Source organism: Abramis brama, assembly GCF_963993115.1.
Source record: "Abramis brama genome assembly, chromosome: 8".
NCBI classification, from domain to species: domain Eukaryota; kingdom Metazoa; phylum Chordata; class Actinopteri; order Cypriniformes; family Leuciscidae; genus Abramis; species Abramis brama.
In genome coordinates, this window is record NC_139970.1 from 33,461,674 (window position 1) to 33,605,852 (window position 144,179).

Sequence of the window (144,179 nt, forward strand, 5' to 3'; positions counted from 1 at the left end):
GAGATTTTACATTCACAGTTCATTCTCTCTATAGAATATTATGCATCGGTTTACAAGTTATATAAAATCATTGCATATACCTCTTGCTCACCATACTGCGCCTTTGATTTGATTTCAGTTATCCGCCCTCATTGGTTATTGCCTTAAAATAAATAAAGCGCCCTTAAAAAGATATAAAAAGACGCCTGGTGCCTGGCAAAAAAAAAAAAAAAAGGAGGGTAGTGAGGGAATTATAAATAATTTACATGTAAATGAGTAATGAGGGATTGCGGTCATAAATGGTGTTTCACATGAATGATAAAGTGCTCTGCATATTTCCATTGTAATAATGTCAAACTGGGAGACGGAGAAAGGTCCCTGGTAGAATAGAATCACGGGTCTCTCCAGGGTCACTGAAGGCGGAAATCAGGTCGTCCATATTTAAAACTTTCCAGGCCAAGCATGGATGAAGGACTCTGGCACTCTAAAGAGAGGAATAAATGTAATAAATAAACTTTTTAAAATGTAAATATAAAATGGGTTGGACCCCCATTTGGCTTCAGAACTGCCTTAATTCTTCATGGGATAGATTCAACAAGGTGCTGGAAAAATTTCTCAGAGATTTTGGCCCATTTTGAAATGATAGCATCATGAAGTTGCTGAAGATTCGTCAACTGGGCATACATGATGAGAATATTGAGACTGTGGAGGCCATTTGAGTATAGTGAACTCATTGTCGTGTTCAAGAAACCAGTTTGAGATGATTTGAGCTTGGTGACATGCCGTGTTATCCTGCTGGAAGTAGCCATCAGAAGACAAGTAGACTGTGGTCATAACGGGATGAACATGGTCAGCAACAAATTATGTTTTATTTACAAAGTTCGGGAGGAGCACGTTCAGATAATTAACACGAGCGGAGAGCACTCAGCAATCAACGATAAGAGGTGTATATATATATTCAGCAGTCTCACCTCACCTCAATCGTAATTCAGTGTTCTCTTTACAATTCAGTGTTCTCTTTAACTCAATTAAAATTCAATCATAATTCAGGAATTTAAAAAGGCATTCTCAATTCAATTCTGGCTGGTACACAACCCCTGATAATCAGAATAAACCAGCCTTGACTATCAAGGAAATATTTGTGCTACTGGTCTTTTCACTTGAAATATTAGCCCACTGCACCGTAACATACCCTCTGTCCTTCACCACTCAACCTTGACCTCATGCCCTAATGCAGTGGTTCTCAACCGGTGGGGCGCGCCGACACTCTCCCGGAGGGGCGCCAGTAGGCTACAGGATGGGAGGAAAAAAAACCTGAAAAAAAAAAAGTGCTATTTTTTTTTTATCACTAAACTACTGTCATAAAAAGTTATAGTTTTGTATATACATAACTCCAGAATAAAAATTAAAATGTGTTTGGAGTGATTTAAAAAAAAAGTTTTGAACAAATTTGATTGGTTTGTCGATAGTGAGCGCAAATGCAGGTGATAAGCGGTTTTATTAAGCGAGTCATTGAGTCGTTCATTCAAACGATTCGTTCAAACGGCCGATTCATCAAGAATGAGACAGATGTTTGTGAATGGGTCATTGAATCTTTGACTCAACCGATTCGTTCAAAACACTGAATCATTCAAAACACGATTGAGTGTTGCTGTGAGATGCGCTATGCTGTGGTCTTTGTTTGGATTCATCGGATCTATTTTCGCTGCTAAAATAGACCAAAACAGTCATTATTTCGTCTAAAATGTAAGTGACTTAATATCATTAACTTGTTTGTTGAACTGTCATATGAAATCAGTGTCACATTTTCAATCGTGAGGTGATGGTAAATTAAGTTATGGTCAATTGTCAGCTCTCTTGGTCGTCAGGTCGTGTGATCTATGTTGCTGAACTGTATTCAAATCTTATAAATATAAAAACACCACATTTTGAAATTTAACTGCAGTATGTCAATTTAGTTTATTTGTGTGTGCTGCGCTCATAGACTTTAGAAAACGGCGCTCATTTGTTTGATTTCTCCTCGAGAAGCTGCGCAAGCCTCAAAGGTTTAAGGTCCTTGCACCCTGACTGAGTCCGAAACTGTCGTAGACTATTCGTTTTTTCATATTCGTCATTTGGTGGCTCTCAATTGTCAAAAACACCCCTCAAAATATTTGCTATGGATGCGCAAAATGCAGAAAATCGAACTATCCGAATGAATTTTTATGACGGACGGAAGTTTCAGAGGCTGCAAACGTATAAAACGTGAGGTCGTATTTAGTTATATATATATATATATATATATATATATATATATATATATATATATATATATATAAACGAATAAACTATAGGCTACAGTTAAAGCTTTCCTTTAGTTTTTGTGAAATGCTCACACGCACACAGCCACGCACACACAAACATGTTTAAATACATTTATGTTGTTAATAAATAAATAACAATAAATTGTTGTAACAGCAATATCTCCAAGTTTTGTTTTTCACTGTAAAAATGTCATGATTTGCCAATGCAAAGAGAGTAAAAAGGTGGCGTCTTTTTCCCCCACTTCAAGCACTGATTATAACACAAACAAATCATCCTCCTGGCGACTTTTCAAAAGCGACAAATCCAGCGACTTTTACTGGTGTTTTTGGAGACTTTTGTGGTGTTTGGAGACTCGAAAGCACGAATCACTCTGCAGTTAGGCCTACTGCAGGATTCTAAAAAATGACTGCACTCAAAACGAAATACCGCAATCGTGCACAAATCGAAGATGATTTGAGGATATGTTTATCAAACATTGAGCCAAGAATTGAGGATCTTTGCAAGGCAAAGCAAACCTACCTGCAAGCTTCTGTAAAAAATGCAGATGATGCCTACTATTAAGCCTAGTAATAATAACAATAATAAAGCATAAATTAATATCAGGTCTGGTGCCAATTCCCAATTATAGCAATAATGGGGCTCAACTGCAATGAACCAGCTTGGGGGGGGGGGGCCCAGCTTGCAAAAGGTTGAGAACCCCTGCCCTAATGAGTACTACACTCCTCATCGAAGTGTCCTATAATCCTCCTCTCTCATGTGTCAGGGCACCGGATCGGGTGCAACTATGAAGCAAAGTCTACAAACTCACAAAGGCGATTATGGACTTATCCAATTTTACCTCATCCCTGACTCAGCACCTCCAAACAAAACAAAAAAAAGATTTTTGATTGAGGCAGTGAGCCAGTGAATTTGATGGAGTTTTTAAAGCCTGCAATCTCCTGATCTAGGTTGGCTGAACATCAGGCAGTGACCATGTTTAGAAGAAATAAGACAAACACATTCTGAAGTCTGCACACACAGTGGGGGTTTGCTGTCCTCTGAGGAACATTGTTGCTAGTTGGGTCAAGGTGACCCAAACCGCTGTGCTGTATGCCACAAACTCATGTCTCCCAGGGGTCCACATGCTCTCCACCCTGCTTCCAGGCAGCAGATAGGAGGTTTTGATCTTGTTTTTAAAGTGTGACCGATATTCTTGCGGGAACACATGCATCTAGTGATCCTATAGGGTTTTGAAGAAAACAAAAAAATAAAAATGTTATACTCCCAGCAGTTTTATAATAACTTACTAAAAGTAGAAACACTACTAACTTAAATAATTTTTTCAGTATGCAGTTGGAAGGTGCCTTTATCCAAAGTGACATACAATGCATTCATGGTTTAGCCTACATTTACAATATCAATACTTTTTAGCGGTGTCGCTGTTTTCTGAACTTTTCCAGCACAACAACAACAAAAACTATTTTATCTCTGTATTGAGCGCACAGCTTTACAAGGCAATAAAGAGGAGAGGAGGCAATAAATGAAAATGCTTTCTGAAACTATCCTCTCTCTTGTGGCATTGGACAATCTGATTCAATCAAGTGAATCAGTTTATGCGGGTAGTTCAGTAAATTAACTGATAATACATTGCGTTCAAAAGTCAGCACACTTTTAAGAACACATTAAATTAATCAAAAGTAAAGACTTTTACATTGTTACAAAAATATATATATATTTCAAATAAATGCTATTCTTTTGAACTTTCTATTCATCAAAGTATCATTAAAATGCAGGGGTTGGACAATGAAACTGAAACATGGCCAATATAGTGTTGAAGGATTCACACCTATATATGCGTGGCCTGGTGGCCAAGCTTCACTGATTTTACATTCCATCAGAAAGAGCAGAGTGTGAAGGTTGAATTAGCAGATCAATGGCATAGCTGCACATAATTTGAATCCACACAACAAAATGGGAGACATAGAGTTCAAAAGAGGGCATCTCGCTGGCTCATCTGTGACCGGGACAGCAAGTCTTTGTGGGGTATTGAGAGCTAAGGGTGTCCAGGGTAATATTCACATACCAACACTGCAAGCCAGTGTTGAACAACTTATTCACACTGCCACATATTGTGTTTGAAAAGGTACACATATCTTCCTTTATGTAGTATGCTGTAGTTTTGTTTTTTACCAGTCTCTACAGATCTGACTAAGGTACCAGGGCTCTATCGACCAACAGCAGTGGATGCGAGGCTGTAGGAAATGCTTCTTTTATATGGTGCTTCAAATTGAATTAACTCCCCCAATGGATTTACAGCTTCTAGCATAATGAAGCTGGAGAGCAGACTCTCCTGCACAGTAAAACACCTGATCTAATCTCTGTCGTTCCCAACCTCTCTTTCTCTCTCCTTCCACAGTGTTCATTCTCTCCTTCTTACTCTTTATTCACCACACTAGCCTGGTGATCTTTTGTGTGTGGTTTGCTCTTTGACCAGAATTTGCTGGCAAGCACCATTGTGGGGTTTTTTATATACACATTTATGATTGATTTTAAAAGTGTTTTAATGGAAAGTGCTCTATTGTTGAGTAAGTGTGCAAGTCTGATAAGCTCTGTTCAGAATAAAAATGACTATATGCTCAGATAAGAATCTCCCTTGTTTAAACCAACCCCCGCGGCCTCCTGCTTTTGTCAAAATACTCAATAAAGGATTTCAGAATAATTATGTTGACTTATCAGTTGGCCGTCTATTGAAGGGGGGTGACATGAAGGAGCATGTTATGTCCTTCCCCATAAGTGAACTCAAGAAATACACCTAAACCAATCTTTCAGCAGTTACAGAAAGTTTGAGAGACTTTATGACAAAGTCATTCTAATTAACCTTGGATAAAAGCAACAGCACAAAAGCATATTGAAAAAAACAGCTTCTTTGTTTGAAAAAAATGACTCTTTCCTCCTTTCATTTCAGTCCATGAAGGCAATGTGAAAGGACACTCTAAAAGGAGACTCTAACGGTGAAATGATCTGGGGTCTTTAAGAGTCAATGCACAGCATATGGGCCACATCTCTGCGTTCATAATAGCAGTCACTCATGACCACCGAGTTCAAACAGCAGCAAAGTGCTATTTGCACATACTGTGAATAGCATGAGGTGACCATTTTCATTTATTGTGAATCACACGTATTTTACAGAAATCATTTTGTGCAAATAGTTTCTGGCTGTTAATTTTCATTTCAGGCCCCATGTGCTGTGAAAAGGTACATTAGGCCATCTATGAAAAATCATTTAACAGATTATACATCCCTTTATTTAAAGAAAAAGTTTTGCAGAATGTAATGCGAGAATTACATTTGAATGCATGTTTCTGCTTATTTGTAACTGTGTAACTGTAATTATGCATTTTATAACAGCTTTAGCTTTAGTAAAACTCAATGCTAATCTTAAACTTCCCCATGACCCAAAATGAAGATATTAATGTGCCAGTTTAAGTACAGTGAATGGACACCTATGGTACTGCAATTAATACTTCTTGAAACATCTTCATAACATAGCATCATTATACAAGTGTTATCATTTGAGCCATGCGAAATTGGCTTACTTTTAAAGGGATAGATGGGAAAGTTGGACTTGTATCCCGAAGGTTGCAGGTTCGATTCTTGGATGGGTTAAATGCAGAGGACAAACTTTGAGTATGGTTGCCATACTTGGCCTTCACGTCCACCAAAAAACAATGTCACAAACAAATTGTGTCATCAATTACTCACCCTCAAGCTGTTCCAAACCTGTATGACTAAATTCCTCTGTGGAACAAAAAAAAAGATGATATTTTAAAGATTATGTTTTATGTTTAATAAATATGAGGAATTAGATATTTGTCCAGAAATATATTACAATCACAATGCAACAAATTAAGTTGTCATAAATGTATTGGTATATTGTTGCAATGTGGTCCAATATTTTCAAGCCACTACACAACCCACAGAAACTTGTTAGGAAAGAAGAGACTAAAAATTGGTAGCAGCTCAGCTATGAAAATTTTTGGGGCCTTTTTTGAGCAGTGCTGATTTCCATAGTCTTTCATTCAGTCAGCAAAATCCCTCAGCTTTCTGTTCCATACCGTGACAATGCCAGAGAACATAACGCTCATCGCTCCTCTCTTCCCTTCTCTACTTCTAACTCCTCTCAACAGATGGACGCTAGAGTTCGCATTCTTCAGAATGTTTTTATTTATTTAAAGGTAACTGCTCAGAGTTACTCAGTACTGTTTGTTTTTCTAGCCACATAACTGTTTTGCCTTAGATAATTTATTGTCTATACTCATGAAAATCACATACTGGTGTGCAACTTTCATGGAAAGTATATTATGGCCAAATATGGCATATTCTGAACTTTAACATGGTCATTTATTGTGATGAATTGTAAAAAAAAAAGTTAAAAAAAAGATGACAGCAAATTTTTTTATCAATACGGTAACACTTTATTTTAAGGTGATGTAGTTACATTATTGTACTTACTATAGTAATAACAGTAAATTATGCATAATTACAAGTAACTAACTTTAAACCAAACCCTAACTGTAACTCTATAATAAGTACATGCAGTTAATTAATATTACTCAGTACTTATTTGAGTAAGTACAATGTACATCACCTTAAAATAAAGTGTAACCAAAAATACTATAAAATACATACTATATAATAACATAATATAAAAACAATTACATTTTTATAATGCTGTCATCTTTGAAGTATCTTAATTGCAGGGCTTTTCTCAGCAAATGTTGATATACTGTGTGTGAATAATTCAATTCAATCAGCATATCATACATCATATTTGATTAATATTTGTATCGATTGACAGCCCATCATTCAATTTTATCGCATAATCTACTTAGTAAAGTATTAGACCTGCAATATCTGTCACATCAGGCCTCTTCTGCATAAGACTTATTTAAAAGACTGAAGCTCAATTGAGCAGAGATAATACAGCTGGAGAGAGGACCTATGGATGAAGCAGTAGACCTCTCTCTCTCTCTCTCTCTCTCTCTCTCTCTCTCTCTCTCTCTCTCTCTCTCTCTCTCTCTCTCGTCTATTTTTCCCTTGGGTGGTAGCACAGGGAGAACACACATTGACATGCTGTGTTCTGAGCAAAGTGAGACTGACAGCTGCTCTGCAGCTCACCTTAAACACACTTTAATTGAATTACCATCCAAGCACATAGCCAGACACGTTGGATGCACTGACTGAAAATGTGGGGGACAATTTCTAATTTCATTTTCTAAGCGGTGCAGAAAGCTTTGCCTGATGAATTTCATGAGCAGGAATTTGTGCCTTGAGTGCCTCATATACATTGCATACAGCAAGCTGACTTCTTAAGGAATGACTTGAATATCACTGTCTTCAGTGAAATGATTACCTTTGATATGTGTGCTGTGAGTATGCCTTGTATTTAGTATAATATGTCAAGGTCATATTTGTTCAGTTAAGCATTTAAAAATACTGTATAATACTGTGTGTGTAGCAATATAAGTTATTAAATTTAATACTGTAGCTAAAAATTATGAAGTGTTACCTATTTGCTAAATATTTATTTTATTTGCTGTTTGTTATCTGTGTTGTTTAGCAATGGAAAAAGGCTGATTAAATTCAATATAACTGATATTACATGAAAAATAACTTAAGACAGGACATGTAAACCCTATGCAAATACAGCACAGTGAATCAATTACACTTTCCACACGTTCACAATTTTCACACCTGTGCGGTATTCACGTTCAAACTCACTACTTTAAAATGCTGGTTGGATGCTAAGCTACACCTTATGTTGTTCCAAATCCTGTATGAGTTTCTTTCTTCTGTTGAACACAAAAGAACAAAAGAAGATAGAGTGAAAAATGTGTGTAAATAGTTGACGGCAGCCATTGACTTCCATGGTATTTTTGTTCCTATATATGAAAGTCAAGTCAAAGGCTACAGTCAACTGTCTGGTTACCAACATTCTTCAAAATATCTTCTTTTATGTTCAACAGAAGAAAAAAACTCATACAAGTTTGAAACAACACAAGGGTGAGTAAGTGATGACAGAATTTTCATTTTTGGGTGAACTAACCCTTTAAAGCTAAAAAATAAAGATGGTTGAACGTTGAATTAATTTGTCAGAATATACATTTTTGACCAACGTTTTCCTCTTTTGATATTATTTCTAGCACAAAATTTGTATTGTAGTAATTAAATATTTGCTTAGTTATCATCAAAGCTTGCTCTATTTTGTTGTACTTCATTAAACTGCTGTTAAGCCTCAGAAGTCTGTCCGAAATCAGTTTTGTGTGGTATCTTTGTGTGCAAACGCTGCCTGAAAAATAATTCCCTCATAGGGCAACAAGGCAACAAGTCAGCTGCCTAAGTTTTCGAACACAGCCATTGTCTCGTTGTCCTATCAGGCAATGACTTCAAAACTACCTCCTGAAACTGATTTTGGACATACTTCTGAAGCAGCATAATGATCTACAACAAAACAGAGAGCACTTTGGTGATAACTAAGCAAATGTTTAATTACTACAATACTGATTTCTCACTAGAAATTAAATCAGAAGTTGAAAAGTTGTTCAAAAACACATACCACAAAATGCAACTTTCAGACACCATTTTATATTTTAGCTCAACTGTCATGAAATTAAACGCACAGGATAGTGAGATACCATAGGCAGCAAATGATACATATGCTGCCTTCAAAATCTATCAAATGAAGGCATCTCAGTAAACAGAATGTTACACAATCATTGGATTCAGACATGCCTTGTTGCCTTCCTAGCTCTGTTTCTCAGCTTTCAGATGCAGCCGGTTTGTTCACCTTTTTTTTTACATCATTTATTTACTTGAATTTATCATCCGTTACTCTGATGAAGGGGGAACACACTAATTAGATGTTCTCAAATGCAAATTCATAATGATCTGAAAAAGTGATTATACTTGTAACCTGTCAGAAATTAGGCATTTCATGTTGGTGATTATTACCTGAAATTATGCTTATTAGCATAACTAAACACAAAGTAGTTTTTATAATTCTCAAATGCAGACATCAATTACCTAAAAATTAAAATTCTGTCATCGCTTACTCAACCTCACGCTGTTCCAACCAGTATGACATTCTTTCTTACATGGAGGAATGAACGTCTTATCTTTTCTCAATATGGCTGATGAAAGTGAAAGATGACTACAGCTGTAAACAGGATGCAAAAGCCACATTAATGTATCACTGATGATGTCCGTATGACTTGTGCACAAGGTTTGTAAAATTCCTTGATAATTTTAATCTTGTTCTGTGTTCTGGATCAAACGATTCACTGTTATGATCTAATTCAAAAGAATGATTCATTCATAAATCAGAAATTGCTAATTATTTCACGAGTTATAAGAAAAAGATCAGTCTCAAAAGAACAAATCATGTAGAAATAATGTAGATCGCTACTTCTCTCATGAGTAGTACCACTTTATGCTGCTTTCATATAATGCAATTTTTTTTATTTTGTGCTCCACAGAAGCAAAAAAGTCACATGGATTTTTAAATTTGGGTGAACTATTCTATCAATTTAGGTTTAAATCATACAGTCTCATTCCCTCTCAGTTCCTGTCATCTCTGCTTTCCTATAAGTAAAAAAAAGACCAAAACTAAAACTGGTTGCAAGAAATCATCCACCCCTGCCTACAAAATTGCTTGACTGAAGGATGTAAGGCCCTAGTAAAGCTGAAATGACTCCATGTCTTGAGTGGACACTTTTCTCACCTCTCGCTGTGGCCTTATCCATCTTTTAAATAACAGACCATTCCTAAACCTACACTGTGTGACGACAGCTGGAGCCCCTATCAAAAGCAATTCTGTTGTCCTTTGTCTATACGTGTATATTTGTCAAGCAGAAGGCTGAATGACTGCATCAGGCACCGGTAACATGTCATCTGAAAAAAAAATCTGCCCTTAAGAAGACTGAGCTTGAAAGAGACACTCTTTTGCGTCACATAAGTCAGCCTCTAGTGGTAAACAGGACTACAAAGGCTTTCCAGGGCTCATAGATCAAGGCATAAACAAACTGAATGCCACAGGCAAAAAAAAACAACAAAAAAAACACGTATCTTTTCTTAATACCCCTTATATGATGAATTTGTGATTAGTGATCCTCTGGCTCCAACTTAGTCGGTCATTGCCTCGCCGTTCCAGTCACTCGGTCTCTCCACCCCGCCGTTCCGGCTCCTCCTCGGTCGGACACGCCTTGGCTCTTCCCTCCCTCGGCTCCACCGGCCTCCCTCGATCTTCCGGCTCCACCTCGGTCAGACATCGCCTCCCCTGCGGCACAGACTTGCAATTCGTCCGCTGCACTCCGTCTCTCCACCCCAACGGCTCCGGTCATGCTGCACCCTCCCTCCAGCTCCACCTCAGCCCTCAGTCGCTCCAGCTCCATCTCAGCCCTCTGGTACCCTGGTTCCACTTGCTCTCTATCTACGCTCTGGGCTCCCTTGCCTTCAGCTTGGTCTCCATCTGTCATCCCCATGACTTCATCAAGGAAATCTCGACCATGGCTCCTCCCTCCCTGGACTCCGCCGCGGGGCATCTTCCTGGCTGGACTCTGGGTTTCTGCCAGACTCCTCTTGCTCCTGTCTCCATCTTGTTTCCTCCCTCCATCATCGCCACCACCCTGGTCTCTCCATTTGTCAGCTCCCCTGGTTTCATGCCTTCAGCCTGCTCTGCGTCCTCCTCCAGAGCCCCCACCCTCCCTCCTGCAGTTCGACTGTTACGACGCGAAGATGCGCCTTTCACATGAATATGTTGACCTCCTTTAGTAGCAATTAGCTCTACCAAACAATTTTTATAATTGTGTACCAGACCTGCACAATGGTCAAGAGGAATCTTGCACCATATTCCACTTTACAAAACAACTTCAGTTCAGCTAAAATTATATACTTTTGTAACCTTTTCCACCTTTTTGCAGGTCAACATTTCTTAATAATAGCTGTTCTGTGAGCTGCTTTGATCATAGCATGGTTTTTGTGAATAACAATTTCTAAATTGTGCAGGGCTCAGGAAACCTTGTCCCAACACATCCGATCTCGCCTCATTGATTGGACTCCAGTTTAATGACTCTAAATCGCTTTTGAAGAAATTATTACCCTAGAGATTCCCATTTCTTTTCCACCATGCACTGAGAATGTATACTCAATAAGTAATAATAATGCATTATGAACATTTGCTTATTTTTGTAACTTAGCTGAAGATCAAATTCAAATTATCTGTTTCCTTATGACCAATTTATGACGAAATCACAAGCTTGTCACATACTTTTTCCTGCAGTTGTAGAAGTGATGTTGATGTTGGTCTGAGAAAAAATTGTTTATGCATTTTATGTTCTGTATTTTCTCATTTCACAGGTGTGGTTTCGTTTTCATCAAATGCGCAGCATTTGGCCACAGTTAATTTAAGGGGAGCACATTATGACTGTTCTCTCAAGCACAGTGCTGAGGATTGAATTTGTCATTTCATCTGCGACGGTTTGAAGCCGGTCCTCTCAGTATCTAAAGAACTTTGGCAAGCAAAACCTGGAGCAAATATTTGGTGCAGGCTGCTTTCAAAAATATAATTACTGCCTCTTAACTTTGAAATTCTGACCTACTATTGTCTGAAATTATGTTTTACCACCTCTCTGGACCAAATGTTATTGGATTAAATGTAAGTAGATTTATTGCTACTATCTTCTCAAAAACAAACAACGTGGTTGGCCCACATTTTTTGTTGTCATTTAGGCACAAAGAAAGCACAGTAAATCGATTGCAGCTGCAAATAAGTTGACCTTGTCCAAAGAGAGACAGGAATTGATCAATACCTACATTGAGAAGGTGACCTCTTACTTGAGTCATCTGGACACCAGCTCTTCAGGGATGTGTGCTGTACATCTGAATGAGTGGAGCATGTGCTCTTCCAAAGAACTAATGACTTCAGCTTCAAAAATAACCCCCTTGAAACAATCCGTCACAGCTGGAGTTGAGCACGGTTCAATCTGTGTCCCGGTTTAGAGGTTTATTTCTGCTCTGGTTCATATACTCTAGTGACTATATGACTGGCACTGAGCGTTCAGCACACCTATCAATCAAAAATGTAGAGCCCAACTGTCAATGAGGAGAGAGATGCACTAGTCCATCAGTTCTCTTCTAATGACCCCAGCCTGGGGTAAACATAAAGACTGAGTCGGCTTGCTCTCTCTGGTTCTATAATGGTGTGGACACTGGCCAGCTCAATTGTGTTTCCATTAGAAGTTCACTGCACCTTCAGCTTTCATCCCTCTAAAAGGCTTCTATTTGAAAACATCTTGCACTATGCAATAAAAAAAATAAAAAAATTCGACACCATACAACAGAGATAGACATGTAAACAGAGATAGAAAGGTAACAAGGCACATCTGAATACAGTGTTTGCATCACATCCCAGCTATTAAGATGGCTTCATCTGGTTGGATTTAAAAAGCACTGTATATAAAAGTTGAAAGAAGTAAAATATTTTAAAAAATTCTCTCTCTCTCTCTCTCTCTCTCTCTCACAGCTGAGCGCGTGGTGAGTGCGAGGTGTTTGTGCCCGCTGTGGCTTCTCTTTTCAAACTTTTTTTATGTTGTTTTTTTGTTCAAACTGTATGTGTTGTGACTGGGTGATAAAAGCACTGTTAAAAGTTTGAGGGCGTTTTACGCCGGTGTTTTCGTACACTATGGCAGCCCATACAGGTGGTGTTTTGGATTCCCTCACGCGTCGGCATGGAGTTAAAATCGTGGCGGCGGGCAGTGTAGAGGAATGCAGTTTAGCTGTTGGAAATGTGATTGGGCATGCATGCGTTTTGGCTGCTTCAAAGATGAACAATGCAATTGTACTTTTTTGAGCACGGTAGAAAAGGCAAATGAGGTGGTAGAAAAGGGCATACCTTTGTCAGTCATTAAGCACAGTAAAACACAACAGTTTTAGTCTATCTGGCATCTTGGGTAAGGCATCTAGTCACATATATCATTTTGTTCTCAGGTTTCTCAAAGAGACTGGACTAGCCAAGAGGATTTAATTTAATTTTTATTTAATTTTTTTTAATTTTTTTTTATATTGTTTTGTTCATTTGATCCGATCTACCTGTTCCACACTCCAGCCCAGTTGGTGGCGGTAATGCTCCTATTAAGTTGGTTGCCAACCGCCATAAAACCCTAATGAAGAAGATGAAGAAGAAGAAGAAAAGGGCATTGAATTGAGGGGTTTATTTGCATCTGTACTTCCACTTTCTACACCAGCTAAAAAGGTGACTTTGTCAAATCAAATGTTCCACCTTTTATCAAGGATGAGGTGTTAGCAAGAGAGCTTTCACGCTTTGGTAAACTTGTTTCACCTGTTAAGAAGATCGCAATCGGTAGTAAATCTGAACTGTTGAAATATGTTGTTTCATTTAGAAGGTTTACATACATGTTGTTAAACAATGGGAACGAACTTGATCTGAATTTAAAATTCAGAATAGATGAATTTGATTATACAGTGTTTGTATCGACTGACTCTATGAGATGTTTTGGGTGTGGAAAGACCGGTCATCAGATTCGCGCTTGTCCGACCAGCAACGCGAATGTCAATAAACCCGGTCCTTCGGGTGTACAGCGTGAAATGTTTTTTTTCTAACGATGCAGATAAATTAGTTTCAACTGATGCTGGTGTAAATCAAGAGTCTGCAGTTGAAACAAGAAATGAAAAAATTGTCGTTGAAGAACATGGTATTGAACAGTTAGAATCGGCGAAAAATGGTAAAAAATTGGAGTTGGTCCAAGTGAGTCAGATGCTTGATGTTGATTCTGCCTCTGAAAATCCAAACAATTAGGGTAATGTTTTATTGATGGAAGTAGATCAAGTAGACTTGTTTAAAACACCCCTGAAAAGGAAGAAGATAAATGAATGCATTGTAAATAAACAAGCAAGAAAAACAAAAGCACAGGCAAATGAAATTGACCAAGGTGCTGGAAGTGAGAGCGATTCTTCTGATTCCACTGCTTCAATCTGTTCTCAGAGTGATTGGCCATGTCACGACTGCAGCACTGAAAAAATCAAGATATTTCTAAGACAAAAAATCTAAGAGGTGTACAAGTCGTTGATTATTTTCCAAATCTTAAACGATTTGTTGAAGTGACTAAGAGTTCAATGAATGAAGGATGCTGCTTAGATAAAGAAGTGTATCGTCTTAAAAAAATTGTCACTAAGGTTCAAAACCAACTGAGTAATAGCGATAATGAAGCTTGATTTAATGATGTATGGGGCCTGTCTCTTACTCAGTTTTTTATGGCTAATCTTATCCTGTACTATGGGTGAATTTCGCATTGCCTCTTTAAATGTGAATGGAGCCAGAGATGTGAGGAAAAGATTGGAAATATATGAGGTAGTTTATGCAAGAGACCCATAGTGATGATAAAAATGCTGTTGAATGGTTTAAAGAATGGAAAGGTTTATCTTTTTTAAGCCATAATACTTCCCTTAGTGGTGGAGTTGGTATTTTATTTGATAAAAAATTTGTTCCCAGTTCAGTTAAAATGGAAGAAATTATAAAAGGAAGAATTTTAAAAGTGATTGCGAATTTTGAAAAATATGTATTCATTTTTTTATGTTTTTATGCCCCAAGTCAACCAATACAAAGAATGTGTTTTTTAGATACTCTTTGTAAAACTTTGGAAGAGTGTAAAGGGGAAGAATACTTATTTTTGGGAGGTGATTTCAATTGTGCAGTGAGCAGTCTAGACAGAAATCATATTGAGCCACATATGCCATCACGCAGAAGGCTTATTCAAATGATTGAAACGCATGATTTAAGTGATGTATGGAGAAATTTTAACAAAGATGTTAGACAATATACTTGGGTTCATGCTCGAGATAACTTGTTATCATTAGCAAGGTTAGACAAGTTATATGTCTTTAAACACCACCTTAATATTTTTAAAAGATGTTTTATTTCTCCGGTTGGTATTTCAGATCATAGTCTAATAGGATATGTAATCTCTATGAATTCTGTTAAGCCCAATAGTGCCTATTGGCATCTTAATACAACACTTTTAGACGATAGTAAGTTTAAAGAAATTTTAGAATGTTTCTGGATTAATTTTAAATGAGGAAAAAAATAATTTTCAATCTTTAAAGAACTGGTGGGATTTTGGAAAAATTCGAATAAAACAACTATGTCAACAATACACCCTGAATGTCACCAAAGAATTGACTAGATCTGTTCAGATTTTAGAAGCTGAAGTTTTGAGACTTCAAAATTCAACACAAACTGGAAATCAAGACCTTATTGATGATTTTAAACTTAAAAAAACAGCTTTATCTGATCTGTTGGGTTTAAAGGCACAAGGAGCATTAATAAGATCACGTTTTCAAAACTCAAATGAGATGGATGCTCCATCCAAATATTTTTTTGGGTTAGAAAAGAAAAATGGCCAACGAAGATTTATTAACGTTTTACAATCTGAAAGTGGGGTTTTACTTTCAGATCCAATTGAAATGCGTAAGAGAGCAGTCAGTTTTTATGAAAAGTTGTATAAAAATGAGTCCAAAGAAGATCAGTGTATAGAACAATGTTTCTTTAGAGATTTACCCCAGATTTCTGAAGAATCTAATGAAGATCTTAATAAACCCATAACATTGGAGGAGTTGTATAAGAATCTTCAAAACATGGAATGTGGTCGAGTTCCTGGAATGGATGGACTTCCAATTGAGTTTTATAAGTCTTATTGGAATATAATAGGTGAGGATTTATTGGAAGTTCTAAATAACAGTTTAACCGAAGGATGTCTACCTTTAAGCTGTCGAAGAGCTCTTTTACCAAAAAAAGGTGATTTAACTGTTGGTGATAACAAGTTGGCGACCTGTTTCTTTGTTATGCTGTGATTATAAAATACTTTCGAAAGTGTTAGCAACAAGACTTGGAAAGGTTTTAGAAGAGGTTATACATCCAGATCAGTCTTATTGCATCCCTGGCAGGTCAATAATTGATAATATTTCATTAATTAGAGATATTTTTGAAGTAGTTAAAATATTTGGTTTAAATGCAGGCTTGATTTCCATTGATCAAGAGAAGGCTTTTGATCGTGTTGAACATGATTATTTATGGAAAGTTACGAAAGCTTTCGGTTTTAATTCAGCATTTAGTGATAAAATCAAAACTTTGTATAATGACATTGAGGGTGTGTTGAAGTTTAATGGTAGCTTATGCGCTCCTTTTAAGGTTCATCGTGGGATCAGACAAGGTTGTTCTTTGTCCGGAATGCTTTATGCACTGGCAATTGAACCTTTTTTACATAAACTGAGACAAGAGTTGACTGGTTTAAAAATTCCAAAATGTGATAATGCAATCAAGTTATCAGCGTATGCTGATGACATTGTTGTAATGACCGAAGGCCAGAAAGATATACAAAGTTTAATAAGAGTAGCCAATGATTTTGAATCTATTTCTTCTGCAAAAACCAATTGGAAAAAGAGTGATGCAGTGTTGCTGGGAAAATGGAAAGAAAAACCACCAGATCTACCAGGTGGTTTAATATGGAAAAAGAATGGTTTTAAATATCTGGGGGTATATCTGGGTGATGAAGATTAGGGTTGGGTATCGTTTGAATTTGAACGATTCCGATTCCGATTCCAATTCCTTGTTTCGATTCCGGTTCTTAACGATTCTCGATTCCGATTCTTTTAAGAGGTAGGGTCAAAAAAGTTTAGATCAATTTTAATTCTATGAATTTTTTACTTTTTATGAACTTTACTATGAATTTCTCACAGGGCTGTTTTCAACTACAGTACAATATAAATATCAAATCTATTTTAAACAATTTTTTTAGGATATTTTAAATGAGCTAGCTAACCAACGGTCTTTCTGAAGGAAATAGTCTGACCTAAATGGGCTATCAGCAGATGAGAAGCTGAGCATCTGTTCATTAAGCCAACGTGCAAACTATCGCAAAGTAAAGTGAAAGTAAGTCGCAGACGCTTAACACATAATCATCATCATTAAAAGTAAAGAAAGAAATGATCTTACCAGGGCTGTTGTCACTCTCTCTTATTGCGGTCTTTGATTTTGAAATTAGCTGATGATCAATAAAATGCAGCTCATATCTGTTGCTTTCAGTGACATGCACAATCTGCATATAGCGCGGGAATTGAAGATCGGATTTAAATCCGTTTCGCAAAAACACATTTATGTGACCAGGTGTAAATGGAATCGTTTTGATTAATCAGATAGCTATCCAATCTGAGAAAACGCATGAAGTGACCAGGTGTAAACAGCCCCTAACAGCGGTGTCTTCTTCCGGTCGGCAGACTGGGAATCGAAACTAGGAATCGAAATTTAAACTTTTGAACGATTCCGGGAAAATCGCAAAGCTAGTCCTGGTTCCAATCGATACTCGATACTCGATACCCAAGCCTAATGAAGATACTGTGCAGAAGAATTGGGAAGGAGAAATTGAGAAGATAAAAGGTCGATTGGACAGGTGGAAGTGGCTTAAATCAGCAATGTCTTATAGAGGAAGGACGATTATAATAAATAACTTGGTTGCATCCTTTTTGTGGCATCGGTTGTCTTGTGTTGATCCACCAACATATCTGTTGGCAGAGATACAATCAATTTTGATAGAATTCTTTTGGGACATTGGGTAATACAAAGTATTTTGTATTTACCAAAAGAGGAAGGTGGACAAGGATTGGTCCATCTGCAAAGCAGAACTGCTACATTTCGACTGCAGTTTTTGCAGAGATTTCTAAAAACTTCAGAAAATGCAAGTTGGAGAACAGTAACCAGCAGTATTTTGAAATCTGTTCAAGAGATGAACCTCGACAAATCCCTGTTTTTAATGGATCCTAAAAAGATTGAAATTTCATGTTTACCTGTTTTTTATCAAAATCTTTTTAAGGTTTGGAGTTGTTTTAATGTAAAGAAGTCTGAAAATATAAACTCCTTATTTTGGTTGTTGGAAGAACCCCTGATAAATGGTGCGAGATTGGATGTAATGAGCACAAGCAGCACATTTACTGAACTTTTTATTCAAGCTGAAATCACAACTTTAAAAAAACTTGTAACTTTGGTGGGGGCTGAACTTGCTAATGCTGAAGGAGTGACTGCTTGTCTGAAGATGAATCTGTTCGAACAATGGCTCAACTATTACAGAGGATGCGATCTGCTCTTACATCAGAGGAATCTAATATGCTCAAAGACTATTGTGAAGGACTTATTTGTCCTAATGATTTGGATCCCTTTCCTAAAATGTTTTTATCCCCCAATTTAAATGATCATTCTGGAATTTTCCTACAACTAAAGAGTTTGTGTTTAGATTTTAATGATGTTAGTGGAAAACAGTTGTATAAGGTATGTGTAAAGTTTTTTAACAAAAAAGGTTTACATAAAAAAGTCGATACACCGTGGTTGTATTTTGGGTGTTTTGAGATTAAATGAAAACGTAAGACCAGAGTGGAGAGTGTTATATAAGCCACCATTAACTAAAAAAACAGCTGACATTCATTGGAGGGTTTTACATGGAATAATTGCAGTCAATGCTTTCGTTTCTATTTTAAATTCTGAATCAAGTCAAGATTGCCCTTTTTGTTCTGAAAGAGAAACTGTTTTCCACTGTTTTACTTATTGTTTCAGACTAAAGCCTTTGTTTGAAATGTTAAAAGCAATTTTCAATTGTTTTAATGAAGTATTTTCTGTACAGATTTTAATTTGTGGCTTTAAATATACGAGAAGTAGAAGTGGGGAATGTCAGCTGTTGAATTTTGTACTTGGAAAAGCGAAAATGGCTATATACATTAGTAGGAGAAATCATGTAGAACAAAGGAATGATATAGTGATGTGGTACAGGTGTTTAAAGGTGTTAATGGTGAAATCCAGAATTGTTGCTGATTTTCGATTTTATAAAGTAATGAATAACTTAATGAAGTTTGAATCTATATGGTGTTACAGAGAAGCCTTATGTTCAGTTGTGAACGGAGAGTTGTGTTTTGCTTTAAATTTGTAAAGAATGAATTAATTGTGAAAAACTGTTTTTTTTATAGTTGGTAATTTTTTATTGTAATAAAAGTATTTTTGAAAAATAAAAAAAAATCTCTCTCTCTCTCTCTCTAATATATATATATATATATATATATATATATATATATATATATATATATATAACCATTCAAAAGTTTTTCTAAATGTTTTTGAAAGAAGTCTCTGATGCTTACCAATGCTGCATTAATTTTATTTAAAATACAGTAAAAAAAAAAGAAAAGAAAAAAAAAACAGTAATATTATTTAAAATAACTGTTTTAATATATTTTTAAATGTTATATGTTCATGTGATTGCAAAGCTGAATTTTCCAGTCTTCAGTGTCACATGATCCTTCAGAAATCATTCTAATATACTGATTGGTGCTCAAGAAACATTTCTTATTATTATCAGTGTTGAAAACAATATCTTTTTTTCAGATTTCTTTGATGAATAGAAAATAAATTACCATATACAATATCAGTAAAGTAAAAAAGTCTTTACTGTCACATGATAAATTGATGTCCTTGCTGAATAAAAGTTATTAATTTTAGTTGTTTTCTTTTTTTTAAATCATACTTACCTCAGACTTTGGATGTGCAAAATATGTATTATATATTAATGTACCTTCAGCCACTTTCAACTACTACAACAGATTCATTATCCTTTTATACTCAATATTTTGCTTGGTTATTACCAAAGTGCACATAAATTTGTTTTAGATCAATGGACTTGGCACTTTTTTCACTGTCACTGTCATGTTGTACATTAAAAAGGTAACTTTTTTTACTAATCAAAGTGGCAGAAAAAGTTAAAGAGACAGACTAGGCTATGCATTGTTTACTCAATTACTTGATCCAGAGTGATTTAGAGTGCTTTCAAACAAGCTCAAATGGATCAGGACATTAGCATCAGAATGAGGTTTCTCAGCAGTATTGATACACAAACACTTTATATTGCCAAATAAAAGTCATCATACTTCCCTTCATCACATCAAGTGCCTACGCTCTCCATGAACAATCCTAACTTAAAGACTTATAACCGACAGTGAGTGCTACAGTCGACAAGCAATAGCCTAGTACATTTGGTTGAGAGCTTGGGTCTGATTTCTGTTCATGACACAGTGTTGTACATGCTGTGGACATTAAAAACCATTATACAAGTCACATTATCTGATATTCAAATTGTCAGCTTTATCGCTGAAGAGGCGTCACATCACAGTTTGGTATAGCAATTCAAAATATGTCCATGGCATGCACAGTATGCACCGCTCCCTGTTATTTCTGAAAGGCCTGGGCTTTACACAATTTAGAGTCTCCATTAAAGTCCATTAAAATACAGGCAGCTAAGAGAGGGAGGTGGAGAGATTGATGGATTTGTTCATTAACCATGCCGCAGTGTTAAAAGCATGCTGGCAGGATTAGTGACAACATTGCTTGTTTAAACAAATGCCTCGCCATTCGTGTTTTTCACTTCTATTAAGAACAATAAGGGCCAAGGCATTTTAAAAAGACATATCTGAGGAAGAAATACAGTACCAGTCTCTCTTTCTTTTTCAAAACTTTAATCTCTTTAGAATCAATCAGCTATACTGCTGTGACATGACCACACAGGTCACTAGAGGGAAAGATCATTTTCATGAAAGCATACGGTACTTGTTTCTTACATTCTCTATTTATGTCAACTTAAAGTGAAACTCGGTAAGGGAAGCAGCAATGAAAACAAAAGCGGCATCTGGTGTATGCTCACTTTTTTGACCTTTGCTTCTTATCATTAATCATAGATACAGCATGGGCCTTTTAATGGGAAATAGTAATACACATGTACCATTCTACAGTGTGAAAAAACAGATCTCTCCAGCTAAAAAAAAAATTACTGGTTGCATCTAATATTTTATAGTTGGCTTTTTCCTTTGCATTTTTTGTAATTCCTCAAGAAAGACTTTTTTCTTTTACATTTTTCTGAATTCAGGCTGGTTCACTAATCAATAAGTGCCCCTATTATGCTATTTTAAAGTTTCCTAAGTTCCTAATGTTTTGGAGGTTTGCTACAATAGGTTTACATGCATCAAAAATCACTTTAATTTTCTCATAATATAAAATGAAGCATTATTTCACTTCTCACAGTCTGGTTCATTTGAAGATTCAGTCTTTCTAAACCTCTCCTTTCCAAGAGCCTACTCTGCTCTGATTGGTCAGACGGCCCATTCTTTTGTGATTGGTCTACTGCTTACATCACTTGTCAAAAACGAAACACCGATTATCACATCTGAATTTCAGCTCTGGAGGCTTCCTCAGCGGTTAATACACAGTGATACAAAAAATGGTGTTGTGTTTTTTTTTATCAATTCACTTTTTCAAATTTCATTAAAAACTTCATTTGAAAATTCCCTGATATGTGGGAACCCATTGCACAAAGAATGATAAAACAGGACATAAAAAATTGATACAATTTTCACTATTTTCATACCTTACATTGTACCTGCACTTCTTTCTTGTATTCCAATACATTCAACTTTTACAGCGTGCACTTCATTATTCAGCACTGGTCAGCCTGACCTACAATGAACCCTATGCTGGACCGACCACCGGAGTAGATAAAGTTGAGCTAGTCCTAGAATGATTGTGATTTACCAAACCTAGAGATCTATAACAACACTAAAAGACAGCACACACACATTCACACTTCTTTCCTTGCGTGTCAACACACACATCTACACACTCCAATAGCTTCTCTAATACCCTGTATTTTCCGGTTTGCAAGAGAGAGATTGGATTCTAGCCTGAGACTTTCTTATGAGTTTGTGCACAAATAAGATTGAAAATTGTATCCGCATAATTCCAGATTGCATTACAGCAAATACATTGTGTGCTCTCCTCAAGGGACTATTTCTCAGAATATCAATGATCGTGTAAAGGAAAGTGGAGAGGAGAGAACCTCAAAGGCGAGGCAAAGAAGAGGAAACGCGCAAGGAAACCGAAGAGATGATTTTTATAAAATTTCAGTGAAATTATAGAAGTAGTATTGTGGCCAAATTGAGCTGAAATACAGTATAAAAACAAAGACGAATACAACATTCACCTCCCACGTGAATTTCTGAGAAGATTTTAAAATATTTGAACACTATGTTCAACAGACACATTACATTACAATGCTGCCTCATTTTGCCTTTTGCTAGGCAAACGATGAGAAATCAGCATATATAATCTCCAATATCTTTGGAAGAATGTGTTCAATTATCTCTGCAGGTCTCTCTTACTGTAGGGTCATAGCAATGCTGTGAAGTGCTCCCAGACCAGCTGTGAGAATGTGATCTGTCGGTGGATCACAGTGAAAGTGCATCGACTGAACCCACGATTCTTAGTTTTCCAATAAGATATTGGTCAAGAGCAGCCCTGAAGCAACGAGTGGGCTCAGAATCCAGCACTTCCACTGTTAATCTTATAAACAATTTATTCCCACCCACACCCTCACTCGATTTTCTCCTCGGTATTGTGGGCTGGCTAAACTCATGGTAACTGCATCTGTGAAACTGAACATGCACATGGAGCTCAACATTTCTCTTTTAGATTTATGAACAGCTATACCGTTATTACTTTGCCTGATTAACTAACAAAAATGTATTAAAAGCATGATGTTCTTTCAAATCTTGAAGTAAAATACCATGGTATGAATATGATAATCAGTCAGTACCATGGTTTTAAAGTATCATCGTATCATTGTAAAGGAAAGACAAATCTCTGGGGCAAGTTTACTAAATATGTGCAACTGTTGATTGCGTAATTTCCAGCCTGTCCTCATTATGTAACATTTACATATATTTTACACTGCAAGTATGATTATAGATGATTACAAATGGTCTTTTATTGCAAAAACCTGGGCCCATCCACAATCCAGTATAACCAGGCAATGTCTGGACTGGTATTGTGTTGTGTTGTGTGCATATAAAGCTATATACTTTAGTCCAGCTTTACATTTTTGTCCCAGGTCTAAATTTAAGTAGCCTTGGATGTGCTACACCATAAAAAGTCCCATGCATAATCTTATTAGCTGGGGCATAATGATTTCAAGATCATGAAATAGTACTCTTGCATGTATGTTTCATCAGAATATGTGGTGATGAGAGGTTTTTACCACAGTTTGAGGAAAGTCTTGATTTCTGGAAGAACTCTAGGACATCCTCACAGTGTCTTCCTAAACCAAGCTGCCTATAGTAGCCAAAAGCTTTTTTCAGGAGCCCGTGGGAGAAGAGAGATCAATATGAAGAGGGAAAAGAAAGTAAAAGGGAGAAAGAATAGCTTTGAGTACAATATGGGGCCTCAGACTGAGTTATCTAATGGATGCTCTTTGGCTATTTGAATAGAGGAAGAAAGACAGAACAATCTGTCCTCTGTTGTCATTCCTCATGATCTGATGGCTTTAATGGAAAAGGGAATTCTTTTCTACAGCTTGTCCATGTAGAGGGACCCGGAGAGAACTACCGGGATGAGCTGCGGTAATGGGGAGCTGGATGTGATGAGATGTCAGGTCAGACTCACAAGACTTGTCCTGCTGGGATTGCCGGTGACAGAGCCAGTGGGCTGCACCCAAGCAAGAGGCAGGTAATGGGACTGGCTTAATGGGACTGTCCTCAGGCGAAGTCATCGCAAAGGTCTCACGGACACACAAACAAAGGAATAAATTCAGTGGCTTTCCCGTCCTTGGTGGCGGCAGTTGAGCACCAGCGATGGACACAGGAGGTTTGAAAAATCTAATTCTGTTACATAAACCCCGAAACTATCAGTACTGATGCAGAAGCAAATAAATGTAGGACCCCAACTATAGCCTAAAGCCAAACCACATGTGATGACTTGTATTTATAAAATTGCAGGGGCTGCACAATCGATACTTGCTTATTGGGAGTGTAGGATCAAAGGAATAAACAGAGATAGGCCAGAGGGAAAGTAGCTACAGCCACAATTTCAATAGCAAGTTCAAGTTTGCAATCTGAGATGTGGGAGGAGTGCAAGACATAAAATGCATCTGGAAAAGCTTCAAAATACGTTTGCAAAATATAAATGCTAAGGCACCCGCCGATGCTAAGGTGGGTGGCCTCAAAGCTGAATGTATAGAAAATTGCTGCAATGTTAATAAAACCTGATGAATGTCAAGTAGAGGGTTGCAAAAACAGCATCTGTACCAGTCTATTTTAAAGGACAACTCCAGTGAAAAATGAACCTGGGGTAATTAACACATGGTTACTGAGTCGATCGTTCCTTGGGATGCGTTTTCATGAAAATCGAATGTAAAGAGTTTTATCTTACTCGACAGTACATTACGCGTTTACAGACAGGATCCATCTTGGAAAACAGTCTCAACTAATCGAGTCACGAACGCCGTGCTAAGTGAGCTTGTTGATAGGAATTACGTTTGTGAAATCTAACATAGCACGGCGTTCGTGACTCGATTAGTTGAGACTGTTTTCCAAGATGGATCCTGTCTGTAAACGCGTAATGTACTGTCTTTATAAAGTATCTTCTTATTAAACTGTCTGTACACTTACAAAGTTCTCAATGCTTCGGTTTGCATGTAGGGACCCTCATTATGCTACCGTGTTAGTGTGAGGCTATTTTGAGCCTTGTCAGTGGTATTAACTAGCGATTTACTTTTACTTACTCTGTGCCCCATATACTAGCGTTATAAGCCAAACTGTTTTTAGAGATAAAACTCTTTACATTCGATTTTCATGAAAACGCATCCCAGGGAAAGATCGACTCGGTAACCATGTGTTAATTACCCCTAGGTTCATTTTTCACCGGAGTTGTCCTTTAAATACATTTCTATACAAAGGTTCACAATTAGCAGTATTCATATGATGGTTTACATTATTATTTATATAACAACTCTACTTGTTTCTGTTGTTAATAATTAAGTATTGTACATGTGCAATTCTGTTTAAACAATTTTTTTCCTGCTGCCAATAATGTTTTACTTTATTCAGTATTTTTATGGATTATGGTGTCCCATTTGTGCCACTCAGTACTCAATTGATCAATTGATTATTCATCAGAAAAATTATGTATAAATCATAAAACCTGTCCTGGATGCCAAACGATATAATACACCTGTTTTACCTATACTGTACAACACTGCATAGCACCTATAGAATAACAACTGGATTCTGAATGCAGCTTTTTACAAAAGGTGTTTGCATATTAGATAATTTGCATGATATAGGTGTTTGTCTAAAATATAAGGTATAAATTAGGGTTACACTTTATTTCAATAGTCCCCTTTAGACATTCTACAAACTATGGGCCCTATCATACACCCGCCGCAATGCAGCGGCAGGCACGACAGAAGTGTTTTTTTGCTAGTTTCAGCCTGACGCAGTTATCATTTTCACGTCCTGCGCCACGTTGTTTGAATAGCAAATGCATTTGCACCCATTTATTCTCCCATGGGTATGCTGGTCTGAAAACGCGGTGTGTTCTGGCGCATTGTTGGCGCGTTGCTATTTTGAGGCAACTGAAATAGACTACGCCATTGGCCAACAAAAACCTGGTCTAAATTCTTTTTTGTTTTTTAAAGGGGTGGTTGATTATGATTTCACTTTTCTAACTTTAGTTAGTGTGTAATGTTGCTGTTTGAGCATAAACAACATCTACAAAGTTACAACGCTCAAAGTTCAAAGTAGAGGAAGATATTTGCTTTTAAAGAAATCTTTTTTTAAGGACTACAACAAATGGCTGGTATGGACTACACGAGATTCCTCCCGGGTTAGTGACATCACTAACTCTAAAATTTACATAAACCCCGCCCCCAGGAACACGGTCCATGTTGAGAAGAGGAAGAGTTGTTGTAGTAAAGCACATTTGTGAGTCTGCTCAAGCTGTCACATCCGTCTTTTCACATGCAATACAGTATGTAACAAAAATGAAATAGCATGTCACTCTGTTGGCATTGTACAACAGTTCCCACACAAGCGATTTTATAGATTATCATGACAGAATATGCTAATCAAATATGGAGTTTCCTTTGTGTCTTTTTTATTCAATCAAACATACTGCGTTTGAGAGTAAAACTAATTATTTTGTAATTAAGAAAAATTAAAAGATTGCAAAAAAAAGTCTTCTTAAGGCTCAAAAATTGATAAAATTATTTGCAATGCAAGTAAATCTTTGAAAACCTTTATTTTTCTTTGTGCATTTCGAACACTTTTCATCACAAACGCACACATTTTGCTCTCTTTTCTGCTGTCTTTTTTTGCGGGTCTAAATCTTTTGCTTGTGAATTGAAAAGTTTTGCTTGCGAATGAAGCTGTGTCTCAGTGGGCGGTCTCTACCAACCAGGATGGAAGGCCCTTTTCCATTGGTCACCCTGGATCGAAGTGACAGGTTGACCACGCCCACTACGTTTTCCTGTTGCTGCCGCGCAGTGTTTCTGAGGGAAGAGCCACTTTGAACTTGTAACATGGTGAGCAACAGGTCCTTTACTGGGTAATGCTGGGTACACACCAAAAGATTTTTTACATCTTATAAGATTTTCAAAATGTGATAGACCACAAACATGAGGACAAAAAATCCTAGATTTAACCGTGTTGCTCCTATAGTGTGTGGTGTGCCATGATGTGACAAAGACAGCACACCACACACAAACAGATTTTCAACCAGAGTCTTGACTGTGAACACAGGAAATCTTGCAAAATCTTGCGAGACCTCAGAATAAGCATGGCGGACGATATGCAGGAAGAAATTGCGATGATAGTGTTTGGAAAGGTTATACACAACACGTTGTATAAACATTTGTGCTGTTGCCACAAATCAACAAGCTGATCCTCCATCTCTGCTGTCCACATCAATTTCACTTTGTGCTGCGCCATGACTGCGTTTGTTATGCTTCCGTCTTCCATCATCTCGCTTTCTGATTGGATATTGTTTCGTTTCACGTGATAATCTCCAGAGCATGCCTGCGTTTGTCCTCTGGGTTCCCCCCACACATCAGGATTTCTGATTCGCGATCGGGGCGGCTCCGACGTTCTTCCGATCAGGTTCGGACACTCTTAACACACCTCACACCAATGGAAAATCTGCTAAGATAATCTGTAGAACCATCAAGATAATTGGGACATAGCTACCCTTACGAAAAAGAAGTTTATTCAAGTGTGCTATTAGTATACTTCTTTTAAACTAAAAATAAGAAAGTTTACTTTCAGTCTACTTTTTATGTACTTATCAGAAATATACTTCAAATTGCACTTAAGTTCACTTAAAGAAAACTTGTAGTATAAAACTACTAAACTAGTAGTTTACTGAAAGTATACTAAAGTGTACTTACATAAACTAAAAAATTGCTACAAGTATTAAAATGGTAAACTACTAGTATACCCATAAGTTCACTTGCAGTACAAATGAGAAATGTAATTATGAACTAGTTGTGCACTTAAAGTTTACTACTGTTACACTTATAGTACACTTAAACATATACTTTTTATATACTAAAAGTGGGCCAATTTAGTCCCAAGAGGTATTAAAATAGTACACTTAAGTTTACTACAAGTACATATTGACATTAGTATACTTACTGCATAATGTATACTTAAAAATATACTTGAACATTACTTAAGTATACTTCATAAAATGAACTTGAAGTATACTTCTTTTTCGTAAGGGTAGGATTGTCGGAAGGGGGGAAATCGGCCCAAAATCAGCCCGATTATCTTTTGGTGTGTACCCAGCATAAGATAACTGATTTAATATCACTGTGGCAGGATGAGGCTGGTGGCGTGATTACACCTGCGCGACACACCGGTCTCGTGTCTCTCACGGAGGAGCGGAAGCACAAAAGATTAGGAGCGACGACAGTGAAGATGGAGAGAGGATAGGCCTGGATTTTATATTGTGTTGTGTTTTGTTTTATTATGTGTGGCGGCAGTCGTCCGTGAGGGACTACTGCCTTTACTTTGGTTTTGTATTTGATTATTTATTAATTAAAGTATTTGAATGTTCGCCGGTTCCCGCCTCTTCTTCCCATAATAACGACCTGTGTTACAGTAAAGTGACAAGTGAACTGAATTATTCTCTTCCTATGTTCTCCCATTTAAATATTTGGCTAAACCAGTCATAGTTAGTTTTACAGCTGAATAGATTTTATTAGCCAACACAACAGCAAAGCTAGCAACCAGAGCCACCAATAGTAGCCTAGCCTATACAAATTTTTTTTTATCTTTTGCTGTAGTGTGTCAGTAGGAAATATCAGTTTACATGTCCAAACATTTAAAAATAAGTTGATGTAATAAATATATAACATTCATCAGAAGCATTTGTAACTGTGTACCGGTAGGCTACTTAGTTTTTAACTAAATGAAATTCAGATCATTGATCACAAATTATAATCACTGTTATTTCTTTACTTAACTTTTGGTGCTCTAGAGACATGCAGTTTTGTTAACAGACAGATCATACAAATGACATATAGCCTAAACCAGCAGCTAACAGTAGCAAGACACACTAAGCAATAGCCGGATCATTTCTGACAGTCAGCCTTATTTAAATCTCTACTTAAGATTAAATATGAATATGAAAAAGTTTAAATGCACTTGCATAACAGCAAAAAGTAAAAAAAAAAACTGCTGGGAAAAATATCTAAAACCTGTCTTTCTAGATAAGTGCGTGAAGTAATTTATATTATGTATTTTATGTACCTATATTATCATTATCATTTTTAAACGTAATATGTTAAAAGTCAATGTAACGTCTATTCTTCTGCTAGCACAATCACAGTACCGGGTAGTCTAATGAAATTATCCGAAAGTTATGGCAGATCAGACATATGATTACCTAAGCACGACCCTTTGGCCCGACTTCTCTGGTTTAGCCAACGTTAAGTATTTAAATGGGAGAGCATAGCAAGAGAATAATTCAGTTCACTTGCCACTGAGTTTATGATATTAAATCAAGGACCTGTTGCTCGCTATGTTACAAGTTCGAGCTCGCTCCTCACTGCGCGGCAGCAGCGGGAAAAGGGAGTGGGCGTGGTCAATCTGTCACTTCGATCCAGGGTGACCAATGGAAAAAAGCCTTCCATCCTGGTTGGTAGAGACCGCCCACTGAGACAAAGCTTCATTCGGATGCAAAACTTTTCAACTCGCAAGCAAAAGATTTAGACCCGCAAAAAAGACAGCAGAAAAGAGAGCAAAATTTGTGTTTGTGATGAAAAGTGTTCGAAATGCACAAAGAAAAAAAAAAAGGTTTTCAAAGATTTACATGCACTGCAAATAATTTTGTTATCAGCTTCTTTATTTTTGAGCCTTAAGAAGACTTTTTTGCAATCTTTTAATTTTTTTGAATTACAAAATAATTAGTTTTACTCTCAAACGCAGTATGTTTGATTGAATAAAAAAGACACAAAGGAAACTCCATAATCAAAGACTTGAAGATAGTTAACTCCACATCAGCAACATAAATTCATCAACTAACCATTCAGAAACGTCCTGTTGCATTCTACATGTTGTCACTTCTTCTTAATTCTCTCCATCATTGTCCGACTCCAGTTTAAACATAAAAGGCAGTTTAACATAAACAGTTTCTGACATTTTAGTGCCTGTCTGCATTAAGTAATCGGAGCTGCTAACACGCACAAGCTCTTAAAGCTCCGCCCTCTGTGCTGGGAGCAGCAGCTCATTTGCATTTAAAGGGACACGTACACGTTTTTGCTCACCCTCAAAAAGGGACAAATTTAACATGCTGTAAAAAAAATTAGATTTTGATCTAAACTCCCACATACACACTCTGGGGACAACAGAGACTTATTTTACATCTCGTGAAAAGGGGCATTATACCACCCCTTCAAAGAGCGTGTTAGTAATGTGCGCCTATAGGCAGGTCCACAAAGAGAATAAACACTGCTTATTACACACACAGTGATGCCCAACAGCTGGGCGCGCCGACCATTTTTCCCATCTTTAAACTAGCACAAGTGGATTCGGACACGCCCTAAGTGCACTTGCGCCGTGCGCTTTACGCCCGTTTCACGCATACTCCGTTTGCAGTGCGTATGCGGTACAGGAGCAGCACGCTCTATAGTGCTTTCACATATGCTGCGTTTGCAGTGCGCAACTAACTGATCCGCTAACTGAACTCAACTAACTGATCCGTGGCTGTACCACAAACACATTTACTCACTATTTGTATTTCAAATCCAGAAGTTATCAGCAACTTTTTTTTTTTTTTTAATTGTCAGCATTGCGATTCTCTTTGTACACATATACACTCTTTAATAGACGTATTCACGTTATTCAATGCATTACTTCTATATAGATTATATATTAAGTTGCTCAAGCAAGTGGTAAAATATTTAACCGTGTACTTATATTAAAATCACATACATTTTAAATTCAAACTTAAAATTGACAAAAACAGCAGATTCATACCTTTTATTTTGCATAATTTAAATCTTTATACTATAAATCTTGCATGTCACAAAGAACAATTGTTTTTCCACCTCCACGAATGAGACGAGTGTCGTTAATTATGTCGAATTGTTGAATTAAATTGTAGTTTTCCTTGCTTTACCCCGGTCTTAAAGTAAAAAGATGACTGTGAAAAATAGTAGTATTTATTGTGAGATTACTACATTTTATTTAATTAAATGCATTTATGATGAAATTACTACATTTTCATGTCAATCTGTGTTCATTTTGACCACGAAACATGCGCTGTCACTTTAATTCAGTGCGTGCAGCACAGCAAAAATAGACTCGGTGCAGAAACGATCGCTGCACTGCGGTATACACACCGCTCCTGGAACGGATCGCCGGACCGCATCCGCGTGCAATGTGAAAGCTCTAACCTGTTAACATGGGTACGGAAAAAAAATACGCACCGCATACGCACTGCAAACGGTGTGTGTGTGAAACGGGCGTTAGGTTGGGGTTAGTAGAATAAGTTGACATGTACTTGCAAAGTAGAATGTCTAAAGTGGACTAACAAAGTGTTATCTAAACCTAAATTACCTAAAGTCCAAAAACTGATAGCCTGACATTTATATTCAGTTGTAATTTTGTTTGGTTTATGAAAAAAAAAAAAAAGAGGTTTGATTTTTTGATTTTTGATTTTTTTCCAGAAAAAAACTGTTTGACATGAGGGTGAGTAAATAATGACATAATTTTCATTTTTGGGTGAACTATTAATTTAAGGGTAATAAAGTGATCCAGGATAGGAAAACATAGGTGCATGACGCTCATGATACTTCGTTTTAGTTCCTCAGTTCCACTTTGTGTGAAGTGGCATGGAACAAGTAAGGTGCTGGTGCTCAGTTCAGTCCATTGCTCAAAGCTGCCCTGACACCAACTTAAAAATAAATTAAAAAAACCTCAGTAAGCTTGCCAGAGCTCCCAAAGTGTTTCCTAACAAGTTAAAGTGGGGCGACCTCAACTGTTTCTGGGTTCTGCTCAGTGTCTCTACTCGCATCCTAGAGGTTTGAGTTTCTAATTTAATAACCAATAACTTTTAACCACACTGCATCAGACACAGTAACTGTGTTTCAAAACCCAGCCAGCTACCCTGCTGTCTGCAGTCATAGGTAGCATCCCAACTAAAATGTAACCTCATAAGAAATTTGGAACAGGCTACATAGGGAGCAATTCCATTTGTCACAAATAGCACTCCTCATAGAAGGTTGCTAAGCTAATGGCACAATGCTCTAATAATAAAAGAGACTGTTCGATTAAAAACATATTTTTTTATTAGATTGAACTACAGGGTGGGCCATTTATATGGATACACCGTAATAACATGGGAATGATTGGTGATATTAAAGTCCTGTTTGTGGCACATTAGTATATATTAGTACACACCACCCATCTTGAGGAGTTTTCCCCCTCACATATACTAATGTGCCACAAACAGGACTTTAATATCACCAACCATTCCCATGTTATTACGGTGTATCCATATAAATGGCCCACCCTGTATATTTTTAGAACATTTATATTCTGCATCTATCTATTTCCACAACAGGGTTACTATAGTTAACTAAAACTAAAAATAACACTGTAAAATAAACTTTTAATTTTAAAAATTTAATAAAATTTACATTTATTAAGTAATCAAATTTGATTTGGGGCAGCCATCATTATACAGTATAGAGTATATACAAGCACAATTTCATTGTTAGTCACCAGCAGCATTACATCAACAGCCTATCTTCTGTGAAACATAGCAAAACCAGTGTTACTCACGTATGGAGCAGAAACAAAACAAACTCTGTGTCCATTTTCAGGCCAGGGGTCCGTTCTTCGTACGTCGCAAACTCAGAGCTGGATTTGATCGTTGGCGATTTGGCATGATCTTGGATTGTTTGGTTCTTCGACGCTCATCCTGGACTTGCTGTCATAGCAACAGGTGCGCAAGTTTAAACCTGCTCGGGAGCAGGCTTATTTCATGTTAACAGGATTAGACTGCGGCTTCATAAGCGGAGCTGATACGGGAAGTCCAGCGCAGCGCGATAGTGCACTTTCTGAGATACATATTTTTTCTCATGACTCGTGAGATTGTCGTTTACATTATTAATTTGTTGGAAACGCACATTTATTTTCGACTTGTCGGAGTCGGGCTTTAACTACAGCACAAACTGTTTGCATTGCCCTAAGATTATTTGCGAGTGGCTCTTTCCTTTACACTATTGGAGATGCGGAGAACTTGATGGAAAGTGCTGTCTGTCGTGTCATTCGGAGTTTACCTGGCACTTTTAGGTTTAAAAAACAGTTTTTTTTTTTTTTTTTTGTGGCATTTCCAAGCCACTTAAGACCCAATGTTGTAAAGCAGTTTTTTTTAAAGCAGTTTTTTTTATTTTTATTTTTTAGGCATGCAATCATGACCATGCCGATTACAGTATATGTCAATCAGGCATCACTAACGTGATTGGTAGGCTACCATAGACTATAGGCTAGACCATAGACTGCCATCAAGGCCTCAATGAAGGGGATTATGTGAACAGAAAGGGGGTTCACAATGTAAATGTGCAGCCCAGTTACTATTGTGATTCTTAACATTCCAGATTAGTAATATTATATATATATATATATAAAAAAAAAGAGGCAGTTGACTAAAATCTCAAATGTGAAAGCAAAATGGCCAGGATCTGTGCATGACTTAAGAATTTTCAGAGATTCACATTTATGCACATTATTTGAAAGTGGTAAAGTTCCACAATTAAATATCAAGCTCACTGTATTACATACACTTATGCTGATCCTAACAGAACTGCATTTTTTTATAGGTGATTATGACATGTTCCTGCCTGCAGACAGGTGTTTTATGACCCCATTCCCTGACCCAAACCAGTTACAATGCAGCTCTAGCCAGGACAAGGGCACACAATGAAATGAACTTTGGCTAACTAAAGGGAAGATTTCAGTGTCTGAAAAGTCTGAGGGTTGCACACCTGACAGGGCCTGTGACATTGTTGCATGTGCCATATTACACAACATTGCCAAAAAAAACCCCACTTTTCATTAAATGTTTAATAAAAGACAAATATGCTTAGTTCCTTGAGTTTTATTTAAATTGTTCTTTGTAAAGAAAAGCCAGTGGTCAAGTGCCTGCAACAAGAGATATTAAGACACATGCCTCATGCAACAAATAAAAAGGAAAAGTTGGCTATACACTGCCCACCTGTAGGCCTATGTCTCCTCTGTCTGTGCAGACTCTTCTGTAGGCCTTTCTGTAGATGTGGAATCCTGCAATTTATATTGCAGCCATAAAGCATACAAGTATAAATTAAGTAAAGTTATTTATGCACTTGCAGGTAGGCTAGTTCCTCCATATGACAGTTATCTGAGAGGGTTTATTCACTGTCCAGTGCAATGGAAACAAATGGACATTACAAAGTCTTATACTTTCTTTCCTTTGGAAAGTTAGAAAATGTCCACTTACTGCACATATTTCAGCCACCACTTTCTTGGGAACAGATACAAGTGTTGGTGTATTATGTAAAAGTGCACAAAAGAGGAAAACACAATGTCATTACAATGAACTACACTCAGGAAAAATGTGATCAATAACTCATGGCAAAATATTTTTACATTAACATAAGTTTATCAGTTTTCACTTTCACAAGTCAAAGCAATTCATCATTACTCAAGATTTAACAGTTGAAATGACTATACGGCCTTAATTTAATGCAGCAAAAATTATTTTACAGTGTAGGCTACTAAGATCTTTTCTTTTTTTTTTCTTTTTTTCTCAGCCTTTTTCTTGGTTGCTTTTATAAACAGACAACCATTTATTTAACAGTGCCTTTTATAAAAGAGACTATAATATAACTAAAAATTACCATATGTAGAATATTTTTGTACTTCACTTTTATTTGTTCCCATGTTCTAGTGTGGTGACTCTGACATTACAATGAACAAAGTAATTATGCAATTATTAAAATACAAATATATAGGCTAATAAGTGATAAAAACATCTAACACTTCCACTTCTAACGGATTTAAATTGTCTGCTACTTTTTGCCAGCCCTCTCTCCTGGCTTTTGCAGACTTTGAGGTGTTCCCTGGCGTTTTGATTAAACATTAAAATTCTGAATAAACTTCGACTATTAGTTCTTGCTCTGCTGAGGAGAAAAACTGAGCCCGCTCTTTGGCCACGCTGAACAGCCAATAGCAGCGTTGCTGATCAATGTTTCTACTATCGATACATATCCCCTTTTAAACCAGCGCATGAACGCGCAATTATCTCAGATAACTCAATCCAGCGATACTAATCATATCCGGCAACCTAATTAGCCAGATCATGATTAGCACGATGATATCATCTTGGATGTGTAATTTGATCTCGGATGCAACGTACGAAGAACGGGCCCCAGGTCTCTCCAGGGCTGGATAGCTTTTCTAATGCAGGTCCTAAAGCTCTTGCCTGATTATAACCCTTCTTTTTCCAGTGATATTCCTCTGACCTTTTCTCTTTTGTCTCTTAGCCATCTCTCATTCAGTCTTTCTTCAAATCTCCCTCTTGCTTACTCTCTCTCCTCTCCCATCAAAAGTGGACATGCCATCCTTCTGCTGATTGGCTACAAGTGTGTTGTGGTGCTCAGTCTGATTCACTTTCAACAGCGTTTCTCATGAATCGCTTACTGCACCTTTAAAGGTGCAATTTGTGATCTGGGAAATGCTATAACTTTAGCCTGCTAGCATAGAAAGCATACGATCCCACCCTCCCTGCAAATCGCTGTCCAAAGCCACACCTCCTCCAAAACGACATGAACACACACAGACCAGAAGCGAGACGGATTCTTGAATGGATTACATCATGTGTCATTCACCGGTGAGAAAACTTTACAGTACAGTGAGTAACAGTATAACAAACGTAAACAACTGTTTGCCTGCCATTCTTGCTCTGTCTGCACCGTACGTGAACTCGCTCATGACGTTTGATGTCTGCGTGAACAGGCAGCACAGTGGTATATGCAAACACCCATTGACTGACAGGGAACACGTTATCATTTCATTCTGACCGAATGCAATCATTGAACGAACAATTTATGGTCCTACGCCTTCCATAGACAAATATATATTTATAAAAATATATTTAGACTGCTTAACATAGTGATTGCCATCAGGATATGAGGAGACTTTCAACCAGCATAACAAAAATAGTTACATAGAGAATCAACTATTGCACCTTTAAATGCTGCCTATTGGCAGCTTGCTTGGTTTTGGAACAGAACTTGTATCTGGTGGCACATACAGAGACTCCATCATTAAAATACTTTAATTAGTGTGGGAAAATAAATGAATCCTTTGAGTTATTAAATATGTCATGAGAGCCTGACATCCATGCACACAAAACCATATTTTATCATCCACTGCATTCTTCTAATTAAATACTAATACAACAATGAGCGATTAGCTTATTGTGCATGGTATCTGCATTCCACATTCCAGTTTTATACAGTAAATGAGCTTAATTATTTATGATTACAGACTCACTTTGTCTCTCTTTTTTGTGCGTGTGTGACCCTGCACATTTGTAACAATCATTCAATCGTTATACAGTTAGACTTTCATTAACTAACAATTCTCTGCACCAAATATGTCATTAAAATTCACCTCATACCTCATGCGCTAAGCTTTACATTTTTATTTCGCTAAACTGTATGAAAAGTACATTTCAGGCTCTCAAAGTTCAGTTCCGTTCATAAAAGCAGGCTTTTGGAGACTGAAACCGTGATACTTAGTTCTCATTTATATGCTGCTGTCAAAACCCCCAATTAAAATTGCATAAACAAACAGAATCATTTTTAAAGGTTTCATATATTCATTAAATATTTCAGTTGAATATTTCATCAGCTCTGAACAATGTTACGCTAAGTATGAGTAAAAAAAGACAACTGATTCATTGCTAAATTATTTCTTTTTTTTTTAAAGCATGGCCTACTTGTAAGCTTGCAATGGCTCACGCTAATACTGAATGTTGAATATATCAGTTGAAAAGACTCTCAGAATTTACTTTAATCAATAACAAACACTGACACTTATAAAGGAAAATGACTAAGAAAAATGCTTGAAAAGGCCAAGGTCTGCAAGCAACAAATTACAAAAGACAGCACCATGCAGATGACTAGTAATTTCCTACTACTTAATTCTGAAAAAACAGAGATTCTAATTATTGGACAAAAAACTTCCTCACATAATAATCTAGAATACTGTCTAACACTTGATGGCTGCTCTGTCAAGTCTTCGTCGTGGGTTAGGAACCTGGGTGTGCTCTTTGATACCAATCTTTCTTTTGAAAGTCACGTGTCTAGTATCTGTAAAACTGAATTTTTCCATCTTAAAAATATATCTAAATTACGTCATATGCTCTCATTGACAAATGCAGAACAATTAGTCCATGCGTTCATGACATCAAGGCTAGATTATTGTAATGCTCTACTGGGTGGTTGCCCTGCACGCTTAATAAACAAATTACAGCTGGTCCAAAACGCAGCAGCTCGAGTTCTTACCAGAACCAGGAAGTATGACCATATTAGCCCAGTTCTGTCAACACTGCACTGGCTCCCTATTAAACATCGTATACATTTTAAAATATTGCTGATTACTTACAAAGCACTAAATAACTCCACAGTACTTGAGTGAGCTCTTAACGCATTATATTCCTTCACGTCTATTACGATCTCAAAATTCCGGCCAGTTGATAATACCTAGAATATCAAAATCAACTGCTGGCGGTAGATCCTTTTCCTATTTAGCACCAAAACCTTGGAATAGTCTTCCTAACTTGTCCGGGAAGCAGACACACTCTGTCAGTTCAAAGCTAGACTAAAAACACATCTCTTTGACCTAGCATACACATATGACCTAGTCACACATTGTAGACTTTTATAATTCAATGTTAGGCTGCATAGATTAGGTCAGCCGGAACCGGGAACACTTCCCATAAATCCTGATGTACTCGTTACATCATAAGTAGAATGGCGTCTATGCCAATATTAGTCTCTCTGTTTATCCCGAGGTTTACCGCAGTCCATCGGATCCAGGCTGTGTCCAGATCTGATGAAGGACCTGCGCCTGGACGCGACGACAGCGCAGTCCTGAAATGTCAACTAGTCTCTCCCCTGTGAAGGCCTTCCTCCCCTCCCTTTACCTCTCTACAGATAAAGCATTGTCGGGATAATTCCGGTTCACGTGGCTACGTGGAAGCGATAAAAATTCTGTATTATTAATTTTAAGGCCAGACAAGTAGTATGTTGAGGGTTGATTTGTAGGGAAGGACTACACGCCTGCACATATATTCAAACGCACATACCTATAGACTGAACTCGTGCCATCGGCGTTCTCACTGGTTCGCGTTTTTGAAGTTTGCGCAGAAAGAACTTTAGAGTTTTCTGTTAAAATGGTGTCGTGTTAGCGGCCCCTAAGTTAATAACTAATGATCGTTGCAACGGAAGTGAATCAATCAAACTAACTTTGGCTGGACAATAACTTTATTGCTGCTATAAAGCCAAAACACTTTAATTTCCTATTATCAATGTAAAGCTGCTTTGGAACAATCTACATTGTTAAAAGCGCTATATAAATGAAGATGACTTGCCTTGACTTGACCATGACTGGGCAAAAAAGGCTTATTTTTCAAGCATCAGAATTAATGTATATTTAAAGGGAGACACTACAGGCAAAAACAGTGTTTTTTTCATGCATCTGTCAATTTTGAGGTTTTGGGCTTTTTGGCTTTCCATAAAGTGTTTTTTCAGACTAGTGGACAGAAAACATCCAAAATACACTTTGAACTGTATCTTTTAGAGCACTTTATCTATTTGCGTCTGTAGATTTCAATTACAGTGTATATCTTTAAAGGCCATTTTCTCAAAATGAGTTCCAGAAATCTCCACTTCAGTAACACTTATATACACCAAACTTTACAGTTTTATTCATATCTATATTATAAAGGTTCTTACAAAGGGGTTTGTTCATATATAATTATTCCTAAAAAAAATGGCGAAAATGTAATTATTTTTGGCTGTTGACAGTATTTTCTGATTTGTGGAGTGATAAATAGAGATATCCAAAAATCCCTTCTGTAAAAAACCTTTGGCTCTAATATATCAAATAAATGAAACAGTACTTTTTAACCTGACTTCATTCAGATTTTTGTTCTAGAAATGTATGCAAATTAGTGCATATTTAATTAGACAACACCTCATTTGCATATTTAAACGTACAATTTCAGAAAACTTGTAATACATAAAATGTTTGCTATTATTAATGTAATCAATCAACTGGTGAAGTATGGTGATATATTTTTTACCCTCTTCACCTGGGGTGTCTCGCCTTAAGGTCACTCACTGACCAATGTTTTTATTGACCATGCCTTGGAATAAAATTGGAGCTTAGCATTCGTTAAGGTTATGAACTTCAGCAGTTTTCTGTGCTCTATGGGGTTCTGATGGACTTCAAAGAAGATTAAGCTCTTTTAAAATTAGTTGATTCTGTTATGATAGAATCAGAGAGGGGGGCTTCAAATCAGTAAGTCAGAAAAAAAAATGGCAGAAGGCCATAGTGAAATTAGACAGATGTGAGCATGTTTGGGTTTATCCTTTTGGTTTGTTTGTCTCAAAACCTAGAGCTATTCCAATAAGGCTTGACTATTTCATAAATACCAAAGAGAACAATTTAGAATAGAGTTTAATATATTAGGAAGATCACACAATAATCAATAAAGATCATAGATACTCATTGATTCCATCCTTCTCATTATTTCTTCTATCGCACTTCTATAACATGTAGAGCACAGTCTGGGAGGGATCAATACAGCAACTTATTCTTGTCACTGAGGCTTGAGATTGACATAAACACAGATACTTAAGCAAAAGCCTTGTGTCTGGTCATTGCTGCTAAGTGAGTGCATCTAGCAGAGACTTTGTCTGTCTGTCTGTCCATCTATCTACTTTTATAAGGCACCTAGCTGTGCCGTACATATTTTCACAGAAAACACACTTTAATAGACCACCATGAAAAAAGTTTATGAGAGTTCTGTAAAATTAACAGATGTATTTTATTGCCTTTAATAGAAGATGTTGTTTTGTCTGCAGAAGGGTGCCACACTAAAAAAAAAAGAAACACACACACACACACACACACACACACTACTAATAAACGGTCTGTATATCGACCAAATACATTTACTTTCAACATCAGATATAACTTAAGCCTGCAGCCTGAGTTAATTGCCTCTAGGTTCCAAAACTGAACCACAAATGTTTAAGCATATTGTGTATTCATGTAGTTAGCTATCAGTGTTTATAATTCTCATATTCCCAGTCCTGAAACAGATCATAATGTTCCATAAACCCTCGAGGGTCAGAGGTGAGATCGTAGCTATTTTCTTTCAGCATGAATAAATAATTGACCCATTTACATAACATTTAGCTGCACCAGAAACATCACTCGACAAATTGTTCTAAAAAAAAATGTTTGTGAGCATTTTTTTCTCCGTTGTAGTTGAACTAATGCATTTGCCTTGAAGGAGAGGAAGAGGCCAGTTCTGGACAGAGCTGACCTGATTCATGTTACTCACTGTTACTCAAATGCCTTCATTTCATTTTCATTCTCTGCTTACTAAACATCAGCAGTACTATATGAGGGACATGAGAACATAAGGCACACACGTCTGTGACAGCACCAGAAGAGACGGTGCTCGAGACGGGTTTTTATGAAGCCATAAACATTGGCCCATCTGCTGCTGCCAATGATCTCAGCAGCAGAAAGTGCAGGTTTATGACTTCATACAAAGCCTACAGCACTGAATATAAACGAGTGCGAGAGACACAACCTGCAGGTGAAAGGAGAAACTCATTTGCCAGGTGCTCATCACAGGCCTCTTTTGAAAACCTGGTTTTACTTTCTGAGTTATAAAACATACAGATGATATGCCTCATTTGGCTTTTGTGAGCACAGCTGTGAATTTAAATATGCAACATCCTAAGCACAATATACATGTTTGGAAATATCACCATGTCTGTTTGTGGTACTAAGAATTAATGAACGCTGGGTTCTTTTTTGTTTTCATCCATTTCATGGCTTTTTGTGCTTTGGGTGATCCAAAATGTGATCCAAAATTGTCACACTACAAAATTATCTGGAAAACTTTAGTGTGATTGTAGGCAATAAGGACACAATGACCTTGAAGCACTTCTGTTCCCAAGAAAATCTTTGTTCCACAAAAAGACAAAAAATCATTCTATTTTTGAATATTATGTACGCCCTGTATACCCAGAACCTGAGCGCATACATGAGAGCAACTTTAGCCTTGAAAATACGAAACACTAACTGCTTTACATCAAAAAACAACAACAGTAATGGCTGATGTTATGATATGATAGTTGATTTGTCAGTTCTAATTGTAGCTACGATTGTCTGAAATGGTGTCAACATTGCAGTGATTAGAAATCATACACCACTCATCCCCTTGACCTTCCTACAGACCACACATGCTCTCTCTTTTTACATAGCTTAATTGCATCTTGCCCACTGAGGATGTGGGTAATTCAATATAACGTCATGTTCTCACACTAGACTCGTCTGGATTAAATGTCCATCAAACTGCTGCAGTTTATCATAATATGTTTCGTTTCATGGCCACAGACTAATATTACAGAAACAATCTGCTATTCCAGCTACAGAGGTTTTAGAGATGAAATGTAAATGTAATAGTTCAAATAAATCTAAATGTATCACAAAATAATAAAACAGACCCCATATTCCATTTAAAGGTCTGTCCGAACAAACGGGATATGAATTACTGCCTAGTCCTGTGTTAACCGGCTCTCTGTATTGCAGTCTAATCAAATAATGTCATCAATAAAACAAGAATTGCACAGAAAAAATACACATTAAATCAGGCGTCAAAATGATTCAAATATTGTCATCATTATTTACGTCCATTTGTGGATGCCAATGTCTCATAAAAAGTTATACAAACCACCATAAACCATATTTTATAGTTTGCTTTTTAATCACCACAGCAGAAGCAAATAACAGTCAACACGTCTTCATCTGATCCTCATAAACATTTAAACACTAACAGTCAAAAGTTTGAACACAATTCACTGTTTAAATGATTGAGATTATTTTGTTACCAAATATGAATTGTTCCTATTTCAGTCATAAATAATATTACAATTTTTAGAGAAATCTAATACTATTTTTTATATTTTACACATAGTAAGTAAAAATTTTGAAATATTTTATATACACTTATTTAAATAAATATTCTAAATAATATGTCGTTATCACTCTTTCTTTTTGGGTCTGTATATGACAATACATATGCAAGAAGATCATGTTGGTGGGTCCTTGGTATTTAAAAATTGGAAAAACCCCTGATCAATTCTATACATGACACCAACCTATACATATCCATAGTTATCAAAGAACATAAGCCATAGCAACAGACATTATTGAATTGAGCTAAGCTCACTGAGTACTTTACTGTATCTTGCACTGGAAAAAGAACTGCAAAAAGATGGCAATTACATTCATTTAACTTTACTTGAAATATGAAAAACGTTCCCTTTTCCACAGTCCTGCTGAGAGGCATCTGAAAATAGAGGCAGGATGTTATGCAGTGATGACTGATCATGAAAGTGAGTATGAGACTTTGAGCGTAGACTCATGTGGAATGATGTGAGCATGTAATTCAAACTTTAATTGCCTACCCAGTGTATCTGTTCCCTCAGGCAACAAGGTGTTGTGTCTTCAGAACAGAGCACCCAGAGCCATTATTTCTCCTCTCTCCTCTCCCACTGTACATTATTAGTGTTGGCATGTTAATATGGGGTCGTTTAAAATCGCCCTTTAACACGTCAATAAGTGGCACTACAAATATGAACGTTCTGCAAATGAATAGTGAAACTGCAATGTCAGATATCTCTATTTCAAGAGTCTAACTGACATAAATTACTTCTCAGGTATGAAGGGATTTAGACCAACCATTGAAGTGTTACAGAACATCAAATGAAAGGAGAAGTAAACTAAATTGCCAATCGAAAGCCAAAATTGTCTTTAAATACAACTGCCATATGATTCTGATGCATTTTAGGCTGTACTCAAATGTCTGACAGGTTATTCATTCCAAAAGGTTACAGTTTGAGAATTACTGCAAAACTGGACAGACTGACAGTTCCCTGCAGTAATCTTGGATTAAACCCCTGTGTGGGGCATGTGTAATAAACGGTGTGTTTCTAATGTCTAAATGACTCAATCTTGTGTTGAAGCCCTAAAAGCAAGTCATTAATGTGCTATTGAGCAGAAAAAACAACAGAAAAAGTCTAAATGGAATCTGATTTAGCTCTTGGGAGCTTTTATAATGTGCATGTTGTAAAAGCAACTTAGTGAAATAAGATGGCTTCTCCTGAAATTACATTAGTTAATGCTTCCAGGAAATAGTAATTCAATCAAAACTCATTCAGAGGCCTGATTGGTCAAATCTGATTGGTTGATTGGAATGTTGTTCCAGGATCAACAAATATGTTCATATGTTGAAAACACGTTCACCATGTTGAATACATGATGGTATCCATCTTAAAAATGCTGAGTTGATGGATTACAAAGATCAAGAGTTTGTTAGCATACACAAAATCTTAGTGACGTCATGTAACACTAAACATCTGTTTAGTATATTGATCCTCAGACACCTGAAGTACTCGTCTCTTCTCTGCAAAATCTCTGTTGCATTGGGTATTGAGAAACTTTTACTGTGCAGATATACTTTTACTGTGCAGATATAAGGTTTCAAGGGGGTTTTCCAATTTTTCACCTCTGAGACTTTTATAACACTTGCTTATCGGAAAAACTCAAACTGTTACCTAGGCAACTGCTGCAATGAGATAAGTTAACAACCTCATGCAGCGACCTTAGCCATTCAGTGAAACCCAGTTCAACATCACAACCCATCTTGCACTTTAAAAAATGTCCCTTGCTTCTCATTGCTAAAATAATTCAAATGAAATGCTTAATGCTATGTTCTAATTAGTTGTGTGAAGTGAGCTCATAATTGTTAGCGGTCTTTCTTGTTTTAATTCAGAGGAAGAACAAATATTGCAGCACGATGCAAGTGCTCCCTCAATTGATTTCAAATGATACTGCATGTCCTTGGGCAACAAATTGGGCTTTGTTTTCTACAGTATATAATTCATGTACATACATCACGTTCATTACATCAGCAATACCCCAAAAGGTTATCTGTGACCCACCATTAAATTACAGACTTTTTTCCCCTAATATATCTGTACAGCACATTTAATTGATAGAAAAATCATATTATCTATATTTATATTTTAAATTGAGAATGCCTTTTAAATTGTAATTACATAAATGAAACAATGCATAGCTTCATTTTGAATGTAAGGAAATATAATTAATATGAAACGGCATTTAAATATATCGATTTAACTTATTTTTACCTTGGAAAGCTATTTATTAAGATAAACTTGAAAGTTAGCTTCACAAAGCCTTATTTAAATGTTTTGAATAAAGATTTAAACTTTGAAATAGATAGATAGATAGATAGATAGATAGATAGATAGATAGATAGATAGATAGATAGATAGATAGATAGATAGATAGATAGATAGATAGATAGATAGATAGATAGATAGATAGATAGATAGATAGATAGATTTATCTGAAACAAGATTGCTGTGCTGTTGTTGAGTAAGGGATCTCATTCAAAACATGTATGAGAGATGTGCTGAGTTGGCCTGCATACCTCGTGAGACCCAAAATGCCTGGCTTCTGACAAGACAACAACCTTTTGCTAAACAGAAACAGTCCAATTCTATTTAGAATTTGGAGATGAGATGTGCATCAAATGTCATATTATTTCAGCATCCGAGAGAAGAGCTTCCCCCACCATTATGGGGCCCTGGAGTCATGAAGGCGTATCTACACCTGATATAATGTTTCTGTAGTTCTCTCATGGTCTTACACTGCCCTCTGCAGGAAACTGCACTGTGCACAACAACCTTTTACCATTTGAAAGTTTTTCCTCAACTAAATCACATTTTCATGTTCAGACAGAAAAATTATGAGTTCCTTTATCAAAGAGCACCCGAGGGCAAAAACATCAAACACCCAGGAAATGTTTGATGTTCTTGCCTCTGCTGCTGTTTTCTTATTAAAGTCTCAATATAATGTCACTGACTTTTATAAATCAAATAAACATTTATTGCATTTATGCATAATGCACAAAGATGCAGAAAATTGCCAACACAAATTATAAATGCATTTCCTGTCTAAATGCAGCTATATATATTTTTTTAGGGGATACCAGTTCTGACACTTCCTCCTGTGTACTTTTATAGCATGTATGGGGGCCAGGTTTTAATACTGATGAATTTCATTATAGGCTATATTTTATTTAAATGAATAAATTAACCAAACAAAATCTATTTATCTATTTTGGTAGATTGCCTTTTTGTTGCCATTGGCTTTTGGCTTGCTTAGTTGGGGACATTTAATTTAATATTCAATAATATTATTGATCTGCCTGCATTGACACCATGAACTGAACTGAGCTCATGTATATAGGCCTATATACCATGAAGCCGGTTTAGGTGGCTAGCCAGGTATGCTTCAGTTCAGTTCCAGGTAAGACGTTGCAAACGAACTTGGACCAATCAGCTGTGAGCAAAGTGGCACAAGTCTGATGCGATAAAGTCACTCCACCTGTTTCAAATTAAAGGTCACTACGTAGCAAATTATTTTTAAAGACAAAATCGTCTGGCTTTTAGTAATGCTTATTTAGAATAATAAATTTGTATGATTTAGATATTATTTATGTAATTATTATACCCTTAATCGATCACACATGTACAATTTTAGTTCATCAATTAGTATTACGCAGAGTTTAAATGAATAAATAGGTAAAGGTAATATAAATACACTTTAGAATCAATAGATGAAGCTATAAAATTACTACATGTGAGCTTAAATGTTCAATTCTCTCTATACCTTTATCAACTGTATAAACTAACTTCACAAGTTTTACTTGCACTGGTAGCGAGAAGTTGTCCTCTTTCATAGACAGCTATTTTCTTCTTGCTGTGTAAATTTGTTTAAATTCTTAATATTTTAATACTTTTATTTAATAAGTGAATTGCGCTGCTTCTAGTTTTTAGTTTTTAATGAGTTTCACTCTTTCTCAGCATGGATTGGCTGTTTGCTACTAATGTCACACCTAAACTCAGGATCAAAGCCTGAGTTGACAGAGAAAGTTGATGATCAGCATCATGGTACCAACAAAGCCTGGTTGGATTGATTTAGTCAACTCGAAACTAATCTATCATGGTTCAGGCCCCTGGACGATGACATTGTGGTTTTCTCCAGAGCGGCTATATAAATAAACTAAATTAATAACTTTTTTACAACAAAAATGAAACATCACTGAACTTCAGCTGGGCTGTGATGCTATTTTCTTCAGGAAACAAACTTTGTTGCATTATTTTCCTGTTATCTCTGTAAAGGTGCTTTGAAACAATCTGTATTGTAAAAAACACTATATAAATAAATGTGACTTGACTATCTACAGGTGAAACTCGAAAAATTTGAATATCGTGCAAAAGTTCATTTATTTCAGTAATTCAACTTGAAAGGTGAAACTAATATATTATATAGACTCATTATATGCAAAGTGAGATATTTCAAGCCTTTATTCGTTATAATTTTGATGATTATGGCTTACAGCTTATGAAAACCCCAAATTCAAAATCTCAGAAAATTAGAATATAGCCTACATGAAATCAAAACAAAAAAAAAGATTTTAAATACAGAAATGTCGGTCCTCTGAAAAGTGTAATCATGTATATGTACTCAGTACTTAGTTTGGGCCCCTTTTGCATGAAATACTGCCTCAATGCGGCGTGGCATGGATGCTATCAGCCTGTGGCACTGCTGAGGTGTTATGGAAGACCAGGATGCTCCAATAGCGGCCTTCAGCTCTTCTGCATTGTTCGGGCTCATGTCTCTCATCTCTCTCTTCAGGTCAGGCGAGTTTGCTGGCCAATCAAGCACAGTAATCCCGTGGTCATTGAACCAGGTTTTGATACTTTTGGCAGTGTGGACAGGTGCCAAGTCCTGCTGGAAAATGAAATCAGCATCTCCATAAAGCTTGTCTGCTAAAGGAAGCATGAAGTGCTCTAAAATGTCCTTGTAGACGGCTGCGTTGACTCTGGACTTAATAAAGCACAGTGGACCAACACCAGCCGATGACATGGCTCCCCAAACCAACACAGACTGTGGAAACTTCACACTGGACTTCAAGCATCTTGGATTGTGTGCCTCTCCATTCTTCCTCCAGACTCTGGTTTTCTGCACAACTGTCAGGTCAGCAGTCTTCCCCATGATTATGAATTCTACTGAACCAGACTGAGAGACCATTTAAAGGCTCAGAAACCCTTTGCAGGCGTTTTGGATTAATTAGCTAATTAGAGTGTGACACTTTGAGCCTACAATACCGAACCTTTTCACAATTTTCTAATTTTCTTAGATTTTGAATTTGGGGTTTTCATAAGCTGTAAGCCATAATCATCAAAATTATATCAAATAAAGGCTTGAAATGTCTCACTTTGCATGTAAGGAGTCTATATAATATATTAGTTTCACCTTTTAAGTTGGATTACTGAAATAAATGAACTTTTGCACGATATACAAATTTTTCGAGTTTCACCTCTATCTATCTATCTATCTATCTATCTATCTATCTATCTATCTATCTATCTATCTATCTATCGTAACTGGTCAAATCTGTAGGAAAGTTGGTGTGAATGTGAATTCAGTAAGATGACACTAGATGCCGCTCTGTGCCTGTAGATTAAGCAAAAGACAACCGAAGAAGTCTTGGGGTTCCTGCTGTTTCATGCGTTTCTGGGATACTGGCGGACTGACTGTGCTGTAAATGTCATGGCGACCAACAGCGAGCAACTTTCTCGTGGTTTCGTAACTGAAACCTATCAAGAAGTCAACAACACAGGTGAGTATTAGTGGGTGAAATATTTCTCAAAAATAATGTCTGCTTTAAGAATATGATGGAAATTACTGAGCTGTTATACAGACGCGCGTGGTTTGTTGTAAAGCTTGTTGCGAGTGTGATGCTAAGCTAATACAAGCTAACGAGCCTTTGTCCGCGTGTTCCGCGAAACGCTCAACCAACAGCATTTTTCGACGCGTAACTACTTTCTGCGCACACGTAATGTAATAGTATCCAACCAAACAGATTAATTATACAGTACCTGAAAATGAGCAGCCTACGCAGTTTGCAGAACACGCATGTTGGGTTACCCTTTGTAGGATGCGCGTGCCGAGTTAGCCGCGCGGGTGACGAGTCTCCATTCTGAGTCTCTTCTGAATGAAACGACGCGAAAACAATCACGTAAGACATACTATAGGCGTATACATTTAACAGTAAGCATGTTTATCTTGTGTCCATATTAAAACGTACTTACAACTGTGTCTTTTAATCATGAGGTGAATAATATCAAAACAACCAATCGTCATGTCTCGTGCACCGTACTAGTCGGCGTGCTTATCTGCGTCTCTTTTAATAGCACTATTTTAATGTAGTAAAATTTACTAATTAGTAAATTACTGAGTAACTGTTTGTAAAAACACCACCGACTGGGTATCTATATTATGGGAATACCAAACTATATTATACTGGGAATTCTCTATTCTAAATTGCTGCTAGTTACTACTGTCGGTTGTATGTTTACATCCCGTTAACAAAACATTATTTGTATGTATGTATGTGTGTGTGTGTATTTGAATTTCTCATTGTTTCCAAGATTGTTGTCTTAATTGGAATATTTCGCTATTGCAATGTCTTAAGATCCAGATCTGTATACCGTACTTATATACTGTATACCGCTACTAATGCCTTTATTGTCGCTATTCTAGAATAGTAAGAATATTGTATGTCCTGCATCGATTCGGTTTTCCATGTATTAGAACCTTTTTTATATCTATATCTTATATAGTTAAACGTTCATAAAACTGTGTCGTCTCTTCATGAGGTGAATAATATCAAAACAATATATGTAAATATAATCAATAAATATAAATGCCTAATTCATTCAATCTCTTCACTAAGCTAGTAGCCTAATTCTCAAACCAATGGGACCAGATTGTTTATACCCGTTGCAGAATATGCCATTTCAGGATGACACAAGTTTTTAAATGCTACGAGAAGATCCACCAACATGTTCTTTCTGTCAAAACTCTTTATCATTGGAGCATGTTTTATTAGATTGTGCTGGTTTTAACCTTGTGAGAAACCTTTTTATTTATTTTACTCAGTTAAGTATTTTGAAGAAATTTTTAACAACCATATATAGTCCCCCCGGTTTCACAGACAAGGCTTAAGCCTGGACTCAAACTAAAATGCATGTTTGAGCTGTTGTAACTGAAAGCAACTTAAAATGTCAGTGCCATTGTTTTGTCTCAAGATGGACAGCACACCAGTAATGTTTTTTTCTTCTTAGGCACGATTATAAATGTTCTAAATTGATCTAATGCCTAATCCTGGCTTATCTAAGCCCTGTCTGTGAAACCAGCAGGCCTTATAGTTTTTAGCAAAAATAAATTCTATAAACCTGATAGTTTTACCATAAATTTCTAACCATGAAAATATTCTCAAAACCTGGCATGGCGTTAAAAAACAAACAAACACTAAGCTAGTCAGCATGCTTAACTCTAGCACTCATTTAATGTAGTAAAATGCAATATTTGTATATTTGCAAATCTAAAATTAAGGATAAGGCACTTTACACATTTACATTAGATCCATTTAATTTATTGTGATTTTTACAGTAGTATATTGGGGCCAAACTATGGTTACGATGATAAGATTTTGTTATGGGTCGTAATTGAGTGTGGTAACATAGTCCACTTAAATTTGCCACAAAAGCCATAGTTTGTAATGCAATTAAAATTGGATACTTTCATGGGGAATATACTTCTAGCAACAAGTCAAACAGATATATTACAGATTTAAAAAAAAAAATATATATATATTTTATTCCCCTTGTGATTTTACAGTAACATAACTAGTATTTATGTTAGTTTGGGTGAAACTGTGGTTAAATAAATTGGTGGTATTGTGGTAAATTTGTGTAATGCTTGGAGGTAATTTGTTTGAAAGACAATGCTAGTGATAAGGTGACCTTCAGTTGAGATATGCAATTAATTCACTATTATCATAGTTACTATCCTAGTCACATCCATTATGCTGTTTCAGTACCCTCCTGCAACATCATAAATTATATAAAGAATTAGACCTGATTCACTGCATGGTTCAAAAGCCGTCTTTTTTTAAATTGTGATTCAAAAAGTGATTTGCCAGGCTTATGTTATTATGCAACAGCCCTGCTTATTGAGTGCAAAGAAGCTCTATGTATTCAGCCTAGTGGGTCCAATAAATACTTTCAGTCTTTATATTAGTCACATATGTTTTTTTTTAAAGGTTTTTGGCCCAGCCATTCAAATTTGTACTTGTACTTCCAATATTTTCTCTGGATGCATTTAAAAAAATCAGTATATTTATGACGCTATAACTTTATAAACACTTAACACTTATAAGTGTTAACACTTATAAATAATGGCACATGGTGATTTGATTAATTTTCAAACTGATGCCTCCCAAGACTATAAGAAATAATTTTTGCTGTGGTGACAATCTCATCACACTCCTTTGGTGACATAAGCAAAATTAATTCACAACAATGTATCACAGTAAACAAATAGTTTGCATAAAACATGTTTATGATCAGTCATCTTTTTTCTTGAGCCATGCATTTGTTTGTTTTTGTTTTTTTGAATTTATATATTTGTTAAAGTTGTGCAGGCTTCTCAGCTGCATCAAATCCCTGTTACCTTAATAAAGCAATATTTAATGACAGTGCATGTTTATAGCTTACATTAGACTGAACAGTAAGCTATGAGTAAGGTTAAAGAGATAGTTCACCCAAAAATGAAAAATCTGTAATTTACTCACCCTCAAGTTGTTCTAAACCTGTATGAATTTCTTTCTTCTGCTGAACGCAAAAAAATATATTTTGAAGAATATGGGTAACCAAACAGTTGATGGTAGCCATTAACTTCCATAGTATTTTTCCCCCATACCCATTACTGTACATTCTTCAAAACATCATCTTTTGTGGTCAGCAGAAGAAAGGAATGCAAACAGGTTTGGAACAATTTAAGGATGAACTATCCCTTAAAGTTGGTTATGTATTTGTTTTTCCTTTCAGAGTGAAAACTGAGGGTCAACGCATTTTGTCCTGATTTACGGAGCAAAGACAACAGAAATTGTTACCGAAATTGAGATTGGGAATCAGTTAAACCAGTTTTTGAAATGGAGAGTGCAGTGAACACTGGTCCTGGTATGTTATTAAGTTTTAGCCCTTTATAGTGTCGCAGTGTTAAAACGTGGAAAGTTGATCATGGCGAAATGATTGTTAGTAAAAGATTGTGAGAGCTTTCCATGTCTTCATATATTCAAACATTTTCAGTAGTACCATATGTGATTTATCTGACGAAGAGAGATGGTAAAGTCTGAATTGTCATAACTTTTAAATATAACTTTCTTAAAACTGTTAGAATATTATATAACTTATTTCATACTGTAGTTATGTTCAAATAAATATGTTTGTAAACATTGTGTCTTACCACACAGATGATGAGCCATCTGAGACTGCTGTTCCATATGAAGCCATTAATGTTAAGGATGGGAGTGAGACCCCCAAAAAGAAAAACAAGAAACATAAGAAACACAAAAGTAAGAAGAAACGTAAGAAGCGTAAGGGTGAAAAAGACAGTAGCTCTGAATCTGGAGTAGAGTCAGATGGAGATTCCCGAACAAGAACAAGGTGAGATTTTGTTTGGTTGCTTGGCAACATTGTGTGTTTTTTTCCTCCTTGATACTTTGTTTCTTTTATATTAAATTAAGTATTTTCTATTGTTACAGTGTTAAAAAAGATGGCTTATCTAACCCTGAGACTGATGCTACAAAAAACTGTACAGAAGGTATATGCATATGTTCTCGTCAGTACAATGAGTAACAGACAATCTGGCAAATTATTACATATGTATGCTCAAATTTAAACCAATTTACTGTGAATTCAATGAGACTTTTAATCTGAAGAGTAAAATTACAATGATATGTCCTTACAGACCTCAGTGATGTGGAAGCTGATGCCAAGGTTAAAAAGCAAAAACACCGTGTTGGGAAAAAGAAGAAAAAAAGAAGGCGGAAAGAGGAGGAAAAGCAAGAGAAAAAGTCCTCCTCTCGCTCAAGATCGGGGAGTAGCTCAGCGTCAGGGTCAGAATCGGAATTGGACTCCAAACAATCACAAAAAATGCAGGTGGAGTCTTTAAAATTGGACAAGAAGGCACCCATTACTGCAGCTAAAGTCCCAAATGACACATTTAAAGATGGCACACTCCAACTGGAAGATAAAAAGAGAGATATGACTTCTGATCACAGTGAAGAAGAAAGTTTCAAACTAGGAGGGAGAAAAAAGATGTCTCCTGAGCCTGCAAATGCACTAATTCCAGAGAGGGACATAACAGTGGAAGTTGTTGGCGAACATGAAAGTTTTGGTAAAGCTCAAGAACTTCCTGATATCATCCCTAAGCTAGAGAATGTGCACAAAGAGCAAGCTGTGCAGAAGGACATCTTAAAGGAAGCAAATGGGAATCAGAAAGAAAAGAAAAAAAAGTCCCTCTCCAGGTCAAGGTCACGATCGCTTTCAGACACTAAAGGGAAGAAATCCAAACATAGTCGCTCCAGAACCCCAAAGAAGTCAACGGGTAAATCAGGACGTCATAATGACAGATCATCTTCAAGGGACAGGTCTGTGTCTGCCTCTGGTGGGAAGGATCGAACAAAACGAAGAAGCTCAAGGTCTCCATCAGGACGGTCCCCATCTAAAGTGACAAAGAAAGCTGGACGCAGGTCAAGGTCGCTCTCTGGAAGAAGAGGGTATCGCTCTGTTTCCAGACCTCGCACAAAGACCAGAAGATCTAGGACCAGGTCCCCACGGCGTGGTCATCGCTCAAGATCTAGGTCAACTGGAAGAACAAGACATTCACGCTCAAGATCAAAACAATCTGTTTCTCGACGGAAGAATCGGCGCTCAAGATCACGGTCCAGATCTCTACGGAGAGGAAGACACTCAAGGTCTCGCTCTCGAAAGAGGACACCTGTTTCTCGGACGAGGCGGTCCAGGTCTAGATCTGTCAGAAAAGCAAGGCGAGCACGCTCAAGATCCGTTGTGATCCTTAAACGATCTAGATCCCAATTGAGAAGAAACAGAAGATCCAGATCAAGATCCATTCGTAAAAGATCAGGTTCAAGAAGCCCAAAACGTCGAAATAAGTCTCGGTCCCCTCAACGCTCCAGGTCCTCTGTGTCACGTTCTCCTGCAGTCCTTCAAAGGAGGTCAACATCTAGGAGCCCTCATAGCACAAAGTCAGAATCAGTATCTCCTCAGCGACGTAAAAGATCAAAGTCACGGTCATCCTCACATAATTCAAAGTCTGAATCCCCAAAATTAAGAATGGATAAAAAGCAAAAAGGTAAACGGTCAAGGTCAGTTTCACAGCGAAACACATCAAGATCTAGATCCATTTCCAGGGAGCGACAAACATCAGATAGAAGTATGTCCCCTACTAAGAGTGCACACTCTAAATCTCCCACTAAAGAAGATGAGTCCTTAAAGGATCAGAGTTTAAAAGAAACCTCAGAGACTAGACTTCAAGTTTTGGATGCTGTGGAGGAAAAATTAGAAGTAAAAGGGACAATAGGTGGATGGAAACCAGTGACTACTGAATGTACATCTGTGCAAAAGCCATCAAATGAAGACGTAACATCATCGGAATGTGACACACAATGTAAAATAATAGTGGAGCCCGAAAATCCCTCTGAATGTGAAGGAAGACCAAACCGATCTAGATCATTGTCCTCAGAGCCGGTTCCTCAACATGGCACTGCAGGATCAGATGAAGATGATCGATCAGAGAGCTCACGATCACCTTCACCAAATACAGTGAAAGAATCTAAATCCTCCAACAGAACGTCACCTGTTCAAAGAAAGCGCTCTAGATCAGCTTCTTCCACCAAGAAGAGGCGGTCCAAGTCAAAATCTGTCAGCAGCAAGAGGAGGTCACGGTCTCCTGCAAGAAAACACAAGTCCAGGTCTCCCTCACATAGTCGTAAAAAAAGGACAAAGTCTCGGTCACCTGTTCGAAAAAGGAGATCACGATCAAGATCAGCCAATCGAAGGGCAAAATCAAGGTCTAAATCTCACACAAGGACAAAGCGCTCGAAATCAAAATCCCCCAAGCGGAAACGGTCAAAATCTAGATCACCAGCTCGAAAAAGGAGGTCCAAGTCACGTTCCCCTGCTAGAAAGAGAAGATCTCGTTCACGGTCAAGGGCCCGTCAGTCACGATCCAGAAGGTCACGATCTGTGTCACGCCGGAGGAGACCAGCATTTAGAGGGCGATCTTTTGACAGACGAGATCGATGGAAACGTGAACCAAGCCATTCCCCTATTTTGATTCTCCGTAAGAGGAGGTCCAACTCAAGATCTCGGCGCAGTTCTAGCAAGACGCCGCCGCGTCTCACTGACCTAGGTAAATATGCTTTTTGCTTGGCTCCCCCTTCTTGTTAGCATGAATAAAATATATTAACTTCAAATTAATAGCAAGAAATGTCTGTCTACATCACAATAACTTTAATTACCTCTCCCTTTAGATAAAGATCAACTGTTGGAGATTGCGAAGGCTAATGCCGCTGCAATGTGTGCTAAAGCTGGAATGCCCATACCTGAAAGTCTCAAGCCGAAGGCAATTCTACAGTTACCCCTGCCAACCCCAGCTCCAACCCCCTTGTCTTTGCCTCTGCCACTGCCCATGCCCAATTTACCTATGAATCTGCCCATGGGTATACCAGGTATGCCTGCAATGCCAAACATGACGATGAACGCTGCCGTGGCAAGTATGACTGCGGCAACCATGACTGCTGCTCTGTCAAACATGGGTGCCCTGGCCTCTATGCCCCCGATGCCTCCCCTTCCTACCATTACCAACAAGCCCCCTCCAGCACCCACACCTAATCTGGCAAGTATCGAGGAGGTGAAGAGGAAAGTGGCTCAACAAGCAAACAGCATTAGCATCAAGGAGTTCACAGAGGTAAGATTTGTTTTTGTTGCTCAGTGAATCAGATTATGTATGCATGTATATTGGGGTCAGTAAGATTTTATTTGTATTTTTTAATTAAATTAATACTTTTATTCAGCATGAGTCCATTTAATTACTGTGACCGGGTGGGTGGAGTAGTTCGTTTCTCTTAGTTCACGACACTAAGAGAAGACTGCCTTTTATATATATATATATATATATATATATATATATATATATATATATATATATATATATTAGGGCCGCAACGACGCGTCGACGTCATCGATTACGTCGACTATGAAAATACGTCGACACGCATGAAATGCGTCGACGCGTCACATTAATTATGTGTGACATAGTCACAACAGAGTGCGGCGCGGGAATATACAGTTAGTTCTGATGGCCAAGTGCGGACGCGGGCGGTAATGCACTCGTGTGTGTGCTGGTTGAGGGAGAATAAAACGATTCGCGGGACTCCCGCAAAATAGAAATATCTATAAATTGAACATCTAAAAACAAATAAATTTTCATTTATCTGTTGCACAAAAGCAACAAGAACAACTAAAACAAAATAGAAACGATTTACAGGCCAGAGTCTCTATTTATAACATGTTTGCAGCATTGAACAATGTAGCCATCACAGACATATGTGTTGATTTCTTGAACGCAATGGCCAATCAGATGCATTTAAAATAGAATCTTTTTGTTCAGTGCTGAATTCTGCATACTGGCAAATCATCTGATTATAACAAACAAAGTGTAGATATTATGAAAGATTCATTGTGCAGCCAGTTTCACTGATGATAACAGAGATTTGTGAGATCGCGATGAACTGAGATGTCAGCATTTTAGGAATTATTAAGGGAGAAATCCGTCCCGCGCGGCGCAGGTCTCTAATGTAGACTTTAAAAACAAACGACTAAAGCACACCTAACGCGTTTTTCAGGTTCGAAAACGCGAGGTGCACAGCACTGAACCATCACACAGAACGAGCAGTGCGCTGCGTTTTTTATGTTGCTAGGCACCACTGAAACAGCTGTCCTGTCAGTCAAGTAAACGTCAAATCAGCCTTTTATTAACTATATTTACTTTAACATTGTGGTAGTTACGGTTCGTGAAGTCGTTAAGCTCCTGCAACCCGCGAGAGCACCACAAGTTTATCCTCCATCATCGCACTCTCCGGGCGTTCAAGCAACTGTAGCTTAACTAGCTTTCATCACTAAAACGGAATTCATTCTCCATTCATTCGATTGGACAGTGGAAAAAAACGCAATGACGTCGGGCGCTCTTTCCGCTCGGAGTTTTTTTTTTAACTTCAAAAACGCGAGGCGCAGCAGACGCATAAACAGCGCGCAGAACGCTCGCTGCCATAGGAAACCAATTGAAAATAGGCGCCTCTCACTCAAAAACGCGTCAGGTGTGATCGGCCCCTAACTTTATATTTACATTACCGCTAGCCTAGGCTGCAATATAGTGCATGTGAACCTTTTAGCAGATAAACAAGTGCATTTTCGGACAAGTTAATGGACAAGTTAATTGAGTAAATCATATTCCCACTATGGTAATTAATAACAGACTCTAGTAAACACATTTCCTAAATACTGTAGGCCTGTGACTATATACATCTTACATTTTATGAAATAGTACCATTAGTTAAAAATAAAGTTTAAAATGCTTCCTGTTCGCATATTTCATAATAAAATGACAATTACCCTTTCTGAAATACAATTTTTTTGTCATCCATAGATTTCATGTTAAAATAATATACAGATGCACTACAGCTGATATATTGTTGTTATTATTATTTATTGGAAAGTTTGCCAATGGATAAATCAGCTAATCCCAAAAATAACCATTAGATTAATCGTAAAAATAATCGTTAGATTAGTCGACTAATCGAAGAAATAATCGATAGATTAATCGACAACAAAAATAATCGTTAGATGCAGCCCTATATATATATATATATATATATCCATTTCTGATAATCCCAGGTTGCTATGGTCACTCAGGTTTGTTTACACAAACTTGTGGCCACAAGAAATAGATGTTGCTCGCTCAACATAGGATCTCGAGGCCACGAGATTCAGTTCATGTGGCCATGACATATGTCGTTACCTTAACAAAATTATTTTGTGGCCACGACATCACGTTTCCACAAATTAATATCTCATGGCCACAACAAAACTAAGTGAACTGAACATGTCCCCTCCCAGTCAGCATATTTAATTGATAGAAATTGCATTGTTAAAAAAATAAAAAAATTCAAATAAATGTTTTTCTTTTGAACTTTCAATTGAATTGATTCAAAGAATCCTGAAAAAAAATGTGATTAATTATATTTTAAAATAATAATTTTTATTTGTAATAATATTTTGCAATATTACTGTTTTTACTATTTTTTCGATCAAATAAATGCAGCCATGGTGAGCATAAAAGCCTGTGCACTCCGGGATGATTATCGTGCACGCTTTTGACTAAACAAACAATGCTGTTTTATCTTTTGACTAAACAAAGGGCGCCAATGCAAGTATGCACACCGACGTGTAAATTTTTTAAAAACACCTCGGGTTAGTTTTTTTGGTTTGCCACACAGCGTTAATAACTGGCCGACCAATGAGATTTGCGCTTTTGTTCACGTGCCTGGAGCTGCTGAAATTATAGTATATTGCCAGTGAAAATAGCTTGTGTATGAACACAAAGATGCGCCGAAAAACGTCTCTAAAAACGTTGGCGATAAGCATGCGCGATAATCATCCCGGTGTGTACGGGCCTTAAGTCTTCTATTAAAACATTTTTTAAAAATCGTACTGACCCCAGATTTTTGAATGTTATTGTATTAGTGCAAACAAATCGATTAATCAACTCTTAACATAAACATTTGTATATATTGTATTAATGTATATGTATATATATGCATGTGTGTGTGTATATATATATACATATATATATAATATTTTAATTAATCAATTTGACAGCACTATATGATATATAACCAAGTACTCATTTTTTGCAAATCATCTTTTTTAGAAATGTAAACAGATTGCAGAGAGCAAGGAGGAGATGCGTATTGCACGACCACATGTTTCAGATGATGAAGATGATGAGACACGGGTAAATGTTCTGTCATTTTGAACTGATTTAAACGTTTTCTATCTTGGTTGCTTGTATTTACCTCTTGTTTGTGTTTTATTTTAACTATTTTGCAGTAACCCGCTGTCCTTCTACTTCATCTTGTATACAATCCTGATGATAGACACCTGTGGCCCGTATTTAGGATGAAGGATGAACTCTGCCATAGGCTTGTTTCTGTCATGTAAATGAAACTGCGTTTATTCGCAGGAGTTTGAGCATTTGGACACTTGAAGCTACATTCATTTCAGTGGTTTATTTCGACCGTTATCTTTAAATTGTCAGTTGTTGGAACAACTACAAGCTACAGGAACCTTTTTTTACCATAGACTACCAGATTAGGCCATTCAATATGTCTACCTGCCCAGACTGACAGTGAAACATTTCGCTTTCAGACTTTTTACCTTCACTACATATGGTGCCTCTTGATACCATAAAGAAGGACCTCTGGTAGATTAAACTCAGATTTATAGGTGTACCTGTGAGTGAGTAAGTGAGGGAGGGAGGGTGGGAGTGGCTGGGGGTGGGGTGGGGTGGGGAGAAAAAAAACGATTTTGGGGTGCAGCTTAGATCACAGATCAGGTGTGTTCAGGTCTGTTGGTCCACGCTTAACATGTTAAGAGACGTGATCATTTTATGAGTATTTTTTCCCTGTGTTTTAAAATCCATTGTTAATCACTTGTTTAAATACATTAATGGTAAAGATAATTTGTTTTTGTTCCTTAACACTTTTGTGAACTTTTAAAGCAAATTAAATGTTGAGGTTCAGAGCTGTGGCTATACTTGAGTGCTATATTAATGGATGATATTTGCATTGTAAGGGTTCTGACCACAAACTTTCTTTTAGTTTCATCGGTTAAACCTTGCTGTGCTGATTTCTGGTGACTGATTGTGGTCTGGCTTTATCTAAAAGAATTATCACAGAGAATGACACTCATTGATGAGATTTAGGTTTTTTTCTCATGTTTATTCTATATCATACAGTGCATCCTTGTAAACAACAGTTCATGATGCAGTTGTGTGGTATACAATGCTGTTTTATCTTTGTGATTGAAATATTTGACCCAGCAGAAGCTGCATGGTCGGATGCTGAATTTTCAGTAGTGAGAACATCACCCATCACCATTCTAGATGGGGGTGATGAAAATGCATATGATTTAAATAAGATTATTGTTTAGACACATGTACTTTAAGATGTACTGTATACTGTGTAGGTGTGTTTTGTCTGTGTTTTTTTTTTTTTTTTTTTTTTTTTTTTTTTTTAAACACCTCTCCTCTACACTGTTTTTTGCTATAGTGGAGATCACTTTCCCAATTTATCTAAGAAGAAATGTGATGATGGCACTGCTCCTACTAATACACACAGGAAATGTTTAACTCTTAAGGTAGACACAAAAAGGTTAACATTGTTCAACATAAAGGGATGAGCCACACTATGTTAGCTTTAGATTTGGCACTGTATTGTTGTCCACAGAAACACAAACTTCTGTCCAGAGCTTCTGCCACCTTGGATAGATGATAAAGTGATTATGAATTAAGTTTAAAATTCATTAATATTAACTAACAGATTTCAATCTGGAAATGTGGAAAAATTGTTTCATTTTGCCATTGTTTACCCCCCCCCCCCCCCCCCCCCCCCCCCGTTGTCATTCACTCACCCTCATGTCTTTAAAAACATTTATGACTTCTGCAAAATATTTTGAAGATTTGGAATGACATGAGGGTGAGTAAATGAGGATATATTTTTTTAACTATTAAATTTGTTATGAAATGAGTATGGCCATGTTGAAGTCTCCTTGAGGTTAGTCTGGAAAAGTTCTGCATCTAGGTACAAGCCCACATTCCTTACAACATCCTCAGTTTTGACAAAACTTTTTTTTTTATATACATGTTTTTCATCACATTGTGAAACATAATGACTTTGTATATAATGCAACATCAAATATTAAAGGAAACAATCTAATTGACTTTGAAAATGTGTTAATTTTATTCTCATTTCATATGTGACCCTTCATAAGTAAGACTTGTCTTTATGGCAGAAATCGTAGGAATAGTGTTCAGTTTTCTCTAGAATTTCTTTCAGTGACTTGGTGCATGATAGACTTTTTTACAATGTAAAAATATCATTAATCAGTATTAAAGTAATAATTTAGATTAGTAATGTTGAAGGCAAGTTGAGGCCTCTAACCCCTCATTTTGGGAAAATAGTCACTTATTAAATCTTTGGCAAAATAATTTGCATGGCTATATATCTTGCCATTTTGTTATGTATTTGGTTTAATCTGGGTTTGTTTTGACATCTGCAGTGTCAAAAAAGGTCTGGTTTCACAGACAGGGCATAGATTAAGCCAGAATTAGTTCAATTAGGGCATTTAAGTAGCTTTTATATATGTGCCTTAGAAAAAACATCAGTGTGCGTCTTGAGACAAAACAATGGTACTGACATTTTAAAACGGCTCAGACATGCATTTTAGTCTGGGACTAGGCTTAAGCCTTGTCTGTGGAACAATAGAGTATAATTTAAATGCACATGTGTAAAGTTTACAAACATGCTGTCATTTTGTTGTGTAAAAAAAAAGAAAAGAAAAGTATTTGCCACATGACACACCTACAAAATGTAAAACGTCCATGTGGCATATTTCATCAACAGCACTCTATACACTCACCTAAAGGATTATTAGGAACACCTGTTCAGTTTCTCATTAATGCAATTATCTAATCAACCAATCACATGGCAGTTGCTTCAATGCATTTAGGGGTGTGGTCCTGGTCAAGACAATCTCCTGAACTCCAAACTGAATGTCAGAATGGGAAAGAAAGGTGATTTAAGCAATTTTGGTTGTTGGTGCCAGACGGACCAGTCTGAGTATTTCACAATCTGCTCAGTTACTGGGATTTTCACGCACAACCATTTCTAGGGTTTACAAAGAATGGTGTGAAAAGGGAAAAACATCCAGTATGCGGCAGTCCTGTGGGCGAAAATGCCTTGTTGATGCTAGAGGTCAGAGGAGAATGGGCCGACTGATTCAAGCTGATAGAAGAGCAACTTTGACTGAAATAACCACTCGTTACAACCGAGGTATGCAGCAAAGCATTTGTGAAGCCACAACACGCACAACCTTGAGGCGGATGGGCTACAACAGCAGAAGACCCCACCGGGTACCACTCATCTCCACTACAAATAGGAAAAAGAAGCTACAATTTGCACGAGCTCGCCAAAATTGGACAGTTGAAGACTGGAAAAATGTTGCCTGGTCTGATGAGTCTTGATTTCTGTTGAGACATTCAGATGGTAGAGAATTTGGCGTAAACAGAATGAGAACATGGATCCATCATGCCTTGTTACCACTGTGCAGGCTGGTGGTGTAATGGTGTGGGGGATGTTTTCTTGGCACACTTTAGGCCCCTTAGTGCCAATTTGGCATCGTTTAAATGCCACGGCCTACCTGAGCATTGTTTCTGACCATGTCCATCCCTTTATGACCACCATGTACCCATCCTCTGATGGCTACTTCCAGCAGGATAATGCACCATGTCACAAAGCTCGAATCATTTCAAATTGGTTTCTTGAACATGACAATGAGTTTACTGTACTAAAATGGCCCCCACAGTCACCAGATCTCAACCCAATAGAGCATCTTTGGGATGTGGTGGAACAGGAGCTTTGTGCCCTGGATGTGCATCCCACAAATCTCCATCAACTGCAAGATGCTATCCTATCAATATGGGCCAACATTTCTAAAGAATGCTTTCAGCACCTTGTTGAATCAATGCCACGTAGAATTAAGGCAGTTCTGAAGGCGAAAGGGGGTCAAACACAGTATTAGTATGGTGTTCCTAATAATCCTTTAGGTGAGTGTATATAAAACAAGGCATTACAATATTGTCAATGCTTTCATATATTGTGTATTTTGGCCAGAAAATGTCATTTGGATTTAATTAAATAATATCAGCTAATGATATCAACATGACACGTCATTTAACAGTTTGTTCTCTTTATAATGTCAAAGTGATATACGGCTCTGCCAGAGATGAACTAATACAAGGACAGCATATATTCGGCTGCTTGTATATGACTCTACTAATCTCTTTTTATGCACATTAAATGTAGAGTCTGACTTTAAGTCGTTTATTTTTATATTTTGCAATCTGCAGAAATGCATTAAATGGGCAAACAATAGGTTAGTAAAAAATGTACCGCTCAGTGCTTAAACCATACAACATATTTCTTAACTGTCATTTTCAAGGATGTCTTATACCGCCCCCTGCTGGAATCATTAAATATGAAAAAGGAAACGGGAAGTTGTCGAGTAGGTATGTCGACGAAGCTGACTGTTTTCCGCAAATGATGGTTAAATCGAGGTTGCTTATAACTTCCAGCTTAAAAGACAAACACATAGTTTATAGTTAAAAAAAAGATCAACTGAACACGTAAATGCCGATTGAAATCGGTCCCCAAAGCATGCGTGAGTCGTTTAAGGGTGATGACATTGTCATACAGTAGACAGATAGCTTAGCTTGCCTCGCAAGCCATATGATTTACATACACAAAAAAAGTAGGAATTAAAACTATTTAACGACCTAGACAGTAGTTTCCTATCCGTTTCATATTTACATTATGCAGCAGTCAAATAATGAGGACAGTGAGGCCACCGTGGACGTGCATTTTACCGACCTGACTGATTCACTTGTGGCCTGGAAAGTTCCTGTGGATGTTTTTGCCATTGAAAGCCCTTTAAGAGTGAGTAATATTGAATTAATACTCCTGTATCCCTCTCATGAATCTTATGTTGACCGGGCATGCATAGGCTATATAACCGAAATAAGTAGACCAAAGATGCATTTATGGATGGACTGAGTATGTTCATATATTCTTGGACTTTTAAAATGCCATTGCATTGAACATCAAAATATCAAACCAAGTGGCATTTTCAAGTAAGATAGCACCAGCACAATTTTCAAACAAAACATTTTACAACAAAAAAAAAAAGTGTTTTAGATCTGAGATTACAAAGCAATTTAGATAAACTATATTTGGACACCTTTTTCAAACATAGCAGACATATCCATTTTTATTGTGACAAAAAAAAAATTTCTGTAGTTCAAGGCAACAGATGTTTTCTTGGTTTGACGTTTGTGTTATCAAATGCAAAAGTTAATGGTCCATATTGACATGATAGCACCATGCAGTTATAGAGTCGCACATTTATGCTGTGAATGTGTCATGCTCTATTGAATTGAGCTCTGGTGATTGTGAACTAATCTTCACCGTAATCTTATTTAATGAGCCATAAGCAGATATAATCTTTCGCCTAATGATATAATGCAAGCATCATTTGATGATTAAGCAGTCGAGATAGCCTATGGTTGTATAAGTTGTTGTGTAACTGGTAATATTTTAATTTTCTGTTGAATGCCTGTAACTTGGAAAAGACTGGCTTTTTTTGTTGGTATAAAGTGTTACAACGGCTAGTTAACCTTTCGACTAATGGAGTTTTTGGAATATTTATGGAGATTTGGACATCAGTGGTGTGACTTTAATTTCCCTGACAGCTTCTTTGTTCCTCATTGTAAAAAGGAAAATAGGAACTTGGGGAAATAACATTCTCATTGTAAAAGTTTTTGAGTCAATCCAGAATTTTTGTGTGGTTTGGTTCCATATGGTTTATCAAAATGAAACATTTCAACCATTTATCAGTACACTGTGTTTTAAAGGTGTCTTATACTTCCACCATAATTTGTTTAATGGCAGCTTATGATGTATTGAAGTAGTAGCCAGTGCTTTCAAGAAATGGAGATTTATTATATTCCTCTGCGTCCTTTGAGTTTAGGTCTGAAATATTGGAGTAATTTACAAGTCAAGTAGCTGAGTGAATAAACAAAAACAATAAATAACAACCCATAATGGACTCATTTGTTTGCTTTTTTCCCTACAAGATTATTATGACATTGGAGTGGTGAATAGGTGTGTTTGTTATGGCTGAAGAAATTTTCCACTTGACGTCATTTTTGTTGAGCTGTTACACAAATCCTAGTCATCAGCCAGCCTTAAGTCAAGTTGTAGACAATGTTATTATAATGTACTAGAGAAATTACTTGTTTCAACTACCCTTTTTTATACAGTCCAGTTTAGAGATTAATTTACCACAGTGACGCACTACAGAGTTTTTGTCAGTTTGTCATGCCTGGTGATAAATTAGCATTTGGGGTGTAATACACAATAATGCAAGCATTGATATCCAAAGACTAGAAGTTGTCTATAGCACAAGTAGGTTATATTTGAGTCCAGGCAACATGTTTCTGGTGTGTGCAATTTTCCAAATAGGATGGAAACCTTGAGTTGAATGGAAATGGGATGAGAGCATACTAGAGATAGAAAACAGTCTGCTGTTGAGAATGGATAAAATGGAAAATCTGTTCCATTGTGTTTCCATTGTGTTTTGCAATACGGAAAAAGGAAGCAACATGTATTACAATGCTGATGGTTCCGGTTCTAAAATATGATTGAAGGAGCAGGACATGTAACCACCATAGACATTAGCTATGTTTACCTTTTGTTTCTTTCAGTCATAATGAAATCATTCCGATTGATGAATCTGAACGAAGTTTTAGTTTACATGAACGCTAAATAAAATGATCGGGTTGATGTGCACGTCTAGGTCTGTCACAAGTTTCAAATCGAATGTGATCTTTTGACACACCGCAGGAATATACAGAGTTTCCTGCTGTTGGCGCATACTAGCCATCCTCCTTTTCTTTGTTTTAAAAAGCAGTCTTAATATTATCTATTTCAGGTCCTAAATAGGAGACAACGAGCACATGAAGCTTTGCGCCATGCTGCTTAAATATTTCAAGCAGTAAAAACACCCCTTCCCGCGCCCAAAACAAGGCGTCTGCAGATGAGAGTCTGAAGGAAGGACTCCTGCCCCCCAAAATGCGATCGCGAATAGTCCGACGGAGGGCCCCGCTTCCGCTACCTTCCGCTGGTCCCTGCCCCATGCTTGGGACGGCCCTGCTGATAAGACAATGTTGTCCTGCACCTCTTCACAGACGATGAGTGGAGGGACAATTTTAGAATGACGTGACATTTATAAAACTTTATACCATGGTCTGACTGAATACTCGATTCTGATTGGCTGGAAGGAATTAAACCGGTTAATACACAGGTCATTCCACACCGTTTAATTCCTAGTCAGTTTAAAAGGGTGGTATAATGCCCTTTTCACAAGATGTAAACTAAGTCTCTGATGTCCCCAGAGTGTGTATGTGAAGTTTTAGCTCAAAATACCCCACAGACATTTGTATATTTTTTTGAGGGTGAGCAAAAACACACTGTTCTGTGTCTGTTCCTTTAAATGCAAATGAGCTGCTGCTCGTGGCACAGAGGGCGGAGCTTCAACAGCTTCAAACAGCACACGGACATGCACTGAAAATTTCAAACACGTTTAGCCATTTATGTTCAAACCGGATTCAGAAAGACGGAGAGACTCAAGAAGTGACAACATGTAGAAGCAACAGGACATTTCTGAATGGTTAGTTGATGAATTTATGTAGCTTATGTGTAGTTATCTTCTAGTCATTGATTAGCATATTCTGTCTTGATAATCTGTAAATCGTGTTCCGGGGGCTGGGTTTATGTAAATTAGGGTTGGTGATGTCACTAACCCGGGATGAATATTGTGTAGCTACTACCATGTAGTCCTTAAAAAGCTAGTTCTTTAAAAGCAAATATCTCCCTTTGCTTTGAACTTTGAGAATTGTAACTTTGCAGATGTTGTTTATGCTCAAACAGCAACATTACACACTAACTAAAGTTCAAAAAGTGAAATCATAATCAACCACCCCTTTAATCACCGTTCTATAGACCTTATGCGACAGAGAAACGAGGGCGCCGCCATCTTTAGAATATTGTCTTTTAACTTACGTTTTTGCGGTTGCTCTGTATATTTCTATGGCATTGCTGTCCAGGAGTAATTAGCTTTTTAAGTGGATTTACTTAATGTAAAATTAACGAAAGTTATCATGAGGACTGTAATGTTTAAAGCAGATGACTTGACTTAAATGTCAGTCGACCGGGAATATTTTAAAACGAGCCGTTCATTAATAAATACGCAAAATCGCTGTAAAAATACAGACAAAAGACAACGAGCGCAGCGCTGAAAAGAGGCGGGGCTACATAAGGTCTATATTAATGCATTGTTTTCATTGAAGTGCACACACAACATACCTTACTTACACACACACAGAGAGCGGAGATCGCGGTGCGCACGTACAGAAACATTTAGGAGCACAAAAACTTATCAACGCTAACCGCGACTTCTAGTAATGCAATCGTTTCGCTACTGAATCGCTACATTATAGGCCTATTCCTCAGCAACGAGGGGGTTACATCGCTATTTTTAAGTAATTAAACTCACAGCTTCGTTGTTAATCGATAGAGATGCTGATTCATCTCTCTCTCTCTCTCTCTCTCTCTCTCTCGATAGATAATTAATTCAAATAAATGCTATAATTCATTTATTGAAACAAATGTAATCTTACTCACTACTTTATTTCTGTGTCTTATTCAAAGCGGGCAGAGTGCTAGATCTGACAAGCCATAATAACTGACGAGAATAACGGTCAATTTTACCCTACCCTCAAATATTGTGCTGCAAACATCAATAACAGCTTTATGTTGTCAATGCTGGCTAATGACCATGGTATAGGCTAAGCGGGATTATCCACAGCTAGTGGAGGCAACCATACTCGGCTTCGTGTGGTTCCTTCCTTGCCTCAATGTTCTGTATTAAAATGGTTTAATGCACAGCTAACCGAGGATTATCCCTTATACATATTAAACAACAACAGCTTGTTCAGTCCATCATACGTCATTACCTTATAGTTCTACGTCACTGCACATGCGCAGAACTCTCCAGTTTCGGTTTTCAATCCGATCAAGTGTTTACGTGGCCTATCAAACGAATTAGAAAAGGTTTTAAACCACCCATTACAATCCGAATGAAATTTAAATAGAATTTGGCCAATTAATTCCGATTGATGTGGTTACATCATGTGACTTTCTTATTTTGACTGTGCTACTAGTCCGATTACAGATGGATTATTAGGGTAATGTAAACGCACTGAGAGGGACACAGCCTCCCACAAATTCAGTTAGTGATCAATCAGTATGAGTTTTTCAATGGCAGAAACATTTTGGTCATCTTGAGTTTTAAAAAAAAATTGTTTAGCCTACATTCTTGTGGAGGAGCCTTGTATGAAACTGTTGTAAAATAGCTGATATACACTTGTTATTGGATAATAAATTGAATTCTGCGTTAATGGGTAAAGTTATTACTGCAGTTTGTCTAACATCATCCTTTAGGTTGAAAACATATTCTATACAATTATGCTGCCAGTGTGACATTAGACTTCAATCGCCCCTATAGAAAGCATATTTACACTGTCTGAATCGTTCCCTATCCCCTTTATAGTGCACTATGTGCCATTCAACATGTAGAAAATACTAAATGTGTGAAAAAGTGACTGATTTTAGACGCAGCTTAAGCGTCTGTGTCTATGTATCTATCTATTTAATGTAGGGGGATTGGACAGAAATCTAATGAGAAGCTGAAGTGCAGAGTGATGTCATCAAAATCGTTGATCCATATTTGCTGAAGTGAGAGACGCTTATATCTTCTAAATGCAAATTTTGTCATTGTTTTGGAGCACACTAGTTTATAAATAAACTTAAAGGTCCCATGACATGAAATTTCCACTTTCTGAGGTTTTTTAACATTAATATGAGTTCCCCTAGCCTGTATATGGTCCCCAAGTTTCTAGAAATTTTAATCAGTGTAAATCGAGCTTTTGCTATTTTTCTCTGCCTTTGAGAAAATGGAAGCTCAACCGGGCTGATCTTGAATCTCCTCCTTATGACGTTATAAGGAGAAATGTTACCTCCCCTTTCTCTGCTTTGCCCGCCCAGAGAATATTTCTCACCCATGAGAAAATGAGCTAGGAAGTAGAACGCGCGCGCGATTTTAGTTTGTCCACGAGAGATATCATGGCTTTTGAGCGAGCGAAGCATAATAATTGCTCAATAATTGGATGTACAAATGAACATCGAATGGTCAATACAGAGCTGGGCTTGCTGAACGTCGGACAAGTAAGTCAACAAGTGATATATAAGTGTGTTGCTTTACTGTTTATGGTTACCTAGCTTGTTACACGTAGAATGTGGCTGTCACATTAGCTATGCAGTTACTTGCGCTAATGTAAAGGTAGACAGCATCAAGTTACACACACTGTAACGCGAGTGTTGTACATTTCTTTGTTATTTGGATAACCGTTTTCCTGTTGGTTATATGGCGCGCGCGATATCCGCATTTCAAGATCGCAGAGCTTGATGTAATTGTAATAAGATAAATTACAGACGTTACAGATCTCTCATGAAAAGGCAACAGTAGGTTCGCGTTAGCTACATGATAATAACTGTAAACCATCCAAATAAAGTACCGTATCCAGACATAATATTTTAAACTAACCATTCGGAAACGTCCTGCTGGAGCCGCTGAGTTGCAACTTCTTCATCCGTTGCTTCTCCATCTGGATCAGATTCTAGGTCAAACTGAAATGCTTGAACCACTGCGTGTCTTCGTGCCATTGCAATATATCCAACATAAACAAACATGCATGGTACATTGCGCAAGATGGTCATAGGCCACACCCACCCTCCACCTTGCGCCGCCTTTCTCCTCCTCATTAGTATTTAAAGCTACAGACACCGAAACGGCCCGTCTGAAGGAAGCTCATTCTGGGACTGGCTTGTAGTGGCTATAATTCTGCACCGAGGCTGAATTTTTGGAAAGAGATTTCAGATACAGTACTAAGGACCACTAAGGACTATATTAAAGCCTACAAAAAGTAGCATGTCATGGGACCTTTAAGGCTAACATATTCATATTAAAAGCCAAAATAACTTCAATTTTGATTTCATGGGGAATTTAAGAGAAGTAGATAATGACAGAATTTTCATTTTTCGTAGAACGGTCAATTTAAATGTGGTAAGCCTAAAGCCACACAAACTTTAATTGAGTGCATGTTTTCATGCACAAGTTTCACTGGAATAAACAGTTTCTTTTTGCATTTTCACCAGTTCTTAGCTCGTATTTTGACTTTGCTTCTTTCTTTTTTTTTTACCTCCATAATGCAGATGATCATCATCTCCGCCCCAGCAAACAAACCTAATTTCAGAACCTATCATTGTAGTATCATCTTCCACCCTCAGTTCTTTGAACTTGCCTATTTACAGTGGAACAGTTGTAAACAAACTAGTGCAATACATGCAGTTTTGTGAGCCACCTGTATGCTGTTTTCCATCTGCTTTCAACTCAAGCTAATGACCATTTAACAGCGTGGGAGGTCTAAAGTCTTAAAGGGATAGTTCACCCTAAAATGAAAATTAAGTCCTGAAAAATTATTTATTTATTTTTCTTAAAATGTCCCGATCGTGCTTGCGAGTGAATAGCAACCAGCATCAATCTTATTAAAAAAGTCTGATCTCATGCGACACATGTCTTATATTCCAAGTGCTCTGGTAAACGATATGAAATTTAATGTATTATTCTGACCTTAGCCTTTGGTCTGTGCATGGCTATGTGATGTACACATTCGTGAGACTCTTTTAGCGCTCCAGTTCACTCTTTCTCACCCAGAAAAAGCACACGTTGTGAGAAATCAAGATTTAATAAAACTGGACAAGAAATATAACGCCTAGAAATCCCCGAAAAAACATCTGTGTACTTTCTTCACTGAGTTCAATATCTCCGGACCAGAGTCACAGTCAGAATGACAGTTGACAGATGTGAACGCGTTAACGTCTTTACGACGAACACAACGGATATATTTACCTCTACCTTCTCTTACTCAGAGAAGAAGGATGGGAAGGTACATGGATGGTATTTCATGTCGCGTTTTTGTTAATCTTAATTGCTCTCAACAGCCAAAAATCTTTCTCCTGCCACATTCACCATTTGCTTATAATATAAATTTTGTTCAAGTTTCCACATGTACAACCTATATTCAGGGATGAGGATCATCTTCTGTGTTGCAAACAAAGAATTTAATGTCTATTGTTAACGTGAAAGTGTTGTGTAGTTTAGGCCATTGTAAATTGAAACGTAAATCAAAAGCCTAATTTCCAAGGCTTTATTGATCTTTGCTACTTTAGTTTAACTAATTAAGAAACACTTTTCTGGGACATGTTACACTGTCTAGTTTCACTGTATATTTTCTCTGCAGGCAATAAATGTCAAAATGTGTGGCTTTTTGTGTGTGTGTGGTTATTCACAGTCAGCTGAGTTTCTCATGATGAAAAAATCCACTTTGGTTGCTGCTTTCTGTGGAAAGTCTGTAAGGAGTTTTGACACTTGCTCTGTGCGACATGGGTCCTCGAGCTGTCATAAACTCAGCTGGGTGTCTCAGTGGAAAATATAAGCTGTTCTTTTTAAATGTGATTCTGATATCAAAACCACAGCTAGGGTCTTATAAGCAAAACACAGACTCATTTAGAAACTTTCATGGAAGTTTGAACCCACTTCCTGAATTGGTGCTTCTAAACATGAAATGTGCCATTTAAGTTGACAAATGAGTGACATCAGCCTGTAGGCTAAGTCATGCTCATAGTTTCTGAAAGCTTGAAATGGACCTCAGGTCAGTTCCGGCTATTATTTTTAGGTAGGCTAATAATATGTGCTCTCTACACCTTGTGCCATGGCCCACTTTCCACCTTTACACACATTTATATATGATGAGTTCATTTGCCAAGAAATAGATAGCAGATCATTTTATTTTCCATTACATTGATTGCAGATGATAAATTCATTACAATGACAGAAAACCCCCTTTAAATTTGTAATTACAGTAACGGTAGATAATAATATTTCTCGTAACTTTGATGGACTTAGCTAATATTTTGGATCTAGCCATTTGAAAATGAGGAATTCAACTTGTTTTACGCTTCTGACTGGAAAGAAATGTTTTTAATGTATAATGTTTTTCATAATAACACCTGTCAGATGCTTTCCACCCGTATAAAAGCATACACAAAATACAGCAACACAATGCTGCTCTGTTCACCATTTTCCACCCTGTGTTTCGTCCTCTTTGTTATTTGGTTTCATGTTTTTTTTTTTTTTGCTTTTCCATTCTCTAATAAGAGGCTTTGTTCCACTGGAATCCCAGCTTTTGACTAAAACATCTGCACACATGACTGACAGATGCCTATGGCTAGTGTAGATCGTATCTCTTATCTCTTTACCAGATTGAGAGGTGGAAAGTTTGTGTGGAAAGAATGGGAAGAATGTTCACTTCAAGGTTTTATATAATTTGAGAGATATAATTAGTCAGTTAATACAGATAAAAGAAATGTGCTTGTGATTATGTGCAAGGACTGAAGAATAGTCAGAGCTAGTTATGTTCTCTCCTCTGTAATAAAATGCCAATAATAATATAAATATAAAAAATATTTAAAAAAATGTTTTAGAAAGTAGTCTCTAGAAAAAAAAAGTAAAACGGCAATATCGTGAAATATTGTTACAATTTAAAATAACTGTTTTCTGTTAAATGTAGTTAAAAATGTAGTTTATTCCTGTAACAGCAAAGCTGAATTTGCAGCATTGTTACTCCAGTCCTCAGTGTCACATGATATTACAGAAATCATTCGAATATGCCGATTTGGTGTGCAAGAAACATTTTTTAATTATATGTCATATAAAAATGGTAGTGCTTATAGTTTTACGGAAACCGTGACCACTTTTTTTCAGGATTCTTTGATGAATTGAAAGTTCAAAAGAACATCATTTATTTGAAATAGAAATCTTTTGTAAGATTACATTGAGTCATTTTTATTTGCATTTAGCATTCTTTTTTCTCAATGCTGTCCACAGACCAGCAAGGTTTTTTTTTTTTTTTTTTTTTTTTTGGAGAACTGCATTTTAAGTGTTATCAATCCTATACATATTCCCAATTTTAATTAAAGGGCCAAATGTGTTTACCTTATAAAATTACAGTTAATCTCTGTGCATCAGCTGTACCGTCGTCAGTTTCAGTATTTAGTCTCGATGTTTACACAATCGACAGGGAGAATATGGATAGTGTTTCTAATACTTGCAAGACTCGGAGAGAATAACGTCATGCAGATCAGTGTTAAAAATAAGCCTGACAATGTGACAGCTGAATGCCACTTAAACAGATAGCAAAAGAAAAGCTGCTCTTCAATAATAACGGGACAAATCCACAGCCCCTGGAGTCAGACAGGAGAAAACGAGAGGAATTAACACCCATGGAAAATATGCTGCGGGCAGCGCTTGATAACACAGCTGCCCTTCTGCCCAGCTCAGCTGATTTAGATTTTCCATCAAGATGGGAGGGGAAGCGTAAAAGAGATATACAGTGAGATGAGCGATACAGATCATTGTTTTACCACATCACCGTGTGTCCTGAAATAGTGTGACTGAATTGAGCAGAGATTGGCCGAACTGAATCTGAGCCGCATGGAAAGCAGTGTCACATAGTTTCCAGGAGTTGCACTCTCAGGGTGTGTGTGTGTGTATGTGTGTGTCTATGATTAGTCAGCAGAGCCATTGGTTTCAGTACAGAATGGAAAAGGTGAGGCGGAGTCTGCAGTGGGCGGAGCCTGTTGTTGTGCAGTTGTGAGGGGCCTTTATATAAAACGAGACGGATGAGTGAGCTGCAGTCTTACCAAGCATTCCAGACGTTTGATCGGTGGTGCAGGAGCACAGACGATTCCAGAAGATTCTCTCTCAGCAAAGTAGCGTCACGTGACCACAGTAGCCTACAAAGACGCTGGGGCTTATATTTGTGTATGCATTACTCAGTTTGACCCATTTCCTTCCTGAAAATGCTCAAGGCTCTCCGCGGGACTGAGACCGTCTGAGAAGTACAGGGAAAGCAGGAGCGAAGAGGGTGATTTCGAAAGCATTTGTTTCCTGAAGCAGGCGTCATTCGTGTCCTCACGCTGGGGAAGGCAAAACGGACACGTCTCAACCCCTCCTGCCCTTTACGTTCTCTAAGCTCTCAAGTCCTCCGGAGGATCCGTCAACGGGCTTCAGTCATGCACCTGAAAACCATGAAGTGCAACCCTTTCTGCCTTATCGCTTCCTTAGAGGATCTGGATATGTTTAACAGACCCGAAGAGAGGGTAAGGCTTCATTGACATGGTGCCTTACAATATTGAAATAGCATTACACTTTAAATAAATACTATAGAAAAATTACATTAAACTGCTGGAATATAGTTGTTTCAGCCATTAATCAGAATGAATGACAATAATAGAAAGATATCCGAAAGCTGTTTGAATACCCTTATATAATCTTTTGTCTTTATTGATGATGACTAAATTTGATTTGTGCTTTATGTGTGGTTTGGGGTTGACCAAATGACCTACTTGTGTATCTTTTATGTATTAAGCTAATGATCAGTTGGTTGGTTGTGGTAGGGATGGTTAGATCATGGAATAAGATGCTGTTGGAACATTTAATGAGCGTTTGTATGGACAGTTTGGGGTTTTTGAATCTGACGTAAGCTCTTACGCACACATGCATACACTACACTTATAACTTGCCCAATAGGAATAACCCAGGATTTGTGGGTCATACTCTACTAAATCCCTGCATAGCTTGGAATGGTCCATCAGGATAGTACGTCTGCATGTTCACACTGTGCAGTAAGTCTCTGTTACCTTGGAAACCAATATCTTGTCGAGCACTGGCAGACGTGGTCATTTTTAGGATGTGTATTAGATTAGTACTATGTGCGTCAGTAAGGTTTAATATAGAAGCGTTTACTGAATAACAATCTGGCAGTATCCCCAAAAACAAGATAAATGGATTCAGCACCGTAAAGTCTTACGAGCGCAGTCTCGCCAAAGGGTGGTTGGTAATCTAGTGGTTTAGGATTAAGGTTTTTTTTATAAAGGTTGCCAGTCTGAGCCTAAATGGAGGTACACTTTCAAACACTTGACATCAGATTACTCCACAGGGAATGTTTATTTACTCTTCTTGCTTCAACAGCAAAATGTTAATTTCTTACTGCTGTTTCCATGAAGATGCATAGTCAGATGTATTAATTTGATGTGTTTTCCTCTCACCCACAGGCTAGTTTTGAGGATCTCTTCCGTGCCTTTGACCGAAACGTCACCTTCCAGTTCTTTAAGAGTTTCCGTCGGGTGAGGATAAACTTTACCAATGCTCTGGTCGCTGCGGAGGCAAGAGCAAAACTCCACAAAAGTGACTTCAACGGCAGGGAGGTGCGACTCTATTTTGCCCAGGTATGTCACCTAAAAGTAGCCTATAAAAATATCTGTGTGTGTGTAAAATATTTATTTTATTATTTGTATATATTAATGTAATAAAATTATTATATAATTGTATCATTTAATAACAATAAGTATCTTTATTATCTTTCATTTTAATATTTTTATAGAAAAAAATTGTCAGATGTTTGTATAAATGACTTTTCACTTTGCGTCAGGGTTTATTTTACAATAACGATGAACTGACTGTATAAACAAAACAACTAAATAATAACATTGTTATTATATAGTATATTATTTAATAAATATTTGTATTATTTTTCTATTTTTATATATATATATATATATATATATATATTATATATAATTTATTTACTTTTTTACAGTGATGACTGCTAAACTTTAATGCCTTTCCACTTTGTGTCAGGATTTATTTTGCAATAATGACCAACTTGACTACATTATTCCTTAATTATTCCTGTTTATTGCATCACACCTGGTTATTTGCCTGCTTTTTGTGTACTTATTATCACAAAAAAAAATCTTTTTTTTTTTCTAGTCTGTGCACATTGGCAGTCCACACCTGGAGCCTCCTAAACCAGATAAACAGTTCCTCCTGTCCCCTCCTCCGTCACCTCCTGTGGGTTGGGAGCAGGCAAAGGACGCCACACCTGTCATTAACTATGACCTTCTGTGTGCCATCTCCAGACTAGGGCCAGGTACAACACATGTAACGTCTCACATTCTCAATGAATCTTTTTTCTGAATGGTCCATACTTCTGAAATAGGTCAGCGATTAAATTATTAATTTCATTTGGCCTGCTTTGAGCTTCTAAGAATAAATTCTCTCTGTACGGCAGGTGAAAAGTATGAGCTCCAGCCAGGAACTCCCACCACTCCCAGCGTGGTTGTTCATGTTTGCGAGAACGATCAAGAAAGCTCAGGAAATGAGGAGGACATGGATGGTGGCAGACGTCCACGTCCAAAAATCATCCAGACCCGTCGTCCAGAATATACTATCACGCAGTGATCCTAGAGAACCTCTCATTGTGCCATAATCTTTGCTTTACTATCACAAGACCCTCTGGGGATCTGCAGAGGCACACAGTTGGTTCTCCTGACCACTAGAGGACGCCTTAAGACAGAACCTCAGCCCTGTGGAGAGAGACATGATGTATATGTCCACTGTCTCATAGGACAATGGGGTTCACTGCATGCATTCGTTCGATGGTAGAGTGACTCATGTTTCTGCAGGCTGGGGGTTTTCAAGAGTGCTTTCATTGGTAACTGTGGCCATGGAGAACATCAGTCTCATATTGTGTAGTGCTTTTTGGATCTTGGGAAGCATGTTGAATCCCAGTCATTGGGTGTGTTGATATGATTACTTTGTATTTCCTTTCAGTTTAGCTTGATATTTTCAAGCTCTTATTTAATTAACACTCAAGTGCAAGATTATTGGAACTTGAACTAGAGTAAATGCTGACTATGAAGTAAATATTTTGTCATAAAATGTGTGTGTGGGTGGGGGGGGGGTTATTTTTCCCATTCATATGGCAATTGTAAGTCTCATTCCACCTTATGCCTCAGCATGTTCCTAAATTACAGAATCACAATTTAGTGCTCTCGTATGACTAACATTTTTCACAGCTTTTTTTTCTGGGGGAAGGTGAGTTAGGGACTTATATGAGAGTCCATTGTTTTAACGTATTTAACAAAACATACTTTTTTAAAAATTCCCAAAATAGTCTTTAAGATGTGTTTTTAGGATGTACTGAAAGGAATGGTCCTCAATTTCATGCACTTGAGTCATTTGTAGGACCATAACACTGTAATCAGTTTTGATTGAGGACTGTTACACTCTTTACCAGGATGAACATCAATTGATTTTATTACATGGAGCTTAATAATATATTTCTGATGCCTTTTACTGTTTGTAATGTCTGTATATAATGGTATATGTTGTTTTGTTTTTTTGTATTTTACTTGGTTTTGAAAATGTCACTGACTTGGAAATGGCTTGGGTGTTTGTCCTGTCATAAATAACAGCCATAACATGTCATTAAAATAAGTTGTTTTTCTTCACAAAGTTGTTCTGGCCTTTTTAAGCAAAACTGTATTTTAGTCTGCAATATTGTGAGTGTTCTGACTTTCAGCCCACATGCCTCTTGAGTTTTATGCATTTAGTCATTTTCAAAAGATGACTCAGCGTACATCCAGTATGCTGGTATTGCAATCATGACGCAAGTCGAGGACTTTTCAAGGATATGTCTCTCTTTCTTTTTTTTTTGCCTTGAAATAGAATCTGTAAAAGTCTCGAATGCCTTCCTGCCTGCCTCAATGTACGCCATTGTTCAACTTGCGTGTGGAGTTATTTAGCATCAAGGTCAAGCTGGCAGAGGTGATAGAAATATCTACAGTCTCCATGTGACTCATGCCCATCTCCACCAACTTTTAACTAGCTTGTTAAAGTCAAAAAGATACATTGAAAACATCACTCTGTCCTACATAACTGTTGATTGGGGATGGGGCTGATCTGTTCAGAATTTCATTGGTCAGCTAGTCTTTTTTCAGACTTTTCTCCCTGAAGAAGCTGATGACCTTGGCTTGTTAGATTCATTAAAGCTGTTGACATTTTAAGAGGGTTGGATCATTGAGTAAGTCTCTCCATGTTCATAATGGGGTGGAACCATGATCTCAGATACTATCCTGTCTACCTTAGTCTATTTCTTTTTAAGGTACGACACAAGAGGACTAGCAGGAAAGATTCACAACACAATTTTTGGCTTCTAAAGAAAACCAAAAGTTAATTTCCACCAAAGACTATAAGGTATGTTTGTTATAATCATTTTATATTATATTATTTTCTTACTGTAGAAAAATATGTGTGTGTATATATATATATATTTGATTATATTTTATACTGAGCACTTGTTGGCTGCATTGCCTGCACTGCCTGCACAAGGTTTAATTTTCCAATTTAAAATAAAATATATGTACTTTTTATGTATCAATTTTGCATACCGTTCACCAGCGCTTGAGTATTATTTTTATGTTATTAATTATATTTTAATATATAGCTAAATGTAATTTATTCAGCAGGCTGTACTCCAGTCTTCAGTGCACATGATCCTTCAGAAAGCATTCGATGCTGATTTGGTGCTCAATAACTTCTTATTATCAATATTGAACCATTATGCTGTTTAACATTATTGTGGACACCGTAATACTTTTTTTCCACAATTCTTTGAGCACAAGAAAGTTCAAAAGAGCAGCATTTATTTGAAATATATATCTTTTGTCGCATTTTAAATGTCTTTAATGTCACTTTTGGTCACTTTAATGCATCATTGCTGAATAAAAGTATTGTTAGTTTTTTTTTTTTTTTTTTTTTTTTTAAATCTCACTCTGACAGATCTCAAACTAGTGTGTATACATAAGTACAAATATTTTCAAACATTTAGGCTTTAGCATTTAGATCAAAACAGTAAGATGATGAGAAACAAATTCAGTCAAGGTGTGTTCAAACTTTTGACTGGTTTAATATATTTGGCTATAAGTATTCCATCAGATAAATTAAATAAGTTATGAAAAATACTAATGATGGATCCTATCTGTATTTATATTTATTGAGTTTGCTGTCTGTATCAACAGTGGGAAGAATGCTAGAGCAGAACTACACAGTTGTGCATTCTCTGCTGGTATCCTGGTTGCAGCACTACTTTAATGAGACATGGGCAATGGGAGCAGCTCCATACGTGCCTCCACATCATCCACCTTTGCATCTGAGTGGAACTCCAGTAAATGATCAAGGTCACGGCATGATCTACATCTGTCTGATGGTGGGACTCTTCAGTTTCTTTACCTTTGGCATCATGTTCAGCTATATCCGCTCAAAGAAGGTGGAGAACTCACAGGATCCGTATCATCAGTATATAGCTAAAGACTGGGGTAGTATAGCATCTCCTGTGGTCATCAGCAACCCGTCTGCTCTGGGACACCTTCCAGGGTACAGTGGAAAACACCAGGAGTGGGCCTAGATTAATGTCGTTGACTTCTTTTATCTCCATACGGAGTATAAATTTTATTTTCTGGTTCATTAAATTGAAAATATATATATATATTTATGTGTCTCTGTTGTTCATTTAATTGAATTCAACATTCAGTTTTGTTTTATAAATGGTACAGGTTAATCTCAACTGCAGTCTTAAGGCTAGTGCACAATATCCCAACAAGGCTGGTGTTTGTTGGGATATTGTGCATTAGCCTTAAGACTGCAGTTGAGAGGATTTTGTTGGATCAGTGTGTTATTCCTGTAGGCATTTGTTGTAACAAAATGAACATGTGCAATTGGCATCTGTAAGGTCATGGAATGTTTGAGATGTCTGGTAGGATTTTCCAACAATATGTTACATATTTATATTTAGTATTTATTCATCAACAAGGTATTATTTATTTATTATTATTATCTTATGATAGTGTTTAATAAGCAAGACAATAATTGTTTCATACTTTATTACAGTTATAATAAAAACATGGAAGGGGCAAATAAATTTGAATCACACTAATAATAGGCCAATAGGTGAATTACAACTCTGCATTTTTGAATGTAGCCTCATTTAAGTAGATTCTGCATCCATGTGATGAGTCCTTGTCTGGTGTGCTGAGATGTTCTTGCTGTCTCCATCTGCTCATCTTGCTTCATTTCTTTTTCTCTTTCCTTCTCTTGCCTGAGCAGCTGATCAGTTTTCAGTATTTTCTCCAGCTCCCTCTTCAGGCTATAATGCACCATCTGCCTGCTCATGAGAGGGACAATCAGGTTGAAATTGTCCACTTTCTTGTTGAGTTTCCCCAGTTCATCAGCAAACACAGCGCAGTGCTCCTTCCACTGGAGGGTTTCAGAGTGTCTCATGGGTTCCCCCAGCCTGGCCCTGACCTTCTGCAACTTTTCCCTCATTTTAGCGATGGTTTCCCTGATCTCCTTCTGTACCACAATCCATTCAGGCTGGTAACCGTTGTCGATGAGGATTCTGTTGAGGTTGTGCGTCATGGGGTCCATATACGGGTTATGATCAAACTTGTTGAGTGGTTTGCCGGTGCCACTGAGGTTCTGGAAGTCTCCACGGGCCATAGACTCCTGGATGAGGTCCTCAACCAGCCTTTCTACCGCCTGAGTGATTTTGATCTTCTTGCTGCGCAAGCGTGCATCCCGGGTCACAATGGCTCCTTCTTCTGCTGCCGCCTTCTCCATCTCCTTGCGTCTGTACTCCAGAACCTGGTCGGTGGCGCGGTCAACGCGAATCTGCCGGTACTGTCGTTCTCTTTGACTGGGAGTGCCAGAACCAACTCCTTCAAAACTGAGGTAATGTCTGTGTTGAGGGGCATTACCTTTAACTTTATCTTCCTCTTCTTCCTCCAGCGATTGGTTGTACTGTGAGACAGACTTCTGCCGGCCGAGGTGAGTAAGCACAGCCCGATAGGCCTCCTCTATCTGGGAAAAAAGAGCCGCATCTGCCGTGGGAGCACCGGAATCTGGATGGTAGAGTTTGGCCATGCGTAGGTAAGCCTCCTTTACCTCTGCAGGGCCGCTGGCTCCATCATCAGGCAGCTGCAGCAGACGGTAGCTCTCTCTCAAGCCGTGGATGATAGCTCTAGAGCTGAGGGCTCGCAGGCTGAGGGAACAGTACAGAGGCAGGAGAGAAATGCGAAGGTCCCCGCTGTGTAACCGTAACAATACCCAGCAGTTCATTGTGCCTATATGCAAACAGCACCGGAATATACTGAAATTACAAGATAAAGCTAAAAATAATTAACATTTAAGTTACATTTATGTATTCATACATTGCTTTAGAAAGAAACTATCAAACCAAACACTAAGTTATGCAAAGTTATGCAAAATAAATATTAATATTGTAATATGTCACTGGAAAAATCTAAGATTTAAGACAAATATAATGATATTAGTGTAAAAAAAAAAAAAAAAAATGACAGCACTAATATTTATGATATATTTATGATATGAGATATGTCTCCTGATATCTTCAAAAGTTAAACCATCGAGCTTTTATTTTGGCGGAAAACATTATTTACATTTCATAGTGTTATTACTTGTTAGCATAATAGCTCATTGCTACGTCAGATTTTACAAAGTGTTGTCAATAACTCGTGCGCTAGTGTTTATAGATGATTACGATAAACATATTTGATTATTTGTCCACAAAATACTCCATGTTATACTCCCATGTTATTGGACAGGTTTGTTGTAGCATAAGAGCTAATGCTCAAAACTACATATCAAACATGAACACACTGGGTCATTCAGCCTAAAAACAGTAAAACAAGGACATACCAAGCTCGGATTTCTCCACCGCAGCGTGAGTTAGGTCACCATGTATTTAGGTTATATGAATGACACCGTTTTGAAAAAAAAAAATGCACTGGAGTTTGTTGTTATATATTAATGTCGAACAGCTTGCTGGGAAATGTAGTCACTGTTTTCAGGGTAAAGCGCGTTATCTAATTTGTCCTTTAGATGGCGACAAAAATCAACAGCCGAATTTTAGAGACGTTCATAACAGGCTTAATTCTTTCTCTTTTAAAAAAATAAGAAAATGTGACCATTCTGGAAACAATCCAGGGCCAGGGATGTGTTTCCCAAAAGGACTGTGATCTAATTTGATTGTATAGAGACCATTGGTGCCAATAGTTCTGTGACCCAGATGACATTAGTTCACTTTCTCTCCACCACTGACAGCAGAAGGTTAATGTGTGTTAATGGGTGGAGTGCAAGTGACTGGAACAATGTCTTTCCATATTGCGATCACATGAACTCTACTAAATTGGACTGTGTAAGAAGCCAGCCAATTCATGCACATGTAGTGGATTGTGGTGAATGAGCTAATGACATACTGAGGGGTCCAAAAGTCCATTTCATTAAAAAATTATCATAATTTTATCATTATATTTGGTTTGTCCCTTTTTTACTGTAATGACAGTGCTCAAGTTGCATGAACTCATGAATTTTCCTTATTCATTATGCCAGAACCCCTCTTTGTTTTTACATTTTTCAAAGTCCTAAACTTTGTTTATTTCCAGGCTTAAAAATAAAATAAAAAAATTGGACCCCAGTGTGCATTGGTTTTATTTTTTTCAAATCCTAAAATTAATTTGCAAGCTTAAAAAAAATATATATTCAAGTGGTCTTAGATTTTTATTTATTTTTTATTTATATAACATCTATTAATGATATTGCTGAAATTAGCTTATATTTTATATATTCAGACTGACATAAAAGCACAATTTTTAGAAAGCGTTGTCTAGTTGCATGTTTGTTTATACCACCTAGATCTAATGAAGGCTAGATTAAAACGAAACAAATGTTTACATTCAAATTTCTCTATGTGTGTGATCTGCCATGTGAGTAAGCAATTGGTGGACTCATTTGCCCAGAGGAACATGGGAGCTTTTTAGCATCTCAGAAATCAATATTGTGAGATCAATGGGTCTCTGCTGAAGTGCTTTGCAATCTGTGTCACACGTACACTGGGACACAAAAGAACTGCAAAAAAGGACCACAAAGACCTTATGTCAAGCTCTGCTGCTGGAAAGAAGACTTAAAAATAGCATTCGAAGAGAACACCGATTCTAAGGATAGACTGCAAAATGACCAACTTCACAGATGAAGATCTGGACAACTATTTGCAAAATCAGGTGACCTATTTACGCTGTCATGGGTTTTATTAAGCACTAAGATCTAAATGTATCTTATTTTAATATTTCATTTTATCTGCAGTTAGATAGCTTAAAAAATAACTTTGGGTAGCTTAAAGAATTTTAAATTTTATTTTAATCAGATAGCTTTAATGACACTGTTTGGGAAGAACAAGATACTAATTTTGTTCTTCTGTATTATTAAGATTGTCGAATGTTTTTATGTCAGGTGGATCTCAGACATCGGCAGGTTTCAAAGTCTGTAGAAAATGTGCAGAAAATCATAAACGATCTTACGGCTGAGGTCAGCTCAAAGGATGCTCGTTTCCAGTCCATTGCAAACTCTGGAGTTCATAATGCCAGCCTCAAAGTAATACTTCATGTAGGCTTCTTGTCTATTATGCAAATAGTAACATTTAATTATGGATGCTTTTGTAACATCATAATTCCTCTGGTGTCCACAATCCGATTTAGGACCAGACGGCTTTAGTTTCAAAATGGTCTGCATTACTCCGGGGAAGATGTGCATACAACCCCGCCATCCAAGTAAGCAACAAAACTAAACCGCTGTAGTATAACTTTAACATGATTGTACAAGTAAAACATTGTACATCTGCTTTTTCATTGCTTTGTGTATATACTGATAGATTTATGGCTCATTTTGGCAGGTGCTCACTCCAACTCTGTACCTGATCTCAGTGCCTCTACAGGGCCTGATGGGTTATAAGGTGAGGCGAACACGTCAGTGGCGTTACTACGCACTGAGCGGGTCTCGTCTCCTCTCACCAGTCCGTGAGCCAGAGAAGCTCTACCAGTGGTTGGAGCTGGAGAGTTTCGTCAACCCGAGTCAGGAGTGGCAGGATGCTTGCATGACCATTGAGGGTGATATTGTGCCAGCCAAGGTGGTGAACATCTTCAAAGAGCATCTGGAGACATCCATAAAGACCTGTGGACTAACAAGTTAGTGTGTTCCCTTGTTTACTCGCACAGCACGAGAGAGAAGAGATTTCTTAGTTAGATTTCTATCTGTTTTTCAAGGCTACTTTTAATTTTTCACACATTGTCTAGTGAATGATGAAAAAACTCAACTAATAATATTCTATTGATATGCAACTGTTTTGGGATAACACATCCACCCACCCACCCATCCATCAATCCATCCATCAATCCACCCATCAATCCACCCATCCATCCATCCATCCATCCATCGTTTTATTGTTTTGATTGTTTGTTACACTACCTACAATCTTGTTACATGGTACAATACTTGCTAGTGACTCACTAATTTATAATGTTTTATATATACAGTAGGGTTTTTAAAGCCACATTGAAAATCAGAGATCCAAAATATAATTTAAACCTGAAAATATACTAAATGTTTTAGGATTTTGGAAGAATTTGCTAAATTAATATTTATTTAATAATAGAGTAAATCAATTTCTGACATTAGCCACATTAACGGCATTGTTCAATTGAACTTTTCTTTACAGTTTTTAGAATATAATTTGTATAAAAGCTTGTATGCAGCTATTATAACAGATGAGTTGTAGCAAAGGAAATCTTTAGAATGAAACAGTGTGAAGTGAAGTTGACAAACAAGGCTTTTAAAGTCACTGTTTTCTCATTTGACCCACAGGTTCAATGTGTTGATGGTAAACACATTTCTGCAAACACTGGACACCATATAGCACAATGTGAATATTCCTATCAAAAAAAAAAAAACAAGATCAGAGAGAAATGATAGGTTGATAATAATGTTGTTCAAGCCCTTAACCCAAGTTCTGTCCTTAAAATGAATCCTAAAATGGTCAATAAGTATGTGGATCCAGGAATAAATCCCACTTGAGTAAATCATTTTTAAGCATGAATGTGCACTAAAGTGTAACAGCATAGACTAGTTTCTTTTGTGTTTTAACTTTCTTTTCGCCTTTCTTTCACAGGTAAGGTGAGTATGCTGGAATCAGTTGGATCAGTGGTACGTGTTGCTGTGGAAACATCAGAGGCACAAATTGAGGTGGAACTGGTTCCTACAGTGGAGCTGATGAACTACTGGCCAAAGAGGGCTCGGTGGCCCCGGCTCTTTCAGAGGTGGCCCTCCACGGAGCGTGCGCGATGTATTAAGGTCAGTGGATGTATATATGAATTTACATAAATAATTTATATATAATATGTTTTTTAGGTTACACTTCATTTTACATCTTTGTTACACGTTACATGCACTTTCTACAGTAATAACAGTAAAAAATTATACATATTTACAAGCATCTAACCCTAAACCAAACCCTACTCATAACCTAAACCCTATAGTAAGTACATTACTCGGTACTTAATTGCACAATTACAACTTAAAATAAAGTTTAACCTGTTTTTATTTTTATATTATATATTTTTAGCTATTTTGTGTTATATTTGTTTGTATTTATCTATCTATCTATCGAGTCTGTCTGTGTCTGTCGGTCGGTCTGTCTAGACCCACACACACACATACATATGTGTATATATATATATATATATATATATATATATATATATATATATATATATATATATATATATATATATATGTGTGTGTGTGTGTGTGTGTGTGTGTGTGTGTGTGTGTATATATATCTATATATCTATATCTATATATATATATACAGTATACACACACACACACACATATAATTATATAAAAATAAAATGAAATATAATGAAAATGAAAATATATAAACGATACATAAATTATATATATATATATATATTGAATATATTGTATATTTTAATATTATTTTATTATTAACTATATATCAGTTATTAACTGACTAGTAAGCAGAAAATTGCCTGGGTACTGTTTAATACAGTGTTGATTAATCTTAATAAATTTCCTGCAGTCGTTTGGATTCAATCTAATGGCCACATCAAACTACCACTGGCTGCTGTCATTCTCACGGGCAGAGCAGGTGCTGTTGAGTAATATAGATGAGGACGGCGGTTGCCGCAGGAAGTGTTATCGGGTGGTCAGACAGCTCAAGGAGGACGTCTGGTGCCCTGGAAGCAAACCCGTCATCACTGCCTACCATCTACAGGTACCAGCCCAACCAAAACAGCCTCTTTACATTTCTCCTATCATCTTTCCTGTGATTTCAGTTAATATGGCTGTTGAAACACCATACTGCTTGTATACAAAATGAAGTTTACACACTTTCCCATTGTCCTTACATCATCTAGACACTGCTTTTCTGGACATGTGAGAAGTACCCCTGCACCAGGGACTGGAGAGACTTCAGGGAATGCGTATTACGGCTGGTGCAAAAGCTACATAAGTGTGTTAGCCAGCATTATCTCCGGCATTACTTTGTACGATCCCACAACCTTCTGAAATACAGCAATACTAATGAGCTTGATGACGTGGCAAAGAAGATCAATAATTTCCTGGACAGGCCAGGAACATACGTTCATTAGAAACTTCCTCTGTGGGTTAGATGGCATAGATCTATGTTAGCTGTGCCCTGTTTTGACTGCATCATATTGATGAGATGATCATGGTAATAGGCTGTGATTATGTATGTATAATAGGCTGTGAAGTATGTATTTCCTCCTTTTGTCGGTCTTATCCTGAAATTTTCACCAGAATTATGATGTCAGCTTTTTTACAGTAGGCCAACATTGTGAATGAATGGCATGAGATACACTGAATTAAATCACTGAATTAAATATTTTTCTCATCAGCAATTCACACTTTGTTTTACTATTATTATTTTTGAATTATTTTATTGTTAATACGTTACAGTCTCATTTGTTAACATTAGTTCATGTATTAAATAACTTGTACTAACAGTGAGCAATACATTTGTTACAATATTTATTAATCGTATTAATGTTAGTTAATAAAAATACAGTTGTTAATTGTTTGTTCATGTTAGTTCACAGTGCATTAACTGATGTTAAAAATACAACTTTTGATTGTAATAATGTATTAGTAAATGTTGAAATTAGCATTAACTAAGATTAATAAATGCTGTGAAAGTTTGGTTCATTATTAGTTCATGTTAACTAATATTGTTAACTAATGTTAACAAATGAGACCTTATTGTGTTACCTGTATTTCTTACAACATTCATTAATCTTTGTTAATGTTAGTTGATAAAAAATACTGTTGTTAATTGTTTGGTCATGTTAGTTCACAGTGCATTAACTGATTTGAACAAATACAGATTTTGATTTGAAAAATGTATTAATAAATGTTGAAATTAACATTACCATTAACAATAACAATTATATTATTAAATGCTGTAGAAGTCTTGTTCATTGTTAGTTCATGTTAACTAATGTAGTTGACTAATACTAAGAAATTAGTGTTACCATTTTATTATTTTATTTTATTTTTGTTTCATTTTATTTTTTCCAAACCAGCATGTCCCCTATGCTTTTCAAAAAAGAAAAGAAAAGAAAAAGCACTGAATAAAATCTTCTCATGTGGCCCATTGAAGAAGATCTGTTCAAATAAGATAATTGATTATTTTACATGCTGGTCTTTCATAACATCTGACAGGAACGCTTAGTTATGTTCTCCAGCAGAGGGCACTGTGATTACAGCAATATTTGTTAGATCTTAGAGCCAGGTTAATTTGCAAAAGTCAGTAATAAAGAACTATTACTTTAATTTTCAGGACTTATGTTTTGATACAAAAAGGTAACAAACCAGATTAACTGAGACACAGTGATCTGACATGCATGGATTAGTTCACCCAAAAGAAGATTTCTGTCAGTATTTACCCCTATGTCATTTCAAACCCATTTGACTTTCTTTCTTCCATTTAAGATAACAGGTGGTATGTTCACTATATACAAAAATAGCATTTAGACACCAGACAAGCTCCAAAACTGACACAAAGCAACATCAAAGCAAATGTAACTTCCAAATCTCAATCACCAAATCTAGTGATTGACTGGTGTGTTTCATAACCTATCGTAACACTGCAAATTTGAATATGCAGAAGTGCGAACAAGACAAAATTTTGAGGTGCTAGTGAAGCCAGAAGGGGGTGCTCACCTTGTGGTCTGTGTGGGTCCTAGTGCCACAGTTTAGTGATGGGGACACTCACTATACTGTCAAAAACCGCACCATCCTTCGGATGAGACTATATAGCAAGGTCCTGACTATCTGTGATAATAATAAAAAAATCCCAGGATGTCCTGAAAAGAGTAGGGGTGTAGCCCCGGCATTTACAATAAAGTGAAAACTAAAAAACTTTGTCTTCTCCTTGGTAGGACAAAAATGGTCATATCTTAAAAGCATTTAGTCCTGTTACAAATCAGTTAACTGAAGGCCTACTGTGTAATGGGTGTTTCATGAACATTATATTATTTCTCAGTTTACACTGCCTTAATCTTATTCAGTATTATAGCAGAGAGAACAGGTGCTTGCTTCTGTGTATTTGATGGTTAATTTCTAGGCAAACAGCGGATATTAAAAAGTCAGATTACAAAGCTGAATTCTGCTAAAAGTAATTGCAAAATCTTGATTGTCAAAGATTTTCTTTAGTGTAGATAAATACTGATATGAATTGATGTAAATAAGGTTAATGGACAATGCACAGTCTACTCTAGACTCTAGATTATAATGAACTTCTTCATTTGTTGGGCTTTCATTAAGATTCCAAAAATGGGTTTTCACAGCGATTCCATAAAAGAACCATTGTTGGTTCCCCAAAGAACCTTAATGGGGTTGTGGATGTTAACGGTTCTTCATGGAACCATTGGTGAAGACGGACGACAGGATTATAAAATATCAACAAGGTAACTAGAAGGCAGCAGGCACATCAGCATGCACCAACAAAAATAATAACTGACAACTGAAGAGTGAACAAAGAAGAACTTAAATACACAGTGGTGACGAACTAAATGATGAGCAGCTGAGAGGAATGGTTAGTGTCCATGGAAACAGAAGAGTGGCGGGAAACAAAGACAAAGAACACACGTGACTGATGAATACAAACAAAGTCCATGAAAACAAAACTAAGAGCTAACACAACTGAATAAGTGTGACAAAACCTTTGTTTTTAGGAGTGCATAATTAATCAACAAAAATAGTCAGGGAAGACAGTATTTGGTTTTTAAATCAATCATAAATGTGTCAGTACTTACATTACCAGACATGCTGCATGTTCATGACACAGGCCTTCTTGAGTTTGTTTATCTTGTCTATATTGAGTGTATATTTTTGAGAAGCTAACCTTCATTTAGGAGCTTCTGTAACCTGACAATAACAGTCCAAAACATCTGTCAATATATCCAACAGCCACATTTTATGAAGTGTTGAGTAGCCTAATATCCACTCTGCTTTCTCTGTAGCTCTTCAGTGCAGAAGTTGATATAAGTATGCGGAAAACTGAGGCCGACAGCCATAAACTTTCTTATAGTGAAAAATTGTCTGTAACTAGCTTTTCTCAGCACAAATTGAATATGTTTTTTCTCCCTGAGGTGACAGGATTGCATGGTGCCAGAATTGTGAGTTTGTGAAAACTAAACATCAGACAAGATTTCCTTCTATAATATTCCTTCATCAAACAGCTCCATCATCTGTCTGTTACATCCTATTTTTCATATCTCTTTCATCTTTAGCTTTGCTGTAATCTTTCATTCATAAGGACATTTCTGGGACAGAGCTGTTTAAGCTGTGAGTGACTGAGTAGCAAATTGACGCCATCTTGACTAAAAACAAAATAGCTAGCAGCAGGGGGCTTACTTCTCATGCTAACTAGCTAAACTAAAATAAGCAGACACGTTTTCCGTCTATATTCCTTCATCAAACAGCTCCATCATGTCTGTTACATCATGTTTTTCATATATCTCTACTCTTTCATCTTTAGTTTCGCTGTAATCTTTCATTCAGAAGGACATTTCTGTGATTGAGATGTTTAAACTGAGAGTGACTAGCAAATTGACGCCATCTTGACTAAAAACAAAATAGCTTGCATCCGGGGCTTACTTCTCATTCTAACCAGCTAAATTAAAATAATACAACAACAAAAAAACAAATACATGATAAAATATGTGATATTACTTTGTGTTTTACTCAGGTAGTCAGTTTTTTAGCTTGTTAGCTTCCGTAGTTAGCTCCTGCTGCTTCAGTAGATGCTATAACTACACAATTCTGCCAGCTAAAAGCGTGTTCATCAGCAGAACTGAGCACCAACAAGCAAGATGGCCGATTTCAAATCATCCGCAGAGTCCCTCACCAACTACTGAAATGAATGATTACAATAGATGGCTCTCTCTAGAGTCATTTGTTATACATTATTTAATGCATTAACTAACATTAACCTTTGTTAATTACAGTTTTGACATTCGTCTTCAGTTCTGGAAGTGCTGAACTTCCCCACTCTTCTCTTTCAATCACATTGGAAAGTTCTGCCCTTTGGGCCTGTTTTGTGCTTATAGCTCCTCTGGTTTTGTTTATATGTTGTGCCATTTGTTTTAATGCAGTTTTTTTTTTCCACTCTCAGTGAATTTCAAGAAACAAGCGGCTCTTTGTTTGGGTTGCCAGGCGCACGCTCATGCATCGCAATTGACTGGGAGACCCTCATCCTCCCGCTATCTCTCTTTCACCCTTTCTTTTTCTCTCAATCATTCTATCTATTTCACTATCTCTGTTCTACTAGATTGGATACGACTAGTATCCAATAAAAATCATGCACGACATCATGCAAGTATGAGTCCAAGGATGAATTACCCTTGGCCTTGAGGAAGATTGAGTTCAGTGAGTGCACACCAAAAGAGGAGAACCCTGCAACTGCCTCAGTGAATGGTTGAGGGAACATTCCCTTGGATGGCGGTAAACATAGTGACCCTCTCTTTCACTCTTTGTTTCACGCTTTCTTTCACGCTGGCTTTGAAAATGGACAATTGTGCGTAACATCCTGCTGGTACGATGGCATAATGGTTTCAGTGTGAGACAGCTTTCCCTGGACATTATGTCATCTGGGTGGCGTGGCATGAGCTATTATGTGGAGGTTTGAGGAATAGACCCGTTTCCCATAAACATGCCAAATGCAAACATACTTTCTGCTGCTACTATCAACAATATGTTGTATAAATATTACCATTGAGTGCAAGATATAGCTATTGAACTAAGGAATAGATTGCCCAGAAATTATAATTTTGTCATTATTTAATCACCCTCATGTAATTTTAAACCTTTATGCTGTAACCCTGGACCACAAAACCAGTCATAAGTCGCACGGGTATATTTGTGGCAATAGCCAACAGAACATTGTATGGGTCAAAATTATCAATTTTTCTTTTATACCAAAAATCATTAGGATATTAAGTAAAGATCATGATCCATGAAGATATTTTGTAAATCTCATCAAATTATTTTTGTGAGTGGATGCAGCAAAATTGCCAACAGAAATGTAGAACTTTAAACGCAATTTTCTCAATATTTAGACTTTTTTGCACCCTCAGATTCCAGATTTTCAAATAGTTGTATCTCGGTCAAATATTGTCAACCATATATCAATGGAAATCTTATTTATTCAGCTTTCAGATATTATATAAATCTCAATTTAAAAAAAAATTACCCATAAGACTGGTTTTGTGGTCCAGGGTCACATAACTGTTCCATAAAATTACGTTTTCTAATGACTACTGGCTGCCAAGCTCCAAAAAGCACAAACAAGGACCACAGAAATATCATAAAATTAGTCTGTACAACTTGTGTGCTTTATTCCATAGCTTTTGAAGCCGTATGATGCATTGTGGTATGAAAAGATCAAAATTTAAGTCATTATTCACTGACATAAATAAATATATTTCAAAGGCCTATGCTATAAACAGCATGGATTAAGGAATATAATAGACAATTTCAAATGGCAAATATATTACAAAATGTACAACATGTTTATACTGTATTGAAAATATATAAAAATGTATCCAAAATATATGAGTGGAAATTATTAATTATTTTATAGGCTTAAATATAAGTGTACAGCTTACAACTATACAACTAAGTCAATTAAATAAAAATGATTTATATAAATATAATAATTTTCCTAATGTATTGAAATGGATAAATCTATATTAGGAATATTTAAAATATATTTATGTATTTATTTATTTATTTATTGTCCCTTTTTTTGTATATTTTGTATATATTGAAATATATTTAAAAAATACATCTGATTATATTTTGCCATGGTTAGGACTTGGAATATAGCATGATTAGCTACTTTTAATAAAACAGAAAATAATGAGCACCATAAAAGTGATGACAATTGATACTTCCTACAACACAGGTTTTGGAACTTGATAGGTTGTAGTTGCTATAAACTGTAAGAAAAAGTTTATATGTGAATATTATGTTTGTATCTTATATGGGGAAAAAACAGAATAGGGGTTTCAGAAAAATGTGAGGCTGAGTAAAGCATGAATTTTCAGTTTTAGGGAACTATTCCTTTCATGTGACAAATTTGGATCATCTGTTACATTCAGTGTTGAGATATACTTTCACATCTGTTGCATCTTTTTAGAGCAGGAGACAGAGCTAACATCAAAGGGCTTCAATCGAAGATGTTCGGCATCAAGACAAGATGGAGTGGCATAGTCTGAGAGAGAGACAGACAGTGGTGACAGGTGCACTGATGAACGAGAAATGCATGGGGTGCAGAGGAAAGAAGCTAGAAAGGCTGGTGTGACAACGGGACTGACATGAAGATGAACCATCTGTCTTTGACACAGATATAGCCTGACAGTTACAAATATGCAAAGAGAGATAGAAACCCAGAGTATGTGAGGAGTAAGATAACTGGAGCATGACAGCAAAGTTGGTGCTTTGGGAAACCCAGCCCATGTCGAAAGAGATAAATATAGAAAGCCAAAGATATTTTTTTGTTTGTTTAAATGCTTGGATTGTGAGCAGAAGATCCTTTTTCATGAATTTTAGATGCCAGGATGCCAAAGTCTGTAATAAAAAGTCTGAGATTTCAATATGAACTCAAACATTCTCATTAGAATTTTACAAGACCTATGCCAATATTTTTTTTATAGCTCGACACTCTTAATGTGTCAACAACTCATTTGTGCCTGTTTATATTTTTTCCTAAGGATTTTTAACCAGAACATCTAATCCAAAGTAAGAAAATACATATTGTGAAAAGCCCAAATTTAATATATAATTTATGAAGTTTCAAAATATGGTATCCTGTAATAGCCATTGTCACCAGATTTTTAACAGTATTTGTGGCAACAACAGCTGCCAATTTTCTACTGTAAATTTAACAGGATTTTTACAATGAAAATTCAACACTGACATTTTGGATCCAACACCATAGCTATTAGATTTATTTACCCCATGCCTTTAGGATTCAATTTAGTCAATTTCCCATTGTATATTCATTGTATATATGTTATAAGTATCTGTTTTGCCTTTATAAAGATGGATTTTGTCAAACATGCTGTTTGGTATGCCATGCATGTTGATATGATGTGCTATTCTGTTTGCTGTCATGCCTAAGGTCACATCCCCAATCATTCATTTTCTCATTGTCTAACAGGCTTTGACACGTCATTATCAACAGGCATCAGTAAAGTGAGCCACAGACAGAATGCCCACCAGCACTAATGCTCTTCTAGAAAAAAAGAAATGGCTTTTCCATCAACCGACAGGACCGTTACAGTGGCCATTGTATCTCAGTCCAGGGTATGGATGGTGTTATCTGAAACCTTGTCTATAGCGTGACACGTTTGTGTTTGTTTATAATAGGATCCATGAAAAGACAGTGTATGTGACCTGTTTAAAAAGATGTGTGTGTTCTATATTTGGACTTCTATGGACATCTGAAATGGGGAGATGGTGAATGCGAGCTGGACAGAGATCAAGAGAAAACAGAGCTGGTCTTTTATATGTCCCAATGAGAGAAATGCCTTTAATGGATTAGATCAAAGGAATTGAAAGGGGAGAATTACAATGCATTTGTTATAAGGTAGCACCTGTGCCCCTTTGGTATAAACAGATAACACACCAAACGGAGACTTGGGTGCTTGAGTGATATAACCGTTTGTAATGACAGGCTTACACATAAAATAAAAGCAATGCATCAAATGAAATTGGAAAACCCATTGAAGTGGCCTTGCTTCACACCATTGCAGCTCTTTCTTTTGCGTGTAACGGATATTTCTCAGGCATTTAAGAATGTTTGGTGTCAGAAAAGCATGGCTTAGCCATATACACAGATTACTGCCAAAGCTCTTGCATAATAAGTCCTAAGACCTCATGTTAAGCGTTCAGATTTACAGAGCAACAGCTTTAAAATGTAATATTTAGGCATAAGCTAACAATTATAATGTTGCATAATACCAATAATGTTATAGGATAACTCCAAAACTATATGGTAACCCTTCTTTGCACTCACTGGCTCCAGCTCAACACCAGCATTGTATTTATCTTTTAGCCACTTGTAGGTTTCCTGGCGTTGTTCTTGGTTTCCCACATTGTCATGGTTTCCTTACAAGCAGAGTAAAACATGCAAGGGAGGCAAAAGCAACCAATGATGATCAAAGTATATTTGAATTTCTTTCCCGATTTTTTTAGTTTTACTTTTAACAAAATACTGATTCATTTAATAGAACAATATGAGGATGAGGTAAAGACTTATGGTTAAAAAATATATTTTATTCTAAAATCTATGCCGTTTTTGTACACCAATGTCCTACACACCTACATTATTCCATGTGTTAATGATTCAGGAACATCTTTATATTAAAGGGTTAGTTCACCCCAAAATGAAAATTTTATCATTACTTACTCCTAAGTTATTCCAAACCTGTATGAGTTTCTTTCTTCTGTTGAACACAAAAGAAGATATTTTAAAGAATGTCCATAATCAGATAGTAGACGGCACCCATTGATTCCATAGTAGGAAAAAAATAGGCCTACTACGGAAGTCAATGGCTACCGTCAACTGTCGAGTTACCAACATTCTTCAAAATATCTTCTTTTGTGTTCAACTCATACAGGTTTGGAACATCTTGAGAGTAAGTAATGAGAAAATTTTCATTTTTGGGTGAACTAACCCTTTTACGTTGTTTGCGATCATATTCTTGCTGTATTTATACTGTTAATAGGCTACTCTTCAAGTGTACATTTCCTTATACCCCTGTTATTTAGATTCATTTCTGTGCATTATAAGATTATGACACCCGTACTGTGTCATTGTTATCTGTCAATATCATTGTTTTGTTTGACTTACAGATTAATATATTGGTAAATTGTATGGTTCAACATTCAAATAAAAGTTTATTTTATTCCGTTCTATTTATTATAGGCCTATCTCTGACAAGCTATTGAAGTGACAAGCTTTGTCATATTTATAATAATTATTAGAGTAATATAAAAAGTTGCAAAAAATAATATAAAATGTTCTCAGTGGATTCAAAGGCAACCCTTAGATATTTCACTTCTCTCCACTTGTGCACACACACAAACACACACACGGGGTACACACAGAGTTTGCTCTCTTCCTATTGGTTGTTCAGTTTTTACACAGACTTGTTATCGAGACTCGCATATGAGTTGAGCTGCAGCGAAGGCGCTGCTGATCTGATGCTCTGCTCCAGACATTAGAAAGTGAACATAAAGTAGCACCGTCTCCGTCCACAAGCGAAAATGGGAGTTGGGGTAAGTAAAATATGTTTTAATAATAATAATACGCGTTTCATTTGAAGCATATTTGATATTTAGATTAATGGAGGTCAAGATGCTTTTATTTTCAGAAAAAAAGTATATTACATATCTTAAGTTTGCTGGTGAATATAGGCTATTAGATAATGAAAACTTAAAAATAAAAATGTCAGATTCTGTGTAGTCATTATGTATGTTGTTGGGTTGTGGAGTGGTTTATTGTTTCTTATTCTATGACTGCATTGTATATTTCAGTTTGTGGGAGTGTAGTAGGCTGTAGTATGACCTGTGGAGTGCATGCAGTATTACTATTCATCGCTTTTTCCGGCCATATTAGCATACTCAGTGAGGAATCATGATTTAAAACTGTGCTTCCACTGTTCAAATGTATTGTAATTGTTCTTGCGCAATGTAATAGTTGCACGTGTTCGTACGCACTTCCTAAAACTAGTCCCAGTCCCACAGTCACAGGCTGTTGTTTCTGAGTGGAGTTTTCTCTCCTCCCCTTAAGAACATGGTGTGCTTTATCTAGGTCAGTACATCAGAATTACCTCAAAACATTCTAATCCTTTTTAATAAGAATAGAAAAAAGATGTCAACATGTAGCTGCTTGCCTCATGATGTGCTGCACCTATTTTCATAGTGTAGACTCATAGGTTCTCTCACTGTACAACCAAACAAATGTGTTTGATTGGGTGTTAAGTGGGATTGTTTGCAACTGATGAAACATGTTTTATTCTCACAAACAGTTGCTCCCGTCACACTCCTGTGTGTCACCTTGAAGGTGGCATAACATTATTGCCTGAAGCAACAATTGCAGTGAACTTTGGTTGACTGGACACAGCTAAATAAAACATGAGTACAAGTCTTGTGCTAGTGTTTATCTGTGAATGTGTGACCCTCACACATATTCTGAGATTAACTAATGATACTCCCACCATTGCCTACTCATGTTCTCTTTGGGAGAGGAAATGTACTGAGGGAAAAGGCTTTGTTGCTTCTGCTAATTTCTTTTCATTGGATAGAGGCCAAGGTGACATAGTTGCTCCGATGTCCCTAGTTGAGACTGGCTCTGTGCCATAGAACATTTTTAGACTTGTTTGTTCCATGTATTAGATCATGTCCAGAGAAAGCTGATCCCTTCGATATACATCAAAGACCCTTGAGAAATCGGGAGGTTGGCAGTAAGTTGAATGTGTTTTAGTAATCAGATAGTTGGGCTTGCCCTCATCTTCACCACTTGAGATATGATATAATAAGTAATAATGGAAAATATGCATTTAATATATAGTTTGCATTATATACTGCTTTATTTTCTTTTTAATGAAGGTATAGTTGACCAAAACATTTTAATTCTGTTGTTATTTTCATCAACCTTCATGTTGTTCTAAACTTATGTGATGTCCGCAGAACTCAAGAGAAGATTTGAAGACTGTTTTCTATCCTGTTTTTGACACAGTTACAATGAACGAGACCTAAATCGCCCAAGCTTCAAAAAGGATGTAAAAGCACCAAAATGTCTCAAAAGTAGTCTGTTCAACCACTTTCCAAGTTTTCTGAAGCCATACAAATCATTCTTTTGAGCCAGATCTTTCCAGTGAATCTGTTGGTCCAATTACAAGAATCAGTCTGATTTGGTTCTCAATTGCAATTCACTGATGCAATGATCTGGTCGCAGCTAACTTCCTGGTCGAGTTAACATTCTATTGGAGGAGAATATTATCTGTGAAAAACAGTGTAAATGGCAGTCTGTTTCTCACCTAAATATATTGTATGACTTTTGGCAACTTGGAATATAGCACACAAGCGTACAAACCACTTTTATGGTGTGAATCCTTTTTAGAAGCTTGAAGAAAACATGCATGAAGTAATTGCATGAAAAAGAGCAACCAGCACATTCATTACAATATCTATTTTTGTGCTCCACTGAAGAAAGATAGTCATTTCATTTTGTTTCATTTCATTTATTCCTTGGGTGAATTATAATCTAACTCAGTAAACAATTGTCAGAGCCAGAACTCCTAAAGTTATTTTTTAATGTTTCAAACATCTATTTCAGGATGGACGGGACCAATATGAGCTGGCGGCAACGTCAGAGCAAGGAGGGAAGAAAAAGAACAAAATCAAGAAGAAGGAGAGTGATATGGATGAGCTGAAAAAGGAAGTGAATTTGGTAAGTCTTTACTTAAAGTTTTGTTTCAGTATAAAACACTCTGAAATAGACTGAAAAATCTTGGAATTATATTTATTTCAGGATGATCACAAACTGACTTTGGAAGAGCTCCACCGTAAATATGGTACAGACTTGAGCAGAGTAAGTCTTCCAAGTGTTACTCTCTCTTTTATAAAATTACTCTTAATAAATCACTAGTGAACAATAACTAACATTGTCTTCTCTGTGACTTCATCAGGGTCTTACAACCGCCCGTGCGGCAGAGATTCTGATCCGTGATGGACCTAATGCCCTCACTCCACCTCCAACTACCCCAGAATGGGTGAAGTTCTGTAAGCAGATGTTTGGAGGTTTCTCCATGCTATTGTGGACCGGTGCCGTTCTCTGCTTTCTTGCATATGGCATTCAGGCAGCAATGGAGGATGAGCCTGCCAATGACAATGTGAGAGGCAATGCTGAAAAATATGTGTGTTCCTTTATAGGGATGCACGATATAACGGCCAACATATAGGTATCGGCCAATTATGTTCATTTTTAATGTTATTGTTATTGGCCTGATAAGAACATTTAGCCTATATATTAAAGCCGATAAATAAAATATTATTTCCTACAGCTGAGACACTTCAGATGCGTTCTGTTTGCCATGATGCTTTTAAATTGCTTGAAATATGATTGGAATCACTTCAAAAAAGGAAAATACTGTTAAATGTGCAACATGTGGAGTGCAAGTCTGTCATTTAAGCTACATAAAATTATAATGAGAACATAATTGTGTGCTTGGGACATGGCTTTTAATGTTGAGACTTTTGTTTTTGTAATCAGGCTCTCAAAACTATATACAAATTTGGATTTATATTTATCGGCCAATATATCAGTTATTATCGGTTATCGGTATCAGACAAATTTTCATATTGGTGCATCCCTATTCCTTTCCTGGATGTATTATATCTAATCGTGTCTATCTCTTTGTGCAATGCAGCTTTATTTGGGAGTTGTGTTATCAGCTGTGGTGATCATCACCGGATGTTTCTCGTACTATCAAGATGCTAAGAGCTCAAAAATTATGGACTCTTTCAAGAATTTGGTTCCCCAGGTACATATTTCTTCCTAATTTCAGTCCTAATTTTTTTGCCATTCAATTGACCATTTTTTCTTTAAACCTAATAAACTAATCTACAAGCTTAAATGCATTGTAATTTTGTCTTCTTGTGTGTTTTTTGTTCAGATTATACACTTTTTTTCTTTTCTAGCAAGCGTTGGTTGTCCGTGATGGTGAGAAGAAGCAAATTAACGCTGAAGAAGTGGTGGTTGGTGATCTGGTGGAAGTAAAAGGTGGTGACAGGATCCCTGCTGACCTGAGAATCGTGGGCTCACATGGCTGCAAGGTTATTATGAGCCTGTATTTCTTACTTTACCTGATCAGTGTAGTGTGAACTTCATTTTTCCTTTCTGTGGCAGTGGCATTATGTAAGCATATCTTTTAAATTGGATGTTTTAAGGTGGATAACTCCTCTCTGACTGGAGAATCAGAGCCTCAGACACGGTCCCCGGATTTCTCAAATGATAATCCTCTAGAGACCAGGAATATTGCTTTCTTCTCCACCAATTGTGTAGAAGGTATTTTATATTCTCATTCACTACAGATGTTCAGTAAAGTGTTTCACTTCTATTCTCATAATTGTTAAGATTTCATTGTAAATAAAGTCATACACTTTTTTTTTTTTTATATTGACACTTTTACTTGTATTATTACTCATTATATCATTAGGTGGCGAAAAAGTAACTGTCTTTATGATGAGTCATTGAAACATTTTCTTTCCTGATTCGATTAGTTTAACAACTGTGATTCAGGAACACCAGTGGTTAATTCTCCTGTGGTTTTATTTGGAACTACTTTTTTTGTCGAAGCAAAAATAGACAAAGTAGCTGGCGATATTGTGTCTAAAATATAATTCACATAATATTAACTTCTTGTTTATTGAACTGTTGTAATATAGCAGTATCACATATTTAAATTGTATCATATGTAAGTATGATTTATTTTACATAGACTACTGTTAAAAAGTTTGGGGTTGTAAGATTTTTTGAAAAAAGAAGTGTAATATTATTACAGTTATAGATCATTTATATATATATATATACAGTTATATATATAATACATTATTATAGTTAAAAAAAATGCCAGACTTTTTTGCTAGTTGCAAGTTTAATATATTTTAAAATGTAACTTTCAGCAGCCATTACTACAGTCTTCAGTGTCACATGATCCTTCAGAAATCATTCTAAAATGCTGATTTGGCACTCAATATACATTTTTTTTTCAAATTATTATTATAAATGTTGAAAATAGTTGTGCTGCTTAATATTTTTGAGGAAACCATGAAACTTTTTTCAGGATCCTTTGATGAATGAAAAGCTCAAAAGAACAGCATTTATTTGAAATAGACATTTTTGTAACATTATAAATGTCTTTACTGTCACTTTTGAACAACTGAATGTGTTTTTGCTTAATAGGAATTAAAAATGTTTTAATTTATTAATTATTTTTTAAAACACAAGCCTGATACTTTGGTGTCCTCTGCTTCTCATTTGTTTTAGGTACTGCACGTGGCGTCGTCATCAGCACCGGAGACCGTACTGTAATGGGCCGAATTGCAACACTTGCGTCTGGCCTAGAGGTTGGGCGCACCCCCATCTCCATTGAGATTGAACACTTCATCCACATCATCACAGGCGTGGCTGTCTTCCTGGGTGTCTCTTTCTTTGTTCTGTCTCTCGTTCTTGGTTACTCCTGGTTGGAGGCTGTTATCTTTCTTATTGGCATCATTGTGGCCAATGTGCCTGAAGGTCTTCTTGCTACAGTCACGGTAAGTTAATTCAAACTTACTTTGTTTGAAGGTTAGGCCCTCATATTTGCATGACACCTACTCTCTGTTTCTCGTTCTTTAGGTTTGTCTCACCCTCACAGCTAAACGTATGGCTAAGAAAAACTGTTTGGTTAAGAACCTTGAGGCCGTTGAAACCCTGGGCTCAACCTCAACCATCTGTTCCGATAAAACTGGCACATTAACGCAGAATCGCATGACTGTAGCTCACATGTGGTTTGATAACCAGATCCATGAGGCTGACACCACAGAGAATCAGAGCGGGACCTCTTTTGACCGCAGCTCGGCCACCTGGGCCTCATTGGCACGTGTTGCTGGGCTCTGCAACAGGGCTGTGTTCCTGGCCGAACAGACCAATGTGCCAATTCTGAAGGTTTGTTTTTGATGTGATGGATAGATAGGTTTGTATTTGATGTGATAGATATATGTATGTCACCTCTTCATTGTGGAACCTGTAAGATTTTAAATGAAATATCTCACTTGTGTGTTTAAATGTTTAGAGAGATGTTGCTGGGGATGCGTCTGAATCTGCTCTGCTGAAATGCATTGAGCTTTGCTGTGGATCAGTGAAAGAAATGAGAGAAAAGTACAACAAAGCGGCGGAAATCCCTTTCAACTCTACAAACAAATATCAGGTACTGGATTTAGGATCTTACATCTCTAAATATTGCAAAAACAATACGGATTCTTATCTGGAATGCAAATAAATAAAGAATATATTTTTAATAAATAAAACATTATTAAAAATAATAAAATACTAATAAATAATTAATTGGGTCTGTGTTGAATTGTGAATTTACAAAAACATGAAGCTGTTACTTCAAGCATGGTAGGAACATTCTTTTGTGTGTTTTTTTCTTAAGTAATCACACTAAATAAAAATGTTCAAACGACAGCCCGAATTTTCACATACTATTAATAAAATACATCTCATTTTAAATGATCTGATGCTTGCTTTGGTAGCTGTCGGTGCACAAGAACCCAACTGGTGGCGCAGAGTCTAAACACTTGCTGGTCATGAAAGGAGCCCCAGAGAGAATCCTGGAACGCTGTGCTACTATATTGATCCAAGGGAAGGAACAGCTTTTGGATGATGAAATGAAAGAATCCTTTCAGAATGCTTATCTGGAGCTTGGGGGCCTTGGAGAAAGAGTTTTGGGTAAAAAAACTGCTTCTTCAAATAAAGGTTGAGAGTTCGCATGAGCAAATTGTGGACTGATCATTCACGTTCTTCTCCAACAGGCTTCTGTCATTTCTTCCTCCCTGATGATCAGTTTCCAGAAGGTTTCCAGTTTGATGCTGAGGATGTGAATTTCCCTACTGAGAATCTGTGCTTTGTGGGTCTCATGTCAATGATTGACCCTCCACGTGCTGCTGTACCTGATGCTGTAGGCAAATGCAGAAGTGCAGGAATCAAGGTAAAGCAGAGATGCGAGTCCAGCACATGTGCTGAATTTATTACATAATTATAGTTTACACAAATATTTCTGAACTATTAGGTTATCATGGTAACCGGTGACCATCCAATCACTGCAAAAGCCATAGCAAAGGGTGTTGGGATTATTTCGGAGGGAAATGAGACGGTGGAAGACATTGCAGCTCGCTTGAATATACCTGTCAATGAGGTCAACCCCAGGTATCACAGTGTGTTAAGTTTTACAATAAATGTTACTGCAACTTGCCTTGACATAAATCTCAAAACTCAGTGAATGTCTTTTTTCAGAGATGCAAAGGCCTGTGTGGTTCATGGCGGAGACCTGAAGGACCTCACGGCTGAACAGCTAGATGATATTCTGAAGTACCACACAGAAATTGTGTTTGCCAGAACGTCACCACAGCAGAAACTGATTATTGTTGAGGGGTGTCAGCGACAGGTACTGACTGAACTGGACCTTTATACTTCAATTAGACAGATTAGCTGTTTAGAACAGTTGATTCCATAGACCCCAAAATTTGGTGAGGGACCCCCTTTTTAAAATAAAAAGGCAACTAAGTATTATGTGCATTTAAGATTTTTTTTTAATTTTTTTTTTAGAAATTAATATTTTTATTTAATCCCGAAAAAAAAGTTTCCACAAAAATATTAAGCATCACAACTCTTTTCAACATTGCTAATAGTAATAAATGTTTCTTGAACACCAAATCAGCACATTAATTAATTGCATTATTTGCTAATGAAAATAAGTTGTTTGCAAAATTAAATGGTTGGGTTTTATATTGTTACTTTAATGATGCCAAAGCATTTTTCTTTTTTTTAATAAAAATTTACTTTTGCAAATTATTATAATTTAATTGTTTTATTTTGATACTAATTTTAATATTGGATATACATACCTGAAGATACCATTATTTTGTATAATCTTTTTTATTTTTTGCTAAACATTGTTAAGCATTTTTACAAAGAATATTGCCTAAAAAGATAAACGATGGTGGAAGGATCGAGGAGAATCTTTGTAAAGCAGAATGAAAAATAAACAAAACAGTATTAATATCAACTTTGGGGTTAAGCATATTTAACTGATATCTTAACATTTTTCTAATTTATCCTAATATACAAATACAAGTTTTCCATTCACCCCTTAGAAAATAGTAAGCAAATTGCAATTTTGAGTTAATGTTAAAACATAATTTCTGTTCCAAAGGGAGCCATTGTGGCTGTAACAGGGGATGGTGTGAATGATTCTCCTGCACTGAAGAAGGCTGATATTGGTGTTGCTATGGGCATTGCGGGCTCAGATGTGTCCAAACAGGCTGCTGACATGATCCTGCTAGATGACAACTTTGCCTCAATCGTCACAGGCGTAGAAGAAGGTACGGGAGACCTTTATTCATATCTTCTCAATGTTGTGGGCTCTTCTATTAATGTTTTCTCTCCACACTAGGGCGCCTGATCTTTGACAACTTGAAGAAGTCCATTGCTTACACCCTGACCAGTAACATCCCTGAGATCACACCCTTCCTGTTCTTCATTATCGCCAACATTCCCTTACCTCTAGGAACTGTTACCATTCTGTGTATTGACCTGGGAACAGACATGGTCAGTGCAGAACACACTGGGTTATTTTCTTTTTCACACTTGCATTTGGTCTTTCTACTAAAAGATGACAGTTAATTATTTTATTTTTTTTTGTTTTCAAGGTCCCTGCTATTTCTCTGGCATATGAGGCTGCTGAGAGTGATATCATGAAGAGACAACCCAGAAACCCTAAAACAGACAAGTTGGTGAATGAAAGACTTATTAGCATTGCATATGGACAGATAGGTAGGTGGCCATGTTGTGGCGTTGTTCTAGTCGTCTAAATGGTTAGCATTTTGTTAGCATGTTGAGAATCCCATTCCAAGTTTTTGCTGACTAACATGCTACCATTTAAAATCCTTAGATCACGTCAATATTGCTTTACAATTAAAAAAAGAATTTAATGCAAGATCTTGTCTGGTTCTACAGGTATGATTCAGGCTCTGGCTGGATTTTTTGCATACTTTGTCATTCTTGCCGAAAATGGCTTTCTACCATCAAGACTACTAGGAATTCGTGTAGGTTGGGATGACAAATATCTAAATGACCTGGAGGACAGCTACGGGCAACAGTGGGTAGGTATTATGAATTATGTTACAGTTGTGAACCATGATTTGCTACATGCTAGTTAGGGGGAGAAACATTGTCATTCTAGAGAGCATTTAATTGGATAAATGTCTGTGTTTTGTGTCTAGAGTGTGTGTTTTCCCACAAGAGTAAGGCATTTTAAAATGTATATACTACTGTAAAAATTGTGGGACTTTTTAAAAAAATAAATAAATAAAGTGTTACGTCACAAGGTAGTGGAAATAGCACGAAGACGAAGATGATGATAATAATAATGATCTTCAATAACAAAACTCAGGAACCAGGAGAAAACCACACTAAACATTAACAAGAACAGATGAAGACTGAGGGAGAACACAGGGTATAAATACACAGAGCAAACAAATGGAACTAAATTAGATAATTAACAGGACACAGGTGAAGGAGATGACTAATTAGACAGACGGGAAAACTGGGGGTGCTTCTCAATTCTTATTTGTGCATCCTCGTTTCCTTTCCTCGTCTCAGCTCCACCCCCTGTAGGAAACGAGGGAAGGCTGCAAGGAAAGGAGGGCGGAGGAATCGAATGAAAGCTTTTTTTATACATTAGAATACTTGATCACTTGAGCGTCACTTCACTGCGTCATCAGCAGCGCTCAAAGGATCTGCCCTTATGTTATTGAAATTTGGTTATTTAAATAAAATAAAGCAAGATACCCTGTTGAAATATGTGAGATATGTGGTTTATATAAACTGCAAAGGTAAAGTATAAATTAAAATGATTGTAACCTACGTAAGGGGGAGGAGAATTGATAACGTGCGTCATGTTTAGTCGATAAAACACTTCCGCATAGGATACACCTGTGCATCCTCGCTCATAGCGCCTCTGGAAGCCTCCTCACTCCTCGATCCTCGACTCCTCGCGGTGCAGTTAGAGAATTGAGATGTCCTTCAAGAAGGCTGAGCTTTCCGGGTCATAGGATGGAGGACGGAGGAGAGAGGAGACGAGGAGGGATATTGAGAAGCACCCTGGGTCACAGGACTAAACCAAAAACACGATGAAACAAGGGAGACAGACCATACAGAAAGTCTCTTCTGCTTACCAAGGCTGCATTTATTTAATCAAAAATACAGTAAAGGGAGTACAATTTTCAGCAACCATTACTCCAGTCTTTTTAAGCTGAAGTGTACATCTGCTAAAATTGAAATGAAATCATGAAATAAAAATTTGGGTTTGGGGGCTATTATACAACTTGTTGAATTTCATGAAGTCTTTTTAAGCAATACTTTTAGATTAGTATTTTACCAACACAATGTTATTGTTTTCTCAGACATATGAACAGAGAAAGATTGTGGAGTTCACTTGCCACACAGCATTCTTCGCCAGCATTGTGATTGTGCAGTGGGCCGATCTGATTATCTGCAAGACCAGGCGGAATTCTGTCTTCCAGCAGGGAATGAAGTGAGTCTGGGTGAACAAATGAGCTCTGAATGAACATAAGCCACATTCTTGAGGAGATTTTCATTCATTTATTGTCTATTTACCACATTTTTGGCCTACAACTACAGGAACAAAATCCTGATCTTTGGATTGTTTGAGGAAACAGCACTAGCGGCGTTCTTGTCTTACTGCCCTGGCATGGATGTGGCTCTCAGGATGTACCCACTCAAGTAGGCTAAAATGTATTTGTATAAAACAAATATACAGTTATTTCTTGCCTGCTTCTTTGGTTTATGTTCTGTGCTCTATATACAGGCTCAGTTGGTGGTTCTGTGCCTTCCCATACTCTCTTCTCATCTTTATTTATGATGAAATCAGAAAGCTTATCCTTAGAAGGAACCCTGGAGGTAATCTGCACCCTTGTTCTGACCAATTGCACTGTATTGTAGATTGTCAATCGTATCATTTTCTATTTTCCAACTGTAGAAATAAAAAAAATAAAAAATGTCTTTCTTCGCAGGTTGGATGGAAAGAGAGACATACTACTAGACCATCATGTTAGCACAACTTTAGTGAGTTATCTTTGTGGCGTAAGAGTAGTTTTTCTGCTCTGAAATTAACCTGTACATTTAAAAATATTTTTATATAGAACAACTGTAGTACTGAGATTCTGCTGACACTACATGCCATGCTTAAGATAGACTTGAAAAAGTTTTTAATTGTGTAATTTGAATAAACTGTGTCGACTTCACTAAAGATGTGGTCTCGTTCAATAACTTCTTGTCTTGACAGTAATTATCTTGTTGGCATAGAAGGACTTATGGTCAATATGGATTTATAAAACGGTTAGTTCTGGTCCTTGATTCTGATTTGTTGAGCCGTGTTTGAAGTTGTTTTAAAATTCCCGAAAACATACAGTATCGCTGCGCCACTGAGTGTATGTTGCTACGTCTGTGTTGCTTGGCAACCATTCCGCTTGCGAAGCACAAGTGTTTCTGAGGAACTACATTGTTTGGCGGAAGAATAATATTTGTATTAATTATAATTACATATTATTTGCTTTGTTTTATTTTATGAAACCTTGCTACAAATATGGAATAACCATTTTATAAAAGCAATAAGCCCTGTGAAGCCGTGTTTTACAGTGAATTTGTAACAGTTAAAGGTAGGGTAGGTAAACCTGTTCAGAAACACTTTTTTTTATACTGGGTGAAATGGTCCTTCCATCCTGAGAGTAGTCAATACATTATGTGTTCAGAAAAAGGAATGAAAAAAATCAGACCTCTGTAGCAGCTGCAGGACAGTAAAAACTCTGACCAATCACTGCCATTCGGTGCGAATGTAAAGAACCAATCAGATGCCTTCATGTCTCGTGCCCGAGCCCCACTGCGCGCGCTGCCCTGCGTGCACTCATCACATGTCACCGTTCCCGGAAATATTCAGCTCAAAGCACCTGCATATGCAGTCAGCGAAGGCAAACAAGGCAAAAACTACTTCCTCGGACCCTGCCCGCACTCTTGAACGACCTCCTCTGCTTCGCCCTCAACCCCGGACCTGTCCTCGAACCGACGATGCGGTACTTGTCTCTGGACTCGGAGTGTACGGTAGTCTTCATTAGAGTCAACAATGTTTTCATCATGGAAACTCTTACATGCAAAACACCGTATATGTTATGAATCTTACACGAAATTCACCTTCATCACAGTGTAACTGATGGTAATGGAAAAACGTGTATCAATGCAACCTGTTTTTAGTTTTGCCTTATAAATATAGCTCGTTACCGAATGAAACTTTACCATTATCGATATGCTAGCTTGATAGTGAGTACTAAAATAAATCTTATTTGTTTATATTCATAGTGATAAAGTTAGGTATTTTATTACATGTGATTCTGACATGATGTCACTGTATGTACTGCGCTCCTTCCTCTCCACTCGTCTCAGGTAATAAATGCGTCTTCCAGCTGAGCCTGAGCGTTTGGCGTCGCGCGTTCATGTGTTTTGGGGGCGTCGCTTTGGAAGGAGCTCAGAAGGGAGGGGGTGGGAGTGAATGGAAAAATGAGCTGTGTTTATTGCAGATTAAAAGGTCTACAGTCACTCGATTTTTATATTTTCTTTTTCAGAGTACTTACATTTTAATTATGTATTGGTATATAAAGACAGTTTAAACAAATTTGGAATGTTTTTTTTTTAGAAAAATCCTACCTACCCTGCCTTTAAGGGGGTTTTAACAACGCCCCTTAGCTGTTATAAATTCACTGAAAAACACGGTTTCTTAGGGCTTATTACTTTAATATACAGCAAAAGTGCCAACAATGTTTTTGTGCCGGTAGCAAGTGATATTTTTGCAGGTATGTATGGCATATTTCAGCCTAATTAATTTATATGAATTACACTTCTAAATGTATTCGTATTTCTAAATAAATATATTTAAATGTATTAAGAAACATCAACATAGTGCCTAGGTTTAGGTTGCTTGTTATATAGTTTTTACTAGAATGTCTTTTTTTTTTTTTTTTTTTTATTCAACTTCAAGATGGCTAAGAGCCTAGTAACCCAGAAGAATAGAATCATGTTGCCATGGATTCACAGCAGTAGACCTAAACTCTTTCATTCAGAATTAACGAACAGAATGTGCCTGTATTTTCTCTCAGTTTTTCATTCATTTAGAACCAACTGGAATGTTAAACCACTCTTGCTTTTTGGCTTTTAGTTATTCTGCAGTGTAGGCCGCTGTCGGTAGCCTAAAAGAGGCCTAGAAATAGGGTTTCGTTCCGACAAACGGGGCACTACTTTTTCTTTTGCTCTATGTTCAACGTTAATAAAAGGTATCCAAGCAAAAAGTTATCCGCATTATCCTGCAGTTAATGAGAAAAGTGTAATTTATTGGCGCACTATATTGACTGCGTATTGAGACCAAGCGGCAACCTCTCCGTCTCTCTCTTGAAACCAACACGGAAGTGAGTGCAATTCGTTGACTGGCCGCTTGAGGCTGTTGTCAGAAGTGAGTCAAATCTGTATCTCCCCCATGTTAAAATGCCAAATTTTACAGCAGAAAAAAACGTGTTTAAAGCCTGGTGTCTGTATGTGGATTTGGTCTATACAGCTAATTTTGCCCTTCATAACAACTGTGAGGGGGGTGAATTATTTTATAACTCGTCCGTTTAGTTGATTAATATTTAAATTTAAGGGTGTGGCCAAGCCACTTGAGTGACAGATGGATTGCCACTGTCAGTGCTAGCCGTTTGTCTGCTGTTACTAGCCATCACTTCACCTCAGCAATGTTAGCTGCTGAACTTGCCATCTCTGCAGTGTTTGTGCTTTTTTTCGGGATTATTATGTCATACAATTTAATACTTGGGTAACGTTACAAAGCCCACGTCTTTGGATTCCGTCGTTATCGTTCGAGAGAACAACCAGCGCTGTATTTCAGTTGTTTTCCTCTGTGAACATGCACTAATGGATGTCTGACAATTTCGTTGCTTTTTTGGGGTTTTCAAATTTAAAACGTCAATAAATGCTCGTTCGTTCTGCTCCCATGGAACAGATGGATTAACGTTATAATATGCTTATGTAAGTTACCGTCAGACGAAATCATGCAGGCGTCGGCGCTTTCTCCGTCCGTGCAATAAATGCACATGAATGAGCGCGGATTTTCTAGCGCATTTATTTGCACTTCAAAGGCAATATATCTATGGTTTAACGGTTAAACCATAACCCATTTGAGAGACGGCCAACATCAGAATTTAAAATGGACTGAATAAGCTCTCTACGAACTTGAGCGATGCCGCGCTGACGGACCACGAAAGAGTGACGGACATGTATGCACATAAATCACTGTCATACACAAACACTCTCGAAGTAATACACAGTCTCACTTGTAGCCATGTCTTTTAACTATTATAATATTTCGAAGGGCAAAAATAGGAACGTTTAATTGGCTTTACATCATCAGCTAACTCGATCACGTCGAGCTAGGTGATTTCAGATAGCCAGGCTCCTCAGCTCCTGTCTGTCTATTTTCTGTTATCCGGGAGTGACGCAAGGCCAAGATGGCGACGGCCGGCTCCGCCCACTTTAGGCTTCAAAAATGCTCTTCAGAAACCTACGGGTGACGTCACGGACACTACGTCCATATTTTTTTACAGTCTATGATTGAGACATATAAAACTGTTGAGCTAGATTTTCAACCAATCAGCATCGAAAATGTAAGTAGGTCAGAGCCGAAATCAAGCCAATATCACTACGCACATGTAAACATGGAGGAGGACGTAAGCAGCGCATCTTCATCTGATAGCGGCGATCAAGCTCGATTAACACCCGTAAAGTGTATTCTTCATGTCGGAAAAGATGGTGGGAAAGGTCCGCAGCCCTTTACTTAAGTCCGATGGGAAAAAATCAAGCAATGTGCGTAGGAATGGCTCAAAACGTCGGACACTACGGAGCTAACGTTAGCTATTGCTAATAAACATGTTGCCCTCCTGGACAAACCGGTCTCTGATGTCCCAACAACTACGGGTTTCACCCGGCCTGCTATCGGCGTTTTATAGACAAAAAACGCTTGACTTGTGTGTATGTGTGTGATGGGTAGGTTTAGGGGTCCAAAAGAGTCCCTAGTCAGACGTTCAGATTTTGAACCTGTTTTGCACGTCCACAGGACGTACAAAAGTGGTTCTGAACTGACGGACGTTATACAGACATGATCTGGGCTGGGTTTCCCGAAACCTTCTTAACGCTACGTCGTTCTTAAGTTACACCTTAAGCTGTCCCTTATTGTTAATACGTGTTTCCCGAAACGTTCTTAGTTAAGTACACCTTCTGTAAGTCATACTTTCGGAAGGTTGGTCTGGACCATTCTTAGCTTTACCTTATCACTGTTGCACTTGCAGGGCTATATGAATATAATTCAGAAGTTTTAATACACCCAGACAGTGTTCAGTTAGGCTAATTCAAGTGTTTTCATGCAAAGAATAAAATTGTCATTACACTGATTGTTGTTAGAATTTTAATTATATTATTATATAATACAATTTTATAAATTTATTTTAATTAAAGAGCGCTTTTAAAGGCCAGTGAAAGCATAGGCTACTGTCATTTAAGTCCTATTCGGACGCTAATATTGTTTCTCATAGGCTCGTACGGTATTTTAAACATTTACAGGGGTAAGTCTGTTATTTTAGTGCCGTCCGAATCCATATCAGTGTTTTTTCTCACCCAACCCGAGTAAAAATCCCTGACCAAATTAGTACCTACTGTTTTTTGACAAACAGGTCATACGTTAATTTAATTGCCGTCTGAATCCACATCTCCGAGTTTACAAGAAGAGATTCAAAATCCACTGTTTAAACCCTTTTTGATCACTGTCCAGCACCGTACGTGACGTACACTTTTATTTACTGAAATGCTGGAAAGTATTTACAAGAACAATATTTCATCGCAGCTCCACCTCAGCGAACAAAAATGGGAAAGAGAAGAAAGCACATAAATAATTTAAATGGTTATTATGGCAGCAATATATACAATTTTAAAATATGTAGGCAAGGCTATTATAGGCTATTATAGTTTGAATTATTTTTTATAATATCCCATGAGTCCTAATAAATGCAATTTCAACTATTTCTGAAGTGCTTATTTTATAAAGAACACCGCTTTCTCACATAAACAGCCCCTGCACGAGAGAATAATTGATTCTCGAGCCATCGATATCAACCAATTCAGCACCATCGCCACAGACAGCGCCGGGTAACGTTGCACGTAAGAAGGTATATCTTAAGCATCTTTCTAATATAAGGTATAGTTTGGGGAACACGCCTAGAAATGGTATACCTTGAGTTAAGTTATACCTTAAGAGTCTTCGTAGCGCGCTAAGAGACAACGTTATCGGGAAACTCAGCCCTGAACGTCTATCTGACGTCGCGTGTTTGCTGGGATACTGTCCGATCATAACAAAAAGCAAGAAAATATATTCTTTAAACTGATGCAAGTTAACCTATTGAGTTTATACCTGCGGTTTGTCTTTTCAGTCAAAATAACGACTTTATGCAACAATTTCTTCTCTTTCGTGTCAGTCTCTGATGCTGTTCACGTTGTAAACTCACTTCTGGGTTCTACGTAAGAACACCGGCTCAGTATTGGTCGGCTCCTGTGTCAGCATCACGTATGAGTCATGGTACTCACCTGAACAGCGTCAGAGACTGACACGGAAGAGAAGAAATTGTTGAATAAAGTTGTTATTTTTGTTTTTCTTTTGCATACAAAAAGTATTTTTGTCACTTCATAAAAATAAGGTTGAACCACTACAGTCACATGGACTATTTTAACGATGTCTTCACTACATTTCTACACCTTGAAAGTGGAAATAATGTTGCAGTCTATGGAGGGACAGAAAGCTTCGGATTTCATCAAAAATATCTTAATTTGTGTTCTGTGGATGAATGAAGGTCTTATAGGTTTGGAACAACATGAGGGTGAGTAATGACAGAATTTTCATTTTTGGGTAAACTATCCTTTTAATGTGTGAGTGAAAAGTTCTTTCCTTACAAAGATTCAGCAGCATAGTTTCATTCAATTCAGTTGACATTTATTTGTATAGTGCTTTTCTTTTCACAATACACATCGTTTCAACGCAGCTTTACAGAAAATGCACAAGTACAATTTAGAGTGATCTGTTGATGTGGATGAAATTATCTGGCCAGATGTAAATAAGTGGTGTGACGAATAAATTCAGTGGAAACAACAGCAAACATGTATCATCATATAGACAAACAAACATAAATTTCAAAACAGATGTGGGAAAATTATCTGTTTTCCAGAGGCGGACAGAGTACACAGCTACATTACTTGAGTAAAAGTACAGATACCCCTTGCTAAATTTTACTCAAGTACAAGTAAAAGTACTACAGTCAGATGTCTACTTAAGTAAAAGTACTAAAGTACTTGTTTTTAAAAGTACTTGAGTATCAAGAGTACAAGAGTACATTTTCTAAATATTGCATTACTACTGCCACAGTGCTTACATTGGTAAACACAGCAAACACTTGAAGCGAAAAATATCATTAACTTGTTCAGAAAATTGAAATAGTCTGGCGAGGTGGGGCCACGGGTTGGCACATTCCCGGGATGTGATATTTTTTTTCCCAGGATGGTAGGGGAAGACTCATGAATATTCATTAGGGAAGTCATCCCTGATTGGTCTGATGACCTACCCCTAAACCTACCCGTCACTGGGGGTCTTATGACCTCCCTAACCCCGCCCCTAAACCTACCCGTCACTGGGGTTAAGACCAATCAGGGATGACTTCCCTAATGAATATTCATCAGTCTTCCCCTACCATCTTAAAAAATATATATATATCGCTCCCGGGATGGACCTGCTGCGTCTTCATCCATTGTTTAGTCCATGGTTTCGTCTCTTATCTAAATCTGACCATGGAGTTGACTTTGGCGGAAAGCTGAAGGTGATTGCTGATAGGCTGTCCCAATCAGTGGCACCTGCACAATCCAATCACATTTGAGAGGGAAACAACTTTTTTTTTTAGAAGAAGTAACGGGTACTCACAGTTATGGATAGAAATGTAGTGGAGTAAAGAGTACAATATTTGCCTCTCAAATGTACTTGAGTAAAGTCATGAGTACTCCCCAAAAATGATACTCGAGTAAAGTACAGATCCCTCAAAATTGTACTTAAGTACTGTACTCAAGTAAATGTACTCCGTTACTGTCCGGCTCTGCTGTTTTCCACTTTTCCACTGTACACTATTTTAAAAATAATAATAATAAATGTGATGACCGAAAAGATGGGAGCCTAGACTCCTTCCTGAGCCAGGTTATATTATTTATTTTCTTTCTGTATATAAAATGCCTCAGGGCCATTAGATACCATCTGAAAACGTACAAACGTAACTTTTCACAGAAGTCTATCACTTTTGCATTTGTTAAACTAGCCAACACAAGGCCACGAGTCCTAAAACAGAGTCAGCATTTGTTCGTACAAAACCTTGTATCCAAATATTTACAATGTAGGCTACTATAGGGCATTAGTAAATTGTACAATTACAATTTACAATCTAAATAAGTGGTAGGATATGTAGGTCTAGTTGTTTAAAAAAAAAAGTTTGGTAAGGTCCATGCTTTCAAATCTCGCTCTCTTTGTGTGAAAGTGAAAGTATAAGTGAAATATTGTTTCACTTTTACCGCGATGACGATACACTCCAGCACATGTTTTGCGTGTATTAACAGTTACAATCGCCATCCTTGCATCCCTTATTCATGGATGAAAACAACATAGCCTATTTGGAGCAACATAAGGGTAGCCTAAGTACGAACGCGTAAGGCGAACTATTTAGGCAAAATATTCCTTTCCATTTTATAATTAAAGTGTTGAATTGTGTATATTTTTGCAGCACATAAAGTAGGCCTACTGGCAGAGAAGTCATCTGAGTGAAAATGTAGTAGCCTAATCAAGACTGATGCATAGAGTACAGTGTTTCCCCTACCATTATATAAGGGGGGCGCCCCGCCCTCCTAACGGCTCCCCCCGCCCCCCTTGAAGGTCAAGTAAATTTGATTTGATTTTCTTTATAGCGCCAGATTAAATGTTTTTATTTTATTACAAAAACTAAATAGCCCTTAAGTAATATGTTATTTATCTTATTTCCACGATGGCATGTCTTTTCTGTCTGTGTTTGCGCGTTTACAATTATCCCAATGAGTGCGCAAGCGCGCACACTCACACACAAACAAACACTTGCATCAAATACAGATGAGCACTAGCGGACAGAGAGCGCGCGGCGGGAAATATGTCGCTGAACTGAAGATGGCAACACTCACTCTACTGCGAGTAGCAGCCGGAGTAGCTCTCCTGCTCCAAGTCTAATGCCCGTTTCACACATATTTCGTTTGCAGTGTGTATGCGGTGAGTATTGTTTTCCGTACCCATGTTTACAGAGCTTTCACACTGCACGCGGATGCAGTCCGTCGATGATCGATCCGTTCCAGTTGCGGTGCGTATACAGCAGTGCAGCGATCGTTTCCGCACCGAGTCTATTTTTGCCGTTTATGATTTTTGCTGTGCTGCAAACACTGAATTAAAGTGACAGCGCATGTTTCGTGGTCAAAATGAACACAGATTGACCTGAAAATGTAGTTATTTCACCATAAGTGCGATTAATTAAATAAAATGTATGTATTTATACCATAAATTTATTTAATTAAATACTACTTTTTTCATTCTAAGACAAAGCAAGGAAAACTACAATTTACCTCAACAAGGCGACATAATGACATTCGTGGAGGTGGAAAAACAAGTTCTTTGTGACATGCAAGATTTATTGTATTAAAATTGAAATGCAAAAGATTTTAATATAAATACATGGTTAAATATTTTACCACTTGCTTGAGTAACTTAATATATAATTATATAGAAGTAATGCATTGAATAATACATTGTTTAAATTGTGTTTAAACGTGAACGCGCGTTCACAGCAGTGCTGCGTCTGACAGGATTATTCTCTCCAATAAATGCATCATAGAAATAAAAACTTCTCAAAAAAAGCCAATTTAAAATGTGTTTGTCATATAAATGTATTAACTAACATTAATGAACAATGAATGAGCAATATATTTGTTAGAATTTTTAAACACTTGTGTTTTATGTTAACTTTTACAAAGCATTACCCTCCCAGACAACCAATTAATGTGACAGATAGATAGATAGATAGATAGATAGATAGTTAGATAGATAGTGTCTGTGTCAATTTTCCCCAACTAACCCCCCCCCCCCCCCCCCCCCCCCCAAACCTGTAAACCTAGGGGAAACACTGGAGTAGGACATGTCAAAAAGGATCCTGCTTCCCCAAATTTGCAAATAATATTTCATAATAACGGAACAGCCCTATATAGCACATGATTCATATGTACTGCTGTTATTGTATTCTTGGTCATTTTTGTATCTTGACAGTTGTGGTCACTTTGAACTGTTGTTGTGTGGAAAAGAGCTGCAAACAGATTCTATTAAAATTCTTATTGTGTGTTCCTTTAAATTTGAGAAGGTCAGTGAAGTAAAAAAAAAATCGTAATGAAGCAGATAAATAATAAAATGTGCAACGATAAATCTTTTATAATAAATACTGCAATATTTAATTAAAAAATAAGAATTGTAATTTTTTATTTCATGGGGACTTTAAAGTCTTAAAAGGCCTCAACAGCTTTTTTTTCCATCGTGTGGGTCAATACCTTTATTAACCTAAAGTATTGAGAGTAAGCGCAAGCTTTCGTCTTAATCAGTATATCGTACATTGTTTTCCACTAAATGTGACTTGGCGGTAACAGCATCACTTCGCTAGCCTAGAGAGAATAGAGCTTTTGTTGGGCTGAAAATGGGACTTGATTCAGGGGCCCATCGCTCCGTGACAAGAATAAAGTGAAGCTCTAAACAAAAAGCTCAGTGGTGAAATTGTAATTTATATTCTCCGCTCTGAGACAACCACATAATCATGGGGCAGGAAAGCAGAGTTTTCTCATGAAGCTCATGTAATCAATAGCTGACATGTTGATAATACTATTAAAATAATGCTGTTTTTTGCTTGGAACTGTAACAGGAGAAATCAATTTAAATGTTGTGCTTCAAAGCAGTAGGTTTTTGGCAGTATATATGATCCTTCAGAAATCATTCCAATGCTTATTTGGTCCTCACGGAACATTTCTTATTATTATCTATGCTAAAATGATTTGTTCTGCTTAATATTTTTTTGTGGAAACCATTAAACTTTTTTCAGGATGTATATTTGTGTGTGTGTGTGTGTGTATATATATATATATATATATATATTCAGCAAGGACACTTTAAATTGATCAAAAGTGATTTTCAAGTGTTTTAAAGTGTTTTAAATTTTAATGTGTCCTTGCAGAATAAAAGTATTCCTTTCTTCCAAAAAAGATAATGACACTGACCCCCAAACTGCAAAAATCTTTATTGTCACTTTTTTATTTTTTATTTTTAAAAAATCTTTATTATTAAACTGACCCCTGAACTTTTGAACAGTAGTGTAGATAAGGACTGCTTTAGGTCACTAAATTAGTGCAATTAAGTTATAAGTAATTAGTGCAATTAGTGCACAAAATATGAAAATGAACTTTGATTGCTTTTTAAAACAGAGCAGGAATGGTTGCATTATTTTTACAGGAACACTCTTGAAACAAAGGTTCCAAAAGGGGGTTTTCACAAAGATGCCACAGAAGAACCATTTTGGGTTCCCCAAAGAAGCTTTTAGTAAATTATTTTAGTAAATTATTATTTTTTTGTTTTATTAACAAAGTTCGGGATTAGCATGTTCAGATAATCTACCCAACCAGCATGAGGAGGCCTATATGTAAATATTATTCAACATATTTTTGATCTGACTGCACTGACACCATTATATGAGAACTGAACTGAGCTGGACAATGACTGTTTTCTCCAGAGCTGCAAATTAACTAATTCAATAACTTGATTTTTACAATGGAAATGAATCAACACTAAAGTTACTTAATGCAACTTTGTTGTATTATTTTCCTGTTATAACTGTAAAGCAGCTTTGAAACAATCTGTATTGTAAAAAGCGCTGTATAAATAAAGGTGACTTGACTTGACTATAAATAGATGACTCACCTCTCTCCCATGACAGTTTTCCAGCATCCCTCCTCCTCCCCATCTCCTCACTCTTATCTGTTCTTATCCCTGCCATGGGATATGGGGGGAGTATTCTGGGTTTGGGCCACATTCCGATCTCGCAGCCCTACCCCCTGGTTAGCGCGCCAAATAGCCTACACATGCTCTTTACTCTATATTTGATTATGTAAGTGTGAACTCATGAAACAGTTCTTAAAAGAACTATTTTTTTTATTGTGAGGAACATTTTAACAATCTGAACCTTTTTTCATTATAAAGAAAATTTTAAGGGAAAGGTTCCATGGATGTTCTTCATGGAACCATTGATGCCAATAAAGCCTTTATTTTTAAGAGTAAAGGGTGTAAGAATAATGCAGATCGTGTCTCTTCTTCAATGAAGGTTTTGTTCGTTGTGTCCACGGAATTTGTGCTTTTGTACTGTTTGTTCGACAGGTAAAACTGTACTTTTACACACTGTCCTATTATTATTTTAAGCTTTTACAAAGTTACATAAAGGATGAGAGATGTAAACAGTATTTGTTCTTTGCTTTGGACCTGTTGCTTTCAGAAATAAATCCTGCTGTTAAAGGGATGGTTCACAATTTTTACATCAATCATTAATTCACCCACATGTCATTCCAAACCCATCTGACTTTCTTTCTAGAACACAAAAGAAGATATTTTAAAAGTGTTTTGACCATAGAATGAAAGTCAATGAGATCCAAAACTATTTGACAATTGCATTTTTGGGTGAACTAACCTAAATTAGATGTCACACTTAGTTGTGTGGTTCAAGCTAATTTTTTTCTTGTGTACAGTAGTAGCACTATATGTGAAAATGTTGTATTGAATTCTTCAAATAAATGCTTAACTGAGTTATTTACCATTAAGTGGTCAGATATGGCCATTTAAAAATATAAAGTCAAATTTTGGGTGAGGTAGAAAATTCAGTTTCTTTACACTCTGTTGCCCTCTGCTGGCAATGGTATATCATTCCCTGTTCATAAAAATAAATAAAAAAATAGACTATGTCTGGATGACATCTATACAGAGACTGTTTTCATTCATACATTCACTGTCCAGTCTGACATACCCCTGCTTTTGCATAGCTTTCAATTTCACAGATATTTTAATGTTTTGCAGTGCATAAATAGACATTTTATTAAATGCATAAATAAACATTTTATTTAATTTGTGTCCATAGTCACTATGAATCTTTGACACCCTCCTTGAATACACTCTAAGGGAAAGAAGGAGGTATCCAAATCCTTCAGATCTCAATTACTTTGAATTTCACACCCCCGGCTGAGCTGAAGAGCCTGACACATCTGCAATGCAGTTATCTTCTGAAACGATACTTCCAGAGAACTCATTTTCTATTTGTTAGGGAACAGACGCTAAGGAATTGCTGGTGGATGTCACACTGTAAACAAACACTTATCACCTAAACACACAGTCATTAACCTGTCAGGCATTAGCTTGTGCTTGTTAGCAGAGCGAATTATCATAAACTATGAGAACAGCTGAGGCACAGAGATATTACAGTATACATTACAGCTTAAAATCCTAACTAATGGAGCTGCATATAGTAAATACAAACCAAAATGCTTAATCTAAACGCTAAAAAAGCTAGACTTCCCAGAGCTCAGGGCTTTTATTCAAATGAGGTTGTATGTTTTTTTTTTCTCCTAACAGGGAAGTTTTGCAACCATAATGACACATTTCTTATATACAGTATATAGAGTCCTTCATTTAACAGTTATAATATACAATAGTAATAAATTTAACAGAAAGACTGAGAAATGTTGAGTGAAATTCAGTTTGAACTTTTCAGTATAGTTGGATAAAAGGATATTAAATTGAGGTACTTGGCTGTCCTACATTTATAGGAAAATATGTTTTACAGAGATATACAGTAGTGACCAGGGATGTCAGTCTGGCCGAAAAATTGTCATCTTTGCCTATTATTCAAATAATATTAAAAATGTGTTAAAGATTTCATAAGCATATTGCATAGTTGTGCTTGGAGTCAATTATTATATTTGTGATAACACAATGAAACATTATAAATTGGGCAGACATCATTTTTGACCACGCTGTCATAATTATAAACACAAAAAATACAAAAACAAAAGAGAACTAACAAAATAGTAACTGATTATGGTGTAATAAATGTATGCTTTTTCCTGTGAGCTTTATGTTTTTTGTCAGATAAATACTTTAACCAAGTTTAGTTTTTTTAAATTTAAAATATTTAAAAAAATATTCAATATTTTCCTCATATTTGAATGGTTTGGTCGAACTTGTAGTGTCATTAAAAACAAATATCCCCTCCGGACATCACTTTTGGCCACTACTGTTGTTACATCCACCAGCTGGAGTTTTTTGTTCATTATTGTTTGATCACTGACACCTGTGTGTCGATATCTGTTTAGCACTGCCTATTTAAGCCCAGTTTTATTTTTGTATAGGCTTGTTTGAGATGCGCCTCGCCTGAAATGTAGTGTGGGGAGGAGTGAAAAAAAGTGCAGGCAAGCCGGACAGTTCTCTCTTCTCGCTTCTCGCAGTGGATCAGACACCTGTGAGATCAAAGACGGATATCGCGGGATTCGTGTTACTTGCTAGTAAATTGGATGTGATTTAAGTTCTGTTGCTTTTGTATGAAAATAAATATAATGAACAAGACACCCAAAGTACTTATTTAATTACATTTGAAATGTGTGTTTATCAATTATTTTTACTTTAATACAGGCATGTTAATATTTTTTTAATAAATTTGACAACAATCACTTAACTCATATAGAGATCGCTCTGTCAGAGAGTTTGGAATTTCACACATCATTTATACACATAAAAACATGAAATCAGAGTTTTAAAACCAAACATTTAAAAGAGAACAATACATCACGCTTATTTAAACCAAAGAGCATTAAAGGCCCACTGAAACTAAAGTTTAAGTTTTTTAGGATGAATATGTTAGCCTTAATGTTATAAATAAGCTGGTGTGTTCCAAAACAATGACAAAATTCACATTTAGGAGATATAAGCATTCAAAACTTAGTCTCTCACTTCCGCTAAAATGAATCATGGATTTTTATGACGTCACCATGGACTTCAGCTTCTCATCACATCTTCTGTCAAATGCTCTCTAGAATCTGAAGCGTCCCGCCCCCTATTTTATAAATACCACCTGGCCAAAGCGACCATGGCTGTACCTGACTGTACGTTCGCCAGTAAACGCATGCTCAGTGTCAGCTGCTCATGCTCATCAGCAGAGGTGGACAGTAACAAAGTACATTTACTTGAGTACTGTACTTAAGTACACTTTTTTGCGTATCTGTACTTTACTTGAGTATTATTTTTTTCTGGAAACTTTTTACTTTAACTTCACATTTGAAAGACAAATATCATACTTTTTACTCCACTACAATTCTGTCAAGGTCCTTGAGTAGAAAGTAACATCAGTCAGAGGATGATTTTGGTTGCAGGGGTTGCATTTTGGTTGGAAATGAAAGTCGGGGTGACGTCAGAACCCTGCATCTGATTGACATCAGAACCCGATGTCAGATTGACGTTGGATATTGATTGAAAATAAAAGTCGGGTTGACGTCAGAACCCGACTGATGTTGGTTTCTGACGTCAACCCGATTTTCATTTTCAACCACAATACAACGTCTGTCCAACGTTGGAGATCAACGTCAATCTGACATTGGATTCTGACATAAACCTGATTTTCATTTTCAACGTTGGGTTTGGTTTTCTAAATGCGATTTTTGTCACTTTTTTGGAGCACACTAGCTTATAGACAACAGTAAGGTTAACATATTCATAAAAGCCAAAAAACTTTAAATAGGGCAATATTTGAGGGAACAGCCATTTGGGTGTCTGAAACCATTGTGGACATTATTGAGTGCACTTATTCAATCTCACATTCAATCTCACTACTGGAACTGTGTTCTAGAAATAAATGTGATATTGATATGAGGGTAGGTAGGCAGGCGTAGATTCAGAGGCATACGGTACTTTAAGTATTACATACAACAATGCATTGACATTTACTTTTTACTTTTGATACTTAAGTATTTTTAAAAACGAGTACTTCTGTACTTTTACTTAAGTAAAAATAGGTCTTTACAACTTTTACTTGTAACGGAGTAATATTTGACCAGTAGTATCTATACTTTCACTCAAGTAAGGAAGTTGTGTACTTCGTCCACCTCTGCTCATCAGTTCCATCAGTTAACTGTCGGAGTTACTTGGAGTAACATATTCTCCGGGATATTGTTTATTTCAAGTTGGAGTGACTGTCAGGGACGTCCGAAAGCGAGTAACTTTAGAAAACTGGATCAGCGCTGACTCTGTTTTGAACGATTCAGTTCGATTTGGTGAACTGGTTCGACCGGTTCACTGAAAAAGAACCGGTTCAAAAGAACGATTCGTTCACGAACTGGACATCACTACCGTTGTCACATCACGGAGCAATATGGGTTGAAGATGTTCAGTTCCTCAAACGCTTGAGTTTTATTCCATTTTCAGAATGAAATGGCTAGAATTTATTCATGCCTCTAACGCTACTATTGAATCCAACGTATCAGCGCTTAGATTTGTTTCCATGGTGCTGTCAAGTACAACTCGCAGTCTGTGTGGCTATTTGAAAATGCGGAGGAGCCATTCAATATTTCCCGCCTTAGCTTCCTGTTTCAGTGGAAATTACGATAATGCATCATACAAAGCTGCGCGTTTCAAGGCACTTCAGTGGGCCTTTAAGCTGTGTCGTCAGCAAGTAGTTTGCCATGGTGCTTTTGATCAGCGCAGTCGGTGGAGAGCAACTGTGCCCGACTACAGAATCCGACAAGTGCGAGTTTTTTGACATACGTCAGCATGACATTAGAGCAAGTCGGACCACACTCGGGACACATTTCCAACACGACACCATTGTCAAAACAATCCCCACATGGATCTGCGAAAATGACTAAAAACCCTGTATTCTGCTAGCCTGGAAATCCAGACCTAAATCTGAAAGATTAATGGTCTGACATCAACTAATGAAAATCGGCCAGCTCGAGGGGCGGCACCAAGCATGCATTTGAAAATCTCACTGCACGCAATTGGATAACACTACGACCAATCACAGCAATAAACCCCATACGCTTAGCTACCAGCGGAGCTAACTGGTAGATTAGACTCTTGTCATATCCGGTCGGCAAAACAGCAAAAACGCCCTTCTTGCAAAGGAACGATTTGAGCGCCGTCTTCTGTTCCTCTTTTAGATAAAAAGCCAAGTCTAACTCATTCATTGTAGCGGCCAAAGCCGTTTCAAACAACTGGTGTTCATCCATAGCCATCTTGTAATGTTTACTAACAACTTCGACGTCACAGCGCTGTCGTCATCTGTTTAGCTCACCTCTGGCCCGCCTATATCAGATAACTCGATGTGATTGGTGCAGCTCAGATACAAGGGCATATTTAATGAGCATCATTACCCGACACCAGAGTAACTCGCTGAGCAAATTCAACTTGTGCTCTCGCGAGAACTCTGGATTTCCAGGGTAGTATTCTGCTGCCAGGCCATTAGATAGCGATGAAACAATATAGATTTAACACATAGTACGCATGTGCATGACGTCATCGTCTTCAGAGATTTGTGTTTTTGTTGTTTACAGGAGACACTATTCTGGTTTCCCGTGTTTATGATTTTGGCTCTTGTGGCTGTTTTTTTTTTATTACCCTTTTTGCCTGTGTTTCCTGCCCCATGTGCTTGTTATATGGATTTACCGTACTAAGATTACCCTAATAAACAACTGCATTTAGATCCTCAACCCTACAGAGCAGTTTTGTGACAACTGTATTTACTTGATAAACATTGATTGTTTGGTATTTTTTAGAAGAGATTTTCTATTAAAAAAAATTACAAAGGTTTTATACCATTGAATTTATTAAGCTGTAACGTTCAAACTTTTCTTTTAACAGTAGACCTATCACTGCAATAAACTCTACCAAGAACAGATTCATTGTTATTGTATATTATCCTTTGGACTGATGAAGTGGACAAAAAGCGTGAAGATATTACTGTTGTGTGTGATTGCCTACCAGGAGCCAGATAAAATTTGGCATAGTTTAATCAAGTTACGTCTCTTCATTCATGTAGTGTCCATTATGCATAATGGAAAACTTAGCAGATGTGAAGAAGGTTATTAAGACCACCCGAGGCTACTAACCATTACTGCTTTATTGTAATTTACATTTTATTATATTGCCTAGGCTTTCCTGACATTAAAAAATGAAGCATAAATTAAATTAAATGTATATACATCCCTATTGTAGTTTAAAAAAATGAGTTGCTGATTTATTGCACCCTCTACTGGTCAGATTTCGTGACAGTGCTGACAATTTGTTTGCTCAAACCCATATATCATGCAGACAAATGGGTGAGTAGGCTGCAATTCTCATCTTCCTGGAACATAATTGAAAATAACTGAAAAGTTCACACCAACATTCAAGAAGCGATTCAACTAATATTTACTACAATCCATCAATATCAGATATTAGTAGATTACATTATTTCTTAGATGAAGGAGAGCTAGTTTGTTAGGGTTGAATGTAATGAGAGAAGAGGCAGAGAGTGCAGCAGTAAAACGTAGAGGACACATTATGTGTAATAGGATGCATTTGGATGAGCAAAATGAGCCAAAGGCAGTTCAGCACCCTCACAACAAGCTTTGATTGATCTCCTTACACTGGCAGGAGACAGAGCGACTGAACCATAGAGAATGCATGCAATAAAACATGGGAACTGTGAACCCACCAAAAATCCTTTCCACTATAGAGAGAGGAGAGCCAATAGGCTAGTCTCAGTCAGAAAGTGTACCTCGGCTTTTAAGGCCTAATCCATTAGCACGTATTCAGAAAGCACAAAGCTGTATCAGAGATCTCGAAGAACACAAAAAGAAAGCTGTCAGGTGAACAAGAATATTCTCTTTAGCTTTGACTCCTTCAATGGGGACAGAGAATAGAATTGTGTCAAAATCAGAACCCCCTTGATTACATGGAGCAGGCTTTCAGAAAAAGTTTTGTATGCAAAATAAAGAGGTTAGACTGTGATTATGGCCTTGCTGTGAATTAGAAGTCTTTCATGGATTTGCGTAATGCCTTTGATTATGTTTAAGTGGTGGAATGGGAATAGGGCTCATCTGGAAAGCTGAAGGCCGTGTGGGATGAATGTGAGTGAAAGAGAGAACTGAACGGCACGTCAGAGGAAAAGCACACATAAAAGCAGGCAGACATGTGCCATTGTGGATTTCAGTAATTGCTGAGACAATGAGGCCTATTCTTTTGAAACACACTGCTTTTCAAAGCATGAAATCTGTGAAATGCATGACATGTATTGGTGATTAACCAGTCAGACCCACAAGGGCAGGGCTCTAATGGATGACCATTAATCCTGTAAGATTTATCGAAGATATTGTAATGCATGCTTGAGTCTACATTTCACAGTATATGCATATTTCAACCATGACAACTATTCAACCATGAATAGTTTAGCATGCTATTGAATATGGCAATGTTAAAGTATTTGGTCTTGGCGGATTAGATCTGCTACGCTGATGCTGAGGAAATATGGACTTGCTAATGATAATATATATACACATACACAATGCTGTAAGCATGTAAGATATGCTGCTTAAATAGACAAACATAAATTCCTTAGCAGGTGGAGCTGGTGGAGGTGGAGGGTTTCAGAAGATCTGCTGCAGGACTAGCTTACAGCAAACAGTTAACCAGAGTATTTAAATTGAGCAAGCAATCTAATTGACTGCAGGATCAGCAGAGGCTAATCAGCCTGTGCCATGTGGTGATGATGTGATTGCTTGCAGATTGTATGTAAAGGACCTATTCAGCCTGCAACCTAGAGTTTCATGGCTGAACTAGAATTGTATGTTAGTATGAAATTGTCAAAATTAGATTATTATATTCAATGTATCCAGAGGCATGATTATGATTAAGTAACAATTAAACGTATAATGTCATTAGATTAGATAAATTCTAAAATCAAGTTTCCAAGCAAAATGCCACTATGCAAATAATAAATGGACAATTTCTGCAGATGCTACTTGGTTTGATATTTTATGGAATGCAATGAAATTCTATTAATTGTGACAAACGTGTACAGAAGTGTCCAAATATGTTTGAAATGCATAAAATGTCTGTTAGAAAGAGATAATAATTTAGTGAGGTTTTTGCTTAAAATAACTAAAAACAATCTTCTATATAAAATTATTTTATATAGTTTTTTATTTTATTTTATTTTATTTTATTTTATTTTATTTTATTTTATTTTATTTTATTTTATTTTATTTTATTTTATTTTATTATTTTATTTTATTTTATTTTATTTTATTTTATTTTATTTTATTTTATTTTATTTTATTTTATTTTATTTTATTTTATTTTATTTTATTTTATTTTATTTTATTTTATTTTATTTTATTTTATAGATATTTGATGGAAGAAAATTGTGAGCCATTTTCCAATTCAGCAGTAGAAAGTCAGTGTACCAGAGCAATAGCATTTTATAATGTCACATGGATGATTTTGCATTATCTCTCCAGTCAGGTAAGTAGTTAGCATTACGAGCGTCATTGTTCGTCTGCCAAGGCTGAAGGATTACGTGTGGATGCATGAGTGTGTTTTCTTTTTCAAACTCCATTGAATCATAACAAGTTGAAAGAAGTTTTTGTTCCCTTTATGTCTCGTGTCTGTTCTTTTCCTGTGCTCTGACACATTGTTCCCAGTAATCACTCATCATTGTATCTAATAATTCATGCTTTTATGGCAGATGAAACCCTTTGGAGACACATCTCATCAGCAGTCAAGTATGGTCTGCCCACCACTCTCATACTGATCAGATAGCTGGTCATTATTTCAGCGTGGGACATGTTAGGGAGTAATCTTTCAATTTAATGAGAGCTGCATTTAATTGGGCACACCCTATTAATCGCACAATATCCATAACTCTGTAGTTGTCTTACTCTGTTATGTTTGCTTGAATGAGGTGCATGTTGGATGTCTTGATCAATGCTCACTCCAAGTCATGTGTTTACATGGACTGCAGCACTACTGACACAATTATGATTATTAAGACCGGTTAATGAATTGAAGATGACAGAGATACACTTAAAAGTGATGCCACTGCTGAATATTGCTAGGTGATTGTAATTAACTTACAGGCACTTTAAATGACTAATCAAACCCCTTTACAGGCCCATTCCTACAGTGACGAGGCTTGTGTGTTTTGCTCATGCAAGCGTTTCTTTATGACAAGGATGCTAAAATGGGCACAGCTTAATTAGAAAGGGACCAATGGTGAGTCGAGGAGAGAGGAGTGCGTTGACATCTGCTCCTGGTGAAAGAGTGCTAGGTCAGCATTTCCCAAGCTTGCAGTGGACAAAAATGCAAAAGAATATGTGGGAAAATAGACATTTTAGCCTCCCTTAAGACATTAGCAACCCTCTGATTACTTTTGAGTGAGATGTTCATCCATATGAAACGTTTTGGCTCTTAAAAGAATAGATTATGACAAACAAAAGTAGCTAAAAATGATTATTTTAAACAAATCAGTTGTTTGGCCAGGGTCCAAATTGGATTAATTGCCATTTCATTCTACTTTAGAGACTGATCAGAAGTCATGATATTATTGTGATTATTTTATTCTATTGAACTAAATCTTATACACTATCATTCAAAAGTTTGTGGTCGGTTTTTTGATGCTCACCAATATTATTACAATTTAAAATAACTGTTTTCTATTTTAATATAAATGTAATGTATTACTGTAATGGCAAAGCTGAATTTCAGCATCATTACTCTAATCTTCAGTGTCACATGATCCTTCAGAAATAATATGCTGATTTGATGCTTAATAAACATTTCTTATTATTATTAATGTTGAAAACAGTTGAGCTGTGTAATATTTTTGTGGAAACCATGATACTTTTTCAGGATTCTTTGAGAAGTAGAAAGCTCAAAAGAACATCATTTATTTGACATATAAATGTTTTGTAACATAACTGTCGCTTTTTATCAATTTAATGCATCCTTGCGAAATAAAAGTATTAATTTCTTAACAAAATCTTACTGATCCCAAACTTATAAATGGTAGGAATATGCTGTTTAATACTATATATCAGCTTCTCAGGGCAGTATACTGTAACAAGCAACAGTTCGTGTTTCACAGTAGCTATATATTGCCCTGCTTTGAGCTATGTGCCTGCTCGGACTCCATCCTTTGTTTTTCTCCCTGCATTGCTCGTGGCTGTGAGTTAATGGAGGAACAGAACTGCATTCAGAGGCAGGTTGAATAGTAAATGGCTTGAAAAGGTGTCAGCAAACAATCTGGCCACCTGGTGGCAGACACAGCATTCTCAAATGCAGCATCTTTACTGGTGTGTTTTTTTAAGGCTGACATGCAATTCATGCGTCAAAACACTATACAAACCCGTTTTTTACTCAAACTAGTGGTAATTGGGATATAGTTTGGTGTGTTCATGCAGACTTTATATTCCTATTCTTCAAAAATATATTTTTTGTGTGTGAGACTCATGTCCTATATTTCTCCAACTTCAGTTACCATTAAACATGTAATGAGTTGAGCTACACAAATTAAATTGTAATGAAATGCGCACAAGGAAAGTGTGTGTCATAATGAAGCAGTGGCAACATGTCTGAATATTACATGTGTTTATATTTAGCATCTTTGATTCACTAAGAATGACTGTTCTCATGGGCACTTTTCTTCTTTTGTAAAGGACTTTATGTCAGAAGTTGGGCTGCTTTCATTTCCTTGTTCCTTTGAGCATTCACAAAAACTCTTTGAATTGACTGCCAGGTGTGTGAATTGAACGCTCTTTCTGTGAATCCATAGGATTTTCCTGAACTCAAGCGTGAAAGAGTGAGCATACTGCTCTGGAAAACAAAGAGACACAACAGGATGAACGCTGAGCCAAATGTAGCTAACACATATTTATTCTCTTCTTATAATTCCCATGAAAATACCTATCGACTTGAATTCTAGGTGTTTTTTCTTGTGCTTCATACCCAGTTCTCAACACCCACAATGATGTATATTGAATACAAAAATGACAAACTGCCAAGCTCTAATTTGATTGACAGGCAGCTATGAAAGTTACATTCAACCCCTAATTGATATAGTAATTTTTAATTATTAATAATTATTAAAATATTTTCAATAATTAGGTGATACTTTAATACTATTTTTGGGGAACTTGATGTATGCAAACCAAAAGATGAGATTATTCACAACAAATTAATGATAAATCTATTAAATATATGTGTCCTTGTCATAAAGAAAAAAATATATAACCTCAAATGTTTAGGGGCAGTAGGATTTTTCTAAAATGTTCTTATAAATGCTTACCAAGGCTGCATTATTTGATCAAAAACACAATTGATATATATATATATATATATATATATATATATATTATATATATATATATATATATATATAAACAGCATTTATTTGAAATTGCTTTGTGAAAGTCTTTAGTGTCACTTTTGATGAATTTAGGCTTTTTTTGAATTTAGGCAAGTTTGAGCTTCTGTAAGAACCAATGAGGTTTGTTCTCATGCGTTAAGCAGGTTTGATTGAGCTTCTGTTTATGTTCGCTTACCAATAATGTTGATATGTGAATAAAAGCCTAAATTCATTTTGTTCATCATGTAAAGCGATTGTGTCTCTTCAGAAAATTTGGACTAAACCGCTCAACTCATATTGATTATTTTTACGATCAACTTTTTGAAGCATCAAAATGGTAGTTGCATAGCTGTCTATGGAGGGATAGAAATGTCTCAGATTTCATTAAATATATCTTCATTTGTGTTCCGAAGATGAACGAAAGTCTTACGGGTTTGGAACGACATGAGGGTGAGTAAATCATGACAGAATTTTCATTTTTGGGTGAACTAACCCTTTAATGCATCCCTGCTGAATAAAAAGTATTTCCTTCTTTCTGTTTGAATGGCCTTCATTAGAGAAAGATGATTTCTGCCCACATAATAATAGTATAATAGAATAAAATATTGCAGCATCTTGAAGGGGGTGGATTGCAATCCGCTGCTGCTTCAATGTATATGTAATGAGTGATTATAATCAAGGTATTAATCAATATTTTTGCTTCTAAATATCAAATGAGTTGAATGACTTCTCTGGAGATTTTACTTTGTTATAGAAGTTACCAGTGTGATTACTGAAATGTTCTTTTCATGCATTCTTTAATGTCTGCATTTGATATCTGAATGCAGTAACAGTGCTTGCTTATTTAGCCCGGCTTCCAGAAATGAAATAGGGACTTGTTTTGTATTTGAGAAAGGTCTTCAATGTTTTACAGCATAGGGGTCATTTAAGCCAATAGTTTAAGGGACCTTTTCTTTGTTAAAGCCTTACTTACCAGTTAGACTAAAGTGTTGTTCTCCTTGAGAGAAAGAACGCATTATCTTGATGTTTTGAGAGGATTCTCCTGTTTATAGTTAGAGCCTGACCAAATCCAACCTTGGAAAAGCTGTGTGTTGGTGTGTGTGTTAGTCTTCTTGGTTACAGGTTAAGGAACCTGTGGCATTATTAGAGACTGACTGAGTTGTTGTTTGGAATATGCTGGCGCCCAGCAACCCAAAATCTGCGACCTGGAAGGTCACAACGTGCCTAACTTCAGGGTCCGAGTGTCAGCTGCCTAATCGATGGAGATATGCTTCCGTCTATGTGTGAAAATTACTATGTTTATCTATTTCTTAGCCAATCAGAAACTGCAACCTAGCTTAGACCTTGGTGTAGGGAACCGTCTAACTGCTGTGATCTTTGTAACTGTAAGCGGGGCGGCCTACGAGCTCCTATGTGAGTCTTGAAGCTGACTTCTGCTGATGAAACTGCAAACTATCTTCAGTAAAACTTTTCTTCTTCTTTCAAACATCTGGCCCTTGGGTCCTAAACTGTTACCCCCTAACAATCTACTGGCCAACCGTTTGTAAAGGGCTGTTGCAGGCAAACAGACGAATATAAAGAATAAAGTTCCAATAAGAAATTTAATGAGAATAATACAAATAGCAGACAGACAGGCAACCCTTAAAAAATACGTTTATTCAAGTGTTCTATTAGTATACTTCTTTTAAACTTTTGTGTAGGCTAGTCCACTGGTAGTGTACATAGGAATTTACTTTAATTCTACTTTACTCTTTCCCCACCATTGACTGAATTTTCCAGCTATCCGTGTTTTCACTGTTATACGGTAGGGAGCGATGACACGTCGTCTAGTACAGAATCTCCGGATGAAAACACAGGAGAAGAAGAAGCTGAAACAAGTGATAGAAGATTGCTCACGCAAATGTAAAAGAACGTGATCATCAAACATTAAACGGCAAACATTAAACAGCACGTAAATCAAATCTGCTTAATATTACCAAATGAAATGTTGAACCCATGAAGAGAAAACGACTGTGAAGCTTTGGGGGTGTTGGACTCGATCTATTCCATCTGTGTTTTGATCATCGTTCTGAATCTAATCAAGATTTTGTCTTTGACAAAAAAATTTGATTTTCTCAACTTTTTTGTTTGAAATGTTGCCTTTCTTTATGAAACTTACCGACATTCAAGTGTTGAAAAAAGGATACATGAAGGTAATAAAATGTTTTTTTAAAAATTAAAGTACATTTAAAGGTATTTTTTAAGTATAAAAAATAATATCTACATTTGAACATAGTAGTATACTGCAAGTGCAAAAATAACTATATAAATAGTAAATTATAAGTATAATGTTATGTTCACTTAAAGAAAACTTAAAAGTATACTTGCAGTATAAACTACCAAACTAGTAGTTTACTGAGAGTACACTTCAGTCTTCAGTATGTACTTTCATAAACTAAAAAATGTACTACTTGTTTTATAGTTTACTATAAAAATAGTAAACTACTAGTATACTTATAAGTTCACTTTTAGTACAGATGCATTACAAATGAGGAACCTAGTTGTGCACTTAAAGTTTACTACTGTTACACTTATAGTACACTTAAATGTATACTTTTATATACTAAAAGTGGGCCAATTTAGTCCCAAGCAGTATTGAAATAGTACACTTACAAGTTTACTACAAGTACACATTGATATTAGTATACTTACTACATAAAGTATACTTAAAAATACTTAAAAAAATACTTGAACATTACTTAAGTATACTTCGTAAAATGAACTTGAAGTGTACTTCTTTTTCATAAGGGAAGGCAACACACACTAAATGCAACGATGACCGGACAAACATTAAGTGAACAAGAGGAACTTAAATACACATGGTGATTAACTAAAAGACGAACAGCTGTGATGAGAGTTTGTGTCCATTGTAGATGAGTGGTGGGAAAATCAAACAAAGGAACACATGTGACTAGAGAATACAAACTAAAAGTCCATGAAAACTAAACAAACTGTCACCATTAAAGCTAACTATCTAAACACTGGCCTTTTGATTGGCATGTAAGGAAACTGTGATTGGTCACATTACATGTCAATCTCTTTCTGATTAAGTCTGTGGTTCTTGGCCAGAATAAGATGCAAATATAGGGACTGGAAAGTCAAAAGTCTGCAACCCATATTTACAGAAAGAGAGAAAACTTAGGCATTTGGAATACCATTATAATCCACAAGCCAATCAGACTGTCAAGACTGTAGGTGTCTGCAGTGTAGGTGAGTTTAATCTGATTCAAGTTCACTTTGACATTCACAAAGAATAAGATTCCTGTAAAGTACCTTGAGGACTGTAAAATTTGAAAACAAAAAGACGAAATGAATTTCGTTCAAGGCCATGCTTTTCTCTCCCACATTGTCAGTCACTAGGTGCTAAGAATACATAAATTATTCATGACACTGCGGTATCCTTACACATGTTGTAGGGACAAATGAGTGTTAAAAAATAGCCTTAAGGCCAGTTAGAGAGTTTCCGTGCTTGTGGAGAACAGCCCTCTGTTCAGAGCAGCCGTCCATCATGCTCCTGACGGACAGCGTTGGTTATTGATTTTACGAGAAATGCTCGACTGGGATTCTAGGACTGGCATGGAGGAGATCGAAAAGGGTCCTACTGCTCCACACCTACATGCAACATCATGCTTCACTTTCCTGTCAGGTTGAGATATACTTGAGTGCGGTGGAGGATGCCAGAATAGAGCCAAAGGTTTTTCCACATAATTTCATGTGGTTTGAAAGCTTATTTCGAGTCGGAGCATGCCAGTGCACGCCAAATCATTCTTGATAGGATATACATGTTACAGTAGGCTGTGTGAAATTACCTGATGAAGTCACATGCATTCAATGCATCTAACCCCACGTATATTCCCTGTCACTATCTAAAATAATGACAACTATATTGCAGCATGTTATTGCCAGGGTCACTCAGTGTATGACGTCAGAGTCTCTGTGTTTCTCCTCTAGCACTTATTCTCTTCCTTCCTATTTTATAGATTAATGTGTTAAATGTACTTCCTATTCCCCACGGCCTCATCTCCAGGATTCACTCTTTAAAAACGAAGTGTTTAATCATTCTATTGTCCTGATTATGGCCTTAATGCAACCATTCGCACCCATTGAGCGGGGCAAAGCATCCCAGGAGAGCATAACTGTAGAACCAATTGTGGGCAGCATTTGTTTTTTGCCGGCATAGTCTCACGATAATCTGAGCCAATTTTAGTGAAAATCAGACGGATGGTCTGACTCTGGGAGGAGTTTGAAAAAGTAAGTTTTCAAGAAAATGTAAAATGGCAGATATTTCGACCCACTATGGCATGGTATCATTGTTCTCGGTGTGATTCAAGGAATTTATAAAGACCATTTTCATTCAAATAGGCAAAACTAATCAAAAGCTATTAGCATTTCTTAAAATTTCTTCAGGGCACGGTGCCGATGACACATACTGAGTTTCGTAATGATTCACTAATGTGATCATAAAATACAGCATTTTATGACAAAATTCAAAATGGCTGACATGGGAAAATTGGATATCATTGGGCTCAGTATGCTGCAGCTGCACTGAATCAAAATAGACCAGTTAAACTTTGACAGCCAATCATAATGCACCTGACTTTAAACAGGTCAATCATTTGAAGCAGAAGTCAATCAAACTGTAGCGTATGCTTAGAAAAAATGTTTTATCATGCGTTGGTGTGGACACTAATATTGTTATAGTTATCTTAACAGTTAAATTTCACGGTATGAACGGGCCTTAACCTGTTATTGGCACACTCTTATAGGCACACATTTATTGCCTTTTTCCCCATCACATATTTTAGTAATCATCATAATTTAAGTATCATTCAAAAGCTTAAACCCTCAAAATTCATCCTGTGGAAACTGTTAGCGGGCTCCTTTTAGTGGGCTCCTCCAGTGGCTAGCAAATTTTTATAATCAAATCTTGACACAGCTCTTTTGTTGGAAAGGTCTGAGACTCAAGGTTTCATATTTGTCACAGTTTTGTTATAGAAGTGATATTGTGTTAAACAAACACCTAAACAAGGAACCTCAATGTTTATAAAGACCTCAAATTTGGAATACGGGTCAGATAAATGGTTTAGATTTTCTAGCAATTTTAAGTCCATTTGAATTTGTTTGCATATATATTATAGTATAAAATAAAAATGGTTAGTGCAGTGTATTTGCTTTACAGTAAACTAGAACTTAGAAGTTTTTTGAAGTTCAACAATAATCTACTGAGTGTCTTCTTTAAAAAGGGTCTGCGTTCCAAAGCATTCAATTCAGTTCAGTAAAGATAATTCAAAAATATAAGTGATTCATCCTAAGGAGACAATAAAGAAAAATGCAGAAAATTATATGAGAAACAGTATCCAAAGAATAGCTATAATAGCTATAATAATGTAAAAAAAAAATAAAGAGTTGTGTTTTAAGAATGCATTAACCTTTATGAGTCACAGGAAAAGTTTAAACTAACTTTATTTCTTGCACATTTCCTTTAATTTCAGTGCATTTTCAGCCATTTTACAAGCAATCCAACACACGTTTCACAAGCAATCCAACAACTGATAAGCACATCACTTAAATGCCCACACTCCACTTTTTTGTCTCTGTCTTTTTAATGGAGCTGTGTCTGAACTCATCAAAGTCAAGTGCAATAGCAACGCAATCCCCACGAAACAGCAAGGAATGTCAATACCATTTGTGTCATTAAAACAAAGAGGAGGATATTCTTAAACCTGTATCAGTATGTGGGCAGAAATTTAAAACCACAGTGCTGATAACAGGCTGCTTACATGGCTTAGAAGAGGAGCAGGTACCTGAGGGAAGATTAGAGGGCAGAAGGACAAGGTTTGGACCACCTTCTGAAAGCCATATTAAGCCAGCTGAGGAGATGCCTTCATCTTTATGTAAACACACACTGGGAGATGGGATTAAGAATGGTTTAAACTGAGGCACGCTACTCTAATACCAAGGTTAAATGAGAATCTGGAGTTACCCAATGTATTGCTATACAAACAGTTCTGGCTTGTATAATGAAGGCAGTGAGTGTCTCTTCAATGGCTTAGGTCAAGCACTTACTGCCAGTTCTTGACCTTTGTAGTGCAGCTGTGTTAGCCAGCCTGATGCCATTAGTATTCATATTAGCTGTATGTAATGTCTAGATGTACGTTTTGTTTACAGTGTCGATTGACAGGATCTAAAATGTAAGATTTTTTTTTTTATGAATACTACCTTTTGGGGTCAGTAAGTTTTAAAAAATAAATAAATTCATAGTTTTATTCAGATAGAACACATTGGGCTCAGATTTAAAAAAAAACAAACAAAAAAAACATTTCACAACTATTTTAAGCACCACAAATGATTCAAAATTGATACTAAAAAGAAATGCTTCATGAGCACCAAATAAGCATATTAGAATGATTTCTGAAGGATTATGTGACATTGAAGACTGAAGTAATGACATCTGAATATTCAACTTTGCATCACAAAAAATAATTACAATTAAAATATGGGTGGGGTTAGGATTAGGCAATCAGGTACTGACTTCAACGAGGGGGGTAATAATTTGGCAGGGGGTCGAAATTCGGCACAACACCGGCATGGTCTCACGATAATCTGAGCCAATTTTAGTGAAAATCAGACGGATGGAAAAATCACTGTTTAAATCCTTTTTGATCACTGCCGAGCACCGTACTTATGATGTACACTTTTATTACTGAAATGCTGGAAAGTATTCACAAGAACAATATTTCATCACAGCTCCACCTCAGTCAACAAAAAGGAGAAAGAAGAAAGCACGTAAACATTTGTAATGGGTCGTTATTGTGGCAGCAATGCATGATACAATGTTAAAATATGAAGGCTAGGCTAGGCTATTATAGTTTGGATTATTTTTTATAATATCCCATGAGTCCTAATAAATGCAATTTCCACTATTTCTGAAGTGATTATTTTATAAAGAACACCGCTTTCTAATATGAAGCAGTGAAGCAGCCCCTGCCTGAGTGAATAATGGATTCTCGAGCCATCGATATCAACAAATTCGGCACCATCGCCACGGACAGCACCTGGTAACGTCGGACTTAAGAAGGTATATCTTAAGCAGCTTCCTAAGGTATAGTTCGGGGAACACGCCTAGAAATGGTATACCTTGGCTTTAGTTAAGTTATACCTTAAGAATCTTCGTAGCGCACTAAGAGACAACGTTATAGGGAAACGCAGCCCAGTATCTTTTTCCTTTTTAGTTATATTTACACTAGGGATGCATCAATTGATTGTCCGAAGATCGATATCACCTGATAATAATATTCTATTGCTGAATTCATTACAATGTATTATTACATAATAATTTAAGTTTTTCTTTTACATTTATCATTTATTGCATGATTGCCTTTTGTTAGCTGCAGCTGTCCCATGGCAAACACCATATGATATGCTTAAATTATTAATTTATTTTTAACGTTTTTAAGTTCCAACCTATTAATTCCATGAATGTAATATTCTAGCATTCTATGTTCATATATAAAATGCTTACATTTTAGATGCTACCAATATGGTAATAAATACATTTCTGTACCTATAGGAATACACTTTACGTACAAACACTTACTATTATTATGAGATCAAGTTGCTGCAGCATTTATATACTCTTGCAGATGTTGATTAGTTTTAGGATATTACTAGGATGTATGCAAGTTATACTGTATTTCATACATTCTTATGCAACACTTACTGTTAGATTGATCCAGGATATTTGTTAGACTCTTTCACTCATTTTGAACCCAAGATATTCACCCTTGGATAAACCATTCAAATGAACTGAACTGATACAAGATGTTCACACATAGTAAACAAGCTTACATGCCATGAAATAGCCAGTGACATAGGTCTGCTATTCGTGGTTTACTCAAAAGACTTCATTCATCCCTTAAAGCAAAATACCAAAACCTCAGCACTGTGATATTTGAAACTACGAATGCGATAGGGCTCCGAGGAAAGCCCTGCAAGACGGCCAAACCTTTGACAAGAACAGTTAATCTGAGTGGGAGAGTGAACTGCAGTGAAACAGGTCCATCTTATTCAGCAGAGATCACGTATTTTCTCTCCAAGTCATGACGTGTGGTTATGCTCTCTCTAGCTACGCATTAACCCGCTGCCTGTGAATAACTAGCTCACGTCGGCCCGCGCAGCACATTCATCCTGGCTTTCCACATCCTGTTCCTCAAATGCACCACAATCTGAGCCATCTAAATGGAAATGACTTTTAACACCGCTCCAATCAGAATGCAGGACAGGCAGAATCATATGCAGTGGGAATTTAGTGAATGTTCTGAGGCTATTGTAAGTGAACTCATGTTACACTCCCTTAAACTTTCTCCTCTGTCTCCATAACAGTTGACAACCGGTGTCATTAATAATGCTTGGCTTTGTCTGAAAGCTGGTTTGGGCGACATGGGCGCACTGGGGTCTACCAGGTTGGTGCTATTGGATTGTGTTTGAATGTTTGATGGAAGAGACTGGAGGCTTAGAGTCAATCATTGTCTGAGCACAGATGGTGTTGTGCCCTGTGATGGTAATTAAATTTGGCTTCTCCTGCCTGTCATACATTGAGAGGAAAAAGCTATGGTACCAGTTGTAGAAGTGATATATGGTGTGTATAGTGTTTTCTTAGCATATCCCCATTTACCCTAACTGGTGGATGCCGGAACATAGGGCTGCATGATTATCATATTTTATTCATGATCATGATTCCTCTTGGTTATTTAAGCATAATCATCTGCAATATAGCTATGTGATATATCCAATCATAAATCTTGACAGTTGTTGCTGAATAAATGCACTTACGCAACCTCTGCACTACAATACAATACAATACAAGAATTTTTTATTGGTTTAACAGAAAAACATTGAAATAATTTGGAATGATTGTAATTAATATTAGTAATTTCACTGTTTTAACTTTTGATTGAAGCTTTTCACAGTTTTACCAGTTTTCATAATTTAGAGAAATAAGGTAAAATAAACCTTGTGTATAATTTGACGTTTTAATTTGTGCTTGCGTGAAATAATTTTAATGAACTGTAAAAAAATATATATTTTATAATCATGATGAAAATAACATCTTTCTGCTTTGATGGGCATTCAGAAGGAGTAAGTGCCAGAAATATGTCAGTGCCATTGTTTTGTCTCAAGATGCACACCAGAAAATAGAAAAAAATAATTCTACGCCACGTTTATTAAAGCTACTTAAATGTCCTAAATGAACTAAGGCCTAATTCTGGCTTAGTTTTAGCTCTGTCTGTGAAACCTATATGGCAAAAGAAACATTTTGCAATAACTTCTAGACTGTCGTAAGGCACCAATGTGACCTCAAAGTGCAAAGAATTGTATTTGTATCTGTAGTTTTACTGAATGACAATAAAACTGCTTAGAATTAAATCCAGCCCTATGATCCAAGTCAGATCCAACTCAGTATGGCGTAATAGTCTTACAGAGCTATTTGCAAAAAAGTGTGATTATACATGCAAATTAAACCCTACTAGATTTGAGTCTATAATCATAATCAAAGTGATTTAGCAATTTGATTAAACCTAAGGAAAGCATGCATGTGTAAAATGTCTTCCAGCCTGCAGAGTCTCCTCTTCTACAAGGTAGAAAATGTAGGCGTTGCAACTTGCAAGTAATCCTTGAGAATAAACAAATCACTGCTATATAATCACCATTTAAAGTTCTTTTTTATTTGTTAAGGTGCGAAATAACAGCGTTTTGTAAACTCTATGCATTGGAAGCAGATTGTTTTTGCAGACAGACAATATGAAAGTATATAATTCAGTAAAGTGTTTATTGTACCATTCATTTTCATGGCTTGGTGGGAAGGATTTCTCTGAGACAAATAATATAGTAACAATATAGTCAAACCACTACAATCAAATTTATGCAACATTTCCTCGGAAAATATAAAGCTTTGTCAGTGCACCACAAACCAAGTTTTCTTTGCACAATATATTTGTAAATTACCACTGGTTGTAATCTGGGTATGACTCAAATTGTGCATTAAAAAAATTAGCAACAAAAACATGGTATAGTGGAGATGATCATGTTATTCAAAATAACAGAGTAGCCTATATCAGATATAGCCAAGGGCATGTTTGAATAATGCAGTTCATGGAGCTATGCATCTAATTTTTAATTGAATTGACATCACACAATGCCTTTTCCTCTGGTATAATAGTATAAAACCATTTGGGCCCATCTTGTGACGTTTGATATTGTAATCCATTTGAAATGTCATGAATCCTCAGATGTTCTCAACAGAACATTGAACACACAATGTTCCAAATTCAAATCCAGCAGATATTCATAATGAGCAAAGAGCATTTTCTGTAATTGGGAAGTTTGAATAAATATAAGGCAGTGAAACTGTCTCTAGATGTGGTCCCTCTTGGCCTTTTTGAATTTGATTTTACTGGACAGTTTGGATATTACCATTGGTTTTCACTGCTTCATTTGATTAAGATTGGAGCCATTCACAGGAGCTCTGTCTGGTGTTCAGAGCCTCAGCACTGAGTAGCCTGTGCAGCATGCAATTTTTCTGTTTCACATTTTCATAAATTCAGCCAACATGCCGTTTACAAAATATGGTAAACAAATGTTGGCAGTGGACACAGGCGTAATGAAAAGGGCCGTCTCTAGTGAGCGCTGGAGAGATGATGTTTCCACCATTTCAGGATGTAAATGTACATGACCTTGAGCACTTTCATAGACATACTGTCACAACTCAGAAGGGATCAGACGGTGGATGTAAAATAAACAGAGTTTATTGACAGAGCGGGATCAAAACAGAACACAGCAGGTGAAGGATGGTATTACTAGATGGCATGTAGTAGTGATGTTACATTTGACACTCAAGCTTCAAAGCGCGTATGGAGTAGCCTATGCAGCGCAATTTCTCATGAAGCTCCGTGCTGGAACCACTGATCTATATAATGCCATTCTATATGGATCAGTGGCCAGAGCGCGTATTGCTTTCAGAGAAACACGTGATCAACGAAAAACGAAGCCTCCAGTTACGTCAGTGGCTTAGCCAGAGGGGTGCCACCCCAAAATTGTATTCGCTATTGGCAGTTGCTGATGTTTTTTTGTTTTTTTTACGTTCGCCGGCAGCGCGCAAATTTCAAACGGACGAGCAGAGGACGACAGAAAGAATATTGCAAGATACCAAAGAATAAGAAAATCATATTTGAAGTAAGTTAAGGTTTAACATCAGGGTTGTTTGCTCTGAATACATTTTATGAGACGCTGTGTGAGTTAATAATGCTGCAAAATAGGCTACCAGTTAATCAGATTAGAGAGATCGGTTTGCAATTTAGCATAACAATCTGTATGCTTACACATGTGCTAGTAATGCACGCATATACCATGCCCATGTGTACGTTACAGTATACAAATGTTTAGCTAATGTGGGGAACTAGGCTACAGCTGTCAGTGTTCAGCGAGTTAACATTTGGTTTGAAATCGATTAGGTGGCTCAGTTTGGCTACTTCAGTTCAGAATAGGGCTAGCAATGGTCAAATTGGTAACTTAGACTGGTAACTTTAGTTGATTTTAATGTATAGTTATGAATGGAATTTAAATTACTCTCCCCGCCATTGACGAGTTTACGGCTTTGTGTTTTCGCAAACAATACCATACAATTATTCAGGACATGAACTGATTCAGCTGACAGGGGGATGTGACGGGATAACTAAGAAAACTAAGTGAAGACTCAAGTGCAGAAAGAATGATTTATTAACAAAAGAACAAAGTAAAACAAACACCCACGAGGGGGAAAACCATATATAAACACCACAACAACTATGAAATGAACATACCACTGGGTCACAGGAGAACAGGAGACGTAAACAATACAACGATCCGACAAAGACTGCAATCACAAAGGAGCTTATAAAAGGGACAAATCAGGCAGATAATGAGGGAACAACAGGTGGGACAAATGAAACCAATAATGAGATAACAAGGAGGGTGGGGTCAAAACAGAGACAGGAACACAAACACCACATGTGCTACACAAGACAGGACAGGCATGTGACATTACCCCCTCCTTAAGGAGCGGCTACCAGACGCTCCACTAGGGACGGGAGGGACAGACCAAGGAGGGACGGGAGGGACGGACCAGGGCGGGACGGGAGGGACGGACCAGGGCGGGACGGGAAGGACAGACCAGGGTGGGGCAGGGGAAATGGACAGTTCGGGAGGCCAGGGCGGAAATGTCAGTCCATCTGGCGGCTAGGGCGGAGACGACCCTTCAGGCGGCCAGGGCGGAGACGACCGTGCAGGCGGCCAGGGCGGAGACGACCGTGCAGGCGGCCAGGGCGGAGACGACCCCTCGGGCGGCCAGGGCGGAGACGACCCCTCGGGCGGCCAGGGCGGAGACGACCCCTCGGGCGGCCAGGGCGGAGACGACCCCTCGGGCGGCCAGGGCGGAGACGACCCCTCGGGCGGCCACGGCGGAGACGACCCCTCGGGCGGCCAAGGAACAGGCACCGGCTCAGGAACAGACACCACCAGCTCAGGAACAGACACCACCGGCTCGGTGGCGGCCATCTTGTCCGAAGACACAGGCTCGGCGGCGGCCATCCTGTCCGAAGACACAGGCTCGGCAGACGTGACGTGAACAGTCTCTGGATCGGCAGACGTGACGTGAACAGTCTCTGGATCGGCAGACGTGATCGGTCGCTGGGGTGGCGCCGGCAGGACGAGCAGCTTGGGCGGGGCCGGCAGAGCGGGGTGCCTGGGCGGCGCGGGCAGAGCAGGATGCCTGGGCGGCGCGGGCAGAGCAGGACGCCTGGGCGGCGCGTCAGTGACAGCAGTCACCTCCGGGATGGTCTCCGTGTTAGGAGCCACCGGACAATCAGCTGAAGAGGCCCTTTTCCTCCTCCTCAGTCTCCGGACCACCGGAGTCAAGACCACCGAACCCAGGACCACCGGACTCGGGACCACCGGAACTGGGACCACCGGAACTGTCACGGAGGGAGTCTTCCTTCTCCTCCTCCGTTTCGGGACCACCGGAACTGGGGCCACCGGAACTGGGACCACTGGACTCGGGACCACCGGAACTGGGACCACTGGACTTGGGACCACTGGAATTGGGACCCTCGCTCCTGAAAGCGAGCGAGACCCTCCACCATAGCCACAAAAGTACTCCTGTCATATGCCCTTCTGAGCACCCAATCCATGGGCTCGTCAAGGGCGTAAAAGAAAAGGTCCTTGAGAGGCTCTTCATTTAGTCCTAATCCCTCCGCTGCACTAAGGAATTCAACCGCGAACTTCCTCAGGTCAGCTCCTTGCTGGTGGAGCGAAATCAGCGACTGAACACAAAGAATGCGTTCGTACTGAGGGCACGAGACAGGGGGAACTAGTGGGTGACGGGAATACTCTCGCGGAGTCTTCGACATGGTCGGATCGTTCTGTGACGGGATAACTAAGAAAACTAAGTGAAGACTCAAGTGCAGATAGAATGATTTATTAACAAAAGAATAAAGTAAAACAAACACCCACAAGGGGGAAAACCATATATAAACAACACAACAACTATGAAATGAACATACCACTGGGTCACAGGAGAACAGGAGACGTAAACAATACAACAATCCAACAAAGACTGCAAACACAAAGGAGCTTATAAAAGGGACAAATCAGGCAGATAATGAGGGAACAACAGGTGGGACAAATGAAACCAATAATGAGATAACAAGGAGGGTGGGGTCAAAACAGAGACAGGAACACAAACACCACATGTGCTACACGAGACAGGACAGGCATGTGACAGGGGAGCAATTTCTTAAGTTGTCCAACTAGGAATACAAAGAAACCTGAGCTACCTATACAGGGAACACTTCACTGCATTCTGTGAAAACCACAGCAAACCCCCATAAGCCCTTCACTACAAACAGGAGTATGTGATACACGTTCACAATTAGTAACCACACAAATCAACCCACAAGACCTATAAGGGCTCTATTAAATTGTACTTCCAGTTCTCCACCGATCATGATGGGAAACTACCCCCTGCTGCTTGATCAAGGGTGAAGAGCAGTTTACATTAAATCATAATTTAAAGAAAATAAAAGACAAAAAAATAGATAAATAAACAATTCCACTAGCCAGTGACAAATCGACCAATACATTAAACAAAAACCATAAACAAACAACAACCACACATAAAGCTGGCTAGGAAATTAATTACCACAAATAAGTCAGGGAGCAGTCAATTTCACAATTGTCACATAAAACCAAACAAACATAAAAAACAATATAAGAGAACAGCGACTAGCAATCAACATCCAACACCCTATAACAAAATAGAATATTTTTCATGAGTGTCAGTCACATCCAAATAACAAAAAAACAAAAACGATAAACTCAAAATTAATAACCATACCTTTAAGGTGCACAGCCAGACAAATACATGGTGGTCCTGAATTTATTCCATCAGGCAAACAGTTCTAAAATATAAAACAATGACCATATTACCATAATTACAAACTTATACTCACATGATGCATTAATGGATTCAAATACCCTCAATTAAAAAAAAAATTAAATCTATACTGGTGCTGGTGACTGCATCAGTACAATAAAAACATCCCTTAGTACACCAAAAAAAATAAAGGTTTACCTTCAATTGGGAGAAAGAAGTACACCACAGGACACCCAGTCCCAAACGGCTAACTGGTACTACAAGGACCCCGGCTGCCTTTCCATATTGCCTGTCCTTTAAATTTGGCCACCCTATCAGCAATCTGTAATGGGATTGGTAGTTGCTTCCCAATCCCCCCTCCCCTTCTCCTGGCTTGCTACATTTGACTTGATCTACTCATCTGTGTTTTGATTATCATTCTGAATCTGATCTAGATGTAGTCTTTGGTAAAAATGTGATTTTCTCAGCTTTTTGCTCATGTTGCTTTTTTATGAAACTTATGAAACCAACATTCAAGTGTTGATAAAAAAGGATGCAAGAAGCTAAAATAAAACTAAAACGTTTTTTTTTTTTTTTTTTTTTAAAGCAAAGGGTCTGTTCTTTCTTTCTATATATTGCATGTTCAGATATTCATACAACAAAATATTCTTGGGTGCCATGAAATTGTGAAAATGACCAAAACGCTGGCGGTGACTGACACATTTTTTAGACTTAAGATAAAAATGTTGGTAATTGGATGATTATTTTTGCACAGGATCAATTAAACATGAAAAGAAAGGGAGAGATATCGAGTTGTTTTTAAAGAAGCACAAACAGGCAGATCAGGTGCAAACAGACCCCAGTCCTTGCATCACCACTGGACCCCAGAGCAGCTCCCTACCTGAGGCTAGTCAGAGTCAGTGTGGTCAGACTTCACGACCACCAACAGCTCAGAGCATCTACCAGACACAGGCAGTCAATCACATGCCGAATTCAGGAATTTAAGTTGAGATGATTTTGTCAAATTAAAAGGATAGTTCACCCAAAAATGAACACAAAAAGAAGATATGTTAAAGCACGTTGGTAACCAAATAGTTTTGGGTTCCCGTTGACTTTCCATTGTATTTTTTCTTTCTAGGCTATACTATGGATGTTGATGGGATCCAAAACTGTGTGGTTACCAACATGCTTTAAAATATCTTCTTTTGTGTTCCGCAGAAGAAGGTCATACAGATTTGGACCTTTAAAATGTTGGTTCATGTGTGTTCTTGTTGTTGATGGCTGTGGGATTTATATTGTGATTATACACTAATGGTATTTGTGTTATAAATAGATGTATCAAGAGAGGACACAGATACCTCTGATTACTCTGTGTGTGTGTGTGTGTGTGTGTGTGTGTGTGTGTGTGTGTGTGTGTGTGTGTGTGTGTGTGTGTGTGTGTGTGTGTGTGTGTCAGTGTTGTAGTCGAGACCAGCTCACTCGAGTCCGAGTCGAGACCGAGACCAGAGAGGGTCGAGTCCGAGTCGAGACCGAGACCAAAGAGAGTCGAGTCCGAGTCGAGACCGAGACCAGAGAGAGTCGAGTCCGAGTCGAGTCGAGACCGAGACCAGAGAGGTTGGATAACCTAAGGTTGGGTC

The 144,179-nt window shown here is 37.1% G+C and overlaps 5 protein-coding genes across 9 annotated transcripts; 4 read left to right on the forward strand and 1 right to left on the reverse strand.

The window, feature by feature from the left end:
* The first annotated feature begins 47,704 nt into the window (after nucleotides 1-47,704).
* Nucleotides 47,705-60,137, forward strand: sona (SON DNA and RNA binding protein a). The gene is made up of 9 exons (XM_084122160.1): nucleotides 47,705-47,827; nucleotides 51,102-51,233; nucleotides 51,527-51,719; nucleotides 51,818-51,876; nucleotides 52,024-54,489; nucleotides 54,611-55,047; nucleotides 58,069-58,152; nucleotides 58,248-58,655; nucleotides 59,893-60,137. Exons 2-8 carry the CDS (start codon nucleotides 51,206-51,208, stop codon nucleotides 58,248-58,250), a joined length of 3,270 nt encoding a protein of 1,089 aa, XP_083978286.1. The 5' UTR covers nucleotides 47,705-47,827; nucleotides 51,102-51,205; the 3' UTR covers nucleotides 58,251-58,655; nucleotides 59,893-60,137.
* Nucleotides 60,138-62,455: 2,318 nt separating this feature from the next.
* Nucleotides 62,456-76,571, forward strand: rcan1a (regulator of calcineurin 1a). 2 transcript variants are annotated; one of them, XM_084122707.1, is made up of 5 exons: nucleotides 62,456-62,911; nucleotides 73,082-73,372; nucleotides 74,327-74,500; nucleotides 75,045-75,204; nucleotides 75,346-76,571. In XM_084122707.1, exons 2-5 carry the CDS (start codon nucleotides 73,286-73,288, stop codon nucleotides 75,513-75,515), a joined length of 591 nt encoding a protein of 196 aa, XP_083978833.1. In that variant the 5' UTR covers nucleotides 62,456-62,911; nucleotides 73,082-73,285; the 3' UTR covers nucleotides 75,516-76,571. The 2 variants fall into 2 exon arrangements, with proteins under 2 accessions (XP_083978833.1, XP_083978832.1); XM_084122706.1 differs by lacking the exon at nucleotides 73,082-73,372 and having other exon boundaries at nucleotides 62,468-62,911.
* A 2,399-nt stretch (nucleotides 76,572-78,970) lies between these two features.
* Nucleotides 78,971-80,972, reverse strand: dnajc28 (DnaJ (Hsp40) homolog, subfamily C, member 28). Of its 3 annotated transcripts, none has more exons than XM_084122881.1 (2): nucleotides 80,832-80,972; nucleotides 78,971-80,262 (listed from the first exon to the last, which is right to left on the reverse strand). In XM_084122881.1, the coding sequence occupies exon 2, from the start codon at nucleotides 80,229-80,231 to the stop codon at nucleotides 79,098-79,100; it is 1,134 nt and encodes a 377-aa protein (XP_083979007.1). In that variant the 5' UTR covers nucleotides 80,232-80,262; nucleotides 80,832-80,972; the 3' UTR covers nucleotides 78,971-79,097. The 3 variants fall into 3 exon arrangements, with proteins under 3 accessions (XP_083979007.1, XP_083979008.1, XP_083979009.1); XM_084122882.1 differs by having other exon boundaries at nucleotides 78,971-80,236; nucleotides 80,832-80,941; XM_084122883.1 differs by having other exon boundaries at nucleotides 78,971-80,154; nucleotides 80,832-80,931.
* A 1,018-nt stretch (nucleotides 80,973-81,990) lies between these two features.
* Nucleotides 81,991-86,653, forward strand: mab21l3 (mab-21-like 3). 2 transcript variants are annotated; one of them, XM_084123252.1, is made up of 7 exons: nucleotides 81,991-82,192; nucleotides 82,422-82,574; nucleotides 82,667-82,738; nucleotides 82,861-83,152; nucleotides 84,133-84,314; nucleotides 85,066-85,260; nucleotides 85,403-86,204. In XM_084123252.1, exons 1-7 carry the CDS (start codon nucleotides 82,145-82,147, stop codon nucleotides 85,634-85,636), a joined length of 1,176 nt encoding a protein of 391 aa, XP_083979378.1. In that variant the 5' UTR covers nucleotides 81,991-82,144; the 3' UTR covers nucleotides 85,637-86,204. The 2 variants fall into 2 exon arrangements, with proteins under 2 accessions (XP_083979378.1, XP_083979379.1); XM_084123253.1 differs by having other exon boundaries at nucleotides 82,011-82,192; nucleotides 82,422-82,562; nucleotides 85,403-86,653.
* A 7,998-nt stretch (nucleotides 86,654-94,651) lies between these two features.
* Nucleotides 94,652-105,673, forward strand: atp1a1b (ATPase Na+/K+ transporting subunit alpha 1b). The gene is made up of 22 exons (XM_084122849.1): nucleotides 94,652-94,853; nucleotides 96,916-97,029; nucleotides 97,111-97,170; nucleotides 97,268-97,471; nucleotides 98,009-98,122; nucleotides 98,280-98,414; nucleotides 98,529-98,646; nucleotides 99,628-99,896; nucleotides 99,979-100,287; nucleotides 100,415-100,549; nucleotides 100,878-101,073; nucleotides 101,157-101,332; nucleotides 101,414-101,550; nucleotides 101,638-101,788; nucleotides 102,557-102,725; nucleotides 102,797-102,951; nucleotides 103,053-103,176; nucleotides 103,360-103,505; nucleotides 104,808-104,938; nucleotides 105,046-105,147; nucleotides 105,233-105,324; nucleotides 105,438-105,673. The coding sequence occupies exons 1-22, from the start codon at nucleotides 94,842-94,844 to the stop codon at nucleotides 105,464-105,466; spliced, it is 3,078 nt and encodes a 1,025-aa protein (XP_083978975.1). The 5' UTR covers nucleotides 94,652-94,841; the 3' UTR covers nucleotides 105,467-105,673.
* The last annotated feature ends 38,506 nt before the right edge of the window (nucleotides 105,674-144,179 follow it).

Bases quoted from the DNA above. Each gene is read 5' to 3' on its own strand.
- sona (XM_084122160.1), top strand. From the start codon at position 51,206: ATGGAGAGTGCAGTGAACACTGGTCCTG. The intron at 51,720-51,817 runs GTGAGATTTTGT...CTATTGTTACAG, and splicing joins GATTCCCGAACAAGAACAAG to TGTTAAAAAAGATGGCTTAT. The intron at 55,048-58,068 runs GTAAGATTTGTT...CATCTTTTTTAG, and splicing joins GCATCAAGGAGTTCACAGAG to AAATGTAAACAGATTGCAGA.
- rcan1a (XM_084122706.1), top strand. From the start codon at position 62,789: ATGCAGCAGTCAAATAATGAGGACAGTGAGGCCACCGTGGACGTGCAT. The intron at 74,501-75,044 runs GTATGTCACCTA...TTTTTTTTCTAG, and splicing joins TGCGACTCTATTTTGCCCAG to TCTGTGCACATTGGCAGTCC. The intron at 75,205-75,345 runs GTACAACACATG...TCTGTACGGCAG, and splicing joins CATCTCCAGACTAGGGCCAG to GTGAAAAGTATGAGCTCCAG.
- dnajc28 (XM_084122881.1), bottom strand. From the start codon at position 80,231: ATGAACTGCTGGGTATTGTTACGGTTACACAGCGGGGACCTTCGCATT.
- mab21l3 (XM_084123252.1), top strand. From the start codon at position 82,145: ATGACCAACTTCACAGATGAAGATCTGGACAACTATTTGCAAAATCAG. The intron at 82,193-82,421 runs GTGACCTATTTA...TTTTTATGTCAG, and splicing joins ACAACTATTTGCAAAATCAG to GTGGATCTCAGACATCGGCA. The intron at 83,153-84,132 runs GTTAGTGTGTTC...TTTCTTTCACAG, and splicing joins AAAGACCTGTGGACTAACAA to GTAAGGTGAGTATGCTGGAA.
- atp1a1b (XM_084122849.1), top strand. The intron at 98,123-98,279 runs GTACATATTTCT...TTTCTTTTCTAG, and splicing joins TCAAGAATTTGGTTCCCCAG to CAAGCGTTGGTTGTCCGTGA. The intron at 100,288-100,414 runs GTTTGTTTTTGA...TTAAATGTTTAG, and splicing joins CCAATGTGCCAATTCTGAAG to AGAGATGTTGCTGGGGATGC.